General features: G+C 49.7%; 5 protein-coding genes across 10 annotated transcripts; 3 read left to right on the forward strand and 2 right to left on the reverse strand.

Moving 5' to 3' along the window:
- The first annotated feature begins 11023 nt into the window (after window positions 1-11023).
- CFAP144 (cilia and flagella associated protein 144) lies at window positions 11024-19271 on the forward strand. Its single transcript, XM_045799465.2, has 4 exons — window positions 11024-11196; window positions 14016-14075; window positions 16243-16346; window positions 19110-19271. The coding sequence occupies exons 1-4, from the start codon at window positions 11064-11066 to the stop codon at window positions 19218-19220; spliced, it is 408 nt and encodes a 135-aa protein (XP_045655421.1). The 5' UTR covers window positions 11024-11063; the 3' UTR covers window positions 19221-19271.
- Window positions 19272-25180: 5909 nt separating this feature from the next.
- On the reverse strand, window positions 25181-32397 carry EBNA1BP2 (EBNA1 binding protein 2). The gene is made up of 9 exons (XM_045799795.2): window positions 32317-32397; window positions 32150-32233; window positions 31778-31947; window positions 31010-31133; window positions 29878-29967; window positions 28154-28229; window positions 27830-27923; window positions 25715-25877; window positions 25181-25608 (listed from the first exon to the last, which is right to left on the reverse strand). Exons 1-9 carry the CDS (start codon window positions 32380-32382, stop codon window positions 25558-25560), a joined length of 918 nt encoding a protein of 305 aa, XP_045655751.2. The 5' UTR covers window positions 32383-32397; the 3' UTR covers window positions 25181-25557.
- Window positions 32398-32934: 537 nt separating this feature from the next.
- Window positions 32935-100179, forward strand: CFAP57 (cilia and flagella associated protein 57). The gene is made up of 22 exons (XM_045799789.2): window positions 32935-33103; window positions 37407-37723; window positions 38703-38989; window positions 40755-40962; window positions 44026-44178; window positions 51018-51157; window positions 52093-52258; window positions 53181-53294; window positions 58985-59197; window positions 60589-60762; window positions 63827-63988; window positions 67994-68149; window positions 69304-69397; window positions 70039-70229; window positions 73419-73592; window positions 74491-74649; window positions 76990-77133; window positions 81778-81894; window positions 83166-83300; window positions 83391-83534; window positions 90588-90720; window positions 99965-100179. The coding sequence occupies exons 1-22, from the start codon at window positions 32947-32949 to the stop codon at window positions 100177-100179; spliced, it is 3753 nt and encodes a 1250-aa protein (XP_045655745.1). The 5' UTR covers window positions 32935-32946.
- A 7799-nt stretch (window positions 100180-107978) lies between these two features.
- TMEM125 (transmembrane protein 125) lies at window positions 107979-111166 on the forward strand. 4 transcript variants are annotated; one of them, XM_045799791.2, is made up of 3 exons: window positions 107979-108067; window positions 109397-109533; window positions 109753-111166. In XM_045799791.2, exon 3 carries the CDS (start codon window positions 109887-109889, stop codon window positions 110544-110546), a length of 660 nt encoding a protein of 219 aa, XP_045655747.1. In that variant the 5' UTR covers window positions 107979-108067; window positions 109397-109533; window positions 109753-109886; the 3' UTR covers window positions 110547-111166. The 4 variants fall into 4 exon arrangements, with proteins under 4 accessions (XP_045655747.1, XP_045655748.1, XP_045655746.1 ...); XM_045799792.2 differs by lacking the exon at window positions 107979-108067 and adding an exon at window positions 108310-108950; XM_045799790.2 differs by lacking the exon at window positions 107979-108067 and adding an exon at window positions 108310-108943.
- Window positions 111167-120487: 9321 nt separating this feature from the next.
- On the reverse strand, window positions 120488-124034 carry C12H1orf210 (chromosome 12 C1orf210 homolog). Of its 3 annotated transcripts, XM_045799788.2 has the most exons (5): window positions 123648-123733; window positions 122468-122562; window positions 121750-121802; window positions 121485-121601; window positions 120488-121400 (listed from the first exon to the last, which is right to left on the reverse strand). In XM_045799788.2, the coding sequence occupies exons 4-5, from the start codon at window positions 121501-121503 to the stop codon at window positions 121081-121083; spliced, it is 339 nt and encodes a 112-aa protein (XP_045655744.1). In that variant the 5' UTR covers window positions 121504-121601; window positions 121750-121802; window positions 122468-122562; window positions 123648-123733; the 3' UTR covers window positions 120488-121080. The 3 variants fall into 3 exon arrangements, with proteins under 3 accessions (XP_045655744.1, XP_045655743.1, XP_045655742.1); XM_045799787.2 differs by lacking the exons at window positions 121750-121802; window positions 123648-123733 and adding an exon at window positions 123742-124034; XM_045799786.2 differs by lacking the exon at window positions 121750-121802.
- Window positions 124035-141182: the final 17148 nt, after the last annotated feature.

Raw genomic sequence — 141182 nt, forward strand, 5'->3', positions numbered from 1 at the left:
GCTACAAGTTTTGCTGTCACTGGTGGAAGGCTTCCTATTTACCAGTCCTAGTTCATGGTCACCTGCTCTGACCTTACTTCTTGCGGTTCCTACTTCCTGGGACCAAATTTCTTATCCTTTGTTTTTTCCTTAAATAAGAGTTTATTAGTGGCAAATTCTCTTTGGTCAGCCCTTGGTCTTAAAATGGACATGTATTTATTTAGCAGTCTGTCTTGAATGATAATTTGGCTGGGTATAAAATTCTAGATTAATAGTTATTTCCCCTCGGCACTTAGAAAGTAACATTGCACTGTCTTCTCTTTTTCATTGCTTAAGATTTCTGCTTTGAGTTTAATTCCTTTATGGATAACCTCTCTATTCTCTCTTACTGCTTTTAAGATCTCTTTATCTTTAATGTTCACAGTTTCACTCAATGACTATACTTTTTCATTCTGGGGTTGGTTTTTTTTTGTTTATTTTGCCCTCTGTTCTTTAGTATCTTGCACTTTTTTTTAGAATTTCAAGTCTTTATTTTATGCCTTTAATTACATGAGATTATTTTTTTTAAGATGTTATTTATTTATTCGACAGAGATAGAGACAGCCAGCGAGAGAGGGAACACAAGCAGAGGGAGTGGGAGAGGAAGAAGCAGGCTCATAGCGGAGGAGCCTGATGTGGGGCTCGATACCATAATGCCAGGATCACGCCCTGAGCCGAAGGCAGACGCTTAACTGCTGTGCCACCCAGGCGCCCCTAATTACATGAGATTATTGGTGAAATGTTTGTATAACTGTGTCTTTTGTTATGTCTGCGGACCATCCCTCGTGTGAACTGTTTGCTCGTGTGTTTTGTAATTCTGGATTATGAACTCATCTCCAGGTGCTTTCCTTGTGGCCTGGGCTCCTGCAGAGGGAGAGACTTTGTATCTAACACTTCAGAGGTAACATTCACCTAAAACCAGTTTAGTTGTTGGCTGTGGGTTCCTACATTGCACAGTTCACATTTTTGACTCAAAACCAGGGCAAGAGGTAGGCACAGGATTTCAATATCTCAAGAGAAACTTTTTTTTTTTTAACCTAGATCCCAGTCAGAGACCTTGCCTTTTCTTTCTGATGATGGATGGTTGTTTTAGTTCCATCTAGAAAAGCAGCAATACCCAAGCCCCTAGCAGTTAACAAACTCGATAATCCACATCCTGCCCCATCCTAGACTGCCATTAGCATCACCTCAAGTACTTACCTGTCTTTATTTTTTACATCTGGACATTTCCTTTTCATAGTCTATGGTGTGGCGGCACCATAACTTACCTACGTCCTTATATATGAGCATTGAGGTGTTTTTTTTGTTTTTTGTTTTTACTTTTTTTTACTTTTACTCATTTTTCTTTTACTCTAATAAACTATCACCATGAACATTCTCTAGGTGTTGAATATTATGGGTATTATTTAGTATCAATCTTCTAGGTTATATGAAAAATTCTTTCCAGCGGCATTCAACAACACAAGGAAGTCAAATTGTTGGAATCACCCAGATTGGGGTTTGTCCCTCCAGGAAAGCATAATACAAACACATGGCAAGAGATTTTAGAACTATGGTAAGAAAATCATTGCAATTATGAATCACAGACTCTGAAGTGGGTAAGGAGAGAAATAAAGATAGCAAGGGAATCAGAATTAATAAGAAGAAAGTAAAAGTCAGGGGTTGTAGGCCCCAGTGAAGTGGGAACAACTGAGTGGTTACACTGTAAGTGCAGGAAGCAGTGGTCAGAAAATGGAATGTCTGAATACCTGATGTCAGAGGTGAGAGAATTCTTGGGTAACGGAAAAGGTGTGGCCCTAAGCAGCTGAAGTAGAATATAGGTGGTGGACATGATTGATAAAGAAATCAAAGAAAGGAGAAGCCAGAGCATTGAATGGGACCACCTATGTGGACACTGAAGTGACTCAAGATGATGGACTCAAGGGACGCCTGGGTGGCTCAGTCGATTGAGCATCTGCCTTCCGTTCACGTTGCGATCTCAGGGTCCTGGGATTGAGCCGCATGTCAGACTCCATGCTGAGCAGGGAGTCTGTTTCTTTCTCTCCCTCTGCCCCTCCCCCTGCTTGTGCTCCCTCTCTCTTGCTCACTCTCTTTCTCTCAAATAAATAAAATGTTTTTAAAAAGATGATGGACTCAAGACTAAGACTTGGAGACAAGTGCCAAGTTGTCATAGAAAAAAGAGTATCCAGGACATCTGAAGGAGACAATGCCAGTGAACTGGTGAGTAACAAAATCTTCTAAGGAGCAAGAGATTTCCTAATTGGAAGAGAGGAATAATGAAGGAGTCAGAAGGAACAAGGAAAATACTCCACATCCCCGCCCTGAAGAACTATAGAGTTTGGGAGGAACAGACCCTATTTGAGACTTGTGCAAGGGAAGCAGTGTCTTCAAGGAAAACCCAGGGTACAGTTAAAGACAGGAGATACAAGGCACAGGAAATAAAGAAACAGTCTAAGGAAACAGGACATTTTCCAGTCATGTAGCTGGACTTGCAAAGAATACAACTGATAGTTTTGTGAAGTACGCAAGGATATGGATGTTGGGCCAAGGAAGGAAAATCAGAATATTATGGTGTTAAGAGTACAGGAGTGAACAGAGGATCGAAGGGGCTCATGATTTGGGTGATGGTCAAAGAAACCAAGAATGATAAGCAGAGAGAACTGCTACAGCAGACAAGGGGATGGGGAAGGGTACAGTAGTCTCCTAAATCACCTGACATGCAGTTGGGCCTCTCGGGTAGTGAGCAGGGAAGTCCAAATCGAGTTACTAGGCACTCAGGACTTACTGGCCTCAGTCCTATTTCTGGCTCCAGGTAAGGGTCAAGCAACAAAGCCAGGGACCAAGAAGAAAGTGACACTGTAAAGTCCTGTTCTGAAGCACCCCTACAAGCTTGTCCAGAGACATGGGAGAGGGTCATGCTGACAGTGCTCTATGCCATTATGTGCACCTCCTGCATGCCCTCTACACCCCACGTTTCGGCTCCAGTCTCAGTTACACCTTCTTTGTCCCCCGCTGCCTGCCTATCTAGTTCCCTGTCTAGCTTACAGTACCCTTATTGGTAAAATGGACATAATATCTCTGATCACCCCCTGTTTGTGGAGCGACTGAAATGATGTAAAAGGGCTCTCAAAAATGTAGTAAATTAAATAGCTAGAGCCTCTCCCCACTTTGCCCACCCCTGCTTCAGACCCATTCTCTTGGTCCCAAGCCCCTAACTGTATCATAGCCCTTTGATCGATCTTTGCCTAATGAAGGAAGTAGTAGCCAGAAAATGGAATGTGGGGGGCAAAACTACATGTTATCCCAAGAAGGAAGGACTAATATGGCAACCCCATTTCTTCTCTCTGCTATTTCCTGTGATCACCCTCCAACTTAGCCCCTGGGGCCATTTCCCTGGCTGGCAGGCCGCCTGACGTGCCCAGAAGGGAGGGGCACCCACATTTCATAATGGGCATTCAGCCATGGGGTGATGCGAGGTCTGGTGTGGGAGATAAATTTGGGGGTAGGTCTGAGCTTATGTCCAGTTACTCCTTTTTGCCGAGATGAGTAACTGAAGAAATGCCATTTGGAAAAATGATAGGAAAGCTGGCCCAGATTCCCTCATCTCAGCCCCGGACCCCACCTGCCCACTCTGTCCCTGCACGGTCTCGTTTTCCAACCCACCTTCCTCTCCTGTCTAATTCCTGTGGCTCTCGGGCTGCTCCCCAGCGCCGTCTACCTCTCTCAACTTACTGCCCTGCCTCTTTCCCTCCTTTGACTAGAGCTCCTCCTTCTTGCCGTCCTAACTTACAGGTTTCCGTGTCCAAACCTTCCTCTGTTACTTCCAGACCAGCTTCTTGCCGCTCTCTTCATCTCACTCCTCTTTCCTGTTACTCCCTTGTCTTTGCTCCTACTCCCCCTCCCAGCCCTTCTTTCTAGATTTTTGGAGTCTGGTCCTCACCAGCATTCCAGCCAACCCCAACCAGGCCTCTGTGATTCACAAATCTTATCCTGGAGAGATGATTTCCCTGTGAGTGGGACAGTTCGGATGCCATCCAGAGTTGCCAGGACTGTGGATCTCCAGGAGCCTGACCTGGTGACCGTTGGGAATTCAAGAGAATGTCAACCAACATTCAGGTTGGAGGGTAAGCTCTGCTACTTAGGGGACCCCTTTTCCATGATGATGTTTTCAGCCATTACCTGGTTATCTTACTATTATCTGTATTTTGCCTTTATCCTTGTAAATCCCCTTCAGATGCCAGAGACACCTTTAACAAGATCCTTCTTCTAGAGAACCTGTTTCTTTTCTCTCTTTCCCAATTAGCCAGCCTGAATGAGCTTCTACATTTAAACCGGCTTCTCCATGGAACTTGGTCTGTGACCGCAGAGCAAACACCAAGACCAGCGACACAAAGTAGAGAAGAGTGAGTGGAAAACATCTAATCTGATCTCTCGGTGGGTAAATCCTATCGATCTGCCCTGGACTAAAGTGAGTGTAAGAATGGGTGACCCGTACAAACTCACACACAGAGCATAAGGCCCCTATCATAGACATATGGGGGTTCAAGGTTTTTGGTCTGGTTCCTCCAAGACTATTTTTCTGCATCCCAGGATTGTAGAAACTTACCAGGGACTTTCTGCCTTTGAGAAATGCCTCCTGCAAGAAGATGGGGGGCCCTCCATTATGTTCTCATCAAAGCTCTGAAGGTCGAACCTCTGTACCCCAGAAAATGGCAGGTAGCAGAGCCTAAAAGGCAAGGACACATCTAAATCTTACCCAGATGATAGCATCGGATGAACGGATAATATACTTTTTAAAAAGTGCTCTCCTCAAACCGATACATAGATCCAGTGGAATCTCAATCAAAATCCTAACAGATATTTTTAGGAAACTTGACAAGCTGAATATAATTTGGGTGGACAGGCAAAAGGGCCAAGAATAGCCAAGACTCTCTTAAGAACTGGTGGGAACAATTTTCCTACCAGATACCAGGACTTGTCACAAAAATTATAGTAATTAAGATAGTAGCAGTGCCAACATAGACAAGTAGACAAGTGGCATAGAAGGGTCCACACACAGGTTCACACTTATGTGGACAACTGATTTTTTTAAAAAGATTTATTTATTTGACAGAGAAAGAAACAGAGAGCACAGGTAGGCAAAGCGGCAGGTAAAGGGAGAGGGAGAAGCAGGCTCTCCGCTGATCATGGAGCCTGATGTGGGGCTCGATCCCAGGGCCTTGGGACCATGACCCGAGCCAAAGGCAGCTGCTTAACCGATTGAGCCACCCAGGCGCCCCTGTGGACCCTTGATTTAAGACAAAAGTATCATAGCAGAAGCATGGGGATGGGCTGCCTTTTCAATAAATTGGTTCTTGGTCCATTGGATACTCCTCTGGAAAAAAATTAGGCTAGATTCGTACCACGTAACTACACTCAAAACTCAACTTCAGGTAAAACCCACATCTAAACGTGAAAGAATAAAAACAATAGTGTAGAATTGCTCTGGTCACGCATGGCTACTGAGCACTTGAGATGTGCCGTTAAGTATAAAATTTGCGCTGGATTTTAAACACAGTATGAAAAAACAATAAAATATCTTAACAGTATTTATACTGAAATGTTGAAATTATAATTTGGATATATTGGATTCAAGAAACCATCTTTTAAATTAATTGAATCTGTTTCTTTTTGCTCTTTTAATTGGATACTAGAAAATTTTAAATTACTTGTGTGACTTCCTTCCTATTTTTATTGGACAGTACAGATTTGAAAGTAATATAAGCAAATAGCACCACAACGTCAATTAGAAGAAATGTCTTCAGTGTCATTTAGAAAGCACTCATCATGAGCGGGAAAACTGGTATATTTGACGACATTTAAATTTTAAGAAGATACTATAAAGTGTCTTTTAAGTTATCAAAATAATATCATTAAGAGACTAAAAAGGCAAACCATGCAGTGTGAAGATAAATTTGCAGGACATACAGCTCCCAAAAGGCTTATTATATCAATAATATATAAAGAAGTCCAATAAATTGATAAAGAAAAGACAGACAATACAAAAGAAAAATAGAAAAAGGTTTGTAACAGGAACTTCACCAGAGAGGATATCCACATGACCAATAAGCATACAAAAGAAGTTGGCCAACCTCATTGGTCAATAGAAAAATGCAAATTAAAACCATAATGAGATGCACTCCCAAGTAGATAGGCAACAAAATGTTTGTGCTCGGGTACCAAGAGACATCTGCAAAAAACAGGCACACGGCATTATTTGTAACATTTGTAATAGTCCATATTGAAGCAGCCCGGTGTCCCTTAGCAGTACAATGAATAAGCAAACTGTGTTATATTCCCAGAAGTGACCAGCACACAGGAATGAAACCACAACCACACACAACAGCTTAGATGAATTTCACAAACACAATGTTGAGCGGAAGAAGTCAGACAGAAAAACATGCATACTGTATGATTCCATTTATATAAAGTGAGAAAATGGCCAAGTGATCTGTGGTGTTAAGAGTCAGGATAGGGGGGCGCCTGGGTGGCACAGCGGTTAAGCGTCTGCCTTTGGCTCAGGGTGTGATCCCGGCGTTCTGGGATCGAGCCCCACATCAGGCTCCTCCGCTAGGAGCCTGCTTCTTCCTCTCCCACTCCCCCTGCTTGTGTTCCCTCTCTCACTGGCTGTCTCTATCTCTGTCAAATAAATAAATAAAATCTTTAAAAAAAAAAAAAAGAGTCAGGATAGGGGTTACCTCTGAGGAGAAAGGGGAAGACAGTGTTTGGGAGGGGCTATGAAAGAGGCCCTCGGGGTGCTGTTAGCGTTCTCGCGTCTGCTTCTACGACGGTTACACGTATGTATTTTTTTTATTATGTTGTGTTAGTCACCATACAATACATGATTGGTTCTTGATGTAAAGTTCCATGAGTCATTGTTTGCGTGTAACACCCAGTGCTCCGTGCAATACGTGCCCTCCTTACTACCCATCACCGGTCTATCCCAGTCCCCCACCCCCTCCCCTCTGAAGCCCTCGGATTGTTTCCCAGAGTCCGCAGTCTCTCACGGTACTTTGTGGTAAATCAGTACGAGCTACCCTTTGTGCAGGAAAGCGCTTTTTTGTGTATGTGTGATGTTTCATGATAAAAAGTTTCTGTTATGATTTTTCAACATGAGTGCTTATCAAGAATCCCGAACTTGTCACTGTGAGCTCTCACAGGTTGTGGCGTCAGGCAGGGCGTGCAAGGGGCTCCCACAAAGAAACTGGCAGCTCTCCCCTTTTACCTTCCCTCCCCATCTACCACACATAGAGATGATCATATGGTCTTTCTCTTTTATTTGTTAATATGGTGAATTGATATTTTCAAATACTAAACCAACCACATCTCTTGGACATTTGGCTTTGGTATACTAACTTTTTATATGTTGCTGGATATAATTTTCTAATACTTGGTTAAGGATTTTTACATCTATGTTCATGAGGGTTATTTATCTTTAGTCTTCTTTTTTATAATAATTTGTCTGGTTTTAGCGTTGATGTAACACTGACCTCAAAATGAGTTAGGAAATGGGGCACTTGGCTGGCTCAGTCAGTAAAGCATGTGACTCTTGATCTCCAGGTCATGAGTTCGAGCCCCTGTGTTGGTGGGTGTAGAGCTTTTTTTTTTTTAATTTAATTTAATTTTTTTTTAAAGATTTTATTTATTTATTCAACAGAGATAGAGACAGCCAGCGAGAGAGGGAACACAAGCAGGGGGAGTGGGAGAGGAAGAAGCAGGCTCCCAGCGGAGGAGCCTGATGTGGGGCTCGATCAAAGGCAGGCGCTTAACCGCTGTGCCACCCAGGCGCCCCTTTTTTTTTTAAATTTTAATTAAAAATAAAAATAACCAAAAAAAAATGAGCTGGGAAATGTTTCTTCCACTCCTGTTTCTGAAAAAGTTTGGGTAGGAGTGGCATTTTCTTCATTATACGTGTGACAGATTGACCAGAGAAGCCATCTGGGCCTGGAGGGTATATTGTGGGACATTTTTCAATTACAAATAGAATTTTAAAAGATAGTTATAAAGCCATGCAGGTTTTCTATTTCTTTTCTTTTCTTTTTTCCTTTTTTGTCAGTTCTGGAAATCTACGCCTTCACAGAAGCTATCCATTTCATCTACATTTTCAAATGTCTCCGTTGCTTTTTCTCCTGGCTGTGGGTCACATTTTCCGACTTCTTCAACTGTCTGCTTTTCTAATAGTTTTCAGTTGCTATTGTCCTTTGTGAATGTTATATTGTTGAGTGCTGGATTTTGCTGTCTTTCTTTAAAAGGTGCTGGAAATTTTTCCCGGAGGCAGACTGGACACTTACGGATCCATCTGATACCTTCTGAGTTTGCTTTGAAACCTCGTTAGGGAAAGGCTAGAGCAACTTTTCTCTAAGGCTAGCTTAGTCTTATTACTAAGGTGCAAACTTTTGGGGGCCTCTACCCAACACCTTCAATGAGGACTCCCTACCCTGTCCAGTCAGAACTCTCTTTTCTCTCAGTCCTGTATGAATTCTGGGTGTAACTCAGTTTGTTTCTCAGAGTCCATAGTCTCTCATGCTTCATTCCCCCTTCTGATTACCCCCTCTTTCTTTATCCCTTTCTTCCCCTACCGATCTTCCTAGTTCTTATGTTCCATAGATGAGAGAAATCATATGATAGTTGTCTTTCTCTGCTTGACTTATTTCACTTAGCATTATCTCCTCCAGTGCCGTCCATGTTGCAGCAAATGTTGAGAACTCGTTCTTTCTGATAGCTGAGTACTATTCCATTGTATATATGGACCACAACTTCTTAATCCAGTCATCTGTTGAAGGGCATCTCGGCTCCTTCCACAATTTAGCTATTGTGGACAATGCCCCGTGAACAGTCTTGATCTCCTTATTAGTTAAGACCTTCTGTATGATATGGATAATTTTCATTTTTTTCTTCATAAAAGATTCATGCATTCTTTGTTAGGTTAATTTCTAGATAGTTGTTGGTTGTTAATGTGAATGGTATTTCCTATTGTATTTTTCTAGTTAGCTGAGTCTCTGCATCTGTTAGCTGAGTCTCTGCATCTGCTAATTGAGAGATAACACAGAGTTCAAGAAAAATCTGCCACCTCAGACACTGGCTGAGAAGCTAGAGGACCAGGCCCTCATGTTTTTCAACTCACCAGTCTTTTCGATACATAGTCTCAGAGTTTAGAAGCACACTGATGGCCTGGAATGTGCCCGGGGAAGCAGAAGCTAGCCCCAGAGAGTCCCTGGGCTGGCCTGTACTGGGCTGGGCTGTGACGGGTTCAAGACCCATAAGAGGGCACCTGGGAAACATAATAATGTGGGGCTGGAGTGGAGGGAAGATGAAGCTGCAGTGACCTCCCTTCCTTCTGAGCTTCCCCTTAGCCCTAGTCTTGTACGGAGGGAGCGCTGCTGGACCACGGGGCCCAGGCCGAAGAAAGGTCAGTGTATCAGGGGACCAATACAGCCTTTGCTTGTTGTCCCAGAGCTAACAACGTGGCTCCTGAGCAGAACGATGGTTCGTTTCTACTTAGGTTTAGGAAGATAGTGAAGGCTTCAGAGGCTGTTTGAGCTTTGCTAGAAAAAGGGACCCAGGTAGGGCTCACAATAAGTAACAAGGGTGCTTCTCTAGCTCAGCTCCGGTGTGATAAAATCTGTTTGCGTTTCCGAATCACGTAACGGTTTAGGTAATGACGTAAGCAGAAGAAGATCGCAGTACTAACTGAGCGGACATCCAATCAGCCAGCAAACATTTACCAAACCCCCATATCTGTCCATGCTATGCCAGGTACTTGCGATGCAGAGATGGACCTGATATATTTCTCGTTCTCAAGTAACCTACACGTAAACAAAGAAATTCAGTAAAGTGTTCCAGTAACTACAGATTTGGAGTAGAGCACGCCACGGAGGAAAATGGGACTAAGGGCTATAGAGCCCAGCAGGTTTTTGAAAGAAGCTCCCATGTGCGTGAGCTCATTATAAATAGGTGCTCCCAAGACAGACACAGGGGAAAGAGCCTTCCAGGCCAAGAAGAAGGCGTAGCAGGAGCTAAAACACGGAGCCATTAAGTAGCTAGTTGGGTTCAGGCCTGTCCCAGACCTGCACACATCCTCGCATATGCTGTGTCCTGAATGAATGAACGGAGAGACAGGTCAATGAAGTGCTTAGCGGAAAAGAACGTGGGCTTTGGAGTCAAACTGTATTATACTAGATATCGAGAGTAGTCCAATTCTTAGAGAAAGTAAAACAGTAGTTGTCATCGGCTACAGGGGAGGGCGCCATGGGAAGTCGTTTAATGAGTATCAAAAAATTCTGGAAATTGGTTTCACACAACGTGAATATACTTAACACTACTGAATTATATCCTTGAAAATGCTTCTAATGGTAAATTTTATGTTATGTGTATTTTACCACAATTGAATCTTTAAAATAAACTATAAAGTCCCCAAGTTACTTATATTAGGAAAGGGTTATTCTGTCTATATTATCCCACGGTTGACAAGGGCCCGAATAACTTGTCGATTTGAAACCTCCTCTGTTTTGTGAGACAGACATTGAGAGTTTCGATTCTAGTCACCTGCTTTAAAATGGGAGAGGCTTCTGACTCCTAACCACATCTTTTTTAGGAAATGACTGTCCAAGGTGAGGTCCAATCAAGTCCATTACCTCCTGGGTCTGCTCCTGGACGTGCGTCCTCTCCTGGCGGCAGGCAGGGGCGGTCCTAGGAACCAGGCTGGATCTTGAGAGGCTGGGGAAGGTGAGTCGTCGGGCTGCGGGCTTCGGGCTTCGGAAGGAAGCACGGTAAGAAATAAAGTTCTGGAAGGGGGGAGGGGGCTGGTGGGATGGGCGGCCAGGAGGGGGTCGAAGGGAGGCTGTAATCCGGATGCTGTTGCCCGGAGGCAGCGTGGGACGCTGTTGCTGGGAGACCGCGTGGGACGGCGTTGCCGGGAGACGGCGCCCGCCCCGCCCCCCGCCCCTCCCCCGCCGGCGTCCGGGGGGGCAGTGAGGAGTAGGACCGCACCGAGCACGTCCAAAGCCATGGCCGGACACCAAAAGGAGAAGGTGATCCCAGATGAGGTCCATCAGAACCAGATCCTGCGGGAATTATACCTCAAAGAGCTTCGAACCCAGAAACTCTACACACAGTATCACGTGAATCCCCTCCGCAAGGGTGAGGGGCGCCCCCAGGGGCGGAGGGAGGGGACAGGGGTGGGCGCCCCTGGGAAGGGGGGGCCGTGGGGGGTGCGGGGCGGGGGTGCGGGGCGGAGCACAGTAGGAGACGCTTTCTCTGACCTCGCCGACCTCCCTAGATTTCAGGACTCTGACTCCGCGGGGGGTGGGGGGGGTTGGGGGGGCTCTCGCTCCACATCCCATCAAATACTTTAATATATGAAAATGCACACACGTCGCGATTAAATAGTATTTTTGTGGTGAAAAGGTTGAAAGACTTTTTTAAATTTTGCTTTCAAAATAATTATATTTTGTAGGGTTTTATGTTTTGTTTTGCTGTTTGTGTTTTGGTTTGTTGCTAATAATATGCTAGTTGTGTTGTTAATAAGCTAGTTGTTGGTTGGTTGTTGGTTGGTTGGTTTTTCCAGGCTTCTCGTGTTGTCTTAGGTGTTTGGAAAGTTCAGGGGGGTTGGGCTGGGGGCTCAGAGTGACCCCCTGATAAAACGGCCCTGCCCCCACTCCTCACCTGGCACATTCCTTGGGCAGTTGCATCTGGTCCTGTGGCATCAGCTGCCCCTGAATGCCCCTGGGTCTCAAATGGAGCCCCAGACCCACGCCCCCAACCACCTCCCAGCTCTCTTTCCCTGGACAACCCGAGGGTACCTTAAACTCACCCATTGGAGAACTGGGGACATCCTCCTCCTCTCCCCCACCTGCAGCCACTCCCGAGTGTTCTGTTTGAGCAGAAGGTACTGCAGTCGTTTTCCCTCCCCGGTTAGAAGCCTAGAAGCCTCACCCTCAGTCTCTCCCTCGCTGCACACATTGAAGTGGTCCTGGTCCTGGTTATTCCTTAACACGTCTCACCTGACCCTTCCAGGGTTCTGACCTCAGTGAAAGACTGTGGTGCATGTGGAGGCATCTCGACCTCTCCTCACTTACTTCCGCCCTCTAATTAGGGCCCAAGTCCACCTCTCTCCCCAGCCTCCCTGCCAAGCCTCGGCAGGGCCCTCCTCACTTCTGTCTGCACTGATCTGATGGGCTCCTAAGGACCCTCTTCCTCCAAGCCCACTGTCCCTGACACCACTGCTGGCTGAACCTATGCTAAAAGTGACTTCAATCCTGCCGGTCCCTCGGTAAAACCCTCAGTGGCCCTATAGCTTCTGAACCGAGGTTTAACCCGGTACATAAGACCCCCGTGGATCTGGCTCTGCTGCCCCCCCAGCCTCATCGGGACTCCCATCCCCGGCCACACACTGCTGCTCCTTTAATACATATTTTAGTGCCTACTATGCACCAGCCACGTGCTGCCTTCTCTCCCACCACGTCTAAATAAGTGGATTTCCTAAATACGTCACACCCTTCCCCATCTTGTTACTTTCATAATCATTGTTTCTCCTTCTAGAACTTCTCTCCCAACTTCTGGGCCTAATTAACTGTAGTCCACTGCAGCTCAGCTATGTAGAGAAAATGTCATGTCATGTTCTAGGTAAAAAGTATACATATTTAAGATGTACAACCTGATGTTTGATATACATATACAGTGAGATGATTACAACAGTCAAGCTAAGCAGCCTACCCATCTCAGAGACACTGTGTGTGTGTGGGGGGGGGTGAGAGCACAGAGAATGTGCTGTCTTCATTTTGCTTGTAACTAACCTGGTTTTTCTCTGGAGCTCTCAATCAATTTCAGGAGAACAAATTAATGGTCCCATTCTGTTTGAACTTGGTCCATTCCCACAATTTAAATAATCCCTTCAGGCAACATTCAGCCTTTCTAGGTCTCCCAGCTCCTGTCCCTTGGTCACATGATTCGTGTGTCCATTGGGGTCAAGTGAGGAAATATTAGAATGAGAACCGTATTTCTGCTAGAACTGGTATAAAGAAGAAATCATACTGCTCGTAGTACATAGAGACATGTAAATACGCATGTCCTGAGTGCGTGCTCGGAAGTTTTTTTACTGGTAGGACTCTGAAGTAAAAAATCACTTTGGAGACCACTGGATCCTTCTGGCCTCTGCTCATTTCCTGCTGCCCTCCACCCCGCTCACTCCACTGAGTTACTCTGGTCTTGATGTTTCTCAAACTCACCCAGCTTACTCTTGGATTCCCTCACTTTATTCGGAACTCTGCTCTAATGTATGCCCTTAGAGACCTGTCACCCCCATCCCATCCCACCGTCAACTCTCTACCCATGTAACATTCTTTACTGTTCTACATCTCCCGTATTTTTGCCCAAATGTTTATTTGTTTATTGTCTGTCACCACAAATAGAAGCTCAGGGAGCCCAAGAACCACCTCCGTTCACAGCCCTGTCTCTGTGCGTCAGTAATTAGGAGTTGAATGGATGTCTGTGGATTCTGTGCCTCTGTTATCACAGAGACTTCGGGGGCTATGTCATTATGTGTCTAACCTTGTGTGGCTACCTGGTTTGTCTGCAGCCCTGCAGACCAGCGCTGTTCGAGAGAACATTCTGCAGTGATGAAACATTCTATATCTATGTTGCCCAAAATGGGGGCCATTAGCCCCATGTGGCTACTGAGCACTTGAAATGTGGTGAGTGTGCCTATGGAGTGGATTTCTAAGTGTATTTAATTTTAACTATTCAAATTCAAGGAGCCACATGTGGCTGGTGGCCACTGTCCTGGACAGCCCCACTCTGGATGGTGAGGTCCTTGAGAGCCTTATTCCCTCCTGCCCAGCACGATACGTGACACGTGGCAAACACTCAGAAAATGCTCAGCAGGTGTGTGGCTAGGGTGAGTCTTCAAGGCGGGGGGCGTTCATGTTTTAACGTGAACCTATGATGCTGTTTTTCTCTAGTTCACACAATCACCAGAAAGCCCATGTCTTGGCACGATAACCTGGAGGAACCTGCAGATGGTAAGTTCCAGGCTTTGCAAACACCACAGAGCTAGAGCACAGACAGGGAGCTGGCGGGAGAGAACTTTCAGGGTAGTGTCACCTTGGGGCAACCCTTTGATCATCTGAAAACTGGGCTCACGCTCGTGAAGCTCGCAGGAGGTTGACATATTCAGCCATACGGCCAGTTCATTCACTGTCAAGCCAAGAAAAATGCTCCTAATGGCCTTAATGCTGCATTCATACATTCATTCATCAAACATTTAGCTGTTACAAGCAGAGGTTCTGAAGTCATTTTAATGGAGTTCAAATCCCCGTTCTGCCACTCATTAATCGTGTGACTTTGGGCAAGTTTTTTAGCCTCTCTGAACCTATCTCTCAGCTTGTTGTGAGGATTAAACAAAATAACGCAAGTACTCAGAACGCAGAACGGTGTCATACGTGGTGATCAGGAAATGCTATCACTTTCATTATGACCACGTGACAGTCACTCTGATGGGGCGGGGGCGGGACGAAGACCTCATACCACAGTGAAGGAGACAGACGAGTAAACAGAGAGTAAAACTGGGGTGGCAACAACAGAGAAAACAGGTGCCCTAGGCAGGCCGTGGAGTTCTGGGAAGTCTTCTTGGAGGAGGTGATAACAGGCTGAGGTGGAGTAGGTCAGGTATAGAAGACCAGAAGGGCGTTCTGAGTGATACGGAAAGGTGCAGAAATGAGAGACAGCAGCATGGCCCAAGCAGGTGGGCAGCTGGGCGTGGCTGCAGTATCCAAGTGGGTGGGGCCCCGCTCAGGACCCATGGACCAGAGGTATTTGATGGAAAGCCCAATCCTTCCTGGCAAGCTCGCCTCCCTCTCCGGCTTAGAGTAGAATTTGAGGGGCGCCTGAGTGGCGCAGTCATTAAGTGTCTGCCTTCGGCTTAGGGCGTGATCCCGGCGTTCTGGGATCGAGCCCCACATCAGGCTCCTCCGCTGGGAGCCTGCTTCTTCCTCTCCCATTCCCCCTGCTTGTGTTCCCTCTCTCGCTGGCTGTCTCTCTCTGTCAAATAAATAAATAAAATCTTAAAAAAAAATAGAGTAGAATTTGATGGAGGGAAGATGTAAGGTTTATGTAGGACAACAGAGTAAGAACGTGGGCGGGCAGGAAGAGGGAGGATCTCAGAGCATAGCGGAGACAGACAAGTGGATAGACCCATAGAGCATCGTCAGAGGAAGTAAGGATGTGGTTATCTGTCGTGAAGACACCGGCCCAGCTAGAGGAAAGGAGAGGAGCTGGGGCCTTGCAGCAATAAAGAGAGAACGGGCAGCGAGGGACCTGAAAACAAGCCAGCAGTGCTTATATTACGGATAAGCTCAGCCTGGGGCCAGGTCCTTCATTCTCAGTCATCTTGCTGAGATGGATATTGGCCTCTCCATTTTCCAGACGAGCAGAGTGGGGTCCGGAGAAGTTAAACCACCCGTCGGGCGAGTAGCAGAAGAGCCAGGTTGACTGGCCTGACTACAAAGCCCAGGTTCTTCCCATTGTCAAACTGCCTCTCTCAGATTGAGACTTGATAGGGTAGAAATTGAAAATGAAACTTTTGTAAGTCCTCAAGCTACGGAGTTACAGATTCACGTGGGGCTGGCAGCCGTACCTCTTGCGGGGCGGAGGATTTGGCCTTAAACCCTCCTCCTCACTCCGCCACAGCCACATTGGCCCAGCTTGCTCGTGCCTCAGGGCCTTTGTTCTTGCTGCCTGTACCGTGCTTTGCCTCCGCCTCCATCTCAGGGCGGGCTCCTGCGCGGCATCCAGAGAGGCCTTCCCTCCCCACCCTGCTCTAAAGTAGCCCCCCGCCCCCCGCCCCGGCCTTGGCGTGCCCCTTTACCACCTCCTCCTTCACAGCTGGCATCACCCTCGGATTTGTTGGTCCCCTTGGGTATTGTGTCCCCCGTCACCCCACCTAGACCACAAGCTCCAAGAGAGCAGGGACCATGTCCCTCACGCTCTGCTCTACCCCTGGGGGCCAGAAGAGTGCCTGGCACAGTTTGTGCTCAAGAAATCTTTGTGGAAAGATGAGCGTGGCAAGGCCTTGGCAGGCCCCCGAGGCCAGGTGCTGTGTCTCTAAGGAAGGCTGTGGCCTGAGTAAAGGGCACGGGAGCGCTCCGTCCCAAAGCCTGCCTCCTTCATAATGCGTGCCTCATCTCCCAGCCAGGTTTCTAAATCTTATCCACCATGCTGCTCATGGGCCAAGGAAGAAATACACAGAGACACAGACTGAAAGCCAAGAAATCGGATGGGACTCAGAGCCCTTGGTAAGTGTGGCTCCTTTGCTTGGGAAGCAGAGGCAACAGAGGCTGTGATTAGAACAGTATATGAGGCCAGACTGCCTGGGTCTGAACTCTGGCTGCCACTTAGTAGCTGTGTGACCTTGGGTGAGTCGCTCAGCTCTTCCCGGCTCCGTTGCCTCAGGGTAACGTGGAGCTCTTACAGATACTGCAGAATGAGGTCCTATTTGTAAGGGGCTGAGAACGGAGCAGACACTGTGTACGGGTGGGCCCAACAAGGCTTGCCGCTGACTGCCTGAGTTTGCTCCACCAGTGACTAGCCCGCTGTCAGGCACGGCACGTAGCCTCACTGAGTTCCAACCCCTTATCTGTAAAATGGGAACGCTGGTAACAACACGCACCTCGTTTGACTTCGAGGAGCCTGGGAAATGTGATCGTCAGCACGTCATCCCCCGCAATGAGATAGGGCTTCTGGGACAAAGACAATTTGAAGAACTTCCTGCCACATTTGTCTTTTAACTTGCCCACATCTTTCATCACATAGACCATTGTAGTTTTTAAGTCAAATGTGCTAGGCTTTTCCATCACGGTTTCTGGGGTTTGTGCCTTGCTTAGGAAAACCTTCACTATCCAGAGTTGCCGAGTGACTGGCTTTCCTTTTAGATTTTTCCCCAAGTTGTCGTGTCTTGTTAACGCTCGGCTTTCAGTCCATCTGTGTATCTTGCACCTGATGTGAGGCTGGAGACGCTCTTCCTCAGCTGTGTCAGACTTCCTGCGTTCCCTCGAAGGCACCAAGGTCCTGCACAACGTGTGTCCTTACGTTGACTGCTCCTGCAGCCTGCCTCCGGACCCCTAGCCTGTACTCCTCGGGGAAGTCCTCCTCGCCCTTCAGGACCACTCAGGAGTCCCCTCTTTATAAAGCCCCAGTAAGGGACGTGCGCCCCTCACTCCCCACCACGCGGATTTGGGCGCCTTCCCAGTGTGCTCCTGGAGCGCCTCGAGCCTCCGGCTCCTGCACCACTCAGCTCAATTCTGTCATCATGTGACTTGGTGGCTCCGGAGCCAGACAGCCTCAGTTCAAATCCCAGCTCCACCGCCTCCTAGCCTGGGGACCTGAACCTAGCAACTCGCATTTACCCACCTTAAAGTGGGAATAACAATACTGACACTTGAAGGTGTGTTGTGGGGATTAACGGAGACAATGTGTCTATGCTGCACCCCGGCACACAGTAAGTGCTCAATAAATGCGGGCTACTTTGATGCAGATGAGGAGGAATGAATAGAAAAGAGAGCTCAAAGACCAACCAGGGACCAATCACCTGTTTCTCCTGGCCCCTTGGCTTGATCCCAGGTGTCTTCCTCTACTGAGCGTGCACCCTTCCCAAGAACGGCCCACATCCTGTAGTCCTTAACTTTCCACTGTGGGGCCTGGCCTTCTCACCCACTTAAACAGCCCTCGTCGGGGCGTGGGGCTCTGCCACAGGGAGATTGGAATAAACAGCTCAGTAAGAAGGAGGGAAGGGAGGAAGGGAGGAAGGGAGAGAGGGAGGAGACAGGAAGTGGGTCCGGCAGGAGCACCCCACCTTCACAAGGGGGACTGAGTCCAAGAGAGCAACGCTCAAAGGGACAGAGGAGGAGAATGGTGGGGGACAGACTGACAGTGAATAAGGGTGGGGATGAAGGGTTGTGAAGGGAAAGATAAATTATCTAAGTGAGATAATTAAACAACTTTTAAAAATAGTACAAAGCATAAATAATTTAACTCGCTATTCTTCATTTTTCTTAAAGAGGAAAGGCCTGGCTCCCATGGGCACAGAGTGTGCATGTGGAAATGCATCTTTGACCAGCGTATCTCATGGCAGGCTCAGCTGGCCGTGACAGGAAGGGCCTGTGAGGGTGCCCTGGCCAGCCCTGCCCCGCTCCAACCCTCGCAGGCCTTGCAGATAAGCGACTGTGTGCCAGCGGGTCAGCCATCGCTGTGGAGTTGCAAAGGGTCTACAAACACGCCAAGCCTGTTCACCGTCACAAACGTAGGGACAATGCTGTCAGATGGCACTGGTGGCAGAGTAAGAAAGTTTACCCCTCAAAAGTTAGATGCAGGTGTCGTGCAACCATAAAAGGTAATTAAGCCGGAGGTTCAGAGTGATATGGTTGGGGGCAGAAGAGGCTTGAATCAGCCCGAATTTAACTTAGGGCTCCCTGCCCCCTAGCAGAAGCTCACCCTGGACAAGCAGACAACCCCAATCCCAATATTGGGCCGGTGGGGAAGCCACACTCAAATACCTCTCAGCTTCTGCTCTCCCAGTGACATTTAATGAAAATGTGTCCTTTAATTGTGTAAGTTACTCTTGGAGCTTCTATCCACTTTATGTGTCAGAGGGCTCGCTCTCAGTTCGCTGTGTAACCACATCGACAACATCCATTCTTCCATTCAAATATGTCCTGAACCCCTAGTGCATGCTGGGTACTGTTCTAGGTGTTGGGGATAAGCAGGGACTGAAACAGATCCAGCAGCCAGCCTCCTGGAGCTTACGTTCCAGTGGGACCAAGCATCCAGAGGTGTGGCCCCCAGCGCAGGGGTGGGAAAGGGAAGTGTAGCGACCCCCCCCCCCCCCCCGCATAGGTTACAACTCTTTTGATGGAAATGCCGTCATTTCCGTTTCCCAAACGAGGTTGTGCAAGGAGACTCGCTGGAGGCCATACATTCGAGCCCAGGTCCATCCGACCTCGAACCCAGGTCGTAGCCCCTCCGCAGAGGCTCCCTTCTGATGCCTGCGTTCTCCTCTCTAGGTCAGCCCGGAACGTGATGACCGCAGGCTGAACCATTTCAGGGTCTACAATGATATCACCCTATACAAGGCTAAAATGTGGAGCTTGGGAGAAGATGATCGCCACAAGTAGTTCTCCAGCCGCGGCGGCGGCCCTGGCTTTAATACCCAATTCGTGTGCTGCTCGGATCAATAAAGATTACTTTCAAGCCTCAGTCTGACTTCTCCCAGCTGAGTCTCACATTTCTCCTTTCTGCCCGTGTCCACTGGTTCAAATCCTTAATCTTATAAACTAGTGGCAGAATTCCAGGTCAAGATGCATACAGTGTTCCCTCCGCCTCCCCAGACCCCAAAAAAGGATAATAAAGAGACAAAAACCTACGAGCGCACAACAGGGAGAAACGGGGAGGAACACCGGCATCCAAGAAACCTGAAAACGTATTTCAGAGATGGAAAGCTGATGGAAGAAGGTGAGGAAACCACAAATAGGACACGCTGAATGGGACACCTCGGGGCACAGAGCCCTGGAGAGAGGTTCAGGGCTCAGACAGAGCGGGGCGTGAAGCAGGGAACCGAAAATGGACGTTGGTAGGGAGATCCTCTCCCCACACACCGGCCAGGCATGGAACATCTCCCACCCTGGAGGTCTACTCTTGGAGAAATGGGGAAAGCCCAGGGCTCAGGGACAGTGCATAAAACAGAGGGTAGGAGCGAGGTGTGAGGCTACACGCAATGAAAATCTGTGAAAGGAAGGTTGAACCCCTAGCCCACATGTATATTGCATTCTACCCTGGGATTGAAGCCGGCCGGTTCCTCTCTGGAAAAATGAAATGGCTCTAAAGAAAAGATCTTAAACGTCCTCACCCACACGCGTACAAAATCACGAGAAGTGATACTGTGTCAATGATTTTGATTATGGTAATCATTTCACAATGTGTATGTGCAGCAAATCATCACTGAACAATTAAATATGTACAATTTTATTTGTTGATTATAGTTGGGAAATACAGCTGTCAATAAAGTTGGAGAAAAATCAACCCTCCCCCCCACGTAGTACCATTTGCAGGTCCTGTGGGGAAAGAGGCAGGAGCCCCAGGCTGGCGAGTGATGCAGGTGCTGGGAGGGGGGCGCGCCCCCGAGCGCCCGGAAGCCCCGCACCCGCCCACCCACACGTCGCCCCATGGAGCTGCGGCATTTGGCTCTTCCTGAGCTCTGCCTGCGAGGGTGAAGCCATAGATGGCTGAGATCACTCCTGCTTTCGAAAGCTGACAAGATCGAATGGAAGCCCGCAAATCTGAGTGACCTTGCCCAGGAGACCTTTTCCTACAATATGCTGAATTATTAATCATTAATGACTAGTCGGGCATCTAGAAATGTGCCTTTTTGCTCTAAGGGATCTGTGGTCAAAGACCAGGAGGTGACCTGTGCTACCACAGATCTATGTCTTTGTCCTCAGTTTCTGACAGAAAGCTCCTAAATCCCACGTCATTTCCTGAGGTGAGGCGGCACCTTTATTCTGAGGCAACTCTCGGCAGCCTCTGGATCGCTTCAGATTGGGGGCTGCTCACTGGAAAGAACAAACCTTGAATAGAAACTTGGAATTTTAGCCCCCGTCCCCCACAACTGGGGAGGGAAGAGGGACAGAAGACGGACCATCACCAGTGGTCCGTGAGTTCATCAGTCGTGCCTACACAGTGAAACCTGCAACAACCCCTCAACTCAGGCTTCGGCGAGCTTCCAGGCCGGTGAACGCATCAGGGTGCTGGGAAGGGGCGGCGCCCGCAGCTCTGAGCACCCTCCCTACCCCCACACCTTTAAAACAGGTTGTCAAACTTGACGAAGGTCCCCGTGCACCCCGTGCATGATTTCAGCAAGCAGCGCACGTTTCTGGTCCCGCACTGCTGTGCGAAACGTCGGCTGTAGGCCCACGTACAGAGCCGCAGCTTCCCCCCACCCACCCCCTCTCTCTCTCATGTTGAGGAAGTGACTGTGCTGTATTTAAAGGAACAGACCTGCAGGAGCAGGGACGGCCTTCAGAGCCAACAACCCTGTGATGCAAATGAACCCGGGACCTGATCTACTTTGTAATTTACACTAGGATCAGAATTATTCACATCTCTGCATATCCACTGTCTGCCTTTTACACTTTCCTCAAAATACGATGTCCGTGATGATGCAGAGCTGTTTTAAAGCTCGTCGAAGTACGCAAACCTCCTATGGTCGGGGCGCCTGGGTGGCCCAGTCGTTGGGCCTCTGCCTTCGGCTCAGGGCGTGATCCCGGCGTTCCGGGATCGAGCCCCGCATCGGGCTCCTCCGCTGGGAGCCTGCTTCTCCGTCTCCCACTCCCCCTGCTTGTGTTCCCTCTCTCGCTGGCTGTCTCTCTGTCACATAAATAAATAAAATCTTTAAAAAAAACAAAAAAAAACCTCCTATGGTTAAATGCATAAAAGGAAAAAAATAATGTAACTAGTATCTGGTAGACTAGAATTTCAAACACTAAACACATCGAGAATCAAGTGTTTTGTTTATTAAAAAAACAGTGCTTGCCTCAACTGCACAGGACGTGGACCTCTCTGCGCATCGGCTAACTGTCTGCCTCCTGTTTGGATTCGCTTCCACCATCTTATCACCTGTACTTTCCGTGTCGCCAAATACCTCCACGAGCCCCCGTAACGTGAACTCTCCTGCCGGTGTCACCTCCTGGGGGACAGCTTCAGCCTCTTCATCATTTTCCTCATCACGTTGATAAGCTCGCTCTCGCTCCCTCTGTGGCCGCGTATCCAGTCTCCAGGAAGCAAGTGTCGCCATTCCCTTGTCACCTCTTTCTCCTGGGGCTCCACTTGCGTCCTATTCAAATTTTACTTCCGACCTTAGCACCTGTGCTTAGTTGTCCCACTTTCATCTTTGTTGGTGGATTCTCTTCCGATGGTCTGCTTTCGTAAAACATGGGTTTATGGCTGGAAGACAAAGAGGCCACCCGAGGGCCCTCCTTGCCATCTGCACGTGAACTAAGGTGTGCAGGGACCCCCCCCACCCACGCACGTGCAGTGATGGTCGCTCACTAATCATCACGCATGTTATTTCGGTAGAGATTTGTGGACTAAAGAGCTAGCGGCAGAGTTTCTACCGTCACAGTTAACAAATACTTGGGTAACTGAAATGGGGAACAGTGTTGCTGAGAAACGGCTCCCTTGAGAACGGAAATCCACCCATAGCAAGAACAGCCTGTACTTGGCGCTGGGACCTCCCGGATCCCCACCTGTCTCGAAGCACGGGGTTGTGATGTGACACAATGGGAGGGATAACATTGCCTGCACCCTTGTGATACTTTGTGGACTGACACGGTAGAGGAGGTGACGGGATGACTTCTATGAAGTGTATCTCTGAAATTAAGGAAAGTGATTCCATTTGCTATTCAAGGAAAGAAAAAGGAGGAAAGATAGGTACAGTTTTCAAATTCTTTCAAGTCCCAGCAGTAACTGATGAGGGAACAGAAGGCAAGCTGAGGACAAAGCAGAAACTGACGCCCCGCAACCCCCGCCCCCGGGGTGTACGTGATGTTCCTCAGGCACTCCTGGCTGCCCTAAAGCTGAGAAAAAGGAAAAACAAATAGTTAACTAAGGGAGATCACAATCCTGCAAGACCTGAGGCTCCCTCAGTTTACACTGTCCTAGCGATTTACAAGGAAGATTTCTTATCAACAGCCTAACTTCCAGAGACCCATAATTCAGTTTCCTGAAGCCCTAACAATACCATCCCCTCCATAAAATTGAGGGAGGCTGAGGCAGAAGGAAATGTAAATAAAATAGAATTTCGTTTAAACCTACAGCCCATTGATAAGGACATGTGATAGGAGGAAAGAAACATTCCTCCAGGAAACTCCCAACTGCCTTCATGTTAGTGCCTCATTAGAGGGAAAAGCAGCCTTGGCTTGACAATAACCAGATACCCATTCTCCTGCTAGTCTTGTTTAGCGTATGACAGTCCTTCTGGACACCCCCTTTGTCCTCACCGCCGCAGCTCCAAGTATATAATCAACCGCACCTCACAAACCCAGCGCAGCAGCGCTTGTCCCCGCGCTTTAATAAACCACCAAGTTTGCACCAAAGACGTCTCAACAATTCTTTCTTGGTCATCGGCTCCAGACTCCACCCCAGTGAACCTCACCTGTGTCCCACAACCTCATCAGTAATGACTTACTTTTGGTCTTACCAGTATGAACTAAGATGTGTTCTCCTTTCTTAAGACTCTCAATATGTCCCACACATAATCCAGTCTTGAACTGATTCTGAGGCTCTTTATTTGAATTACTATACATCACCCCAGCCACTAATATTGTAGATTGTCAAAAATTGGCCAGGGTAAAACATTTTGGTCTTCTGAACACATGACCTGTTTGTTCAGAAGTTTAACTGAAATTAGTTTACCAAAACTAAATTCATTCTTTTCGTACCAGAAAGAATCCTATGGAACCAGAAATGTCCTTTTTTGTATACCAATGATGCTATAAGAAAGGTAGCAATGTGAAAATAAATTATTTTTTCTGCTTAAAAATATATAGTTCTCAGGTATTTCCAGCCTCCTTAAAGTAGGGTTTCTAAACTGGAATGGAGAAAGAAGGGCAGGGAAACAAACTTCCTACCCTATCAACACAGAGTAAAACCCAATATGCAACAAGGCCTTCCCACCCGTGTCCCACCTATGCCTAGCTTCCAGCCAGCATCTGAGTACCTCTCAAATATGTACCAACAAGGCTCAGACATTATGGAAAGCCCCCCAGCAAAATAATTCCAAGCAGGTATAAACTCCTGCCATATGGCAGGCAATGTTCTAAGCATTTTACATATATTAACTCACTTAATGCTGACAGAAACTGTATTTGGTAGATATTATTCTCATGTCTATACAGAGATGACATAGCACAGAAAAATCAACATGACCAGGGTCAAACAGCACGTAAGCAGCAGAAACAGGTCTTAGACCCAGCAGTCTGGCCAAGTCTGTGCTCTTGACTTTCACACGGCTCAACGTGCAAAAGGGGGATCATAATACACAGAGAGGGGCTGGGGGAAACCCAAGGAAACATAATGAAAGGAACAGAAAAAAACTCTTAAAAAAACAAAATTATAATTCACGTTCTGAGATAAGAGAATAAAGAACTCTTGAGGGATAAAACGGAAAATGAAAGCTAAAATAAATATTCACTAAATGATTAGAAAAAAGAATCAGAGAAATCCTTTCCCTGAAGTGGAACTAAAATACAAACTTAGAAGACCATCAAAGGGGTTCAAAATTTGACTAACAGAAACTTCAGAATTAGAACAAAGAAAATAGGGAGAAGCTATCAAATAAAATTTGCCAATACTGAAGATCCAGCATCCTTCCAAATACCCGAACCAAAAAATAAAAACGGGCCCACGCCAAGGCATGTCATCATGGAATTTCAGATCGCTGGGAGAAGAAAAGCTTCCAGAGAGAAGAAAGAGAAGGAATGACAGCAACTTCTCAGTGGGGAGAGGAGGCAGTGCCTGTAACATTCTCAGGACAACTCCCACCAGCCAAACTAAAGTCAACTGCAGAAACGTAGGGGTTCCCAAGTTCTCTTTCCTAGGAAGATACTAGAGGATGGTCCGCGGCCAAAGAAGGCATAAGCTAAGTTGGGAATGGGATCCGGGAAATAGTGGCTCCAATCTAGATGGTCTAGAAGAGACAGGGTGAGAGAGCTGCATGACAGACCTAGGTTGGAGCAGGAAATTATAAGGTGGATAAAACAACATGCGTCTAACGAAAAATAAGGGTATAAAAGGAAAATTAGGCACACAGAAAAATAAAGTACTATTAACTCAAGGAAAACCCGAAAGCTGTACCACAAAGGAAATTTTATCACAGTACATCTAGCTGACGGCGATGGGTATTTAAACAATCATATGATATCAACACGGACTCTTGATTTATCGTAAATCACGATACAATTACTCAGAAGGACGAGGAAAGCGTACGTTAAATCTTCATCCATCATAAAGGAAAGGCAATTTGGACTCAAAGTCTAAATTACCATCAATAAATAGCAATCTTAATAAATAAAAGTAACTTCATCTTTTATTCCTGTTTGTTTGTTTTTTTTTAAGATTTTATTTATTTATTTGACAGAGATAGAGACAGCCAGTGAGAGAGGGAACACAAGCAGGGGGAGTGGGAGAGGAAGAAGCAGGCTCCCAGCAGAGGAGCCTGATGTGGGGCTCGATCCCGGAACGCCGGGATCACGCCCTGAGCCGAAGGCAGACGCTTAACCGCTGTGCCACCCAGGTGCCCCTATTCCTGAGTTTTTAACCAAGATTATATGTTTCTTTGAAAATGTTTTAGTTTATTAAAGAACTTTTTACAAAAAGAAACCAACAGAAGACGTCCAACGGTATGAAATCCCACGTCCGCAACCCTTCCCCTCGGTTCCTGGTTCACAAAGATGCTGCTTAGTGTGTTCTGCTCTTCATCTTCTCTCTTGTGCGTTTGCCAGGTCTCTTCTACGGAAAAAGAAATACCACATGTGGTCACGCAGGAGCCTGGCCTTCTGCCCCAAGGAAAAGAAGGGCGTGGGCAGGTGTGGGATGGGACCCACGGCTCACTTACATTTGATCCTTTCTTTCCAGGCCTCTTGAGGCCCTTGCCATGAGCCGTCTTGGCCCGGAAGCTGGATACATCATCGTAGCTGTCACGCGTGTTCCACTTGGAGCCCTTCTTCTTTCCGCCAAAACCAAACTTCTGGTTTTTATAGCGCCGCTTAGCATTGGGCCTGGAAAAAAGGAGGCTTACAGGTTACCTGCGACACTGCAAATCCTGATGAATCCCGTGGCCCACCACCACCCTTAGTTTCCGTCTATAAGCAAAAGCTCTCGGATGCTGCTGTTACCCAGAAGCTCACCCTTGGCCCTACATTCTTAACTCTAAACCCCCCAGGCAAGCTCGTCTACTTATGGTTTTAACCACTAGAGCAGGAAAACAAAGCAAGACCCAGGAAAGGATCCCCATCTATCTTGTGGCTCAACACGTCTCTGGAAAGCTGCTTGTTCTGACTGACGCTTGCTACATCATCCTCAGTTGTTTCCACTCCTTTCAAGGATAGTACATGCGGTTAACATTCAAATGTAATAGATTTAAAACCGGTCATCCCGCAGGAATCTCAAATTTAGCATATCCAAGATCACAGGCCATCTCCCTTCCTAGCCTGGGTTTACCTCCTGTGTGTAAGCTCTGACTCGAGGTTGGTATCCTGCCATCTAGTCCAGCCTCCTAGGCTAGAAACCTGGGCGCCAGCCTTGACCCTTCCTTCTTCCACTCTCTACACCCAACGCCATTACTGCACGCTCCTAAGTTAACTTCTTGAGTATTTCTTCCACCCGTTTTCTCTTCTCTGCCTGTTACCACTTTCAGCTCGTTACCATTGCTCTCTGGACTTTGTAGTAGCCCCTCATCGGTCCCCTGCCTCCCGCGAGTGCATCCTTTATACAAGCACCACTGTAATTTTTCAAACACATGACTATAAAGCCCATTGATGTCTTGCCTACTGAATAAAACCCAAGCTGCTGCTGCTTTTTTTTTTTTAATTTATTTATTTGACAGAGAGAGAGACAGACAGCAAGAGAGGGAACACAGGCAGGGGGAGTGGGAGAGTAAGAAGCAGGCTCCCAGCGGAGGAGCCTGACGTGGGGCTTGATCCCAGAAAGATGCTTAACCACTGAGCCACCCAGGCGCCCCTAAAACCCAAGCTTCTTAACAAGACAAACACTGTCTCTGTGACTCAGCCCAGGCGCCCCTCCAGCTACATCTCACCGAGTCCCCTTGCCCCACACTGCACTCCCACTGGTACCAAATGTTTGCTGTTCCTCATACACAAACCTGCTGCTCTCATCTCTATGCTTTTGTTCACTTGTGTTCTTCATTCTTGCTGAGCCCTGTGTTTCTCCAGTTCTCCCCGTTGCTTCTTGTTCCCCCTTCAGACTAAGCTCAGGTGGGACTCTCCTCCAGGAAGCAGCATCACACCTTGATCCCCAGACTGGGTCAGCTATTTCTAAAACGTGCTTCTGCACTATTTCTTAAATGCCTTAATCATGGCATTAATATATTCTACAGAAATTCCCATCTCCCCCAGGCCTGATGTCCAGAGATGCATAAAGGTAAACTAGGAAGAAAATAATATCCGCCATTAGCCCTTTCAAATCTGCATAATGCTATGAGGGCACACAATTTTCTCATTTTCACAGATGAGGCAACGAATATTTAGAAAGGTCAAGTAACTTGCTCAAAGCTACCCAAAATGGCAAATTCTAGACCCGAACTCTACGTCTACACTCTTAACCATCGTACTGGGAGATGAGGAATCACCTTTTACTGAGCACTTAAAATGTGCCAAATCCTTACATCACCCTACTTTAGATTTTTTTTTTTTTTTTTTTTTTTTTTTAGTTAATTACTTTTTTTAAAGTAAGCTCTACATCCAACGTGGGGCTTGAACTCATGACCCCAAGATCAAGAGTCAAGTGCTCTACTGACTGAGCCAGCCAAGCGCCCTACTTTAATCTTCCGAGACTGACAGGGCTAAAAGGACCCATCACACAGGCCTATAAGCCTTGGCTGCAGGCAGCACTGTGCTCTCTCAACTCTGAGGCCACTCCTGTGGAGGTCCCACCGTGCTCACGGACTGCTTGCCCAGTACCCACCACAAAGCCAAAGCAAAACACTTCATACCCCTTCTTCATCTGCTGGCCTTTTGCTCCTTCCTTCGTTCTCCGTGCAACAGGTTTCTGATCCCCCTCAAGGAAATCCAGTTTATCAGAAAAGCCTAGGGGGTGAAAAGGTACTTTGATCAGCACCAACGCATTTTAAGAAAAGCTGAAGCTTCAAAAGAAGCTTGTTACCTGCTAAGTTAATTTTAAGAGGCACACCCTGCTCCCCGCACCATTCCCAAACCTTAGGTCCGATGGTTCAAGTCAATCAAGGCTCTAGAGCAACAGGTGTTAAAATTAGCAGCGCCCCTGCTCCCCTATATCCTTAGAAGGGAGAGATACTGACCTTTCTGATATTTCTTAATGGCATTCATCATATGTGTCTTCTCTCGCTGCCTCTTGTGAAGAACCTCTGTTTGCACCTGGGACATAAAAACAGGGCTGTCACATCCACTCCAGACCATCAACATCCAAGTGTCTCCATCCTCCCGGTAACAGCGCTGTGCTACCATCACCACTGAACATTCACTATGTGCCAGAACTAAGTTAAGGCTCTAACTATATTCTTAGTTTATCTTCTCAACTACCTTGTGAAGCAGAAATTCCTATCACCCCCTGAAACTGAAGCACAGAGAGGTTAAGTAACTTGCCTGAGTCACACAGTGAGAAACTGCACAGCTGAATTCACACCCGGGAGTCTACACTCTTACCCCATTACACAATCCTGCCTACAAAGCCAGGCCTAGTTTTACATCGAGGTCTAGGGCCATATCCGATTCTCAGATTAAGTATCTAGCCCCTACCGTTAGAGGCATGAAAGTATCAACAGAAACAATCTCCCAAAACACCAAAAAGAAAAATAGCTGTAAGGACAAAAGCAGATGCTTATACTCGAAGGCAGGGTTCCTCAATCTCAATACCACTGAGAGCTTAGACAGGATCACTCTTTATTGGGAGGTGGGGAGCCTGTCCCATGCATTGTAGGACATTGAGCTGCCTCCCTGCCGTCTACCCACTAGATGCAAGTAGCACACTCCCCATCGAGACGTGACACCAAAAATGTCTCCAGGCATTGCTGAACGTTCCCTGGAAAGCAAATTATCCCCAGCTGAGAACACTGCCATGACATTTCCCCGAATTAGAAACGGTGAGCTAATGGCCCAAGTGAAGTTTTCTTTGCCTCTGATCCATCAGATTCTGTTACTACCAACCACCCAAGTCTGAGCTGACCTCAGCTATCAACCACCGGATCAATCCGGTAAACGCACAGCTGCCCGTCTGCAGCGAACAGGACGCTGCTCTACTCTTGCTCCGCTGAGGACCCGCCAGTGAAGTGACTCCAAATACGGACAGCAGCTCAGCGCCCCAGACCATGAATGTTTATGTCCAAAATGCTGACAAAGCCTGAACACTTGTTCTAATCCTCTTCACATTCACTTCTTCCCACAACCCTGACTTTAACTCCTGTCATCTTCTTTCCTAAATAACCATGAAATAAAGAAGAAAACCAAGAAGCGTTTCCCTAGAGTCTACATCAGAACTCAGACATCGCAGTTCAAGCACACAGGCGCCATTTTCCCTCTCAGCTAGATGACAGTCAACAATACGGTTCTTTCAAACACGTGACAATCCTCTAGGCCAGGGATTCTCCAAAGCAGGATGCATCTCAGAATCATGTGAGAAGTTTTTGGGGGAAGGCAAGACAATACACACAGGTTCCCAGACATTCGGAAGCCTAGAACTCTGTTTTGAAAGATTTCCCCTGGTGATTTTGCTGTGAGGTCAGGTTTGGACCCCACTGAACTGGACCCACCTCTGCACTGTACAGATGTGCAAATGAAGTCCAGCAAAATGAATGACTCCCAGCAGTTACCAGGCCAACCCCCCCGCCCCTGCCGTGAGACCCTGGTGTCAAGATGGTCTTTACGGATCTGAGCACACATGGCTCCTATGAGGGCAGATACTCAACACAAGACGGAACACACACAGGGCACGGAACCAGATCTGACCCTGGCACCCCAGCCTGACAACACTCGGCCGCACCCTATGCCCGCACACTTTGCTTCTCACCTTCTTCCCGTATTTCCTAAGTGCTCGCAGTTGCTTCGCCTTTTCAGACTTCTCCATGGCCGTCTGCTTAGCCTGCAGCTTCTGTCGAATCTAAAACACAAAATGTTGTCAGCTTATGTTATTCGAATCTGGGCTGACCGCTGCTTAGGGTGCACTGGAGCGGGAGCGGATCTTCCCAGTTCTGCAAACTGGGGCTCAAAGGAAACCTGGACAAGAGGCCCAAAGGCTGAGCACTTTGTCCAGGATACCAAAAGTATCCGTGGTAGAACCTGAAAGGGACCTTCCACTCCCAGTGCTGTCTGTTCCCTTATGCAAAACTGCCTGCTTGCCACTTTGCCAGGAGAAACTAACTTCTCCCCAACCCTACTGTCTGCGGACTGAGGTCAAACCAGCATGCAGCCTCAGTTCCCTTCTCCAATATACCAGACACACGTTTAGAACTCAAACCGGTATCAGGTATCCAGCCTTTTCCATCAGACCAGACATTTCAGTCAAAGGGTAAGCACTTGTCAGGGTGAGCGTACAGAGATGTCTCCCAGCTCATCTCTAGATTAGCTTCCCCAAGGACCACTGAGACAAGAGCTCCCTAAAATCCAGCTTGAGACCCAAGAGAACTATTGGAATAGATCTTGGACGAAATTTTGGCAACTCTCTTCCTCCCAAAGTTAAACGAGGACCAAGATCTACCCAACTCTAAATTATACTACATCTGATATTAATTAGTCGCTCATCTTAGAGAAGAGAAAACTGAGGCCCAGAAAAAAGGAATTGTTTACAAGTTACAGCCCCAGCCCTTGGCAACTGCAGGACAAGAAGTGTGCTTCTTCTATACACCATGCCATGACCACACCAGCCAGGAAATGCAAAAGGCCATCTTAATCTCCAGAACCACAGTTCTTATAGTACTTCTCCTCCCCTTAACTGTTTAAATTAGGAAAAATCATCCTTATATTTATCTAATTGGTGGTGACTGGCATGAGTCTGAAGTAGACAGTTAAGACAGTAATTGTCCTCTGACAACCACTTTCCTATTACTGGGCTTAGTCTTTTTAAAAACATTATAGGAGATAAGCCAGCTGACCACACTTAGGTATACAGCCTCAGCTTTCCGGAGAAAACCTTTGTTTCTTACCTTCTGCATCTGCTGATCAGACTTGGCCATCTCTGCAAAATAGTCAGTGGGCCTCTTGGTAGGGACTTTGAGCTGATGAAGGCGGGGTAATACCGCCAGCACCGCAGCCTGGGCCTGCCGGTAGCTGAGGATGGAGGACAGTGTGATGTGGGACAAACTGGGAAATAAGCTAAGGGAGAGAGACCTTCTATTCCTTCTCACTTGCCTATCTGACAAGGATAACCTCGGAGTTATCCATGATCAGAAAAACTCTCAACATCTGATCTCCACCAGCAGGAGTACACAGACAAATGAAAACGTAATAAAAGCCTCATTAACTTGGTATCTTGGAGAAATTTAGCCATACACTCTTTAAAGAGGGAGGGAGTTCTGCTAAAAATAAATCAGTTTAAGAGAGTAACCACACTAAAAATACCCATTAACTTACAAACTAATACTAATTATTAATTCTTATGTAGTCACTGGAAAAAGTTCATATAAGCTTCCAGAATCAAGTTTTTGCTTAAATAACTGGAAGTACAAAAAAACTTTAAAACTGAATACTTCAAAATAAAATTTAAAAATAAAATCAACTGGAATTTGGATTATAACTGGTGGACCAAGGAGCTCTTCCAACCACGCACAATCTCCTTAGCTCTTTCAAGCTTAAAGAGGCCCTCCTTCTTACTCTCAGGCTTGTGACAACTTCTGAGGAGTACAGGCTCACTACTTTCCCCACCTCCCCACTCTAAGCACAGGGACCCAGAACTCCCACACTTGAAAACGTACAAGCTCATCTCGCGCTGGAAGTCATCTTCTGGATCAACAGCTTTCTGATCCTTGTTCTGAGGTGTTGACTGGGGTCCACTGACTTCCGGCACGGGTCCCAGGGTCACATCAAGCCTTTCAACCCATTCCAGATCCCGCTTGAATTCAGCCAAACACTGCTTCAGGCCACTCTAGGAAATTCAGACACTGAGCCAGCATGAAGGACACGGGCCAACGGACAAAGCTCTCAGCCCCAACAACCGGGTCGGTAATTGACCCTCCTGGCAATGCGCAGGCTGCGTCTTCCCTGGGACAAGAACCCAGTGTCACAAGCACAACAGTGTCTTGTGAGCATCCCGTGTCCCAGGACCCCCGACCAGGCGCCCGACTCACCACGTCGTTCACAGCCTTCTTCGGCCCCTCCAGCACGACATTGAGGCCTGGCTTCAGGAGTCCTCGGGAAAACGCATCCTGCAACTGCAGGGCACAAGCGGCAGTCAGCACCGGGGGAGTGAGGACCCGCTCCCGCGCCCAGCCCCGCGAGCTCGGCTGCCACCTACCTCTCGGTCTGTGACCAGAGAATCATCAGAATCCGAGTCCGAACCTGACAGGGGGGGAGTGTCCATGTCGCAACGAGCGCGCGCGTCCACTCTAGTCGACGGTGCCGGGTGGCCCCAGGCCCGCGCGGCCGGAAAGGGGCGCCTCTCGCCGCGGCGGCCTGCCCGCCGCCCTTGCGCTCACACCGCGGCCCACGTGCACCCGAGCAGGTGGCCCCGGCACCGACCGCTCTCTGCCGCGGCTGAACTTTTCCACCGGGACTTCCGCTTCCGGCCGCGGCAAGGGCACTTCCGGTTTCCCGTTGCTATAGGAACCGCTCCGGCGTCTGAGAGAGTCAGGATTGCTTGGGACCCGCAGGAGTTCTACCGCCGGATACACGAGTAGTCTGGCGATCCGGAGGCAGGAAGCGAAAGGTGGGAGCGCGTAGCTGGGGGCTGGCCGGAGAAGCAGGCAGCCGTGAGGAGCGAAGAAGAGGGGAGAAGCAGGAGCCCCGCGCAAGAGGGGGTGAGGTGCGCGCTGGAGGGGCGGGGGGAACTGAGGAAGGCTCCGGGGCGGGGCCGGGGGCGGGGCCGGGGGCGTGTCTCCACCCTCACCGGCTGCGCTGCATGTTCAGCAGGACTTCGTGGGCTACCATGTCGACCGTGGTGGCTCAGTCGCTGCACGTTTTTGGTCTTCGATCCCACGTGGCCAACAATATCTTCTTCTTCGATGAACAGATCATTATATTTCCTTCAGGAAATCACTGTGTGAAATACAATGTGGATCAGAAGTGGCAAAAATTCATTCCAGGTAAAAACCCTTTCCATCCTGACACAGACATGAACCGTAGATGTCAAATATAACCCCATAATCCCAACAGCGTTACCGAAAGGAAAGTTTTTTGGCCCACTTAAATACACGTGTTCCATCATATGAATCGAATGTCTCAAATATGTTTATCCATTCTAGTGTGGGTGGGGATTTGGGAAACAATAGTTTTTTTCTATTACAAAGCATATGCCACTATGAAGCTTCTTGCATCTGTGTATGCCCATCCATTTGCACACATTCTTCAGGGCACGCAAGCCGGACTAAACTTACTGGGTAATATGGTAGTACTGGTTCATCCTTCCACCAGGATGCATGAGAGGCACTGTTCCTTCCCAACCTCTCCATCCTTTGGCATTGTCCAACTTCCTAACTCTTTGCTAAGCTGGTGGTTGAGAAAGAGTATCTCACTGTAGTTTTCGTGTACATGTCTCTACTACTAATGAGGATGACTAGCTTTTCACGTGTTTATGGGCTGTTCCTACTTAGTCTTGTATGAATGCCCTGCTCAAGTCTTTTATTCATTTTTTTCTTTTTCTTTTTTCTTTTTGATAATTTTCTTATTGATTTATGGGCACACTTTATATATTCTCTATAGAATTCCTCCCACTTTGGGACTTGTGTTTTCTCCTTCTTTGTGGTATCTTGATGAACAGAAATCCTTAGTTTCAGTGAAGTGCAATTTATCAGCCTTTTCCTTTTTCTGTCTTAAGGAATTCTTCCCTACCCCTAGATTAATATATTCTCCTATATTGTCTCTTTTATGCTTTATACTTTTGCCTTTCACCTTTTAGGCTCTGAGTTAGGAGGGTCTTTAGTGTGTTAGGGGAATAGCAAGGAGACCAGTGTGGCCAGAGTGGAGTGAATGGAGGAGTGGGGAAGGGGAGGCCAGATGAAGAAGTACCACAGCTTTGTACTCTGATGAAGGAGGAAGTCATGGAGGGCTTCTGAGCAGAGTAACAGGATCTAACTTAGGTTTCAGCTACTGTATAGAGAACAGATTTAAGGAGGGGAAGGGAGGAAGCAGGAGACCAGGTGAGAGAAGATGCTGGCTTGGAGTGGGGTGGTGGCAGGCAGTAGGGATAGTGATAGAAAAGACGGAAGAAGGAGCAGATCTTGTGGAGGGTATGGGGAGCTTAGTTCTTGACATGGTAAGATTGGGATGCCCACTAGTGAGGAAATGGAGATCTTAAGTGAGCAGTTTTATTTTGGGTCCGGATATAATGAAGAGAGGTCCAGGCTGGTGATAGAAATTTGAAGGTCATCCACACAGAGATGAAATATAAAGTCACTCAAATATCAGAGATTGTCTTAAGGAGTGAATGTATTTATAAAACAGTAGAACCAAAAAGAGTGCACTCTGGGACACTCCTACATTTAGTGCTGGAGAACTGGGGAAGAGCCAGCAAAAGAGTCTTCAAAGGAGTAACCAAAAAGATTGGAGGAGATCCATGCAAGAGGTGAAACTAGTTCAAGGAGTCCGTCATCAACTGGGTTAAAACAGTACGAAAGCATTTTACAAGCTCTGCAATCAGCCAATATATATTAAGCACCCATTTGGTGTCAGGCACTGGTGATTGGATGAATGGATGGATGGACGGACAGATGGGCGGATGGATGGGCAAGAAAGCCATGGCCCTGCCCTCTAGGAGCTCTGTGTTGTTGTGGAGACAGGTGTGTATTCAAAGGAGCAGGGCTTGGAAATGAGGACAAATGCTATGTCAGGTATGGCCCTGGCGCAAAAGCACACAAGGAAGGAGGGAGAAGTTTTCCTTTGCCTCCTCCGGGCAGTCTCATCCATGCTTACAGTTTCAGCGAGCCACTGTGACTCTCACCTCAAATCTGCATTCTCAGTCCCAGCTCGTCCCTGAGCTTTAGAATCACGTGCAACTGTCGGCTCGACCTCTTTACCCAAATGTCCCGCAGTGTGTAGCTCCCACACAGTATATCCAGAACTGAATTGTCCCCTCCTTTTTGCTCCCTCTCTTCCCTTAAGACCCTCCTTTGCCAGATTGTCAAATACATGATAAAGCTATGATTACAAAAATAATGTAGTGCTGGTATAAATATCCCAGAAACCCAGGTGTATATATTTATATACGTAAATGAACTTGATATATCATTAAGGTGGCATTAGGAATCTGCTGGGACAACTAGTGAGGTATTTGGGAAATGGGAATCAACTTAAATTCTCACTTCATGCCTTTTACCATCCTGAACCCAAGATGAAGTAAAGGTTTTAGGATAAAAAACAAAGAAATCAGAAAAAAACTAGAACCAAATAAACATGAATAAAAATAAAATCCTTGGGGGGCGCCTGGGTGGCACAGCGGTTAATCGTCTGCCTTCGGCTCAGGGCGTGATCCCGGCGTTACGGGATCAAGTCCCACATCAGGCTCTTCTGCTGTGAGCCTGCTTCCTCCTCTCCCACTCCCCCTGCTTGTGTTCCCTCTCTCGCTGACTGTCTCTCTGTCGAATAAATAAATAAAATCTTAAAAAATAAATAAATAAAATAAAATAAAATCCTTGGATGGGCTGTTTTCTGCAGAAAACGGTGGACGTCATCTTCACCGTGACCCCTAACTCCCCCCCTTCCTCCCACCTCTCTGTGTTCCTTCCCAGCTGTCACCCCTACTCTCCGTCACCAGATGTCAGTCATTGTTCACGTCTCGCCTTCCTTCCCGGGCCTCACTCAGGCAACCACCAGTCCGACTTAGCGTTTCTCTCATCTCCCATCCCAGCCTTCATACTGCTTGTCACTACCATCCTGTGTTTGAAATAATCTGCCCCCAGGTTTCCCTCCCTCCAGGACTGTCTCCCACACAGTTGCTAGAGGGACCATTCTTTTTTTTTTTTTTTAAAGATTTTATTTATTTATTTAACAAAGATAGAGACAGCCAGTGAGGGAGGGAACACAAGCAGGGGGAGTGGGAGAGGAAGAAGCAGGCTTATAGTGGAGGAGCCTGATGTGGGGCTCCATCCCAGAACACCGGGATCACACCCTGAGCTGAAGGCAGACGCTTAACGACTGAGCCACCCAGGTGCCCCTAGAGGGACCTTTCTATGACACACATCTGACCCTTCCAAAAATTTCTTGGTGGCATTTCATTTGCCTCCGTGGTAAACTCCAAACTCTCACACAAGGCTCCCAGTGTCCTAAAACCTGGGTTCTTTGCTGAGGCACAGTGACTCCCTGCAGCCGTTCCAGAGAGGTGCTTCACTGGCCAGACTTGCTGCAGCTCATTGTGAAGCAAGAACGCAGGGCCCACGGCGTCAGGGCTAGCCCATCTCTCCGGCCTCGCTCACCCTCCCTGCCCTGGGCTTGAATCCAGGCCGGCTTATCCACACGGCACGGGAAGCACAGAGCCTTGGGCCGGTGATACTTTTAGACACCCAAGAAAATGAATGTAATAATAATAAATCCAGTCTGCATTACAGTCTTCTTTATACCAATGCAGTCATAAAATATAATTTTTTACCATTTTATTTTTTAAACCATTTTATTAATTTTTACCATTAATGGCAGAAGAGGTCCATGAAAATCATAACACGGGCCTGATTTCATCTCCCAAATAAAGTATTTGCCACTTAATCTTTGCCTCAGCCTTTGCTTTCTAGACCACAACTTCTGTTCTCGTGCCTGTTACCTCGTGGTTGCAAGATGACTGCTCTATCTCCAGGTATCACCAACATATTCCAGGAAAATGCATCCATCTCTGGTTTTTGAGAACGCACAAGATTTACCATAAAGCCAGTCCAGCAGATTTCTGCGGCTGTCTCATGGCCAGAACATCACATAGATGACCAAACCACGAAAGAGCCTGGGGACTCCAGCAGTTGGCCTCTCAGCCTCAAAAGTAGAGGAGTCTTGAGTGCTGGTGGCTCTGAGCATAAAGTCCTACCCTATTCCACCCCTCTAGGCCCACCTTTGGTTTCCCCTGCCTCGCATGTGATTCTCCAGCCATACCCCACTGTTTGCAGTTCTCCACCATGTTGTACCCTTTCCCACATCCACACCTTTGCTCTTCCTGTCACCTGTCCCACCTTGTCCTCCTGGCATCCTTCCCTGACTTCTCCTCCTACCTCAGCCTCAGCGAGGTACCCATCCTCGTCATTTTCCTAATACCCCAGACATAGTGGTACTGAGGGACCGCAGGGATTGACAGTTACCATTTCTGTGCCTTTCCCCCATGGGTCAAACCCACCACCAACTGTGTCTGGTTCATGTTGAGTCACGGTGAAAGCACGATCTGCCCTCATTATCCCCCTTTACCTCTGTTTACAGGCTCAGACAAGAGTCAGGGCATGCTGGCCTTGTCCATCAGTCCCAATCGGCGATACCTCGCTATCTCCGAGACTGTGCAAGAAAAACCCGTCATCACCATTTATGAACTGTCATCCATCCCTTGTCGGAAGCGCAAAATTCTTAATAATTTTGACTTCCCCGTTCAGAGATTTATTAGCATGGCCTTTTCTCCAGACTCCAAATACCTGTTGACTCAGACATCACCTCCAGAGTCAAACCTTGTCTATTGGCTGTGGGAAAAACAGAAAGTAATGGCCATTATTAGAACCGACTCTCAGAACAATGCTGTCTACCAGGTACCTCCCCTCATAATAAGTATCGTGCAAGTTATGAAAAATAGGAAGATCTTGATGGAATGCTTTCTATGTGCCAGGAACAGTACTGATTTCATTTGCATTTTTAAATTTAGTCTCTCAACGACCACACGTGGTCTGCATAATTATTATCCTACTTTTATAGGACCAGGCTAGGATCTGGTACTCAGCTTTACAAGTTCAAGAACTCATATCTGCTCATGTTCAGAGATATTAGCCAGTCAGTGTCTCAGGAATGGACTCCCATTATTCTCACGAGAGGCTGGTGGTTAACCCAGCATGTGACAACCAGAGTACTCCTATCATTTATCTGGTGTAGTTCCTCCCTAGTGATAGAGAACTCGGGAGGTGAAATTAGTAATCAGAGGTTACTTGGTGACCACAGAATCAGACCAAAGGCAGAGAAAGCCAGAAGATTATTTCATTTGGCCTTGGTGATGTCGGGTCCAGCACCCCTATCCTGAGTAGAGTACATCCTCTCCAAGAGATTCAGTGAACATTTATCGGATGCCCAATCTGAACCCAGCACTGGGTATATAGAGATGAAGAAACTAGAGCCCGTCAGCTGCTCACCATCTAGTAGGGGTGCAGGTTGACCGCCATTACTGTACATCCTAGTTGGTAGGGGACTGCATAGCTCTCACTGACATGGTCCCATTCCCCCTGGACAGGGCACGTAAACCCACCAGACCCTCCTTTTCCAGCTGAGCCTTCGTTCTATTTTGTCAAGACCTGTTTATCTTCTTTTTGGCCTTGGTAAAATGATTTTTGTAGGATTCCTAGTTTAAGATGCATGGGCCCTACAAATATAATGAATCTGTGCTCTTATCAAATATGGTATCAAAATTTATCATGACTTTGTGATGCTTAAAGGATATTCTGAGCTACCTGAAATAAATGTTCACGCTTAAAATGAGAAGTAATCCCATCAAGATTAGTTTTATCCTTTCACATTTTACAGGTGAGCTTCAATCCCCAGGATAACACTCAGGTTTGTGTCACTGGAAATGGGATATTTAAGCTCCTCCGTTTTGCTGAGGGGACCCTGAAGCAAACCAATATTCAGAGGGGAGAAACCCAAAACTATCTAGCCCACACCTGGGTGTCTGATGACAAGATCATCGTTGGCACTGACACAGGCAGGCTCTTCCTCTTTGAATCTGGAGATCAGCGCTGGGAGACAAGTATAATGGTCAAGGAGCCCACCAGTGAGACCAAGAACCTGGGGAAGATCCAGGAATCAGAGAGGTAATGGCGCCCCTCTGGGCTGGTGCTCTTGTGAATATATGCTCGTCATCCCAATAGCCTTACGCCAAAAATAGCATTCTTTTAAAGCCACTCAGAACCCCCCCCACCTTAAAATCGACTCTTTTCATCTTCCCTCTGCCTTTCTTATGTTCCTCTATATTCACGCACAAATTTGACAGTAATGACCACGGCCTAAATACAATTCTTTTTATTTTTAGACCTACTCTCATTCTATAAGCATTTCAGCATGACTAGTCTTCCAAACCACAGATTTTTCAAATAGACATTTTCTGGTGGCTGCCTATTTTCTGATTCAATTCAGTAACTGGCCACTAAGCCCTGGCAGTGTGCAAGGTACCTTGCTAGGTGCTGGGGACAAGCATCCTCAAGGACCTCACAATTTGGAAGGAGCCAACAGACCCACAAAGAAGAGCTGGGAAGTTGCTGGTAAATCTGACAAAAGCATATGGAGTAAAGTGGGGGCTCAGGTCAAGTTTACTTCTACAGCCAATAATAGTCGTATCTCAAACACATTAGAGTGTACCATTATATGTACTAGACACCATGTGAAGCACTTTGTACGTATTCTCACTGGAGTCTTACCCTATACAGTGCATGTTACAATCATGCCCATTTTATAGACAAGACAATGAGACTCAAACAGGTGAAGTGACTCACCCAAGATTATAACACGGTCTGCCTGGCTCTGGAGCCTGAGCCCTCCTGCACATGGCATATGATAGATCTTCTTCCTGGGTAACTTCAGTCCACCACGACCTCCCTTTTTCCATCGTGATTCTATTAAGAGCTTCCTAATAAGTCCCTCTGCCCTCCAGTTTGCCATGTTCCTAATCCTGCAGTGGGTCCGGTGCCCTAAGAATAAAGGCCAGACTCCTGAACTTGGCCCACATGTCCCTGCTGCTCTGAACCATCTTTACATCTGGACCATCAGCTCCTGCCTCTGTCCACCACACGTTTCACGCGCTCTTGCTTCTGGGCTCGGTCACGTGTCGTTCCTCCTGCCCCACGCCTCTGGGCACATTCACATACCGACAGAGTCCGGGTTGTTTGTCAGGTCAGCTAGGAGTTCTCAGCCTCTGCTCATCTCAATGGGTGTACATCTTCTGTAACTGTCCTCAGACAATCCTTGTTGCCTGCCGACTGGCTGCTCCCATCCCACCCAGCTGCTCCCTAGCAGTCCTTAGCACTTGTCCCCTAGACTCTAAGCTTCTGAGGGCAGGAACTGTCAATCTTACTTACTGCTGTTTCACAGAGTTGTTAACACATTATAATTCCAATAAATATTTGTTATGTGGAAGGAAGGAGGGACGGAAGAAAGGGAGGGAAGAAGGAAAGAGGGAGGGAGGGAGTTAAGAGAGAGGAAGGAAGGAAAGGGAGAGGGAGGAAGGGAGGGAGAAGATGGAACCCTGGATTCAAATCTCAGCCCTCCTACTTACTGGTTGTGTATCTTAGAAAACTCTCAAGCCACTTTTCCCTAAACAAAAGGAGGATGGTAATGCATGCAGCAACCACAGTAATAATAGTGACCACACAGGGTGGTGAGACTACCAAATACACGTGTAGCCTTCCAGTCTCTCTTTGGAGTTTGTAGAGCAGTCCAAGGCCAGAGGGTGGCATTTTGGCTATGGGGCTCACAATGGGCGATTTCTTCCACCCCCCAAAACAGCTCCTCCTCCTCACCCCTAGCTGCACTCACCTCGTTGGGATCGTCTCTGTAAGCTTTATATGCTATTTTCTTTTCTAGCCTGATCGAATTTCCAACCATCAGTTCCCCGGTCCCTTCCTATGACCAGGTCATGCTGGCCAGGAGCCACAGCCAGCTGGCCATGCCCCAGGTGTTCGCCACTGCAGCCTATTCAAAGGGATTTGCCTGTTCTGCTGGGCCAGGCAGAGTTCTACTGTTTGAGAAGATGGAAGAGAAGGATTTTTACCGGGAGAGCAGGGAAATCCGGGTAAGGAGGGAAGGAAGAAGCAGAACTGGGGGTCCTCCTGGCATGTGTTCTCCATCAGCAGAGCACTGACAGGGAGTTTGCTGGGAGGAGAGGGCGGTAACACTGAGTAGAAATGGAGACTTGAGCCGTTTGTCCCTATGGGGAGTTTTAGGATGGAGCAGACAGAGTGGGGTTTAAAATGGGGAGGATCTGGATTTGAATTCTGGAAGAGAACTTTGGCAAGTTATATTTTCTCTTTGAAGCTTAGCGTTCCCATAAAACTCATATTATGATCTATACTGATATTTAACGTCAAGTATATACTGTCTGGCACATAAGAAGCATTCAGTAAATGTTTGTGGAACAAGTGATACTTGCTATGGAAAGAGATCATCTGTGCTTGGGGAAGATCCAGGAAGGCTCTGGGTGTTTGGTGGTAATCTTTAGGGAGGGCTCCTAGAGGAAGGGTAACAACTGAGGGGAGGGAACAGGTTAGAACTACAGGTGGAAGGAACAGGTGAAGCAGAGGCACCATGGACCGGAAGCAGGTGGTGTTGTCTGGGAGATATTTTCCCTGGTGGAGAGGAACTGAAATCACTTGAAAGGAAAAGATGGGAGCTAAGGCTGGTGAAAGATCTCGAATGCCAGCCTGAGGAGCGTGTGTGTAATTCAGCAGACAGCCTGTTTTTGAACAGGAAAGCATTACACTTAAGAAAAGCAATCTGCTGATGGTTGGGGGGGCGGGATTTGGGGGCACTGGGTGTGCAGTAGCTACAAGCACAGTGAATGAGCCAGACTTGACTCTGCCCTTGTTGGCGGGGTGACTTGAGACGAGTTGCTGAATCTGGCAAAACTGTGTTCCTTCCCTGAGAAAGTAGCCCGGCCCTAGTGGTCATCAGAAGGATGAACCACGGTTTAGCTGTGTAGATGACGTGTGCAGGGCTTGGTGCTCAACGAGTGATAGCAATTCCTATCGCCCTGCTTCGGCGTCAGTTCAGAGGCTTTGTTACTCAAGCCGACCGGTCGTGAGGTCTAGTCATGGCAGCGACTAGCAGGGAAAGTGGCAGGGAAAGAGCCTTTGTAGAGGTTAAGCCTATAGACCTTTCCCTCAGTAGACGTGGACAGTCAGAGATAAGGAGCTCCCAGAGATGATGCCTCAGCTTGGAAACTGGATGCCTGGGTAAAGATGCCAGTGGGAGGAAAATGGGGGCTTAGAGCAAGGCGAGTGGAAACCAAGGGGAATTATTAGAAGTTTACTTTGCCTCCTTTCGAAGCAATTCATTCTTTTGTTTGCTTAGCCACTTCACGAATATACATTGAGGGTTTACCACGTACCAGGTTCTATGCTAGGGGCTGGGGTGCAGTAGGGAAGCAAACACGCTAACAGAACACAGCCAACAGGCAAACAAATATGAACTGAATGTCACATGGGCATCAATGCTGTAAAGACAATAAAGCTAGGAAAAGGACAGGGAGTGAGAAGGGGTTCTGTTCTGGAGAGAGTGGCTCAGGGAGGCCTCGCTGAGAAAGGTGCCATTTGACCAGACCCCGGAATAAAGTGAATCAGTTGGCAATGTGGGTTAGACTCGGGGAGTGAGATCAGTATGTTCACACATATACACACACAGCACACGCAGAGTGCTCAGCTTGTCTGGCACAGCGCTGATGCTTTATGTTTACTATTTTAAGGATTTATCATTGTGATTACTTTCACTACTGTTGCTTTCATTGAAACCCTCGTATTAGGCAAAATCACTGACAGATAAAATATAGGAACAGAGACAAAGAGGACAGAGGACAAAACTTAGCATTTCCTAATTTGGAGTCTGAGACAGAATGAGAACCCAGCAGAGGACACCGAGAAGTAGTGGCCATTCACTCCCTCATCTAACAGATGGCTGTTGCGTACCTACCATGGCCCAGGCTCCACGCTTGGTGCCCGAGATAGATGAATCAGTCATGGCCACTTCCCCCAAGGACCTCACTGGAGAGCATCAAGACAGCACGTGCTCTTTCACTGAGCACGGCTATGCACGGTACTCTGCCGGGCACTGGGACACAGACAAGGTCCTCAGTCTGTGGGTTCCCGTTCTACCATGCACAGTGCAGTAAATGTGGCAGCAGAGGGCAGTTCCCTGGTGAGCACACTGAGGTGATATTAGGGCCCACTCATCCCAGGGCAGGGCAGGGCAGGGCAGGGCAAGATGCTTCTCCCTCCCAGAGCCCTCACTGTCCTGGCAGATAGGGGGTATACAGGAAGCAAGAGGGGGTATACAGGAAGACAGAACTCCAGGCAGAGGGAGGGAAACATGAGGGCCTGGTGTCCTGGCCCCCTGGGAGCCAGGTGCTGCCATCACTGCCTCAGGATCTAGAAAAGTCAAGAAGATGAGGACTGAGTAGGACCCTCTGGCTCTGGTGATAAGGAAATTTCTAAGGTTGATGAGGACATTTCAGTAAATGATGCAGTGGAAGGAATTAAGAACCGAATGGGAGGTAAGGCTGTGGAGACGGTATGTGCAGGCCAGCCTTTCAAGAAGTGTGGTTGTTAGCAGACGAAAAGCAATGGCAGGGGAAAAGGAAATGTAATGTTATAATGTCTACTCGGGAACTCTAGGCCCTCTCGGGCTGCTGGCTGGGCTGCTGTGTGACCCCTTCTCCTTTCTCTGCCCTGTCACCTGCCCCACATGGAAGAGGAGACATCACCTTCCCCTCTGCTATCCTGAAGTGCACACTGGGGTGCCTGACGAGGTGGCCCCCACACTGGGCTTCTGACAGATGGGCAAGAATGGGATTTAAACTAACACTTGTGTTCAGAGGGGGTCTCGAGCTGAGATGTGGAGAGTGACCATTTTTATGCGTGCTGCTGTCTCTTAGTCAGCCACCCATCACGTCAGGGTGAATACAAAACCCACAGAAACCGAGGTGACTCGAGCCCTCCCTTCTCCACACGTGAGGAGGATGCTTGGACGCCTGCTGGTCTGGGAGTCTGTAAGCTGAAAGGATCTGAGAGAATGCTGAAAGCCCGAGGACACGCTGACTGACGATGTGGGAACGTTGCTAACAGTTGTCTTGCATCTCGGGCAGATTCCCCTGGACCCCCAGAGCAACGAGCCAAGTCAGTCCGACAAGCAGGACATCCTCTGCCTGTGCTTCAGTCCCTCGGAGGAAACCCTGATTGCCAGCACCAGCAAGAACCAACTATACAGCATCACCATGTCCCTGACAGAGATCAGCAAGGTGAGGCTTCCCCAGCGACACTTCCTCCAGCCCAAGGACTCGTTACCACGTGGGCAGATTTTAATGCAAGTTTGCCGAGCACACCTCGCTCAGCCTCTTCATAAGAGCCAAAGAAATTCTAATCTTAAGATTCCGCTGTAGACGCTCTCTGCTGTCCTCAGTGGGACTGCGATCGCTGCAGCCTCCTTGGAGGACACACTGGCGTCGCCGGTCAGGTTTAAACTGTGCCTCTCCTTTCACGCTGCAGTTGCGCTTCGGAGAATTCAACGTACTGCGATAGCTGCTCGTTACACAAAGACGTATGTATATAGAGAAGTTTATTTTTTCCTTTTTTGTTTTTAAATAACAAAGAAAGCTAGCATAAATACACTGCAGACATTGCAACAAAAAAGCACTATTGAAGAGAATCATTTTGAACTTCTAAGCTTCTCTTCATCAAGAAGATGTTACAATTTTAAAACTGCATGCACCTGATAGCATGCACCCAAAATTCATAAAGGAAAGTTTGACAGAACAACAAGGAAAATACACCATGATCTACAATCATAGTAGGAGACTTTAACATATCTTTTTCAGTAACAGTGTTTTTTTCTTAAATAACAGTTTTATTGAGTGTTGGTGTGTTTTCACACGCCATACAATTCACATATTTAAAGTATACAATCCAGTGGTCTTGAGTGTATTCACAGAGTCATGCAACCGTTACCACAGTCAATTTTAGACCATTTTCATTGCTTCTGGTTCTCTTATTTGTCCCTGTGCATTTGAATTACCATCTGAAGTCACTTCCTTAGCCCAATACAGATTTGCTCGTGGCTACCATCTTTTTGTTGTTGTTGGCAAATACGTTTCCATGCAGCCAACAATGCATAATATACATATTGTTTTATACAGTGGCTTTTTCAGTAAGGTTAAAGAAGAGTGGGGATAAAATATGTGTTTACGTTATCTTTCATAATGACATAATACCTTCACTGGTGTTCTTTGTGTTTTTCTGTGGATTCGAATTACTCTCTGGGGTAACTTGCTTTCAACCCGAAGAATCTCCTTTAGTATTTCATGTAAGGCAGGTCTGCAAGCAATAAAATCTTTTAGTTCTTTTTGGGAATGTTTTTATTTCACCTTCATTTTTAAGAGATAGCTTTGCTGGATATAGAATTCTTGATAGACAGTTTTTTCTTTGAGTACTTTGAACATGTTATTCCACTCCCTTTTGGCTTCTATTATTTTTGCTGAGAAATCTACTATCTATTATTTTGTTGGAGTTCCCTTGGAACTGATCAATCATTTTGCTCTTGAGGCTTTCAAGATTTTTTTTTTTTGTCTTCGGTTTTTGATATTTTTACTATCATGTGTCTGTGGATCTCTTTACGTTTATCTTTCTTGGAGTTCATTCAGCTTCCTGGATGTGTACATTAATATTTTTCAGTAAGTTTGGGAAGTTTTCAGCCATTATTTATTCAAATATTTTTCTGCTCCTTTCTCGTTCTCTTCCCCTCTGGTACCCCCATTGTAGGTGTGTTGGTATGTTTAATGGTGTCCCACATTTACCTGCAGTTCTGTTCATTTTTCTCTCTGTTTTTCAGATTGCATAATCTTTATTGATCTGTCCTTAACTTCACTAATTCTTTTTTCTGCTAGTTCAGATCTACTTTTGAGTCCCTTTAGTGGATTTTTCACTCCTGTTATTGTACTTTTTACTTCCAGAATTTCTATTTTTTTTTTGAGAGAGAGAGAGAGAGAGAGAGAGAGAATGCACAAGTGGTGGGGGCGGGTGTGAGGGGCAGAGGGAGAGAATCTTTTTTTTTTTTTAAAGATTTTATTTATTTATTTGACAGAGAGAGACAGCCAGCGAGAGAGGGAACACAAGCAGGGGGAGTGGGAGAGGAAGAAGCAGGCTCGCAGCAGAGATGCCTGATGTGGGGCTCGATCCCAGAACGCCGGGATCACACCCTGAGCCGAAGGCAGACGCTTAACCGCTGTGCCACCCAGGCGCCCCTAGGGAGAGGGAGAGAATCTTACGCAGGCTCTACACTGAATGTGGAGCCTGACATGGGGCTCAATCTCACAACCCTGAGATCACAAACTAAGCTGAAACTGGGAGTCAAATGCTTAACTGACAAGCCACCCAAGTGCCCCATGAATTTCTATTTTTTAAACAATTTTTATACCTTTTTGAGGTTTCCTATTTGATGTGACCTTGTTATCAGAAGTTACTTCTTTGATCATGTTTTCTTTAGTTCTCTGAACAGATCTATAATGGCCACTGTGAAATCTTTGTACATTAAATCCAAAATCTGGTCACTCTCACAAGCAATTTCTGTTGCCTGTACACAGAAAAATGCAAATTAAAGCAAGTCTGAGATCTTTCTCTTTTTTTCAGTGATACTTTTCCTTGCTTTAATATTTTTTGTCTTTTTCTGCTTTTGAAATGAGCTTTCAATTACAAAATATCAATCTACACTCAGACATGCCAGCCATTGGCATGCTGTGGAGAAGCTCACAGGTCAGGACAGACAGCAGCAGCAGGTGGCAGGAAGTGGGAAGTGATTGAAGCAATGGTTACAAATGTTCACAGGAAGCTAAAACTATCCAACAGGCTGTACCCTAATGTTAGCACAGGTTAGACTCACCACTGCCTTGGTGGGTGGCCTCAGTATCTTTGGGTTCAGATTCTACATGGCAATGTCATTTCTTCCAGTTTAGAGTTCTTGGCTTGCACTAATCATAGGGTCACCAGATGGCACTGGACCCAGTCTAGTCTAGTATTTTTTCAAAATGCCGTCATAGATGTACTGAGAGACTTCAGGAGCTCTACACTTCAGTGACGGTGAGTAACTTGGGTTTCTTGGCTGGATGCGTAGCTCAGCCAAAATCCTGATGCCATCAGTGAGCTTCAGGGCTTGGTACAGCATGTCCTGCCCTTCCACATTCATCTTGACCATAGTATAAATATCATTTTCCAACTTGCTGGAAAGGGTCAGCATTTAGATGACATTCCTTAATCTAAAACTGAGGTTTGTTTTCATTGGGAAAATCCTTCCATGTTGCAAGGAAGACCTGGCACTTCCGTGTTTTGCCATCTTCTACAAAAAGCACATCGAGTGGGATGAGGCAGCCTAAGTAGCCTCAGGGCAATGTACCACACCTCTGGCTCCCCAGACAGCAAAGTGACTAGAGGAAGGGCCAACTTTTTCAGTAGCGTAGTAGTCAGAGTCCTTGGGTAACAACTCTAGAAACTTCATTAGCTGTAAGCACCAATGCTGAGTTGGCAGGAGATACCCAGGGAGTTACATGCTCACAGATGCTCTAACCTCCCAGTCATCTTTAGGGATGTAATTAGACAGATAGTCCAAGATGAAAATCTGGCTCCATTCAGTGCACTCATTTGGGGGTATCAGCAGCTTCCTGATGTTCTGGGGGTTCAGATCGAGCAGGTTGCTGGTTGGGTGAGATTCACTGATTTCAGATAATGCTGCTACAGCGTTAGCCACCACCCCTGGATTTGAATCTGCTATGAGATCCCACAGAGAATCCAGAAATCCCTGATCTTCCGCCATTTGGTCACTGACGTCATGGAATTCTGCCACACAAAATTGCTGCTGCTGTTTTCCAAACATAGGGATCTTCATCCTTCAAGCACTTGCAGAGGGGCTCACAGAGATCTTGTGTAATCTCGTCCACCCAGATGCACGCCATGGTCCTAACTGCCAAGGCCCAAATTAGAGAAGAAAGATCTTCACAGTCCTTCACAAAGCTGTTGACAGCCATGATGGCCATGTCTGGCTGATTCTTGGAGTAGTTCATCAAATAGAGACGCATGAGCTTCTTTAATTCCAGACTGTCGGTTTGCGTACAGTTCACTACATTTGGAAAGAGAGAGCTGACGTCCTTCCCCATTGTCATGGCAACAATCACTTTCTTTACAGCCTCCTTCCTCTTTTCTTTCTTTTCCTTATTGAGTTCAGCCTTCAATTCAAAGATTTCTCCTTTTTCATTGATTGTGAAGTGCTTGGAGTCAGTCATAGTTTGGAATCTTTTTTTTAAATTTAAATTCAATTAACATAATAGTGTATTATTAGTTTCAGAGGTAGCGTTCAGTGATCCATCAGTCTTATATAACACCCAGTGCTCATTACATCACCTGCCCTCCTTAATGTCCATCACCCAGTTACCCCACCCCCACCTCCATCCCCTCCAGCAACCCTCAGTTTTTTCCCTATGATTAAGAGTCTCTTATGGTTTATCTCCCTCTCTGGTTTTGTCTTGTTTTATTTTTCCTTCCATTCCCCTATGATCCTCTGTTTTGCTTCTTAAATTCCACATATGAGTGAGATCATTTGATAATTGTCTTTCTCTGATGACTTATTCTGCTCAGCATGGTTTGGGATCTTTAACGTGCACCAGAGGCAAGGGCAGGGGTGGCTGCAGCAGCCAGAGAGCACGGCCGGAGTGGTGGGGTCATGGATCCTGCACATCACAACTGAGAGGCCTCTTTGTAAGAATTACTTTTATAATACCAAAAATTAGAAAGTCATATCTCACCAGAGAATTCTGAGAACAAGGGAAAATGGGAACCCTAATGTGACGATGGTGGGGGTGTAAACTGGCACAGGTGTTCTAGAGAGCAGTCCGATAGTTCCTGATCAAACAGAGAGAACGCACGCATCTGGTTATCCGTGGTCTTCCCCTGGACGCAGACCAGGAACATCATCATGCCGGTCCACTAAAGAACGTGCCCGAAGGCATTCCCCTGGATGTTCGTAGTAACGGAGAGCTGAAGGCAGCCCAGAGAGTGACGTAGCTGGAAGCATACTCCAGGATGTCAAACTTAAATTAGAGGCGACGGTTATACATATGACAACATAGATGGTTGAGAGAAAAAAGTAAAACTGCAGAATGCACTCTGAAGAACAATGCCAGCTATAGAAATACCCAAGGACATAGTGGGACACATTAATTCGTGCCTTGGATAGGGAGGAACAAGAATGAAAATTAAAGAACAAAGGAATGAAATAAACATAAGATAAAAATTGGCCATACATGAATTGATTATGACAGTCTACAGCTCTGCCCCTGAGATACAAAAATAAAGAAAATAAAGATACAAAATCAAGGAACTATGAGCAAGGTCATCAGATGAGCTGAGGGGATGGGGGAAGGAGGAAGTGAGTTTAGAAGGCCTGGAAAGAAATAAAATGGCATGTAATTGGTATCTCTTGTAGATTCAGAAAGTGAACTTATTGAAAAACCTGGTGGAGTTACCGGGTCCACTGGAGGCGTGTGGTCATGAATTCTAAGTGAAAGCAGTAAGCCTGCTTGCCTGATTCTCCATCATTGTGCAGTTTCTCTGGCAGAGATGCAGAAAAAAAGACAAAAGAAAGAGAACTGCTGCTGTTTTTAAGATAAGCGAGATTTGAGTGTGTTTAAAAGCTTATAGGAATGCACCCGTAGGGACAGGGAGGTTGAAGATATTGGAGAAAGAAAGGTTAAGACATGGAAAAGGATGGGAATAATTGTGCCTGCCCCACGACCCCAGCACAGCACCTTTTCCTTCGAGGTGGTAGGGAAAGGTGAGTGGATGGAGGTAAGTTGATAAGAGGGAAAGGGCCAGAATTTGAGGGAATCCCCATCCCAGCCGTTGCCTTGCTTGTGAATGGACCTCAAATACGTGCACCTCATTGAATTTCCCAGCCATCACTCCTCATTCAGGTGTCCCAGCGATAATGCCCCCAGTTACAGAACGTGCGGAGTCTACACGCCCAGTGTAATAGAATACATTTTCACTTCAGGTCATTCACCCAGCTCTCACCGCTGCTGGCGGCAGTGCAACACCGTTCCTCTAGAGAGAAATTTGGCGGTACCTATCAAGGCCTTTAGAATTTAGAATGACATTCCCCCCAGTATTCTACTTCTAGAAATGTATCCATTGCGTCAGTCCCAGCCTGCCGATAGTGATGCTGTTGCCAGGAATGGCTGAGGCCCTTGCCCAGGCCCATACTACTCCTAGCAAACCCCCAGACGTTTCTTCCCCCAGGGCCAGAGATTTCTTGTTTCCTACTGTGATTGCAGGAGGCATTTCAGCAAAAAAACATCAGGGAACTTTGGGGAACAGGATTTATTACTCCCAGGCTCTGGAGGGTACCCAGCACACGTGAGGGTCACACTGTGAGGTCACGGACAGAGAAGGAGGGCATGGGGCTTTGCCTGTATGAGGCTATAAGGGTGGGATGTCTAGGATTTTGTGGGTCCCACTCTTTTTTGGCTAATTTAAAGCCTAGGAGTGGGATTGAGAGCACAGGAAGGGAGAAGTGGGATCAATCCAGTAGTCGTTATCTAAGTTATCCAGGGCATTCTGAAAAAGGGACCTCCATGGGTGGAGACAGTCTACTTCCTCACCTGGTGGTTTGGCCAGCAGCTGGCAATGTGCTTCTTCAAGATGGGTGTCTTTTGAAGCGGATGCCTACACATTCAAAGGCTTAGTGTTGGACACTCACACTGCAGGATCTAAGGAAATAATCAGAGAGGTACACAGACGTTCACGCAAGGTTGTTTAGTCTGGTGTTACTCCTAAATAACAAAACATGAAACCCACTGAAATGTTCCCGCAGTAGAGGAATGGTATATCTATATTAAATTCTGGTCTATCTATAGAATAAAATATTTTATTGCCATTAAGATAATGTTTTAAAATAATAGTGGCATCGGAAAACACGCATGACATTAAAGCAGTCTTCCTACGGCCCGATTCCTGTGCACCCAGGCTTGCTAATGTTCATGGTAGTTCTGACAGCTGAAGTGCACAGCCCGCCTTAGCTCACTCTGTGTGATTTCTCCAGGGGGAGCCTGCTCACTTCGAGTATCTGATGTACCCCCTGCACTCGGCATCCATCACTGGTCTAGCTACGTGCATCCGCAAACCCCTCATTGCCACCTGTTCTCTGGATCGATCCGTTCGCATCTGGAATTATGAATCAAAGTAAGGATGAGAGGCTTTGCTACTGTAGTGTGCAAGATTTCAGTTGTTAAATTTGTTCATGTGAATTATTTTAATTAGAGAGTTTTAAAATGTAATTACTTAGAAGTTTCAATTGGAAGATTTTTTTTTTCAGATTTTATTCATTTATTTGAGAGAGACAGCACAAGCGGGGAGGAGGGCCAGAGGGAGAGGGAGAAGCAGGCCCCACACTGAGCAGGGAGCCAAAAGCAGCTGCTTAACCGACTGAACCACCCAGGCGCCCCGGAAAAGATTTTTTTTTTAATCAAGTCAGGCAGCTTACCTGTTTCTCTTCTCTTTTTGCTCATGGTTGGCCTAGAAAATTGCTTTGTGTTTCATTAAGTGCTTACCACATGCCAGACACCACTGGACACTAGGGACCTCAGGATCACACTGCAGTATCTCACCTTCTCCTATAACCTCCCGTGCTCTTCCAGTCTTCCTGTCCCCTCACTCCCACTACATGTGCTTTTCGCCACATGGAGCTCTCCGGACCACTCATTCCATCTCTTTCTCATCACTGCCCTGAGCCACCCCTAACTCCCTAGTGACTTTACGCTCCTGGCATAGCTTCCCTGAGAATGTCCACCTAGTCTTGCCCCACACTGGGTATCTCTGGGCTTTGTGCACAGCTGCCGGGCTGCTGAATAGAAACTGTGGGCTCCTTCCGATGTGGGGATTCTAAGGGGAGCCGTGCTTTCAGCGTCACTACACAGCTCATTGCTCACTTCCCCTATTTTCCATACTCATTGCTGGACACTCTCCTCAAATAACCAAAATCTAGAAAAAAGAGGAACCAATCATTTTAAGCAATAAAGTATCTCAGATGCTATGATAATAGTATTTGCCAGGTACGGTGGGGGGCTCAAGGAAATCAGCAGGCTGGACTGTAATTCCGTAACTGATCTTTCTCACAGCACCCTGGAGCTATTTAAGGAATACCAAGAAGAGGCATATACAATCAGCCTTCACCCGTCCGGACACTTCATTGTGGTAGGGTTTGCTGACAAACTACGCCTTATGAATCTACTCATTGATGATATACGTTCTTTCAAAGAATATTCTGTCAGAGGATGCAGAGAGGTAAGATGCTGGAGATAAAGGTATTTTTCTTAGGAAACCAGGGTTGAAATTTCAAGAACTAACATACACTGGTGAGGTGAGACCAGAGCCTATCTTGGAGAACTTCAGTGGCTTTAAAAGAAGAAATCCAGTTCTTCTCTCACCATACTTTTTTTTTCTTAAGATTTTATTTATTTATTTGACAGAGAGAGACATAGTGAGAGAGGGAACACAAGCGGGGGGAGTAGGAGAGGGAGAAGCAGGCTTCCCGCTGAGCAGGGAGCCCGATGTGGGGCTCGATCCCAGGACCCTGGGATCATGACCTGAGCCGAAGGCAGGCGCTTAACGACTGAGCCACCCAGGCACCCCTCTCACCACACTTCTTCAGCATATGCCTCCATCTCGTTTTTCTCCTGTTCATCAAGCTATTTCATTGAACCCCAAACCTTGTGAGATCCCAGGTGTGATTAATCCTCTCTGTGATTGCAGAGGAACAAAAAGCATCAAAAAGGAAAATTATCTCAGACTCAGAGTCCCAGCTGGAAAGGTGAGTTTGGAGATTGAGAGAGGCCAGGGAATATGCACGTTAACAGGGAGAGGCAGGAAGCGGCCGATCACATTTTGCCCTGAGATGACTGCAGAAACCAGACAGCGACTGCAGGAATTGCTTCCCCACTCTGAAACTTCTACAGAGATGGAATGAGTGCTGTGCTCTACCATCCAAGCAGCGCACACGGCAGTGGCAGCATCTTGGCCAGTATGAGCTATGGGAATAACGACGATGTCAGCCAGTCCTCAGTCCTATCTGCGCCTTCCCCCAATTCCCATTTTCACACTTGTTTTAGCCTGAACCCTTTAGGACAAGGAGTTCTTGACTGTAACCTCTCTCTGGACTGCTCATTTCTTTCTTTCATTCTTGCTATCTTGCTTTGTTTCTTTGTAGTGTTCCTTTAGCAATGGGGGTCACCTGTTTGCTGCAGTCAATGGAAATGTGATTCACGTTTTTACCACCACAAGCCTGGAGAACATCTCAAACTTGAAAGGACACACAGGGAAGGTGAGTGAGTGAGCAGTGTCCAGGGAAATGAGGGACACAGAGTCAAGCATTATGCTCACCGAGTGAACAAAAAAGAAACGAGTCTTTTCTTATTGGAGTTCACTGTTTACGTGGGGGAAAGAAACAATAAAACAAAAGCACAGGCTGATTACTAATTGCAATAAATGCAGTGAAAGAAAAACATGGGATGTTATGAGAGCAAATAATGAAAGAGCTGGCATAATTTAGATTGGGGTGTTCGGAAAGGCTGGGTCCTAAAGGAGTAGGAAGGAATTAACCCGGCAGAGCTGGTGGAGATCATCATTGCAGATAGGAATCCAAAGACCCTGGGATGAGAGGTTGTGTGGCTGTCAGAGGAACTGAAAAATCTATGGGGCTAGAACATAGATATCAGGATGAAACTCAGGAGCAAGCTGAGATTGGTGAGGTTAGCAGGGCCCCAAGTGCACGGAACCTTGCAGGCCTTTTAAGGGTAAAAAAGATAAAGATGGTTTATCCTCTTTGTTTCTTGAAACCATTGAAGACTTTCAGGGCAGGGTATAATATGACCAGATTTGCATTTTAGATTACTTTGGCTGCAGAAAGAAGAATGTATTGAAAGGGACAGGGTGGAAATGGTAAAGAGAATATTGTGGATATCTACACAATGTTGGACCATAATGGAGGTGGGGCAGATAGGCAGAAGTAGGTGGATTCGAAAGATATTTAGGAAACTAAACCAATAGTTTTTAGACAGAGTGGAGTTGGGGCATGAGGAGAAGGGAGGGGCCAAAGGTTGAAAGACTAAGAAGAAGCCGGTGAAAGAATTTGGAGAGAAAAAGCACTTGAGAAAGAAAGACATTTTAGGCAGAAGGACCTGTTAAAGATGATGGAATGGGAGAATAAAATTGGATAGTGGTTTGAGATATACATGGCTGGAACACTGGGCACATTCCAGAAGTGGTGGAAAGAGCTGGAGAGGCTGACGGCATCATAGTGTGTGTACCATGCCAAGATATTGGACTTCAGTCTGTAGGCGATGAGAAGCAACTGAAAGGATTTAAGAAAAAAAAGTACTGGGATTAGAAAGGTACTTCTACGAGGCACCTGGGTGGTTCAGTTGCCTTTGGCTCAGGCCATGATCCCCGAGTCCTGGGATTGAGCCCCACATCAGGCTCCCTGCTCAGCGGAGAGCCTGCATCTCTTCCCTCTGCCATTCTCTCTCTCACTCTCTCAAATAAATAAATAAAATCTGGAAGGAAGGAAGGAAGGAAGGAAGGAAGGAAGGAAGGAAGGAAGGAAGGGAGGAAGTTAGTTCTCCAAACTGTATTAAGGATATATTAGAGGGGAGGGAAGTTGGAGGGTGGGAGACCAGCTAAGAAGTGAGGCTGAAAGATGAGTGAGGAAGTAAACCATGGCTTTAGTAGTAGAGACAGAGAGAAGCATGATATTAAACTCCATTTGTACATGTTATGTTTGATGTGTCCAAGAAGTATGATACATGAGTGTGGAGATCAGGAAAGGTGGCTGGAAATGAAGACTCAGGGAATTAGGTGTTAGTGGAAGTGGAATCTGAGAAGAATCTTGGGCAGGAGACAGGTGACCAACATTTAAGGCACTGGTTAAGAAGAGAAAGCCTGAGAATGAAGGCACAGGAGAACTTAAAATCAAGGAATTGTATCAGAGAAGCTAAGGAACTCATTCCCAAAAGGATAAAGTAGTCAGTGGCATTAAAGGTCAGAGAGGGGAACCTGGGTGGCTCAGTTGGTTAGGCATCTGACTCTTGGTTTTGGCTCAAGTCATGATCTCATGGGTTGTGAGATCAAGACCCGTATTGGGCTCCGTGCTCGGGGGGGGGGGGGTGGGGGGGGTGGCGGGGAGTCTGCTTGAGATTCTCTCCCTCTGCCCCTTTCCCCACTTGCACATGTGCCCATATGTGCTCTGTCTCTCTCTCAAAAAAAATAAATAAATCTTTTTAAAAATTTAAAAAATAGGGGCGCCTGGGTGGCACAGTGGTTAAGCGTCTGCCTTCGGCTCAGGGCGTGATCCCGGCGATCTGGGATCGAGCCCCACATCAGGCTCTTCTGCTATGAGCCTGCTTCTTCCTCTCCCACTCCCCCTGCTTGTGTTCCCTCTCTCGCTGGCTGTCTCTATCTCTGTCGAATAAATAAATAAAATCTTTAAAAAAAAAAATAAAAATAAAAATTTAAAAAATAAAGGTTAGAGAGAAGTCCTGTAAAGACTAAAAGCTGACCATCGAGTTTAGCAAGTAACAGGTGCATTAGTGCAGGTGCTATGAAAACACAAGCGTTATTGAGTTGCTGAGCTTCCTCAGTTTCAACAGTGTGATTAGTCTTCAAGTGACGATGGAGATGCAGATGAAAGCACACCAGGTGATTCTGACGCTCTTTCTACAACTGTGTACACCTCCATGGGAGGCCCTCCCTCACCAGCCCAGGAAAGCAGCCACCTGTTTCACCACTTTGCAAGTATTTATAACACTGGTCTCTAACCAGCGATATACGTTGGACTTACCTCTGAAATATTTTTTAAAAATTCAGATGGAGGATGCAATAAAGCCATGCCTACAGGGAAATTTATAACCTTAAATACATATATTAGAAATACAAAAAAGATTCAAAAATCAGTGATATCATCATCCACCTCAAGAAAGTAGAAAAGGAACAGCAAGTTAAATTCAAAGAAGATAAAAGGAAGGAAATAATAAGGATAAGAGCAAAAGTTAATGAAATAGAAAAACAAACACAACAGAAGATCATCAAAGCCAAAATTTGGTTGGGACTGTTTTTAAGTAATCTCTCCCCTCAACATGGGGCTTGAACTCACGACCCTGAAATCAAGACTTGCGTGCTCTACCAAACTCAGCCATCCAGCTGCCCCCAAAACTTAGTTTTTTGAAAATGCAAAATGGGTAAGACCTTGACATGACTGATCAAGGGAGGAAAAAAAGAGGAAAGGTAAATAACCAGTATGAAGAATGAAAAGGGGATATCACTACAGATCCTATATATAATAAAAAAGATCAAAAGAGGATATTACGAACAACTTTATATAAATGGAATATATAGATGAAACCAACAAATACCCAGAAAAATTGAATCTGTTAAAGAATCTGTAAAGACAACTCTAGGCCCAGAACATATCACTAGAGAATTGTAAGGGAAAAAATGACACTGATCTTGAAGAAACTCTTACAAAGAACAAAAAAAAAGCAAATTCTTCCCAGTATTGTTCCATGAGGCCAGGATAATCATACCAAAACCTGCCAAAGACGTCACAAGAAAGAGAAATGATCAGCCAGTCTTTTTCATGAACATAAAAAAAGTCCTAAACAAAATATTATCAAACCAACCCATCAAAATATAAAAATGATAATACAGCATGACCACGTTGGATTTATTCCAGGAATACAAGGTGGTTTTGCAATTTGAAATCAATTAATGTACTATAGCACACTAACATACACATGATCTTTCATCCTTATTATCTCCATAAATGCAGACGCAATAAGATTGATAACATTTAATATCCATTCCTGATTTTAAAAAATAACACTTAACAAACAAAAAATAATGGAACTTCTCATTTATTAAAAATCTTATGCAAGATATATAAGAAAACCTACAAGAAACAGCCCACTTGGTCGTGAAATTATGAAAGCATTCCTTCTGAGACAGAGAACAACACATGATGCCTTCTGCTAGCCTTGTACTGAGTCCTGAGCAATGCGATAAGGCAAGGGGAGGAAATATGTCTTAGTCCACGAGGCTGCTGTAACAAATACCACAGACCGGGCAGCTCATGGACAACAGAAATTTCCTGTCACGGTTTGGAGGGTGGAAGGTCCAAGATCCTGGTACCAGCATGGGTAGGTGAGGGCCCTCTTCCTGGCTACAGATTTCTCATATCCTCACAGGGTGGAAGGGGTGACCTAGCTCTCTGGGACCTCTTTTTTTTTTTTTAAGTAATTTTTTATTATATTACGTTAGTCACCATACAGTACATCCCTAGTTTTTGACGTAAAGTTCGATGATTCATTACTTGCATATAACACCCGGTGCACCATGCAATACGTGCCCTCCTTACTACCCATCACCGGTCTATTCCATTCCCCCAACCCCTCCCTTCTGAAGCCCTCGGTTTGTTTCCCAGAGTCCATAGTCTGTGACCTCTTTCATAAAGACACTAATCCTATTAATGAGGGCACTACCCTCAATGATCTAATCACCTCCCAAAGGCCCCACACCTCCTAATACCATCATCTTCAGGGGTTAGGATTTCAACATATGAATCATAGGGGAGGACAGATGGGAAGTAGAAGACACAAATATTCGGACCATAGCAAAATAAAAGGCATAAAGATTGGAAAGGAAACAATAAATCATCACAGATAACATGACTGAGTGGGTAGGAAACTCAAAGAGTTTTCAGATAAACTATTAAAACTAGTTAATCTAGGAATATTGCTGGAAATACTGTCACTATATTTTTTCAATAGTAACAAACAGAATGGAATTTAAGAGGTGGAGAGGGAGCTGAGGAGGTGGGTAAGGATGTGCCTGACAGGGCTGGAGTCCTGGAAATACCAAAAGAGGTGGCCCCTGGGTCAGGAGGTTGGTACTTATAAGGAGCTCCAGAAACTAAGCAAACATATTGAAGATAATGGGAGGCAAGTCTCTCACGACTGGAGAAGGGAGTTACAAATATGACAACGGGGGAAAGCCTAGCAAGTTGTTTGTTTAGTGACCTGGCTGAACTAATTCTGAGAAGTCTTTCTTTCCCCTGCAGGGTGCAGCCTTGATGTCTCTGCTCACATTTTTGTTCCTCTTTCATCTTTCCTTCTGGCTACTTAGGGGCTGCCCCTGGGTTGACCTGAGCCACTTATGAGTCACAGATTGTGCTTAGCCCCCTGAGCCAGTTGGCCTTTTACCCTTTACTGTTGGATTTGTGTGGCTGGGAGGCTGCCGTCACAGTGCATGGAGTTCACATTTTTTGCTCCTTGTTCAGCCAGAGACTGACTAGTAGTTCGGAGGTTCTCTGTCTATTGTATCCAAGAGAGTCCAGCCCTAGTCGTGCCCAGTCTTCCAGGCTGCCAGGAAGAAGTGTGATTTTATCTCCAAGCCTGGCTTCCTGGGAGATGCCCGTGGACCAGAGGCATTATTATTATTCGGTTAGCGTTGGGTCAGATGTTGTGCCAGTGAGGCTTCTGCCCTGTGTGAATGGGTCCCTGTGCAGCTTAGGTGATGCTTTCAGGTTTTCCCCGTATCCTGCTCTGATTGCTCTTGAGCGGGGGTGGCTTAGCACACGCACACAGCCCTCCCAGAGCTGGCTCCGCGATTGCAGAAGGCTCTTCCTGACCGTCTCTTTCCCCTGTTCTATGAAATGCTTATGCTCTGCAATTTTGCTGATATCGTGGACTTACCAGCCTTCTCTTAATTGCTCTCCGCCAATATCGCCATCAGTTTAGACGGAGCCCAAAGATGGCCCTCTTCATCCGGTGCTCCGCATGCAGTCAGTTTTGCGCTTGCTGAAGGGCACGCACCGGGAAGGGCCCTTCTGCCTCAGTCGAGGGAACACGGGCGGCGTTCCCCCCCCCTTTCCCGAAGGCGGGAGTGTGCGTCTGCGTGCGCACGTGCATGCCTGCGCATGCGTGCGTGTAACCGGGGGGCGGGGGTCTTCCTCCCCCGCAGGTCCGCTCAATCGCGTGGAACCCGGATGACAGCAAACTGGTTTCCTGCGGCACGGACGGGGCCGTGTATGAATGGAGTCTGTCCTCTGGAAAGAGAGAGACGGAGTGCGTCCTGAAGTCCTGCAGCTACAACTGTGTCACTGTCTCCCCTGATGCCAAAATCATCTTTGCGGTTGGATCGGACCAGACCCTCAAGGAGATTGCAGACTCGTCGGTGAGTCCGCCCGGCCCCGGCTCCCGGCTGCCGCCCGGCTCTGCAAACAGAGGCTCCATGTGGGCCGCCGGAGGCGTGATGGGAAGAGGGCTCATGAGAGCAGGGCCCCTTCTCCTCGGACGACATCCGCCCCTCCTGCCTTGTGGGTCAGCTCGGTCACTGGTTCTGCCGGCACTTCCTGCCCAGCGCCCTACCTGACTGGGTTCAACCGTGCGGCCCTTGCCGCTCCCGTCCTGCTGGCTGGCCCTAGGGTCCCTTCCACCCTCCAGGCCCGCAGGTCAGCAGCATCTCTAACCTGCATGCTTACCCGGGGTAGAAACAGTTCTCGTTCCTGCTCTGGCCTCAGCTTGCCACCACATTCGTTTGAAAACCCCAAAATTCAGGGGGTTTGGGCTGCAAAGGGTTGAGGGAGGAGAGAAGAGCGTCGCAAGGGCACTTCTTCGTATCCATGTGGCTGTGTCCTTCTCTGGGCGTCGGGCGACAGCTGACCTCCGTTGGCTTCTCCAGCTTCTCTTGGGTGCTCGTCCGCATCCGGGTGCTGGTGCCTGGGAAGGTGCAGGGATACCTCGGCAGCCCACTGACCTGAGACGGGTTGCCCCGTGATTGGGACACGGCTGAGAGGAGGGGTTCTCTCCGCTGTGCCCCTGAGTAGCTTAGTCCTCACTCTGCGGTGGCTTTCCCAGTGCTGGACCAGAGCGCCGCTCCTTCGGGGCAGGCCCGCAGTTCCCGCCTCTCGATAGGCCGCTAGCTAGCTCTCGCCGCCTGACCCACGCAGACACTGAACCAGTGTTGGGGGGAGGGGGGAGGGGGGTGGGGTAGCTAGATGGCCAGGCGAGGGAGTTAGCAGGTGACAAATCGAATGAGTTCCCTGCTGGTAGGGTTTTCTTTATGTCAGGGGCACTGGTAACTACTGAGTAACTGTAGGACCCACATCCCATTCTGAGTTTGAGATGCACGGACGCACAGCAGTCAGGAGCAGAGACACCGGGGCCTCACTGCCACGACCTCGGTGGGTGAGTTGAGGCAAATTACTTGCTGTCACTGGGGCTCGGTTTCATCGTCTTATGATAAGGGCAACAGTAACTACCTCCAAGGGTTTCTGTGACATTGAAGGAGTTACAACATGTGAAAGCCATAAAACGGTGCTGCTTGCAGGCTTGAAGGCTTCCTTTTATTAGTGCTGCTCCTACCTCCTCGGGCTGTTTGTCCACCAGTCAGGCAGCCATGATGGACTAATTCGAGCCTTTATGTGTGTGGCACTGTGCCAGGTGCTGCACAGAATAGGAAAATGTTTTTTCAATACAGAACTCGCCCTTAGAGAAGGGAATGACGTGGGGACCCTGGGGGTACGGCTCAGCCCCGCACCCTGAACAGAGCCGTCTGTGTCCCAGGTCCTTCGAGAGATTTCAGCATTTGACGTCGTCTACACAGCCGTCGTCATCTCGCACTCTGGCCGCATGATGTTTGTGGGCACCTCGGTGGGGACCATCCGTGCCATGAAGTACCCACTGCCGTTGCAGAAAGAGTTCAATGAGTACCAGGCCCATGCGGGTCCTATCACGAAGGTAAGAAGGGACCCTCTGCTCAGGGGCCCATGCCCAGAACCAGCCCTTGCTGGATCCATCTGACCCTACCCTCCACACACCTTCTGCATCCCTTCAAACCCCCCAGTGGCTTTTCTCCCCTTATTCCTCTCTCCCTCTTTATTCATCCAACCATCCACTCAATGAACATTTATTGGCTACTGATAGTCTTCATTTACACTACTCCCAGGAATATTTCCTAGGAGATAATCAGAAATACACCTAAAGATTCATGTTCAAGGTTGCTCACCATAATAGTATGCATGATAATGGGCCATTTCAGAGGTGCTGTAGGCATGCCACCCAGATGTCCCATCTGCTGATGCCGGTCGGGGCACACACGTCTCCTCCTCCAAGGAAGGGCCTCGGACTAAAGAGTCAAAGCCCAGGAGAGGAGCCCCTGCCCCTCCCTGAAGGTACAGAAGGCCTTCCCTGGGGGAATAGCATGAGTATGCATTTGCAAATTGTCCCTCCAACAATTCCAACCTTGAAGGCTTTGAAGGATGTCCCAAACTCTATGCTGGCTTGCCTGCAGACCATATCCTTATTGAGAAAGGATTTTTCCTTATCAACTGGAACATTCTTGTACTGAGCTTGAGCCTTACACTCAAAGTAAATTAAAAAAATTACCCTCTTCTCTTCATAGCTATGAGGTTTTAGGGATAAGGTATTTATTTTTCTGATTATAAAAGCAATGCACGTTTGTTTTAGAAATAAAAATCCTGGGGCGCCTGGGTGGCGCAGTCGTTAAGCGTCTGCCTTGGGCTCAGGGCGTGATCCCTGCGTTCTGGGATTGAGCCCCACATCAGGCTCCTCCGCTGGAAGCCTGCTTCTTCCTGTCCCACTCCCCCTGCTTGTGTTCCCTCTCTCGCTGGCTGTCTCTCTCTCTGTCGAATAAATAAATAAAACCTTTAAAAAAAAAGAAAGAAAGAAAGAAAGAAAAATCCTCTTGAGGCACCTGCGTGGCTCAGGCGGTTGGGCGTCAGACTCTTGATGCCGGCTTAGCTCATGAGGTCAGGGTCGTGAGGTCGAGCCCCGCAGGGTCTCCGGGCTGTGTGGGGAGCCTGCTTGAGATTCTTTCTCTCCCTCTGCCCATCCCCCACCATTCTCACATGCTCCTGTTCTCTTTCTCTCTAAAAAAAGAAAGAAAGAAAAAAGAAAAATCATCTTAATAATATCATCATAATATTTTGATGCATTTTCTCCTCTTTTGTATACATTTTTGTGTGCATTTTAAATAAACTGAGACTATGTTGTATGTACTCTTTTGCAGCCTGCTTTTTTTTTTTTTACTTAATGCTATTATAAGCATTTTTTTCATATAATTAAATATTCCTCAAAAACATGATGTTAGTAGCTACACAAATATCCTATCAAATGGTGGACCATAACTTATTTAATTGTTTTCTTACAACTGGGCATTTAATGATCTATGGACTGTAACCAATATGCTGCTCTAAGGGTCCTGTGGGCATCTCTGACCATCCCAAAGGCTGAGTTGCTAGACAGAGGTGAAATTCCTGAGGGGAAGAGCATCGCCGTTTGTAAGGTTTCCGACACATATCGCTGATTGTGAGAAGGCCTTTTTCATCGTTGATTCTTTTGCCTTCACTTTTTTTTTTAAGATTTTATTTTTATTTATTTGACAGAGACAGCCAGTGAGAGAGGGAACACAAGCAGGGGGAGTGGGAGAGGAAGAAGCAGGCTCCCAGCAGAGGAGCCTGATGTGGGGCTCAATCCCAGAATGCCGGGATCACGCCCTGAGCCCAAGGCAGACGCTTAACGCCTGCGCTACCCAGGTGCCCTTGCCTTCACTTTTTGAGATAATTATGGAGTCACAGGAAATTTAAAGAGAGCACAGGGGTCCTGTGTGCCCTTCTCCCAGTCTCCCCCAATAGGAACGTCCGTCATGCTATTGGAACAATATTGTGGAATTGGTATCACACCAGAAGAATCGATGTTGGTACAATATGTGTGTGTGTTTCCATGTCATTTTATCATGTGCGCAGATTCCTGCCACCAGCACTGCAATCAGGGTACACGAGTGCTCCGTGGCCGCAGAGAGCCCCCTCGTGCTGCCCTTGATACCGACACCCATCCCCCCCCAGCCACCCCCTCCCCAGTCCTACACAAACACCCACTGGTTCTCCATTTCCATCATTTGTCATTTTGAGAATTTTATATGAATGGGATCATACAGTGTGTGACCTTTTCACAGTGGCTTTTCTCGGCCAGCACGATACCCCTGAGCTCCATCTGAGTTATTTCACGTATCAATACTTCACTTCTTCTTACTGCTGAGTAGCATTCCATGACACGGATGCACCGTAATTTGTTTAACCATGTACCTGTTGTAGGATAGTTCATTTTTTCCCAGTTTTTGACTGTTCCAGATAAAGCTGCTATGACCCATCTTACACAGGCTTTTGCGTGGACCTTCATTTCTCTGGGATAAATGCCTAGGGGAACGATCGCTGGATCATAGGATAAGCTTATGTTTAGTTTTTTAAGAAACTGCCCAGCTGTTTTCCATTCCCACCAGCAATGCATGCAGGATCCAGTCTCTCCACATCATTGCCAGCATTTGGTATTGTCCCTATTTTTTATTTTAGCTGTTCTAACAGGTATGTAGTAATATCTCCCTATAGTTTTAATACGCATTTCCCTAGTTGCTAACAATGGTGAACATCTTTTCATGTGCTTCTTTGCCATCTGTATAGCATCTTTGGTAAAACATCTCCCTATTTTTTGCCCACCTTCTAGTTGGATGGTTTGGGTTTTTTACTGTTGAGTTTTGAGAGTTCTTTTTATAATCCAGATAATAGTTAACTCTTTAAGATTCCAAGTCCACAGAGGACATAACACAGTCTTGCTTCCTTTATTCATCAACAGAAGCTTCTGAGAGCTCCCTGTCTTATTCTTACCCAGGATCAAGTCTTCCTGCCCCTGAGGCTGTTGCGTGAACGGAGACCTTGCACATAGCCGGATCAGTTCTGGTCATCCGTGGCCTCTGAAAGCTTCCTCTCTAAGCTCTTTTTCTCCTCAGATGTTGCTCACCTTTGATGACCAGTTCCTGCTGACCGTTGCCGAGGATGGCTGCCTGTTTACCTGGAAGGTCTTTGATAAGGATGGTCGGGGAATCAAGCGAGAGAGAGAAGTGGGTTTTGCTGAAGAGGTGCTTGTTACTAAAACGGACATGGAAGAGAAGGTAAGAATCAGATCAAATGAAGAGGGACATGGACGGTCCTTACCAGACTGTGTTCAAACCCCTGGGACCGGCAGTCAAGGCCCTGTATGCCTGACTGCACCCCGTGCCCCACGCAAACTCCCACGCTCCCTGCCCTTTTCCAGCGCACACCACCATGCTGCTCTCTTCCCTGTGGCTGGATCTCTTTCCACCCTCACCCCTGCCCGCCATCCTGCCCCGTGGTCATCCTGACTCCTACTCTGCTCTACTTTAAGCCTGTGAACTAGCTTTCCTCCTCCTGTTCTTGGAGGGCAGGAACCATGACAAGCCATTCTCTTGTGTGACCAACAATTTCTAGCCCTTGCTAGACACATGGGAGACAGTTGATAAATATTTGCAGAATTGAACTGACAAGCTGAATATGCCAGTTGTATCTGTAAAACTTAATAACTGCTTAGGGGAGACTTCTTTATTTAAAAAAAATGAAGTATTTAGAAAACATCGCTGAAACCCAGTCTTAATAATAAAACAATAAAAGTAATGATAACCAACATTTTTTTTAGATTTTCCACGAACCAGGCACTGTACTAATTACAAGTATTTTCTTGTTTAAATGTCACAGCATCTCTACGAAAAAGATACTATTATTCTCCTTGTGTTTAAAGAAGTGACTTCAGAGAAGTTAAGTGACATGTAGTAGGACTAGAGTTCCGCTGCAGATTTAATCTAGAGCCTACTCTCTTAATCAGTACCCCAAAGGGCCCTCCTTCCTGTGAATGCATTAAACACTCTGGGAAGATGTGTCTTGAGAGTTTTGAGCGGACAGCCGGCTCTGCACCGCGCTCCCTAAGGGAGACACGAAAGGGATGGGAAACTCACAAGGCTTACAGAGAATGGCAGAGCTATGCGCTCATTGCTGTTCATCCAGAATCTGGGGTGCATTTATTGAATACCTGCTGTTTGCTAGGTACTGGGGATGCATGTGTGAAAAGACAGGCCTGGGCCCTGTGATCAGGAAACCCACAGTCAAGTAGAGATGGGTAAAACCATCAGAACAGCAATGCAAAAATAGCCTCAAAGCAGGATGATAAGACAGGGCTTTCCGGAGATCCCTGCTAGAGCACCGTGGCACTTTCTGCAGGAAAGGCAAAGTGGGAGGAAAGGATGAGGGAGAGCCTATGAGAGTCAGGGTCTGACCTACGGCAGCCAGGCAAGTATGTCTCCTCCTCTTCCTTCTCTCTTTTCTCCCCCATTCCTCCAAGAGGGCAGGGAAAGAGAGCAACTGGGAGACTCTAGGCTGTGCCAAAGGCCTGAGGAGTCTGGGCTGACTCCCGACCCAGCCCCCAGCTTGGCCTGGCAGAACTGCTGCCAAGCTGGAAGTGACTAGCGTATGTTCTGCTCACTTCCTGGAGCCCCTTCTCTCTCTGCATCTATGAGACCGCACTCTTATTCCCTGTGAGCCTGTCTGTCCTTCCCAGCTCTCTCCAGGCTCTCCCTCCACCTGTCCTTTAAAAGTCCCATCTCCCAGGGCGCCTGGGTGGCTGGGTTGGTTAAGCATCCAACTCTTGATTTCAGCTCAGGTCATGATCTCAGGGTCGTGAGATTCAGCCCCACGTCGGGCTCCGTGCTCAGCGGGAGTCTGCTTGGATATTCTCTCTCTCTGCCCCTACCCCTGTTCCCACACTCATGTGCACTCGCTCTCTTTCTCTCTCTCTCAAATGATCTTTTAAAAAAATAAAAATAAAAGATAAAAGTCACATTTCCCAGAATTCCCAGCTCTCTTTTTCTCTTTATTCTATATAACTATCTCTCAGGACACAATTTACCTACTCATTCAGTCATTCATTCATCCATGCATCCAGCTAGTACTCACAGAGGTGTCTGTTAGGTACCAGACCCCGTACTAGGGTCTGGGATGACGGAAGTGAAAGATATGCAGGGGCCTTCGGTCTGTAGCCTGGGAGGAGATATGGGTAAAATTAAAAAGGGAAGTTAAGTGTGTTACAGGTGTTTCGAAGGGACCATGCTCTGTGGTCACAGGGGAAGAGACCCTGACCTGGGCCAGGTGGTGCTAGAAGAAGTGAGCCTTGGATGGAGCCTTCAGGAACAGAGGGGAAAGGGTCCTCCACACCAAGGAGTGAGCGTGCAGAGGGATGAGGGAGGTGCTTTGGGGAAGACGCTCCTGGCTCGGTGGGATCGGAGAAGAGAGGGTGTGTGAAGCTGGAGCTGGAGCCAGAGAGGGATTTTTAGACTTTGGATATTGTTCCTAAGGACCCACTGAGAGATCTAAGTTAGGGAATGGCTTGACATCATGGAAAGCCACCTCTGCAGCCAGGGCGAGAGCAGACTGAGGAAGGATGATGAGCATGTGCCTGAAACCAGCACTCCCATCAATAAATGTATTCCACCGGTCCAAGGCAGACCCTGGGGTGACTGCCTCCTCTTCATTCACTGCTATGTTGCTGGTCCTGTGCCAGGTGCCCAGGATAAAGCAGTGAAGCAAGATAGGCCAAGTGCAACCTGCAGGGAGCGTTCTTCCGAGGAGATGGTCTTCATCCACGGCCCTGTCCCCTTGACCCCACACCCGGTCAGGCACCACGTTCCCTAAAATCTCACTCTTGAATCTCTCCATTCTACTCTCCTCCCCCAAACCCACCTAGACTGTGCAGTACCGCCCACCCAGCTAATTTCTTTGCCTTACTGCTTGAATCCAGCCTGAGCTACACACGGCCATCAGAGAGGCCTCTCTGAGACCAAGTCAGCTTAATCAGGTTGGACAGGACCTTCAGAAGCCCTGTAGGAGAAAATCCTAATTTGTTTTTATGGCTGGCAAGGACCTTGATGGTCTGACCTGGTCTAGGCCTCGTCTGCCTCTGCCCCCCACCCATACCACATCACACACAGTGCCTGACCAGACATCCCTGCTCTCATCCCCAACTTTGCCCATGCAACGTGTGTTCATCCCTCATCTCAATCAGTCCTTCCTGTGTGCCAGGTCCACACTTGTCCACTGGCAGGGAATGAGGAAATGCGCATAACACATCCTTATTCTCTAGATGTCCGTGGTGATGGACCAAAAGAGATGAGATAGGGATGCGCGGTGGGGGGTACGGGGCGATCATGGATGAGCGAGAGGAAAACACCTGTGTTCTCACCCTCTCTGTCATCAGTGTTACCTTTTTCAGGAAATGAAGAGTGTGTGTCTCACAGTATTTTTAGGAAACTTTGGCATCAGTGAATACAACAGATTGAAAGAAGAAGTCACTAGACATAGGAAGCAGCAAGGCAGAAAGAGTTAGGACCTAAATTAAAGTAATGATAGTGAGGCCAGAAGAGGCATGATAGATGTTGAGAGGGACACACTGACAGTCCTGGAGGACCCACCTGGCTCTGAGCACCAATCACAATTCGTAATGATGTTATGTGGCCTCCTCAGTAGTAAGTTCCATGGGAGCAGGCATCATGGTTCAACACATGTTCTTCAAGTACCTACTATGTGTTAGGCACCCTTCTGTATATCAGTATGAAAGCCAACAAAGATCTCAGGCTTCCTTGAGTTTAAATTCTAATGGGGGAAGAAGACAAGAGACAATAAACAAAATCATACGTAAATTGTATTAGAAAGTGCCTGGATCTAAGAAAAGAGTAAAAAGTAGAGCAGGGTGAACAGGGTCGTGAGTACTGAGAATTGGAAGGGAAGGGTCGCAGGATTAACTAGTGTGGTCCAAGGAGACCTCACTGAGCAGGTGGCATTTATGCATATTTGAAGATGAGAGAGTTATTAGCGTCACACCTGGTGCACAGCGGGGCTCGCTGTATGGGTGTTGCGAGGTTAGAAGAAGCAGCTCATACGTCTCCTAGTTTTTAGTCTGGGTGTCTTGTGGGGAAAAGATGATGGGTTCTGGTGGAGACACATGAGTTTGAGGCGGGGCAGAGCTGCAGATCTCAGAGAGCTCGAGGCCACCAGTTTAAATATTCTAATTCACCCACACTGTGAATGTTCTTGATTCTGGTGTCCTCCCACAGGCTCAGATTATGTTGGAGCTGAAGACTCGTGTGGAAGAATTAAAAATGGAGAACGAGTATCAGCTTCGACTGAAGGACATGAACTACTCGGAGAAGATTAAGGAGCTAACGGATAAGTTCCTCCAGGAAATGGAGTCCTTGAAAACGAAAAACCAGGTCTGTTGGAGAGACTCAGCCGACAACCACAAATAACAAGACGTCTTCAGTTTCCTCAGGATGGAACTGGCGTACGCTATCCAGGCCGCGCTCAAACAATGAGCCATATGATCACGCCCGGTTTGTAGGCATAGCTGAGGACCTCAGAACCGCTTACAGCAAAGTGCCAGGTGGAACTAAGCAGAATATAAAACTCTCTATAGTGAATGGAATTAATCAAGGAGAATAAACACACATACATCAGCTCACAAGCAAATAGCTAGCAATGTGATTACCCCTGGGACCTGGGGTTATTCATCGTTTAAATTTTGTTCTTTATGCTTTTCTGTATTTTGCAAATTCTCTACAATGAGACCATATTATCTTTATGATCAAGAGAAACTTACTTAAAAACAGAATGAAAAGGTCACAAGAAAACAAAGGATAGAAAGAGAAGAGGATGCGGATTTCAGGATCGTTGTAGATTAAATAACTTTAGTCTACATGGTCCTCCTGTCGTTAGATTCGATCCAGGACTCTCCCAGAATAATTATCTTATTCTCCACAAATCTGTCTTGCCCGTCATCCAAAACCCCCAATTTTTGGCTCAGAGAGTATTTGTTCTTTTATGTTATCTCCTCGGGTCAGAGGGTTTGACCAAAAAAAAAAAAAAAAAAGGCCCCTGCCTGTTATTGTTATTATTTCGTTCCTTTAGTCAACAAACATTGCTGTGGGGCCCTCCATAAGCTAAGCACAAAGCTATTCTTGGGGGCGCCCCTCTGCTTGCAAAAGGAGCTTTCCTGCTCGATTAAAGAAAACACTCCTTAGAAGCGGACACATTAGCACAACCAAGAATTTAGTTGACAGCAACATGCAGACAACTCAAATGAATCTTTACTTTCTTCCACCCCAGAATCCATCTGCTTCATGTCCAAAACGGAACTCATCATTGACAAGACGCATTTAGGAGAAAGGATAGAAATAGAGAAAGTGTAGAACTTTCAGAGCAGAATAGAATGTAAATGGAAAATGATAGCTTGCGTGTTGCTCATGGAACAATGCTTGGTGCAAAATAAGGGCTTGAGAAGGAGGATGTCACTTATAAACTGTGTTCTTGCCCTAGGGCTGCTTTCAGCAGATGTGTGGGAATGAGAACAGTCGACTCTGTGTTTTAGGTTTTAAGAACAGAGAAAGAAAAGCAGGATGTGTCCCATCAGGAGCGCATTGAGGACCTGCTAGACAAACAAAGCCGGGAACTGCAGGACCTGGGTGAGTCCCCAGCTAGAGGCCACGGGGGCAGGGGGAGTGGTGGAGGGGGCAAAAGTCTGAGAGTCCCCTGGACCCAAAAGAAGTCCCAGGTAATCTGGCTTTGTCTGTCCACAGGCTGCATGTATGCCCTGGATTTCACTGTGCTTTTCACTCCTGTGTATTTGCTCATTAGTTGAGCACGTATTAAACACTTACTGCATGCCAACAGGAGATACGGAGGAGGGCAGGTCCGGAGCCTGACAGGCTGCCATGAGTCCCAGACTCACCAACCACATTAGGTGCTCTAAGGAGTCACCTAACCTCACTGAGCCTCAGTTTACTCTTCTGTAAAACAGGGGTGCTGATAACTATTTTACATATTCAAGACATTCTTCTTGGCCCTGGACCCCCAAACATCCCTCTGCCCTTTCCTGGAAACCTTCTGCCTAGCCGACAATGTGGGGGAGGGAGGTTGGCTGCCTGACGAGCTGATGGGGTGCGGGCAGGTGAGGAAGCTGGGCAGGCGTTTGCCTCACGGCCTCGGAGGCACCTGCCCTGGCTGCGGCTGGCGGTGGGTGGGAGAGCTCAAAGGCTCCAGGGTGGGTGGCCCTGAGGTTGGTGCTCCTGTCCCAGGTGAAATAACCATCCTTGCTTCTCTCCAGAATGTTGCAACAACCAAAAGTTGCTTCTAGAATATGAAAAGTACCAGGAATTGCAGCTCAAGTCCCAGAGGATGCAGGAAGAGTATGAAAAACAGCTTCGGGATAACGATGAGACCAAAAGCCAGGCCCTGGAGGAGCTGACTGAGTTTTACGAGGCCAAACTGCAGGAAAAAACCACCCTTCTGGAAGAGGTACTCACCAGAAGCTGACCTGCACCTCCCTTTCACGGTGTGTCCTGCAGGCCTGGCCTGCGAACAGCCCAGAGAGCTGTGGGAAAGCTGGCCTCACCTCCTTTGCCTTCCGTCCCCTCCTTTCAGCACGCGTGCATTTTGGCGCCTGCTCTTTACTATTTTCTTTCCCTCTAGACCAGGGGACCCAGTGAGCTGGGAGGTGCTTAGCTTTAGGGACTGAAATTCTGTGGACAGACTAGTTCACATCTGCTGTTCTATCGTAATTGTACCTTCAAGCTTTAAGGACTGGAGAGACCTTTTTAGGAGAGGCCGGTAGGACCTAGAGAGGAATCAGGGCCCTGAACAATGGGGCAGGTGGTTGCCTGAAACCCTTTCGCCACTTCTTGTGTCTTATGAGATAAAATCATTCCTTCACTGATTTAACAAACCCAGATGGTATCTTACTGGTTTACTAGCTTGAGTACTGGGTGACCAAGAGAAATAAAGACCAGGGCCCGGTTTTTAGTCGTGTGAGGGAGGCGGTCACACAAATGGATCCTCGGAGGGGCGTGCACAGGATAGCAGGGGGCCGCAGACCTCCCGGAGGGGTCGGGGAAGGCTTGCAGGAGCTAATGAGACCCAGCAGGAATCGAAGCTAGAATGAACAGGAGAGGGGGGTGAGGAATGCAGGAGGGAAGGGCACACAGGCAGAGCCAAGTCAGAGAATGTTCAAGCAGTTTGGGTTGCCAAAATATCTAGTTTCCCAGGATGAAGAGAAAACTGAGAAGAGCCAGATGGCCGCCTTTCCCGCCTGAAATTGCAGCAGATGGCGTGCTGTAAGGGGGCAGGGGAGTCAGGGAGCTGCGGAAGGAGTTCCGAAGGGAAGGAGGAAGGGACTGACCGAGAAGGGGACTGGCAGGTGTGTGGCTGAGCGCGCAGCTGAGGTTTACACCTGAATTCTGGAGACTTTCATTCGCCAGGCTGCATGCTTTTCCACAGCAGGGCCCAGCATCAGGAATGCGAGTGAGGAAGGCGAGGAGCAGCCCTGCTGCCTGGCTGGGGTTTTACTGAGCGGTGCCACAGACGAACACAGGTCGTCTGGTGGGCACCCAGCAGGCCCGGGCCAGAGAGGGGTAGAGAACCGAGAGCCTGGAAGACTGGAGGAATCGGACAGGGCCGGGGGACGCGGTGAGGTGGAGGGCTGTGCCAGATACCTGGGGTCCAACAGGGAGATCACCGGGGCTGAAGGCAGGGCCCGCGTGTTCAGGCTTCAGATGCGGGCCGTTCCGGGGGTGGACCTGAGCGTGGGTAGCTAAGGCCGAGGTGAGACGAAGGTCAAAGCACCCTGGGACATTACAGGACCCTCTGTCACCACTCCCAGTTATGGCAGGAGGACTGAGTCGGCACCCAGAAGTCTTCAGTGAGCTGGGAAGGGAGCAGGCAGTGGGGAATAAAGGAGGTGAGAAGTGGAGGGTGTCGGTGTCCTCACAGCATGGGCCTCAGACAGAGCAGGCTGAGCTCTGACAGCGGCACTGGGAATGTTCCTTGCAGACCCTGCCCGCCGCCCAGCCCCAGTGCCCGCTGTTGCCGGCCCGCTCCCTCCCATCCGACCACGTGGAGTAGCCGGGATCCCCACACAACTCTGAGCCTCTGCTCGGGATGATTCCTCTTCCCCTGGCTGCTGGTCCTCCCCCTTAGGGACTCAGAACGAGAGCCAACTCCTGGAGGGATTCTTCCCTACCCCTTCTCCCCTCCCAGGCAGCTAAGCAGGCTTCCTCCGCGTCCTCAAGGCCCCCAGACTCCTTGCTCTTACGTGGCCTATACAGTAGCACCCTGCCTTTACTTCTCTTCCCCCCGGGGAGCCTCTCAAGGGCAGGGATTGTGTCTCACCCATCTGCGATTTTCAAACCCTGCAAGGGCTGGGGCAGCGTGTCCTGGAAGCTCTAGAAATGTCTGTCCACCTCCAGTAAACTGATCTGAGCTTTGCCTCTGGGGACGTGGGGGGTGGGCGGGGGATGAATCTGGCCTGAGGGGAGAGAGGCTGGCCTTCCTCCCAGGACCCCCATAGTCATTACAACCCCTCTCTTCTTTTGAGTCAAAGATGTCAACTCAGAACTTCCCTAGGGACCTTCCACCTGGCAGGCCTCCTCGCCAACCTGGCTGGCCTACTTTCCTTTTCAGCCGCATCTTCCAGAGCCAGAGCGGTGGCTGGCAGGCGACTCTGGGCTGCAGACAGAGCACACGGTGCCAGGCTTCTGTCTCGCAAGGGTTTGGTGACATGTGATAGGCAAAGAGAGCAGCCTTTCTCAGGAGCCCAGTTTTAACACCATCTTGTCTCTCTGAGCCCCCGCAGCGCTCACTCCAAGGATGGTACAGCTCACGGGCCTGCCAGGGTTGGTGTGGGGGAAAACGGTGGACTCTGACTTCGTGTGTAACTCGCACCGCTTGGGGGCAAAAAGGAGGCCCGTGCCAGTCACCTCTCAGACTCCGCCAAGCAGGCCGAGTTAGTTTTTCCCGTGTCGGGGCTCCAGGCTTTTACTCTCTATGTACCAGCTGCTGGGCAGGGGGTCCCCAGTGGTGAGAAGAGGGATGTGACCCCACCACCAAGGAGCTTCCATGCCGCTGGAGGAGCCTGTCAAACAGTCAGTGACAGTATAACATAAGGTGCTGGGGGACGTGCAGGGGACTGGATGAAGGAGCAGGAAGGCAGAGCTCAAGATGCACTCATGCAGCCAGCGAGTAAGCACCTACTGTGTGCCCGTGCAGGCTGTACTCTGGGAACGCGGCGGTGAACCTGAGAGACCAGGGTTCTGCCCTGAGGATCGCCTGTCTAATGGGAAAGGCCGTCAAGTAGTCCCACAAACGCAGAGTTACAACTGTCCCAGGTTCAGTGAGGGAAAGACAGAAGAAGCGTGGGTGTCAGGCTGAAGACCAGCGGTGGAGCAGGTAGGAGGAGATGTCAAAGGTGGTCATTGAAGTGACGGAGCCCGCGGCCTCATCTGGTAGGGAGAGAAGGGAAGACAGAGGACAGACAGGAGGACAGTGGAAGGTCAGGGGACCCATGGCCTTGGTTCCCATGTCTGTAATAACACTCGCCCTCCTATTCACCCATGATAGGCCCCGCATATGCTCCTCTCATCCCGGGCCCGGTCAGCACAAAAGGGCCATGTGTCCCTTCTCCCCGAGCACACTCTCCCTTCTCTGACCCAGGCCCAGGAAGATGTCAGGCAGCAGCTGCGGGAGTTCGAAGAGACCAAGAAACAGATTGAAGAGGATGAAGACCGAGAAATCCAAGATATCAAAACCAAGTATGAGAAAAAGCTTCAGGATGAGAAGGAATCAAACCTGCGGCTCAAAGGAGAAACGGGCATCATAAGGAAGAAGGTACGACGCACTTCTGGACAGGCCTGAACTCGGCCAAGGCTGTATTGCCCAGGATACCTCCGCCCCGCCAGGCAGGCACACCCTTCCCACCCCTCCTCGGGGCTCTCCCTTCTCTGTCCTTTCACAGGGTTAGTGACACTTGCCCTGACACTGATGGACAGACACCCCCAGCTTTCACTTATGGGCAAGTAGGATTTAGTCAGTTTTCAGAGTTAAACCTCTGGTAGAAATGGAGGTGAGGTCTTCTGGAGTCGAGGCAAGTCCTAGAGGTGTCCTTAGGCTCTCAGTGTGGGGAGCTGGGAGTGGGAGAAGGACGGGGGCATAGGATGCTTAGTTTACAAGATGGGGCAAAGAGGAATTCAGTTCACAGATCCTTGTAGAATTGCCAGTTTCCCCAAAATGTTTAGCCTTAGAGAAGCCAACTTCAAAGCAAACTCACGTTCCTTCCTGTTAGAAACCACACTGCTTATCAATCCAGGGACAATGTCGTCTTCCCTTCTTAGACATGGCCAGTGGCTCATCCATTACGATATCTGTGACCTTGATGGGGCAGGATCCCCACCTTTCAAGGTTGGAGTGGTCATAGAAAGCTCTGGGTCCACCTCGGGAGCTGGTCTCCGAGCTTCTTGTCCCGGACAGTCCCTCCTCACAGAGGGGAATTGGACTGGATCTTCCCAGACAGAATGCTACATCACTCATGAGGCCTAGGAAATCCCCACCCTGTCCCAAATCTCCAAAAATTCACTCCCAGAAATGTCGAGCGCTGGATGTGTTTTCAGCTCGCGAGTGTGGGGAGTTCAGGTCACAGGGTGGCAATGGGGAGCTCTGTAAGCATGCAGGCATTCGGGAGGCAGAGAGGGCAGTGCAAAGACTTTGGTGGTGTCTCTTGTGTCCACAGTTCAGCAGCCTGCAGAAGGAGATCGAAGAGAGAACCAATGACATTGAGAGCCTGAAGGGGGAGCAGGTGAAGCTGCAGGGGGTCATTAAGTCCCTGGAGAAGGACATCCTGGGCCTCAAGCGGGAAATCCAGGAAAGAGATGAGACGATTCAGGATAAGGTGAAGGCTCATCTCTGTCCTCCCTCAACCACCTAGATGGGCCCAGGGGACAAAGCTCAGGAGAGAGGGCCCTGGACGCTTGGAACACATTCATGGAACCCGATGGGGGATGAGTGTTCAGCGAAGGACTTGCTGTGCACTTGGTACTGGGCTGATTGCTGCAAACACGCCACACTCAGTTCTCCCAGCGACCCCAGGGGCCACGAGGGACCCTGCTATAGAGCTCGGGAAACTGAGTTCCAGCTGGTTTGGTATCTTGCCCAAGGTCATATAGTCCATAGGCGATAGACTTGGGCTAAGAACCTAAGTCAGCCAACTGTAGGGTGCCTGCTCTCCGCTGCTACAGTCATCCTCGGGTGACTGTGCCCATGGACAGCGGGCAACTCACCCACCTCATTGCCCACTCCCTGTGGTTGGCCTACAACGGCTAGGTGCCCCAGAAAGCTGGTATCCCTCTTCAGAACACGTTTCTTACAAAACACTTAGAAGAAAACACATCACATTTTGTGAGGTTTACTAATATTTTGGATCCCCCTCCCCCACAAATCCAGGCTGTGTGTCCTCCTGCCCATCCCCGCGCCATTCCCGCCTCAGGCAGGTGGGATTCTCCAGTGGTTGAGATCATGGGCTTCAGCACTGATTAATTGGGTTCCAGCACAGGTTTTGCCATTTACTGGCCACAGGACCTTGCACAACTTCTCTGAGCCTCGTTTTCTCACCTGTGAAGTGGGGCCCCTCAAGGGGTCTGCTAAGGGGAATGGAATCATGTCTGCATGAAATTTCTGCACGTGAGCATTTGTGTATGTGTCTGGGTGTTGGTGTAGGGAAGGTCCAAAGCTCTCTTCAGATTCTCAAAGGGGGGTAAAGAGGGTAAGGCCTCCTGACCTAAACCTGCATCAGTCTCTTCTCCAGCCCAGCGGCCTTCCTTCCCACTTCCTACCCTGCTCCCCGCCACCGTACTCTGTAACTGTGTCACTCTTCAACTTACAATTCTGCTGCAGCTCCCCATTGCCTGTGGCAGGGACAGCAAAGGTTTTTCTGTAAAGGGCTAGGTAGTAAGTATTTCGTCTTTGCACACAGTGTGGCCTCTGTCGCACTACTCAGTTCTGCCACTGTGGTGTAAAATCAGCCAGAGACCATGCGTAAATGAGTGGGCTTGGCTGTGATCCAATAAAACTTTAACGGAAACAGGTCAGATTTGACTCAAGGGCCGTAGTTTGCCAACTCTAGCCTCCTGGACACCTTCTGAACCCCCTTTAACCCAACAGGCAGGACCCTAGCCTCCTCCCCTCCTCTTCTCCAGCCCCTTTCTCACCCCCCAGGAACCGCTGCTTCACACGCGGTTTATTCTCGGCGCCCTGGGTGTGTACCGTCTGTGCCTTCTGCGCCATCCGTCCTCTGCTACAACACCTATCACGGGGTAGGGCTACGCTTGGCGCGTCTGCTTTCCCAGCTAGAGCTTTCTCCATGAGGGCCGGGACTGTACCATAGTTCTGTTTGGCATCTCAGCAAAAGGTCTTCGTTCAGTAAATGTTTGATGGATGGATAGATCTGCCTTCCCGTCACTATCACTGTGTAACAAATCATCCCAACCCTTAATGGTGCAAATCAGCAACTGTTTTATTATGCTCTCAGATACTGTGGGTCTGACCTTTGGACAGGCTACAACACGATGGCTTGTCTTTGTCCCCAGTGGCAGGGACCGTGCTGAGCCTCAACCAGGGGTGACTCACATAGCTGGGGGCTGGAAGATCAGTATCCAACGTGGCTTCTTCATGCACCTGTCCAGCCCCTTGGCCAGGGGGGCTGGGAGGCTGGGCTCAGCTGGGACTGGCCACCAGAGTACCAGCGTGCCCCTCAGCCTGATGGTCTCAGTGTAGCGGGACTTTTTCCAGAGGAGATGGCCTCCCTCAGGGCACAAGTCTCAAGAGAACCAGGTGGAAGCCAAGTCAAGCATGACTTGAGCTGTGTTCTTTGGGTTACAAGCAAACCATAAGTCGAGCCAGATGTAAGAGAAAGGAATCAGATCTTAGCTCCTGACAGAGAAGCGTACGGTCCCACTGTAGATAGAAGAGCCTGTGGGACGAGAGACGCTGTGGAGGCCGGCCTTGGAAAATACAGTCATCTACAAGCTGTATTTGAATGAGTGAATGAGTGAATGAATGAATGCAGGCCTAGCACAGAAGCCACTGAGTCGGGGCTGCAGCCTAGTGGGGAAGCCAGCCTCTGTACCCCCAGCCGGGAGAGAAGCCAGGGCACAGGACTGATGTCCTTTGCCCAAACAGGTTGCCATCTACCGTGGTCTCCTGCTCTCTCACATCTCTGTCATCTCACCCACAGGAGAAACGCATCTATGATCTGAAAAAGAAAAACCAGGAACTAGAGAAATTCAAGTTTGTACTTGACTACAAAATAAAGGAGCTAAAGAAGCAAATAGAACCACGAGAGAACGAGATCAAAGTGACGAAGGAACAGATTCAGGAGGTGAGAGCCATCTGTGACACCCTGGCGTCTCGGACCGCCGTCTCCTCCCCGACTATTCCTGACCGGCCCCGGGGGCAAGGAGAGGAAGCTCTCCTCAGAAGCCCTGCCGGCTCCCAAGGTGTGTGGGCCTCCACTCCGCAGAGGAAGCCACAGGAGAGGCCCAGCCAGGAGTTAGCTGTGCAGAAGTAAAACGCTTTAGGATTTGGCTTGTCGCAGGAGTTTGGGGTGGGCCTGGGCCCTGCGGCTCTTCATGCGCTTGCTCTGTGGGGCCTTTGGCCACCAGGGGGCGGTGTGTGCTCAGCCACCAGCCTGTCGCACCAGAAAGCTCACCCCTCCCCTTCAACGTTCTTTCTCAGTCTGGACGGGGGGGGGGGGGGGGGGGGGGGGGGGGGGGGGCGTATGCGAAGCTGCAGTGTTTGGACTTCATCTGAGGAATGCGAAGTCAGGAAGGCTCTTGAGAGGAGAGCGGCGGCTTTAAGTGTGTGTTCTGGGAAGCAGACAGGATGCAGGTAGAGAGGAGAGATTAAAAGCAAGATCCACAGGATGAGGGCTCCTGAGAGGCCAGTGAGGTTCAAGGGTCCCCTTTCAGCCCCTCTGCCCCAGGCACGCTGCATCTCCTTAAGCACATTGCAGCTGACACGGGTCCAGGCTGATCTAAACTCGAATTCCTGGGGCGCCTGGGTGCCCCAGTCAGTTAAGCATCGGGCTCTTGGTTTCTGATTTGGGCTGAGGTCATGATCTTAGGGTCAAGCTCTGTGCTCAGCAGGGAGTCTGCTGGAGGATTCTCTCTCTCTGCCCTCCCCCCACCCCACTTCCCCCCCCCCACCTCTGCCCCTCCCCCACTTGTGTGTCCCTGCTTTCTGCTTTCTCTCTGTCTCTCTCAAATAAATAAATCTTACCAAAAAAAAACCAAAAAAACAAAAAACACTGAATTCCTGACTTCCCCTTCCTCCTGTTTCCTGTTTCTCAGTAAATGATACCACAATCCACCAGGTGCTTAAGGTGTAAGTGCAGAGTCTTCTTGATTCTTCCCTTCCCCTAACTGCTATATCCAAATGCTCGCCAGTGCTTACTGATGGACTTCCCAGAGACATCTCCAACCCAGCCATCCTTCCCCTCTGCTGCCTCCCCTGGGCCCAAGCCTCTGTCGTCTCTCAGCTGGACTTGACTCCAGCCTCCAGTCTGGTCACAGAGAGGCCACAGCAAACCTGTAGTGGTGTCCCCTCCCACCTAGAATAAACTCCACGCTCCTTCCTGGGGCCCCGCATGATCCAGGTGCTACCCCTCTCCAGCCTCGTCTCCAGGCTCCTTCCCCAGCGCCAGCCCAGAGGCTCTCTGACAGTTCTGCTCCCCAGCCATTGTCGCTGATTGTGCTGAGCAAGGATACAACCGTGTCAGAGAACATGCATGGCCTCCGTAGAACTGGATACCCAGGAACTGTGGTGGAGAAAAGTAAAGCCTTTTCTGTAGGAGACCCAGGAAAGGAGTCAGGTGCTGGAATCAGTCCAGGGCTAGAGTGTCCAGAGAGGGTATGTCCTTGTGGCAGTGGCTTTCTCCCTGGCCTCTGGGAAAAGGTAGGATGTCCCCAGCTGACCACAGAACTGCGTCATCTGGGCCTCCTGCCATTCTTGAGTGACTTCAGGGTCCAAAAATGGCCGTCCAAAAAACGAGCAGAGGCCCCACTTGCCTGGAAAGTGAATGTGCGGCAGCCCCGGGAAATCACCATCCCGTTTGCCCTCCTCATTTGTCCGGGAGATTTGCAGCTGGGTCAGTTACTTTCCACCCCAGCACACCTGAAGGATGACTCACTTTCCAGTCAGCAACTGGGCCACCCACGGCGTGGATTCTCAGCAGGGGGCATGATCCTGCAAGGCCCCTCCTGCCCCAACCCCGTGCCAGTGGCCGCCAGGGCTGATGTCTGGGCCCCATTCCTTCCCCAGGGGCCTCTGACTCTGGGGCTTCCCTCTCAGGGTCAGAGACCCATTCGGCCCACCCACTGCGGGTCTCCAGTGAAGTTCCTTTTCCTACAAGAAGGAAGCTGTGAGCAGCTCTGGCTTGTTTGTGGAGCTGAGAAGCGTCTGTGAATGAAAATCTAATACTTCCTTGACTCAGGTACCTCCCCGCACATTTTCCAGCTTCTCTTTGACGAGGCAGGACTCCTTCCTAGGGGGAGTGTCCAGAACCTTGTGGTTCCACTTCACACGCTCGTTTACTCCTGAACCTCGGCATCTTTACGTTTGAGGGTAGATAACCCTTTGTTACGGGAGCTGCCCCACGCGTTGTAGCGTAGTCAGCGACGTCCCTGGTGTCGACCCGCTAGATGCCAGTGGCCGCCCTCCCCTTCCCCCCAATGTGACAACCAAAAATGTCTCCACATGTTGCCAGATGTCCCCTAGGGGGTAAAATGCCTCTTTCCTGCCCTTCCCCCCACTGAGAGTCACTGAATGTTAGGAGTCACACACAGAAAAGTAGATAGGATTTCCTCCCCAGCCAAAGTATGCTTGTTCCACACGCTGGCTTGTATCCTCACTGTCCAGCCAGCTGTTCAAATTCAGTGTCTTTCACAATTTTTCTATGAAATGGGTTATTCTTGTTCTCAGCATGTTTTGATGCTTTGCCTGTATTACTTCCTTTCTAACCTAATCTGTCGTCACTGGCTTCAGGACCGCAGAGGAAGAGGCAGAGCCAGCTGTAGGCCCTGAGACATGACCCTGGAGAGGCCCCTTTGTCTCTTCCAGCCACCGTTCCCTTGGTCTGGGCACCCTTGTGTCGCCTCCTGACCGGTCTGCCTGGCTCTCATCTTGCTTTCTTCAGTAGGACCTCTGCATCAGGCCGTGTGACCCAGCTCAGCCGACCTCTCTGGGCCCCATCCTCCTTCCTCACCTGCACCCGTCCTGCAGCCCCCTCACCCCCTCCCGACACCTGCAGCCTGCAGAGATACACCAGGCAGCCCACGCCTCTGGTCCTCTCTCTCTGCCTGGAGTTCTCCTTCTCCACTCTGACCTCCCATACCTATTTGTCTCACAAAACCTGACTGAGCCTCCCTTTTCTGGGTGCCACCCTCTCGCTTCCTCCGTGCGTGCAAAGGGCACTTTCTACCTGGACCTTCCCTCCTGGCCCTCTAGACCTGCAGCCTCTCGAAGACAGAAGCTTCTTCATCAGTTCCGTCTCCCCGGCCTGGGATGGCTGGCCAGCACTCTCCAGCGAACACGTTCTTTCTTGAGCTGCGCACTTCCCTACAACTGCCGTGTCCTCCGCCAGCACAGCACATTTATCTTTTCCCTCCTCTTCCAGAAGGCAGGTTGCTTCAAGCACCCCTGTCCTCCCTCACGGTGGCTCCCCTTTGCCTTCACATTTGCCGTGCACTCACTCATTCAGACAAGTATCTACTGAGCGGGCCTTCCCGCCAGGCACTGGGTCAAAGGGCTCTTCTGTCTATGCAGAGCGCTTCCAGCAGCGATGGTAATGTTCTACAAGCTGCCCCTTCGTGTCCAGAACATGCATGTGGCCGCTCGGGCTTCCTGAAACCTCAGAAGATGGTCAGGAGCTTCGGAATCTGACCAGAGGGCCTGGGATAGACCAGAGGGTCTACTCCATCCGGCCGTGGAAAACCCAGTGAACTAGCCTGTCTCCCCAAAATAGCGAACCTCTCCATTAACAGGAATACTCGTGTCCACCAGACTAGCTGCATCAATCCAACATCACCCCTTTGCTTTTGGCAGAAATTAGATCAACGGAGAGCTCACTTACACCCGGTCTCATCCTAGTCAGAAGCTCCAATTGTCATTCACATGTCTCTGGCTAATACAACGCAATAGTGAATTAAAAACAAATCTTTCAGAAGCTCATTGGTGGTTTCTTCCTTTTCTTTTGGAGACAAGATATTCTCCTCAGTTGTACTTTTAAGACCTTTTCAACAGAATGACTGAGGTGGGGATTCCTTAGACGGGGGATGCCTAGCTGCTGGTCCCTTACGACGTTCTGCTTTGGGATCGACTCTGATGGCTTTTGGCCCCAAAGGTCAAGATCCACTCACACGATTTCACAAGGTAGGCAAGGAAGGTGCTTCTCTGCAGAGCCCTGCCTCAGGTTCTAGGTTCCAGGCCTTGAGAGTTCCCCAGTAATAAAGAATTCAAGAAAACAAGGAAATCAGCATGGCTGAAGGAACAGGGATACTAAGAACAATTCAGAGCCTGGTTATAGAAACACATGGTCTGGCTTAATACATCCACCAAGGAGTCGGGGCTTTGGGGATGGCAAAGAGTGAAGAAGAAAGGTTTCAGGGTGTCCGACTCTTGATTTCAACTCAGGTCTTGATCTCAGGGTCTCAAGATCCAGCCCCGTGTCAGGCTCTGCACTGGCGTTGAGCCTGCTTGAGATTCTCTCTCTGTCTCTCCCTCTGCCCCTCCCTGCCCCACTCTCCTGTGTGCCCGCTCTCTCTCTCTCTCTCTCTCAATCTCCAAAAAAAAAAAAAAAAAAAAAAAAGGAAGAAGAAGGATTTCATTGCAGAGGACATAGGTGGGAGCTAGAAAAGAAACGCCCTGGTAGCTGGGGAAACATTCCCACTGAAAGGCTTCAGTTCTCAAATATAATTTGTATTCCCTTCTTTTCCTATTCTTGACTTTCCCCCCCTGTTCTCTGTAGATGGAGGCAGAACTGGAGCGTTTCCATAAGCAGAATGTGCAGCTGGAGCTGAACGTCACGGAATTGTGGCAGAAACTAAGAGCCACCAATCAGGAGATGCACAGAGAGAGACAGAAGGTGTGAGGATTTCGAAGTCTGGCAGATCTTGGCTTCAGGATCTGGCACCTGTCTGCAGCGGGCAGCTGGCTTCCAAGAGAAAGTGCCAGCCCATTGCTAAGATACGTTCCCATTTTAACTTGCTCTCCACTTGCTCACAGCCCTGCCTGGTTTCATGCCCATGCAAATGTACGTGACCGCATCCATCCGAGGCTGTGAGGACGTTGGGTAAAGAGCTCAAGGGGATGGGAAGCCAGTTTCCTAAGGATGCTCACGGCATGGGCTTGTTTGGCCTGGGAAGGAATATGCTCAGGCCATTTGTAGGCAGCGGCAAAAGGTTTTGACTCTCAAAACCAAACCAAAACAAAAACATGCTGAAGCTAAGAAAGCCTCAGAAATGTAAGTAAGGCCAGAGAAATTAGTAGGGTAAGAAACGTCGCCCAGCTCCCATAGCCAAGTAGTACGCTCAGAGCCAGCACTGGGAACTAGGACTTCTGGTCCTGGGCCAGGACTTGGCTGCACCCCCCCCAGCACAGGGCCCCCCATGTTTGTTGAATCGGATTGATTTTTCCATCCTCCACATTAAGCATTGACTCTGTACTAGGTCAGACTAGAGCGCGCAGAGCCACCAGTGTGAACGACGCAGACCCTGCCCGGAACAGGTGGCTAGGTGATCCGTGGTGTATGCATAGCAATCGTGGGCAAGATGAGAGGTTATGATACGTGAACAAAGGGCTATAGCAGCAAAGAGAAAGGAGAGACCCTCCAGGTGGGGGGTATGGGAGGTTGGGTATCAGAGAAAGCAGCCTCGGGCCCAAGTATGCAGATGATACCGTTCTGCCCGATTTGGCCAAGTTTTTGCTACCCACTCACAGCAGCCATCCTGCCTGTCAGGAAAGACACCCTGGGTGAGCTCAGAAGGGGGACAGGGAAGTGCTGGCCCTGGGACCTGCAAGAGAGAAGCAACAGTATCCATCTTGGCTCAGAAAGGAATGGGGGGACCACTCACACTTCCTTTCATCTTTTAAGGCCTGTGGTCCTGAAAGGAATCTAGAGCCAATGAAGGAATCTTCTAGGTGGCCTTTTAAAGATGAAGATATTTGGGCAGGGCACACGGGTGTTAGTCCCCCTCTCTGCCTGTTGGCTGTGTGCCCAGCTAGGTCTCTGTGTCCACCGTGGGCCCCGGCAGCCAACCATGAGCCCCAGAGGAGGTGTCTCTCATCCTCCTGCTGCCATCTGCCTTCCCCCTGGAGAGCCCCTGGGGTGCCAGAAGTACGTGCCTATGGTTGCAGGACCGGAACTTGGAGGCGTTGGTCAAACGGTTTAAGACCGACCTTCACAACTGCGTGGCGTATATCCAGGAACCCCAGCTCCTGAAGGAGAAGGTCCGAGCTCTCTTTGAGAAGTACGTGCAGCGGGCAGACATGGTGAGCCCCGCGCCCCTTTTCCCCCCCCCGCACTCACCTGCTCTCCCGGGTCCCCCCCTCCCTCCCTGAGAAGCCCTTCTGCCCCATCAGGTAGAGATCGCGGGGCTGAACTCGGACCTGCAGCAGGAGTATGCCCGGCAGCGGGAGCACCTGGAGAGAAACCTGGCCACTCTCAAGAAGAAGGTGGTCAAGGAGAGGGAGCTGCACCGCACTGACTACGTCCGCATCATGCAGGTACGGCTGGCTCCTCAACCGTCCAGGGGACCACAGCTTTCTCTACAGCCTTCTCTTTCACTCCTCTCCTCTGCCTTCCCCGAGCTTGACCTGGCTGAGGCCATGGCCCGGGGCCCCTCCAAGCTCTTCTAGGCGCTCCCTTGCTCACCCCTGCCCTGCCAGTGCCCGTTCGTTTCTACCCCCACCCCTACTCCACAGGCACCCTTGCTTTATCCAAGGCGGTCCTGTGTCCGGCCTCCCGTCTCCTCGCCCCCTCTGACCCTCCATCCACATGATTTTGGTTAGTACTCCCGAGTCACTCTCTCCTCTCTTCTGTGGTTTCCCACTCTCGCTCCACTTTACTTTGTTTTGCTGCTTTTCATGCTGCCACTCGAATCACATGATCCCGCCGTGGCCAGCTCCCTCTGAACACACCCGTCTCCACCTGCCTCATCTGCCTTTTCTGGTGCCTCAGGTCCCTTCCCTTATCGCTCAGGTCCAGAGCCAACCCCACCCACAACCGTGTTGGCCCTACTCTGATTTACGGAGCTGCCCACGCCCACCTCCCAGGATCCCTCAGAGGCCTGTGCAGAAAGCGCTGACCCCATTACTGCCGCCTCCACTCGCACACGTTATCAGCACTGCCAGTCAGGACTCTGCTGCCAGATTTCTGTTTGAGTATCAGTATCGTCTGAGGCAATTAATGCGATTTAATATCAAAAGAGAACATCAGAATCACATTTATAAGGCACATACCTTTTTATGTTTCTATTTCTTTAATGCTATAATTATAATACGGGAATGGGGATGGGCTGCAGTTGGATTGAAACAAACCTGTTCCCAACTCAGCCAGTCCCTACCTTGGTGAGCAGAGCACAGGGCAATTCAGGCCAGACCCAGGCGTGGCGGGGCTCGGGCGATCCTACAGCCAGCCCCTGCCTCAAAGCCGCCCACCCTGTCAAACCACTGCCCTTCTCCTGGGCCACGAAAGCAGTCAGAAGCCCAGAGGGAGGAGTGCATTCCACTGGTGGGACCCTTTAGGCACCAGCAGCTGAGACACATAGCCACGGCTAAGGGTCTCAAGGACCCCAGGCATGGAGAGCCCGCCAGCATTCTGGAATGCAGTGTGCTGGGCAGTGGGACCGGGGCGACTTCGGAAGCAGTTGGCAGCTGGTGACATTGCTGAGCTTTCGTCTGCACCCTGCCACCAGAGCACAGGCCTAAAGGGTCCTCCGGGGGTGGGGTCCCTCTCTCCACACCAAGCAGATTAGAGTAAAGCAAACGTCAGTCCTGGAAGAAGAAGGAAAAGGAAAGACCACAGGCTAGCCCGGTGGCAGGAAGCCACTCAGGACAGGCATAGGTCTTCTTTTGCTCCCGGGGACCCCAAAGGGCACGTGCCCACTTCTGCTGGGCAGGGTGAGAGGGTGGAGGGAGCAAGGAGACACAAGCAGGGCTCCTGCCCAGCCCTGCCCCTCCCTGATGGCTGGCAGAGGGAGCTGTCAGCCAGGGGAAATCCCTGGCACAGAGCTTTCTCCAGCAGCTTTGTAACCCTGTGTGCTGTGGAACCCTGTGGATCTGTAGACGGTTCCCCCAGACAACTGCAGGGGGCCAGAGGGGGCCAGGAGGCAGGGTTCTGGGGCCCCACCCCTTAACCGGGGAGACTCCTTGCTTACAGTAGGCTCTAGGCTCGGTGTCAGATTTTGTTTGGAAGAAAGGAAAGGAGGAGGGAGGGAGAGGGAAAGAAAAGGACAAAAGAAAGGGAGCAAGAGGAAGAGGAAGAGGAAGAAACGTTGTCAAAGCCACTGTTTTCATTCGGAAAAATGGTTTCCTTCTTTGATCTTCAGCTGAAGGAGAGGGGCCAGGCCACGACCAGGCAAGGTGTCAGGGCAGCAGAAACGAGAGTGCGCACCGTCGGTCTAGACCTGGGTTATCCTGCCCCAGCCACTCTTACCGGGGGACCTGGGGGAAATCCCTTAGCTTCTCCAGGGGCCTCCTTCCCTCTCCGTAAGACGGGGGGAAGTACCCACCTCAGCAAGTTAGGCGGGGATGGAGTGCGATGACTAACCAAGCACGAGGCCCTGGCTGGTAGGGAGCAGGTGCTCCCAAATGCCCTCTCCCTTCCGGTCCTCCCACCTAAAGACCTACTGGAGAACCAAGGCAGGAGTCAGTGGGACAGCCTGGAAGGCATCCCAGCAAGGACCAGGGCTGCCTGGAGACTGGGGACATGCCTTGCCCCCGTGCCTTGCTCTGTGTGGGTAAGAACCTGCCTCTGCCGGCGCCAACGCCCTGGCACTTCCGTCCAGAAAGGCAAGGGAGGCCAGGGCAGAACCCCAGAAAAGGAGGTCACTGTCTCATTTATATGTTCAGACAGGAGCGCAGGGCCTCCGCGCTCGCTCTCCAGCATGCTTGCAGGTAGGAAGGTAAGAGTCGCTTTGAATACGAACAACTAGCACACACGTTTTATTCATTCAGGACACAGTTTTGAGGGCTGCTTACCAGCCAGGCTCCATGCTGGGCCACGGAAGATTCCAAGATGAATGTGATAATATGCCTACCCTCCACAGCTTCTGCTAGGAAACCAGATACAGACAATCCCTGCTCAGTACAGTCTAACCAGTGCCCTGGGCCTGTCAGAGAAGCAGGCTTCCACGCAGGCAAGAGACACTCAAGCTGGGCCTTAAAGGGGAATAGAGGTGGTCAGGGAGCAAGTGGGGGAAGAGCCATCCAGGCAGAGAGAGAGAGAACCCCCGAGAAGGGAAGAGTGAGGCGTCTGGGGTGTTTGGAGACCCAGGAGTCCACAGAACTTCCTTTATCACAGAACTCGGGGGCAAGGAGAAAAAAGCCCACTGGAAAGTAAGTAGCTTAGGGCCACTTGCGAGAGCTTTCCCGGCCACACCAAGAAGCATAACGTTTCTCTCAGACGCAGGTGCCACCCAAGGTTGAAGCAGGTGTTAGCGGTTTTGAAACAATCACCTCGGTTGGCAGGTGGAGAGGCTGGTGGGGAAAGGCAGGAAACCCCTTGAGAAGATGGCTGCCCATTAAGGGGAGACGAGAAGGCCTTGGAAGGGGCTAAGTTGTGACGTTAGAAGACAATTCAGAGTAGAAATGATGAAACGTCAGGTCGGATGTGAGGGGAAGGTTGAAAGGAGCAGAGAGATGCCTCATTTGTGCAGTTAGGCAGATGGCGATCCCACCAACGGTGGGTTCCAGAAGGACGCCCCCGATGCAGGGCTTCCAAGGTAATGGAATAAACATGCCGTCTGCATTTTCCACGCTGCCAGGCACGGCCATATTCTTAAAGGTGTCATCATAGGGAAGGCCAGTAGGGGGTGCTATAGGCATTCCCTTCCTTCTCCCTTCTGGGCGGAAGGCTCTGTCAAGGTCAGTTCCCGCCCCTCCACCGAAGGCAGTCCTGGACAGCTCAGTGTGGCCCTTTTGTTTAGAAGGTTTTCTATAGAAATGGACATTAGCATTCCCCCAGCCGGTCATACATACCCCAAGACCTGACACTTGATGGACCCCAGGTCACATTTTTCCTGCAGCAGAGGAGCTGGCGGGGGAGGCTGGAGGATTAGAGGGGCTTTTGTAGGTGGTGCTGACTGAGGAGGGACCGGAACAGAAGACTCAGCAAACCTGTTGCGTCCACATTTGAAGCTCACACAGCTGCCCAAAGCATATATGGTCGACCTCAGTGTGACCTCTGGACTCCTCCGAACACAGACCACGCCAGAAAGCACTCCGTAAGGAGCCAAACTTGTACTTTTGGGGGACTTCCATGGCGTGTTGGAATGGGGTGATGTCAAAGAGAGGTGGAAAGTGGAGTCTGGGAGGCACCCATCCTAGACGTAGACACAACCAGATTCAAATCCCAGCTGTACCGCTAGGAGCTGCCTTGGCCTCAGTTTGCTCATATGGAAATGAGTCTAATAATACCCTCTTACGTCATAAGGTTTCATGGGGCTTAAACGAGTTATCGTATGCAAAATGTTTGATGTGGTGCAGGGGCCCAATCAACACTTGGACTTATGATTACTCTTGTCGTCGTCGTCATCATCATCAAGCACTCAGTGCCTCAAATCCTGCTTGCTCCCCCTTGATTCCAGGTCTGAAACACTCTTTCCTGTCCCCCACCTCCCTAGGGAGCCTCTCTCACACTGGGCGAGCACCCCTCTTCAGACTCTCATGGCGTCTCTAGCACTGGATCCAAGCTGGACCTCCCGTGTCCGCCACAATGACCAGTGCACAGTAGGCTTTCAGGAACTGGTTCTTAGGTGATTTTTATGCATGCGCGAGTGAATGAATGAATGAACAAATGAATGAACAGAACCAGGAACCGGCCCACATTAAGTCATGGGTCTCAATCACACTCTAACAGGGACTGGGTCACATCCTGGAGGCCCATTTAGATGGCAGGCATCATGGAGGTGTCCAAAGCAGGCAGTGGGGTTAGAAACAGGCATTCACACCGAAAAGTACCAGGACCCTGAAGCCCCCATCATGGTAGCAGGGCTGTCGAGGGTGGAGGGGTGGGGAGACAATAGGGCAAGGGCTCCACCTGGAGCCCTTACGGTAGCAGAGGGGAGAGATGCTGAGAGCTGGTTACAAATCACAGCAGGAAGGGTGAACATGAGACCCAGTGCAGACACAAAATTGGTAGGACTTAGTGACAGAACGGATGGAGATGACCAAGAAGAACTCAAGCTGGAGCCGGAGAGGACTGGCCAAAGGGCACCTTCAACGGTCTCTACTCTTCATTCTGATTATTATCCTTTATTGGATGAGGCAAGCAAAGCGAAGCTAAGTGACACCCATGAAGAGGGGGAGTGGAGAGAGCCCCTGTTCCTGCCGCCCTGCTGAGTTGCCTTTCTGTCTGGTCTCCCCCGCCCGACCTTTACCCCCTGGTTTGTAATTTCCTTGTTAGTAAGAATCTCATCTTCTTTAGCTTCATATCTGCTGCGTTAGTTATTCATTTGCTCCCCATCCCACAAATATTTATTGAGCGCTTCTTACATGCAAGGCAGAGTCCAAGGTCTTAGAACCAAATACATCCGTATTTAATCAAGCACGTATGATAGAAGAGTCAGCGTGGAGAGGTTCGGCGGGGGGGGACTGGCAGCAAGTTTTGCTGGAGAGCATCTGGAAAGGAAATGTGGGAGTTTCATCACGAAGGCCTGGGTTGCTTAAAAGAGTAAAAGATCAGATGGAGAAATCTGCTGACTTTATAGAAAAAAAAGCACAAAGCCCAGCCTGAAAACAAGGGATCAGCAATAATTGAGCATTTTATCCGAGAGAATTTTTTTTAAATGAGGAATACTAAAATTAAGTCATATACTGAAAATCTGAAAGTATATCTGATATGCTCAGATAAAGAGGCTCCGGAGGGAAAGAATATGTTAGGATGTCTCCAGTTCAGGCACTGCTCCCACTTGGGCTCTGCAGGCATATCCCCCTAACAGAGAAGTGGTTGTCATGGCTCATGGACAATAGTGCTTGGAATCACCCTGTTCTCTGGGCTGACTCCATGCTTCCCACTATGGAGAGTGTCCCAAGTGGCGGTGGTCCCTGGCACAGGTCTGTTTCATGTAGATTTGGCCTGCATTTGCTTTTTTTGGTACTCTGACCCTCAAGGGCTTTGCTGCCCACAGATGGTCTGGCCCTCAGGCTGGCGGCGGCATCTCTTAGGAGCTGGTTCAAAATGTAGACTCTTAGGACCAGCCCCAGCCAACTGAGTCAGAAGCCACAGTTAACAGGATCTGAAGGTGATTCCTTTGCACTGTCCCACGAGAAGCAGTGCCGTGGACAAGCCAAGCACAGAATATGCTAAGAGCAAAGTAGCCAGTCCCTCTCTGGACCCATGGTGACAGGTGCACCTCCAAGGAGCCACTCTCAGTGCCCTCAGGCTGAGGTGTGGGAAGGGAAGAGAGAAGCGACTGCTTGGTTCCAGGTGCAGCGCCCCCGCCACGGGGCCCCCAGCAGGCTCTTCATCCTCGCTCCTCTGTATGTGCCTCTCACTTTGTGTCCGGGGATATAGAACTGCTATAAGTCCCCCCGCACCAGCCATGTCCTGTTTCCGTGTCTTTCCCTTGCTGTTCCAGTTGTGTGTGACCCCCTTTACCCTCTCCTTGGTAACTCCATGCAGCCTCAGCCCAGGGATCAGTTCCTAGGAATCCACCCTGGTCATTCAGGCAGGGTTAAGTGCCTTTCCTCTGTGCCCCGCCCCTCCATGACAGCAAGGTGGCCACCATGCTCAGCGACACCCAGATCCCCCACTAAACCCAAGACTCTTCAAGAACAGAGGCCAGATCTTACTTTCTATATACCTCAGGATCAGCACTGTGCCTGGTCCATAGTAAGTATTCAAAGAAATATTGGATGGGTGGGTGGGTGGATGGGTGATGGATGGATGGATGGATGGATGGATGGATGGATGGATGGATATTTGTCAAACACAAACAAGAGAAGTGGATTGTCAATGGATATAGCAAATGTTCATTATTCGTTTGTTTTGTGTGCTCCTCACTAAACAGTATGATGCTGAGGGCAGAAACCATTTCTTATTTCTGTCTGTATCCCAGGGCCATAGCAGATACCATATAAATGTAGGTCCAACAAATGAATGGGGAAAAATGAATAAAGTATAGCACAGTACTTAAGAGCTCAGAGCTCTGGAGCCGGACTGTCAGAGTCAGAATCCTGACTCTGCCACTTGCCTTGTATGTAATTTGGGCAAGTTACATAACCTCTCTTATGCCTCAGTTTCCTCTTCCATTAAATCGTGATTATAATAGAATTTCCTCCTAGGGTTATTATGATACTTCATTCAACCCATATAAAGTGCTTAGAAAAGCATTGTTGTTGATGCCGGAAAGGGTCTGGATGGTTGGGAATGGCACACTCTGTCTGTATCTTATGTTGCCAGAGTCCACCTCAAGAGGTTGATCCGTGAGCTAGGATGAGGACTTGTATCCCAGTAGAGGAATCTGAGTCCAGGCCCAGCCCCGTCTGTTCCACACACCCTCAGCCCACTGATCACTCATCCACCCATACTCACTCTCTCTTCCTTCTTTTCTACAGGAAAATGTCTCCCTGATCAAGGAGATTAATGAGCTCCGCAGGGAGCTGAAGTTCACCCGCTCCCAAGTCTATGACCTTGAAGCAGCTCTGAAACTGACCAAGAAATTCCGACCACAAGATGTTCCAGAGACAGGTAATGTCACAGTGGCCAAGGGGGATGAGCATTGGGATCACGGGACCAATGGTGGCCACAAGGAGGTCTCCCTTTGGCTTCCAAGGCTACGTTTCTCCAGAGTCCTTCTGCATCAGACCACATCTACCCCATGGCCTTACATCCGGTATCCAAAGGACCTGTGAGGCACTTGCCACAGCCAGACAGGCGCAGGACCAAAAACCTAGGGGTTAGCTACAGTTGTAGAATTCAGAATTTCCGAGTTTAGAAAGAGCGTGCTATATACTGCATATTACATAACATCCCTAGAGGAGTCCGAGGCAGGGCCCTGAAATCAAACACATTCGGATTTCTGTAGTGAAACATGAATATTCACGCTGAACTTCATAAATTTTAAAATGCTTTACATTTTTAGAGCTTTTGGCACTTTAGGATTGAGGATAAGGGATTGTGGACCTGTGCAATTAAAATAGGAACAAAAAGAAAGATTAGAAATACTCAAATGGAAAGGGGAAGGAATGACATTAGAAATATTAAATGAGTTAGTTACTGCAATTACAACCTAACGTTGCTCTGAATTTCTGACAGCCAAGGCAAAAGGAGAAACAGAGAAACATGACAGTTTACATAGTCTTCATTTATGGCAAAAGGAAGGTTTGGAGGTTTTTTCCTGGAGAAACTAAACCTTTCCCTCACACGAAATTTTGTAAGAAACTTAACACATGAATCCTTATGAAAGGGATGTTGAATAACACAGTGGACAGCGTCTAATTGTATGTCTTCAGACAACTAAAAAACATTCGTCAGGTATCCATTTCTTATCTGGACAGTCAATAAAGACAGAGTATAGGCATTTCCATGGAAAATTAAGTCAATGTGGTTCGAATATGTTGTTTTCTAGTGGTTTATGTTCAGGAATAGAGCTTAGAAACCTTGACGAATGGAAACCTGCCATGGCTGTGGACTGAGTCCTTCCAGTATCGTCATCCCATGTACTACGGTCACGTAAGAGGCTATCACTGGGAGAAGGTGACTGAAGTATACGCAGGAACTCTCTGTACTATTTTTGTAATTTCTTGGGACTCTTAAACTATTACAAAATTATACATATAATTGTGTTGTCTCATCTACCCTTTTCGTTAGAGTCGAGAAGTTGAGACAAGAGTAAACTCTCTGATTAGTACCTGAAGTGACAATATTTGGTCTAAAGAATTGACATCACAGCACAGTATGTGTTACAAAGGTTGAGATACTTAACTTCTTGGAGATGAAGGGAAAGCGTAGATGTGCCTGTGAACAACTGCAAAGACTCTCTTTAGAAAATATTTCAAATATGCCCAAGTGTCCTAGCAAATAATCAACTGAGACCTCCTCAGGATACTATATGATATAGCCAAGTTCTTCTTATTACTATTGTTGACATTTTCAGACATATACAAAAGATGAGAGAAAAGCCTAATGAATTCCCATGAATCCATTCCCCGGCTTCAACAAGTATCAGTTCCTATCACTCTTGCTTCATTGGTATCCACAGTCCCTAGTTATGTCCTCTCCCATCACCGTGGATTATTTTGAAACAAACCCAACATCAGATCATTTGTGTGATACAGATTTCATTTGTAACAGTTGAAGACAGGTTTTACCAACTGTCTGCTTTGATCATGAAGAAGCTAAGTCTGACTTCTAATTTTGAACATGGGGCCTCATGTTCAAAAGGATACAAGACAAGTTAGCTCAAAATGTATTTCTTCAAGTTGTGTAAGATTGACCAGTTCAGTTGGTTTTTAAGAAGTCTTTATATGGGGGCGCCTGGATGGCTCAGTCAGTTAAGTGTCTGACTCTTGATTTCAGCTCAGGTCATGATCTCACAGTTATGAGATAGAGCCCTGTGTTGGGCTCCATGCTCAGCAGGGAGTCTGCTTGAGATTTTCTCCCTCTGCCATGCCTCCCCCATAAAATAAATAAATAAATATTTTGAAAAAAGAGAGTTCTTTATCTGAACGGGACAGGTTGCCATCCCCAAACCACTATTTTCGTTTGAGCAGCATTTATATTAAGTTTTCATTCACAGAACAATTAACTAACAGGTCTAATAGACACACCTGCATGTTTTTCAATTATTAAACCATATAATTAGAACTTCTGAATAAAGATGGCTAATTAGAAACCTACTAAAATGGCATAAATAAACCATATGATCAAAGAAAACACAAAAGGAAGAGATACAAAATTTTCAAAGTGGAAAACGGATAGATATGTGGTAACTGACTTCATAGACTCGTAGGCCAAAAATGGGGAACCTAGAAGAAACCTAATGTACAGCACAGAACCTCCCCAGGGCTCAGGAATTAGCAGAAGCAGATATCTCAGGAAGTAGGGGTGAACATGGGGCTAAACACGAGGGAAAGTCTTTAAGAAGCTGTTAGATCTACCTGGTATCCAATACGATGGCTAAAAATAGATGGATCAGGTCCGCCATCATGAAAGCCCCAAAACCAGAGAACAAAGGAAAAATTCTTCAAACTTCTAAAGAGGATAGGGGGAAGTTTCATGCAAAACACCCAAAATCCCAATTGCAGGACACAAAATCAACAGACAAAAATCAGTTGCATTTTTATACACTAACAATGAACAATCCAAAAATGAAATTAAGAAAACAATTGCATTTCTAATAACATCAAAAAGGACAAATACTCAGGAATAAACTTAACCAAGCTGGCAGAAGAGTTGCACATTGAAAACTACCAAACATTGCTGAAAAAAATTAAGGCACCAATAAATGGAAAAACATCTTCTGTTTGGAAGACTTAATATTGTTAAGATGTCAATACTACCCAAAGCAATCTACTAATAGTACAATCCCTGTTGGAATCTCCATTATTTTTTTTGCAGAAATAGAAAATCCATTCCAAAATTCGTATGGAATCTCAAGGTATCCCAAACAGCCAAAACAATGTTGGAAAAGAACAAAATTGGAGGTCTCACACTTCCTGATTTCGAAACTTACTGCAAAGCTACAGTAATCAAAACAGTGTGGTGTTGGCCTAAAGACAGACGTACAGACCAGCGGGATAGAGTAGAGAGCCCAGAAATAAGCCTTCACATACATGGTCAAATGATTTGCAACACAGGTGCCAAGACCACTCAATGGGGGAAAGGACAATATTTTCAGCAAATGGTGCTGGGAAAACAGGATACCCACATGCAAAAGAATGAAGTTGGACCCTTACCTTACATCATATACAAAAATTAACTCAAAATAGACCAAGGACCTAAATCTCAGAGCTAAAACTATAAAACTCATAGAAGAAATACAGGAGAAAATCTTTATGACATTGGGATATGGCAATGATTTCTTAGATATGACATCAAAAGCGCAGGCAACAAAAGGAAAAAAAATAAACTGGACTACATCAAAATTTAAGATTTCATGTATCAAAGAACACTTTCAGCAAGAGTGAAAAAACAATCCGTACAATGGGAGAAAAATATTTGCAAGTCGTATATCTGATAAACAACTGAGATCCAGAATAAATTTAAAAACTCCTACAACTCAACAACAACCAAAAAAAAATTTTTTTTGGTGAGCAAAAGACTTGCATAGACAAATATGCAAGGAAAACATGCAAATGTCTAATAAGCACATGAAAAGATGCTCAGTAGAAATCATCAGAAATGTGCAGTTTTTGTTTTGGAAAGAGATAAAATGTGCACGCGTGTGTGCACACGTGGAGGGGGAGGAGCAGAGGGACAGAGAGAATCTTAAGCGGGTTCCATGCTCAGCATGGAGTCCAACACAGGTCTTGATCTCATGACCCTGAGATTATGACCTGGAGCTAAAATCAAGGCAGATGCTTAACTGACTGAGCCACCCAGGCACCACAGGAATGTGCAAATTGAAACCACAGTGAGATACTACTTCATGCCCATGATGACCACTGTTCTCAAAAAACAAAAAAACACACACACAAAATCAAAACACTTGCAACAGTTGGTGAGGATACAGACAGGAGAAGGAAGAGAGGGAAGGAAGGAACAAGGAAGGAATGGAGTCAGATCAATATAGAATGAACTGGGTTGCTATAAGCTACCTAGTGGGGGAAACCTACCTTACAGAGAGAGAGGTGAGATGAGTATCTGTCAGTCTTGGCTCTGGATGAAGGAAAGAAAAAACACGAGAAAAGATCTCTCCCTGAGAACTCCTAACCAAAAGTCCACACTCAGGCAGGTTTAAGTCCAGAATTTACACTTAATTTGTGGCTCAACACAACCTTGGCTGAGGATTTAGTTTAACTGGTAGTGTCCCCAGGTTCCAAGCAGAAGCAAATGCAAATTTTCTATGGAAGACTACATTTTGAACCCAATTGTCAGAGAATTTCTATAGATAATGTTCTAAGGAACATGAACTCACAATCGAAAATCACTAAATACAGGAGGAAATAAATCACCATGAGTGAAAAACAACAAAAGTATCAAACTACAGAATAAAATCAACAAAGACCATAGATGGAATTATTAAAATAAGAATATTTAGTATGTTTAAAGAAATAAAAGAGAAATTTGAAAATAAGACAAAAATAAGAGTTTCCCAAAATTGACTAGGTAGATTTGAAAAAAGAACCAAAAATACTCCTAGAAATGAGAACTATAGGTTGCAATTAGCCTCAATGGACAGGCTGAAAATGGGTTAGAGGTATCTGAGAGGAGACTTCGTGAACTAAGAAATGAAGAAACTACCCAGGCTGTAGCCCAGAGGCACAAAGTTGTAATAAAAGACAAAGAAGATGGGATGGGATAACCTAATCTTGTCTAACTGAAGTCTGAGAAAGAGAGAATGAGGAGAGGAGACATTATGATAAAGAATAGTTGAAAGTGTTTCAGAATTGATGAAAGATGACGATCGTCAGGTCCAGGAAGGCCAACAGATCTCAAGCTGGACAAATAAAAAGAAATCTGTATCTAAACTGCAGAAAACCAAAGACAGAGATGTTAAGAGCAGCCAGAGAACAAATAGATTGCATAAAAAGGAATAACAATTCAACGGATACCTGATTTTCCGAGAGCAACTGTATAAACCACATAGAAATTGCAAAATAGTGTCTTCAAAGTGCTAGGAGGTAATAACCGTCCCCTGGAGTTACGTAACTGGTGAAACACAAGAAAAAAAATTTTTTTTACAAACAAAAACTGAGAGAATTTGTCACCAACAAAACCTAATTAAAGGAACTTTTAAAGAATATATGTCAGGAAGAAAAATTACTCCAGAGGGAAGTCTGACAACTGTATAAAACAACACTAACAATGTCTAAATCGTGGATTAAAATACCAAGACAGAACTAAAACACTGAGCATTTAACCAGGGGGATCAAAGCTAAAGCATTCTAAGTCTTGTATTGTTTTGCAAGAAGGTAAATATACTGATTTACTTTGGACTCTAAGTTAAATATGCTTGTTAAACTTTTTAGGATAACTATTAAAAAAGAAAAGAGTGTATATACCTCCCAAACCAGTAAAGGGGAAAACCCCCTAAATTTTGAAAAGGCCAAAAAGAAAAGGAAAAAGTGACATCAACATAAAATGCAAATAAAACAGTAGAAATAAATGCAAATGTATTAGTAGTCACATTCTTATTTCCCATCGTTTAAAATCAGAACTCTATCTCCCAAAGGAAGCTTGCGGGCAGGATGCAGAGAGGAGACTGCCTAGCCCCGGTAGACGGCAAGGTCAGAGCAGTGCACGAACCAAGAGGGCACGGGGATATGAGGAACGAGGTGGGGACAGGGGCCGTGAGGAGAGCCCTGACGTGGCCCAGCCGTGGAGGCAAAGGACAGGAGGGTTTACACACCACAGCACATGGAAGAAGGTCCATCAAATGGGGGCTCTGTAAGACTGAACCAAACCCTGAGGAGCAGACAGGTCGTTATCAAAGGGATGAGAGAGAACTGGGGCAGTGAAGAGAAGAAAGAAGAAAAGCCCAGCCCATGCCCCCAAGATGTTCACAGACCAAGGAAGGAGACAGAGGGGGAAACAAGGGCCAAAGCCCCACATTGGGCGCACCAGACCATCTTCCGTGTGAACGGGTCTCGGGAGGGAGAGCTGCACCCCTGGGAACATTCATGGACAGTGTCACCCAGGCCAGGGATGTTTCAGGAGACAACTGCTTCTGGAGGCCAGCCAGCAGCCAGCAGCTGTGTCAACCCTGAGCTGACTGACGGATCTGGAGTGTCCGATTCCCCATCCCTTGCCTGTTAGGGTACCCCTCATCCAGTACATCCCAGTGCCCAACCTCTGAGGTCCATTGACCTCACCCAGTGATTGCAGAGCCTAGAGGACCTTAAAGCTACGATCTGCATCAAGATCCTTCCAGCACCTGGTGAAGCACTGGGACAAAGAGAGGATGGTATGGTCAGTGGCAGGACAGAATAAGGAAAGTTCCACGTGCTGGAATATTTCCAGGCTCAGTCTAGTACATCCTCCAGGACTGTGGCCTCACAAACACAGGTTGGATCTCTCTGGGCAACAAGACAATAATTGAGTAAGTGTAAAGGCCAGTGCGGAGGGCACAAAGTTCAGTCCAAAGGCCATGCTGGTAACCAGGAAAGAGGAAGTAGCTCAAGGAGCAGGTGGAGAGGCAAACGAAACTAGGCCGAGGCAAGTGACACAGGTGGATGGGCTTGTAGGCTTGGGTGTACTGTACCTCCCAAGGGTGCTGCTCTCCCCAGGGACAGGCCACAGCTTGATCGAAAAGGTGGTTATCAGGGGCAACCAGTAGCAGCAGCAGGATGAAGTGTCAAGAGCCAAAAAAGAAGAAATACTAAAAGATCAAGAGCCTGGACATTGCCAAAAAGAAGAAGAGTTGAGGAGCAAAGACAAGAAGAGAAGGGTCTAGACTTCTCTTAGGAAGAGTGGGATGAGTCAAGCAGTCTGAATGCTGGCCCCATCTTCAGACCAATTAGAAGCCTAAGGCAAGGCTGGCCACTGCGCGTTGCTGACAACTTGCTCCTTGCAGGACTCTCTCCCTTGGCTTCCAACACGGGTTCTTTTCTAGGGTTAACTTCTGCTGTACAGGGAAGAGGTTGGTAGTGGGTAGGAAAGAGACCGCGCTTCTGCTGCGAGAAGCCTGACTGGCAGTTGGAGACCCAGACTGTGAGCGAGGTCGGTGTCGATGTCATCTGTGAGGAGCGGAGGAGAGGATGGATTTGGCAGTAATTTCTTGGATGTGACATCAAAAACACAGGCCACAAAAGAAAAAATAGACTACGTAAAAATGGAAAACTCACATGCATCAAAGGACGCAATCAACAGAGTACAAGGGCAGCCTGTGGGGTGGGAGAAAAGCTTTGCGAATCATACACATGATAAGGAGTCAGCGTCCGGAATAGGGGACGAGCTCCTGCAGCTCAGCAGTAACAACACAACCAGACTGAAACATGCGCGAAGGACTTGAACAGACATTTCTCCAGAGAAGATACACAAATGGCCCACAAGCCCATGAGAAGATACTCAACATCACTCAGCATCAGGGAGATGAAATCAAAGCCACGGTGAGGCACCGCCTCACACGCATGAGGTCGGCCGCTCTCAAAACGAAGCAGCCGAGGAGTGCCGGCGGGGATCTGGAGAGTTTGGGACCTTAGCGCGCTGTGGTGGGCACGTGAAACAGTGCAGCCACACGACAGCGCAGTTTCTCAAACATTGCAAGCAGAGGTATCATATGATCCAGAAACCACTTCTGGGTATATACCCAAAAGAACTGGAAGCAGGGTCTCAAAGAGATAGTTGTACCCCCATGTTGATAGCAACATTATTCACAGTAGCCAAAGGCAGAGGCGACCCAACTACTATCACTGGATGAAGGAATAAACAAAACACGGTATGTACATGCAATCGAATATTCTTCAGCCTTAAAGAGAAAGGATTTTGACACGTGTCGCAACCCAGATGAAACCTGAGGACATCGTGCCAAGTGAAATAACCCAGACGCACAAAAAGACAGATACTGTGAAATTGTACTTATCTGACGTTCCTGTCGCATCACGTTCTTAGAGACGGAAAGCCGAGTAGAGGCGTGAGTGTTCTTGCAAGAGTTCTGGAGAATGATTGCATAACAATGTAGATGCACTTAATGCTACTAAACTCTATACTGAAAAGTGGTAAGATGGTAAATTTTATGTTATTTTTGACCATAATTTTCTTTAAAGAGTTGGGGTGAGGACAGGCCAATGCTCGGAAGCACTGCGGAGCGGGGGAATGAGAGTTCACTGACTACAGGCAGGAAGGTCATCTGGGGCTAGAAACAGAGAATTTGAATCCCATGTGCAGCACACAACAGGCCAGGTGTGAACGGAGACACTGGGTGGTTGGATAATCTCAGATTCAGGCTGTGGGGGCACACAGGGCAGGAGGACAAGGCATCTAGAATATCGAAGATGCTGTCAAGAAAATGGCAGAGGAAACCCACGTTGGGTCTAACTGGACAGAAAAGGGAGTGAATCTAAAAGGAACCCATTCGGTAGGTAAAAAATGGAATTGTCCAGGAAGAAGAAATCTACAGTCAGTCAAAGAGCAGAAATCTTGAGCAGAAGGCAGTGAGAGAGGTGATACTGGAAGGGTGGGCTACACAGTAGAGATTTAAAGGTGCGGGGTCCTCGGTCTGGGAGGGAGAGAAGCCACAGAACGGGTGCCCACGTGGCACGGAGGCCAAGGACGCGAATGCTGAGAGTTCAGCCTGTGGGGCCAGGGAATGGGATGAGCCACGGACCCTCTCTCACGGACACCGGCATTGCGTGGGATGATGGCAGCACCCAAGGCAGGAGGATAGAGTCGGGGGGAAGTCCTCAAGGGGCATGAGTGAGTGGCCAGCCCAGCAGGCGTAGAGAGGGGTCTGCCTTCTGGAGCAGGGATCTTACGTGAGGAGGAGGACTGGGGGGTCTGGAAGCCAACCTAGGTCAGCAGGAGAGTGCCACCCTGCTTGGGGAGTGGGGAGCAGGGGAATAAGCAGAGTCCGCTGGAGGGGCCTGGAGCAGGCAGACTGGGGGGCTCAGGAGACAGGCTTTCTCACTCTGGAGGGTCTCCTCATTTCTCCGTCTCTGCCAGACGGTGAAAGGGCCTGTGCTATCCCCAGCATCTGGGATTGAGTGTCTGTCCCTTAGACGTGCTCAATAAATCAGGGGACAGAAGGGAAGAAGAGGGATAAGCTGGTTTCAGGAAAGCTTTGCAGCAGTCTAGTAACGGGCCCACAGTAGTCCTGCTCTGTGCCTTCCAGTGTCTGGAGAGGACATGCCTGGCGTCGCACCCACCATGAGACTGAATGAGCAAGAAGAAACCGGGCGAATCATCGAAATGCAACGCCTAGAAATCCAGCGCCTCAGAGACCAGATCCAAGAGCAAGAGCGGGTGCCGGGCTTCCACCCCCTCGCTGGAATTCGGCTTCCTTCCCTGGTCCAGTCCGAAGTGGACTTTGAGGTGCAGACCAACTGATCCCCTCTGGTGAGCCATCGGCAGGTGCCCCTGTGCCTCTGTCCCCAGCCGACCCCGTGCTGTCCCTCCAGTCCCTGTGGCACTGGCCACTCCAACCTCTCTCTCCTGCCCTGGGGAACTTGGGACATGGGCAGAATAAAGATGTTTGCCCACAACCATGTCCAACTCTCTGTTTAGCCAGGGAGCCAGGGAGGGGGTAGGGAAAGAGGGGACCCTGAGGACTAGGGGGGCCCCAGCTCGTCCAAAGCCATCGCTGCTTGTCGCTGTCCAGGCACAGGGCTGCCTGTCACTGTGGAGACCACACAGTGGACTTGGTCCTGGCTTCCTGCTGCCCCTCTACTCTCTCTGGGCCTCCCGGGTACGGCTGCCTACACCCCACCACAGTGGCCAGCTCATCCCCCCTCAGACCAGTGTGTACCCAGCATGTCCGCTGCCTTCTAGGTGACTGGGTCCAGGGAGGAGGAAAAAATTGAGGCACGCTCTGATTGATTCAACCACAGAGACAACCCATGACATCCTCATACCCGGCAGGGGGGATAGGAACAGACTTCTTTCCGAACTAGCATGTTAGCTTTATCTTTGCAGAAGAAACTATTTTGAAATAGGGTCAGGGAGGTCAGCAGAGCCAGATGCTGCAAGGTCTTGAAGGCACATTACAGAGATGACACTGTCCAGAGGCCAGCACAAAGCCACCAAGAGTCCCTGCCCTCCACTCCCAGGCTCTTGCCACACTGGCTTCCTTTCAGTTCCTATAAAAGGTCAAGTTCTTCCCTGCCTCTGGGTCATTCCACATACTATTCTCTCTGCCTGAAACGCTCTTGTCCCACACCTCTCTCAGTGAACTTCATCCTTCAGATGGTAGTTGAAATGCCACTTCCTCAAGCGGTCCCTGATCCCTCCCTCCACCATCTAGCTTACACGCGCCATATTGCTTTCCTACCTAACCCTCACTCTAACGTATCCATTTGAAGGTGTGATACTACCTCTCCCACTAGGCTCTCGGTTCCGTGCGTGCAAGGGCTGGGTCTGTTTTTAAAGTTCCCTGCGTGTCCGGGTGGAGCATTGATGGAGGGACCCCACACGAGGCTGGGGGTTGGGGGGGGCATGCTATGGCCAACCATGAGTAAGAGGACAGCTTCCGGGCCCCAGATGGTGGCAGTGGAGGTGCAGAGCTGTGAATTCTTCTGCCTTTGGGACCGAGGGTTAGCCCAGCACAGGGAGAGGGAGAAAGACTCACGAAGAAGGTGTGCCCAGAGCAAACTGGGCTCTTCTGCGGGCCAGAAGGACAGTCACTGTGGCTAGGATGCAGCAACATTCCAAGGACAGGGTTTTCCACCTAAAAATGCCCTAGAATCAAGACCTCATATCTCACCTCCAAGACGGGCCACAGGTTACAGGTGAGGAAATCAAAACCAAGAAGGGTGAAATTGTTGGCACAGGCTTGTCCTGGCGGGGTCAGGATTGTGTCAGAGCTGCCAGCGGCCCCCACATTCCAGCCCCTTTAAGCCTGCCCTGGAGAAGCCCTGAACTGGATCTGGGCCCGGTGGTGGAGGTGACAGGTGTGGGACGCCAGTAGAGTCTAGACCAGGAGAGGGAGCTGATGCCTCCCGCGCTAAGCTCACCTACGCTGCTGGCTGGCTGGCTGGAGTCCAGAGGCTGGGAGAGAAGCGGAGGCAGAAGCTCACAGCCTGGCACTGGGGCCTGCAGGGGACAGGGTGTTTGCTCAGCTGCCCGGCAGGGGGCGGCGGGGGGGCTGTTCTGGAGCCGGAAGTCCAGGCTTGCTGTTTTGTGCAGGTCTCCATCTCGCAATAACCAATGTTGTGGCCGTACTGGCCCTTGGGGTTCTTACCATGATTCCAAGGCGCCCTGCAGCAACCACTATCAGGGAACTTGGAAAGGAAGGTTTATTGCTTAGGGGAGCTGCAAATGACACCTCGGCCACACAGCGGGGGGTGGGGAGAGAGGGAGGAAGAGAAAGCAATCTCACAGGCCGCCCTATTGGGGTTGAGTGTGGGGGTCTACGGTTTCCTGGGCTCACTGTTTAAAATATAAAAGTGGGAATTTAAAGGGTAGGAAGCGGGGAGAGTGGCTCAACTGGTCAGTTACTGAAATGAGCCAAGATCTCTGAGACAGAGAAGCCTGGTGGCTGGCGATGTGTTCTTTGAGAGAGTTCTCTCTGAAGTCAGCAGACCGCTGAGCTCAGGCACTTGCATAACAAAAAGAAAAGTTACTGCCAGAGCTTAGCCACACCAGTTTACCTCTCCGTTTCCCTCTGGTGCTCCTACATCCAGCCGCGGGGTGGCATTGACTGAGTGGCTCCTGCATAGACCTCACTCCGCTTTGTCTATCCTGTCTCCATGGGGAGCTTTTCACCCCACTGGTGAAGCTCCCCCTTCACAGGGCCCCTACAGCCTGATGACCCATTGACAGAGTGGGCCTGGCAGTCACCTCCTCGGCAGGACCCGCTGGTCACCCAAGTGGCTAGGCATTTGGCATACAGACTCTACTCTCGTTCTGGTTGCAGTCCATTGTTAAACTCCGGGGACTCGTTCATTCATGACGTGACAGCAGTGCTCTGGGAGACCGCCCTCTCTCCAGGCCTCGGACAGCCGTTGGCTCCCCTGCCCTTTAGAGTCTTGGCATCAGCTGTGCCCAGACAATGTGAGCTGCCCAGTGGAGCCTCTTCTGCCTTCCTGTTCTCCGCACTGAAGACCCTGCCCCATGGGAGTCTGTAGCGTTACCATCTACCTTTCCCCACTGCTTTTTACACAAAGCATGACCAGCCGCTACCAAACAGCTGCTCCCAGGACGTGCTTGAGGGGCCCTGGTGGGCCTGGGAATAGCTGTGTGTCCAGGTAGGGCTCCCTTGAGATCATTGCTCTGGATTGGAGTGAGAGGTTGGAGAGAAGGATGTCAGGCCCAGGAGTGGGGTTCATTCTTCCTAAGCTCTGTGGGGGTAAGCTCCCCTAGACTGTTGGAAGTTCAGGGGCCTGCTTACGCTTTGAACGGAGCCGGCCAGGTGAGCAGAGACAAGGGACTAACCTGCTGTGCCAGGCAGCGGGAAGAACTAACATCCCTGATCGCCTACGATGACCAGTCACGGGCAAGGATTGGTATTTACGCTCATCTAGTGTGTGTCACGTGGTGGGACTCGGCAGGGTGGCAGGTGTAGACTGGGACTCACCTAGCACCTCCTCTGTGTCCTGATGGAGTAAATGTATCACAACCGGGACTGTGAGAGTCTAGTTCTGAGCAGGAAAACTATGGAAGCCCTTCTTGAGCTCCAGGTAACAAAACCCAACTCCAGCCAGTTTCAGCCGAAAGGGAAAGTTGATCATCGGGCTGGGCAAGCGGGTGAGGGTGGGGGTGGTCTCAGGGCAGAGAAAGGACCAGCGCCTGGCTAAAGCCACCCCTCCCTCTCTCGTCCTTGCCCCTTTCCGCAGACCAGTTCCCATGCCTAGTTTGGCTGGCAGAAGGTGCCTCAGTGTCTCATTATACCCATTCCAAAGCTGAAACGAAACATGTAGTCCGATTTTAAATTGCCAAAAGAGAAGTATCTTTGGTCTTGCTTGAGGCTGGGGCTCGCCTCTAGCCATACCCAGGGGGATGGGTCACAACACGTGATCCTGGTTGCTGGGGTTCATCCCTGGGGTGAAGGCGGTCATTGTGAGAAGGGCAGACACTTCAAAAGATGTCTCTCTGAGGGAATTGTCACTCATGGAGCATGGGGGTTGGGGGGGATGGCTAGAGCTGCAAACTGCTTTACACCTCTTGCCCTCCAGGAGGCAGGGACCGCACCTCTTTTGCTCATCACTGTGTCTCCAGCACCTGGCACAGCACCTGGTGGGAACACAGAGAAAGGAAATAGTAAATGTTTGCTGGAATTAATCAAGAATATAATTATATTATTTAATCACACACACACACAACTATTTAGGCTAAGTCCTGTTGTCCCCATTTTACAAACAGAGAGTCTGAAACACACAGAGTGTAAGCAATTTTTCTCTGGTTATACAGCTGGAGCTGGGGCTTGACACTTCAAGGTCAGTCTAGCTCCCAAAGCAGCAGGCTTTCCACCACTTATTCAGCGTGCATTCACCAAGCACCTGTTACACACCAAGCCTACTGTAGGAGCTGCGGAGACTCCAAGAGTCAGACTCAAATCCCTTCCGTCATGAAGCTTACATTTTAGGGGAGTAGAGGGACAATATTCCAGACAGATAAGAAAAATATACAGCATGCTGAGCAGTGATAATTGCTACAGAGAAACATACGAGAATAAAGGAAATAAAATAGGGCAGAGGGATAGGAAGTGTGGGGAAGGTTGTGATTTCAGAGTGGCAGGGAAGGCCTTCTCACTGAGAAGGTGGTGTTTGAGCACACACCTGATGGAAGGTGCAGGAGGTAGTCATATGGGAGAAAAGCACTCCAGGCAGAGGGAACAGCCCATGCAAAGGCTCTGAGCAAGAGCAAACCAGGGATGGATAACTGGGATGAAATCGGAGAGGGCCTTAGAGATCCGGGAGGACTCTGGCTGTTTGCAGAAGGTGGGCCACTGGAGGCATGCACACAGTAGTGATGTGACTTAGGACAGGGTCAGTCCAGCTACCAGGGTGACAGTAGCCTGTGGTGGGAACGTGGTGGAAGCAGGGAGACTGGGCCATGGGGCCTCTCTTTTGAGAGGTTGGCCTCTCAGAACTCCCACCATCCAGTGGCCATCTAATGGACCAGTTAGAATCCACATTTTGCACTCTGTGCCCACTGCCACGTCCTACCCCTGGATTTCACTACTGCCCATCTGAGCTGCCCCCCCCCTTCGGCTTTGGGGACACCGTTCAAAAGCCCTGCAGGGAGCCTGCCTGTCCACTTGGACTCCAAAGTTATTTGATAAGACCCAGACCGAGAACAAAGACTCATGCAATCGGTGTTTCAGCTGAGGAACCTTTCAGGCTTTGTTACCACCGCCCAAAACATTCTTTTCAAACTGCTCAGGGGAAAGGGAGAGAAAAATCTCATGAGTTCCCCTGCCCCAGCTCCATCCAGGACAGCTGGACCAGGGTCTGGCTGGGCTGACTTCTTGGGACCAGGAAGATAAATAATTGCTAGAAACCAGCAGGTCAGCTGGAGGCGTACACAGCCTGGAGCCCCGGCCCGCCCCCTTGCCCAGCCTGCCCCAGGACAGGGGTACCTTTATGAAGTGTCCCAAACTGGCACACCCACGTGACCCTCCCTGAGACCCAGCCCGCCCCATAGCAGTCGGCTTGCCCTCACTGTTCCTTGAGGGGAAGAATCATCCAGATCTGCACTGACCACTCCGAGCCGTGGGCCACACGCAGCAATTGAACATTTGCAGCACAGCTAGTCTGAGCTGAGATGCACAGTATAAAAGACTGAAATAGCTTATTACTCATGTGTAATCATTCGCTACATGGAAATCATAATCATAATCATAAATGATAATCATTCACTAACATCAAAATATTTGGGGGTTAAAAATTGTCATATTATTTTCACCTTTTTTTAACCTTTTTAACGTGGCCATAGATATTATTTTATTTTTTTAAAGATTTTATTTATTTGACGGAGAGCGCGCGTGCGCACGTGCATGTGAGAGCACAAGCAGGGGGAGTGGCGGAGGGAGAGGGAGAAGCAGGCTCCTCGCTGAGCAGAGAGGCTGACCCTCTGAGCTCGATCCCAGGACCCTGGGATCATGACCTGAGCTGAAGACAGACACTTAGCCGACTGAGCCACCCAGGTGCCCCTACTAGAAGATTTTAAATTACAGCCGTGGCTCGCGTTATAATTCTACCTGATACCCCTGCTCTCAAGTTACGACTGGCTCCCCCATCATCTCCACAGGATAAAGCTAAGAGAGGCACAGACAGGTCAAGCATGATTATTTTGTGAGCTGATAATGGGAAGAAAACTTTGACTCTGTTTTCCTTGTCTATTTCATGCCTATCAGAAGGAGAGCAAGGGGCATCGCAAGGGGCCCAGTGCAGGAAATGGGTGACAGCCTGCAACCACCTCCAAACGGACCCTCTTCACGCACCCAAAGTGCGAGTGGCGGGTGCTGCCAGATTCCCCTATTCGAAGCAGAGCCCTGGCCACGTCCCTGGTACACTTCAGAATCCTCGGGGCACCTCAGAGAAGTCCAGATGCCTTGCCGCAGCACGCGAGTCCCTGTGCGACCTGCCAAACTCGTCCGTCCAGCCTTATCGCACACGCTGCCTGCACCTATCACTTCACACATCCATTCATTTGACAAATATTTATCGTTACTTCCCACGTGCCAGGCAAAGTGCTGGCTGCTAAGGTCAGGTGGTTAGCAAAACAGCCACTAAGACCCCCGCGTCGTGGGGGATGACAAGTAAGTAAACAGAGGCGATTACAGCACATGCTTAAGTAAGAGCAGCTGTGGGGTAAGCACGGGGGCCATGGGTGCACTAGAGGCAACTAAACCAACCTGGAAGTTCGAGAGGGCTTCCTGGAGGAGGGGCATACCAGTTGAAGAATTTGAGTTGGCCAGACTGAGGCTGGATGGTGGTAAATACGCCATGCAGGGGAACTCTGAGTTCAGAAACCAACCGGAAGGGCAAAGCAGTGGACAGAGCATGCGAGCCGAACGGCTCGCCATCTGGCTGGAGGGCAGGGGCCAGCGGCTAATGACTGGCCTGGGGTAGACAGCAGGGGAGCCCTGTAGGAGCCCTGCAAAGGAGTGTGGCATATACCCTGAAGTGTTTATTCTGCAAGAGTTTTAAGCAAGGGAGCTCCTGTTTCACACCTGAAAAGCCTTTCCCCTCCTCTCGGTGAACTCAAGTCCCACCACCCCCAGCAAGAGCCACATCCAGGAGGCCAGCGGACTTGCTCAGGCACTTGGGCCTTTAAAGGAGACAGAGCATGGGGCTTGAAGGGGCTCTGATCCAGGGATGAGGAACTGGGCCTGGGTTTGGGAATCAGCAGGTGTTGGGATTTGCGACTGAGGCAGGATTTGAGTTTGGGGCTGGAATTTGGAGGCTGAATTCAGGAACAAGAGTCAAGGTTGTGGTCTAGGGTCTAATTCCAGAATTTGGAGCCTGGGGCTGGGGTGAGGAGTTGGAGCTGAGGTTTCAAGCCAGATTTGGGGTTGGGATTTGAAGCTGGGGCTGGAATTGGATTTGGACGTGGGGCTGGGATGTGCGGTAGAGGTTGCAGTCGGAGCTAGGAAATCTAGTTAGGGTTTGAAAGTGCAGCTGGGGTTGGGGTTAGGTTTGGGCTGAACTAAAGCTAAGCTGAGGGGCGCCTGGGTGGCTCAGTTGTTAAGCGTCTGACTTGGGCTCAGGGCGTGATCCCTGCGTGATGGGACCGAGCCCTGCATCAGAGAGATGGAGCCCCGCATCAGGCTCCTCCGCTGGGAGGCTGCTTCTTGCTTCTTCCTCTCCCACTCCCCCTGCTGTGTTCCCTCTCTCTCTGGCTGTCTCTCTGTCAAATAAATATATAAAATGTTTTTAAAAAATAAAAAATAAAAATAAATAAAAAATAAAAAAATAAAAAAAGCTAAGCTGGGCTCGGAGCCCAGGGATGCGTTAGGGTCCAGGGTCTGGGGCAGACAGACAGCATTCCTCCAGCTGCCAGGTCTGAGAATTGTGTTCGAGCCCTAACAGCAGCGGGTAGAAGCCCCTCCCTTCCCAAGAATGCCTCAGCCCAGCAGAAGGAGCTGTGCCACGTCAGCCAATCCGCTCAAGGCCTGCCTAGGAAACACCTGTTGATCCCCCTCCCCCACGCACACCCCCAGGGCTTACCTGGACGCAGGTTAGGCAGGTGAAGCGCCTCCCCGGAACCGGAGCTAGAGTGCCCCACCTGCCTGGCCTTGCCTGCTCTGATCGGATCCAGCACTTCCAAGCTTCTTGTGAGTGCCCCATGGTCCCCCGACCCCCACCGCCCCCACTTTCTCCCACTGGCTATGCCTGAGAACCTCCACCCCACCCCCAGCCTGGCCCCACTGTCCCAGCACACCTGTGCAAGCACTTTCGGACCAGTGAAGTCACAGCCCTGAGGAATGCTGGGATTGACTCCAGGTCCCCTCCTAAGGCCCCTCCCCCACCTCCCTTGGGGGCATCTGCACCTGCTCCTCTGGCCTGTGTGCCAGGTTGCCCCGGCAGAGGGGTTGTGAAAGACAGGTGCATCAGGGGTATAACCTGTGGAGGGCCAAGGTCAGGAACGACCCACGACCTGCATCCTATGTATAAAGCAGGAGTCCTATCCTGCATTGGAGGGGAGAACACTGTATTCCTTTATTCAAAATAGCGTTCTTTGGGCATTCATGCAGGCTTAGAATTCCCACTGGAATTTTAAAGTGGAGACGTCAAATGACTCGCCCCCATCCTTCAAGATAAATATTATTGTCCTCACTTTTCTAATAGGAAGACTGAGGCTCTAAGAGGTGAACTCATCTGGGGCTTCTCTGACCCTCCCCTAGGCCCCTCTTCTGACTCACCCACACCGGGCATTTATCACATATGTGCGCCTGCTGTCAGCCGGGGCTGCTTAAGGGCAGGGACCATGGCTGCTTTATTTTGCCCAGTTTGAGTCATGTTGGCTGGCCTCTAGAGGAAGGTTAAATGTTAAACTAGTAACCACTGTCAGGTCCTTCCCCTGAGTCCCGTGGCTGGTAAGGACGGCAGCTGGGGCTCAAGGACAGAGCCCTCCTCCCTTTGCTCCACTTTAGAGAAATCGTGGAGGAGGATGGCATGGGGGGCGTTGGTGAGAGGGAGAACGGAGAAAGGTAGGAGGTAGGAAGATGAGTGGGCAGTGATGAGGCAGGAGACGTGGGGATGGAAGCAGGGACTGTGTGGAGAGAGGTTTACAGGTGGCCTCCCTGGGACGTGCACTTCACAAGGAAGTAAGGAACATGAGAGGAGGAGGAGGTCTGGGCTAAGATGACGAGCTTGGGTCGGGACGTGTTGCATCAGAGATGACCAAGGAACATGAAGGTGACAATTGGCCTATAGGTCTGGAGCTTAGGAGGGAGACCCAGGTTTGGGGGAGAGAGGGATTGGGGCACCAGCAGCTGTGGATAGGAAGTCAGATGAGATGTTGGTGAAGGAGACACTTAGGGATTAGATCCTGACCCCTAGAGAAGGAGCCACAGTCCCAAGGGAGAAGGTTCAGGGTCAGGCTGCTGGTTCCAGAAGGGTTAAGCCATAAGCCCCCTCCCTCCCCACAACCCTTCCCCCAGGAGCCAGCGGTGACAGCTGAGGCCATGTGAGTCGGATCCTGAATGAGGCTTTATCTCTGCTCTTGGTCCCATCATCCACTGTGGCACCAGCTCCTTCGGCAGCCGGGATGGGACAGGCAACTGAGAGAGCCAGAGAGGTCAGGGGCTGGGCCAGGGGCTTTCCTGGAGGGGTGGGGGATGCGTTATGTGGGGGAACTCTCCTGGGGTCCTTGGAGAGGCATTCCCAAGTAACAGTGCTGGGGAGGGGGCCATCGGGGACACTGGGGAAGATTCCCAGGGATCCTCCCCAAGGCTCCCAGGAGAGACCGTAAAGGGCGAGTGGGGCTGGGGAGGTAACAAGTGTGATCCCCCTGCAGGTGATGGTGACCACACCCTGGACTGGGAGAGGAACGGGACTCTGGGCCTCTAGCTGCCAAGCAGGTGGTAGGGGCTCTAGGCCATGACCCGCACCCTTTAGCCCCCGACGGCGCCCTCTGCCCTGCCCCCCGCCATGTCTGAAGGAGAGGCTCCAGCCCCACCGGGCCGGGGGCTGCCCCCAGACATGCTGGCAGAGCAGGTAGAGCTGTGGTGGTCCCAGCAGCCGCGGCGCTCGGCGCTCTGCTTCGCCGTGGCCGTGGTCCTCGTGGCAGGCTGTGGGGCGGGTGGCGTGGCACTGCTGTCCTCCACCAGCAGCCGCTCGGGCGAGTGGCGGCTGGCGACGGGCACCGTGCTCTGCCTGCTGGCGCTGCTGGTCCTGGTCAAGCAGCTGATGAGCTCGGCCGTGCAGGACATGAACTGCGTCCGCCAGCCCCACCACGTGGCCCTGCTGCGGAGCGGGGGAGGGGCCGACGCACTCGTGGTGCTGCTCAGCGGCCTGGTGGTGCTGGTCACCGGCCTGACTCTGGCCGGGCTGGCTGCCGCCCCTGCCCCTGCCCGGCCACTGGCTGCCATGCTGTCCGTGGGCATCGGCCTGGCCGCCTCGGGCTCGCTTTTGCTGCTGGGCTTGCTCCTGTATCAGGTGGGCGTGAGTGGACACTGCCCCCCTCTCCATGCGCCCGCCCCCTCCACCCACAGTGACCACAGTGGCCACGGCAGCATCTTCAGCGTCTCGGGACAGCTGTCGGCCGGCCAGCGTCACGAGACCACATCGAGCATCGCCAGCCTCATCTGACCAAGCCCGAGGTCCCCTTTCCACCACCTGCCTCAGCAGCCACAGAGCTGTGCCAGGGTGTGAGCGTGTGTGAGTGGGTGTGTGCTTGCACGGACACATGCAGGGGCAGTGTGTGTGAGTGTGTATGTCTCCCCGGGACTGTCCAACCCTCCGTGGGGTTGTGTGACCTGTGCTGAAGAGCCCACGTGTCCTCAGAACCGGGGCTTTGTGACCATGGAACTGTCCGAGTCTGCCTGTCTCTCCATGGGGTCCCTGAAGATTCTTGGCCCCTATTGCCAACACCCCTCAAATCCGACCTGCCTTGTAACACCTGTCAGGGATTTCCCAGGAGTGACTATGACCTGCCTAGGCCTGAGACCATCCCAGTGACTCTTCACTGAGGAGAGTAGCTGGTGACAAAGTGGGAAGAGCACGGGCTCCACGATGTGCCAGGACTGGACTGGAATCCCCAGTGTACCACTCACCAGCTGGGGGCCTGGGGCAAGTGACTTAATCTCTCTGAGCCTCAGTTTCCGGGGAGTCACAGTCATGGTCATGGACATCGATCGTGAGGACTACATGCCATCGTGTATGGAAGGACCGGGCATGTGGCAGGTGTGCAATAAAAGTGATGGCCACTATCATCGTGATTGTCCCTCGCCATCTCACCTAGAGACCCCCTCCCCGCACCCTCCCCAACAACTGCTCCTTCTACAGGGAACTCTCAAGCTGACAAAAGGTGCCTGGTCCCCGGGGAGGCCTGTGGTTTCTCCTCATAGGTACCATGGAGGCAAGAGGGGGTGCAGGGACGCTTCCCTTCGGGAAGGTGGTGGGTTTCTGGTCCAGGGCGGGCAGGGAGGAGTGTGGCCCGAGCCCTTCACATTTGCTCCTACGCCGGTTCAAGGTAAAGCCTGGAGCACTGCGGTTTCATCAGCTGGTTTCCCTGGAGGCGGCAGCTCCCTACCCCACCTCTAGCACCGGAACACCTCGGACCATGTAGTTGCTGCAGTGGCTGGCCTGCCTCTGCACCCCACCGCCGCCCACCCCCCCAAGCACGGGAGGGCTGTTGGAAACCCCCCCCCTGGGCTGTAAGAGTCACTTCCTGCTTGGGGTCAGCCCTGGAAGGGACACCCTTCTATGGAGCAGAACTTCCTGGGTGGAAAGGACCCCCACCCCCACCCCCCAACCACAGGAGAGCGCCAGGAGCGACATCAGTTTCATCACTCCTGCTTCTCCTGGTCGGATGCCCCACAGCCCCGCCAGGGCACCAAGAGACGCAGGGACACCAGACAGGCCTCCAGGGGGCGTTACGCGTAGAGCTACAAGGGCTCTGACGGGAGAAACCTGCTTTCAGGGGCCAAGATCTAGGGGCCCTCCTGGAGAAAACGCTCAGCTGATGGATGAGGGAAGGGTGCTGCCAGCCGAGGAGGGAGCCAGGTGAGCAGAAACCAGAGGCCATGCCCGGAGCACCGGGACAGCAGAACCTCTATCCGGGAACTACGGCATCTCAGACCCCACATACTCAACATCTGGTCCCCTTCATCCTCACCCTGAGCCAAGTCCTCATCTCACCTGCGGGCTGTAGCCTTCACCGGCACCCAGGTTAGAAAGCTCGGAGTGGCCCCAGACAGCACCCTCACTCCCTATCCAGTGTCCAGTGACCACATCACCCCCTGTGGACTCCCCCACACGTGGCCGGGGGTGCTCAGCCCTCCAGGCTCGCTCCCAGCACCCCCCCCCACCTCTGCCTGATCTGTGCGGCCTCCGCTCAGGGCTCCCTACTCTTGCTCTTTTCTCCTTCAGTCCATCTCCCTCCCAACCCAACACACACACTTGAGCCACAGTGACTTTTAGGGGAGGTGATGCGGTTGGGGGAACATGACAGCCAGTTGACCCATGAGCTGGACCCAGGTGATGGGAGGCTCCTCACCCCTTCTCCCCCTTCTCCTGTCCTTGAAATGTGTGTCCCACTGCCTTTCCGGCTCCTAGAAGCTACCCCAAGGATACGGCCTTGAGACAGTGGTGCCGTGGCGAGACCAGCTAGATGGCACACGAGACTGAACCCAGGGAACGCCTTGTAAGGCCTGACAGGCAGGTGCCGAGCTCTCTTGTCTTGTGGCCACCCCAAAAACAAAGCCTCATAAGTAGTTTCCCTTGCCCGTTACACCCGCCAGCCACCAATCCGGAGTGGCCCGTCTCTGTCTCTGGTCTCTTCCTGCCCTCCACGAACGAGGAGGGCCAGTTTCAGACCATACCCGGGAAGCTCCAGGAGGCAACCCAGTGCTATCCTAAAACAGACGTACATTCAAGTCCTTCCCCGATCCCCCACGGCACACAGACTAACGTGCAGCCTCCCTGACATGAGTTGGCCTCCCTCGCACCTCAGAGCTGCCCATGAGCCAGCCACGCGGAGCTGTTGTGACCTCCCCACATTCTCTCACTTCTCCCAGGCTTTGTGTCGCTCTCCTCCTTGCCTTCATACCCTTCGAGACCTGCCCATTTTCTATGCCTGGCCCCACCACTGCAGGCCTCATCCGCAGTTCCTTCCCTGTGAGCCTATCTCCTCCGTCAGGATCGGGGTATTGCTCATCGGCATATCCCTCGTTCCCAAGATGGGCCTGACACTTAGTAGGGGCTTTACTGGATGGATGAAGGACTCAGCCTGGTCGGATGGCAATGTGTCTGCAAGGATCAGGGAGAGACCTCCCCAGAATAGGGACGGGTCAGGCACTTAGGCCACTGTCCACTATGGGCCCGGAATCTTTCTGCCTCCGAATTCTTACTCTTCTGGGGCTCCCGTTCTCAACAACCCCAGGGCCGTCAGAGGACCACAGACTGCCTCTCCATCCTGTAATATGGGGAGAAGTCCTGTTTCTTTTCAGCTGAGACAGGGTTAGACTCTCTCATGATATTTCTTTTTGAAAAAACTAAAGGAAGGGTGCCTGGCTGGCTCAGTTAGTGGACCCCACGACTCTTGATCTTGGGGTCGTAAGTTTGAGCCCCATGTTGAGCCTAGAGATTACTTCGAAAAACCCAAACAAGGGGCAGAAGGTTTATTTGAGAAAAACAAACAAATAAAATGCTTCAAAAAAAAACAAAACAAAACAAAAATCCAAAAAACAAAACACTAAAGGAAAACAGAAACGCAGGCCTAGAGAAAGGGGAGGGGATGGTTCCACGGCACAGATGTCCGAATGAGCAGCACCGCAGACAAGGCCTTTGCTGAGCCCTCCCGGGAAGGACGCCAGAGGAAGAACATGGCCCTTGCCCCAGAGGGCCGTTCCAAAGGGCAGTGGGAGCAGCGCCTCCACACCCAGCTCTCACGAGGGTCAGGGCAGGCACTGGGCGAGCCGCAGGCAGGGCGGAAACGCTTCCACCTCTGCGATGGCTGAAGCTGACTTCCCGCAACCTCCCAGCTCCGGCTTGCTTGCTCAGAGCATCTCACTAAATCCCATCCCGGTCCACACTGCAAACAGCCATCCACGGGCCCCTCCTGTCTCCGTCTCCCTTCTGGGTAAGATTCCTTGATCCACTCCTTGACGCTCCTTGACAGAGTCCACACCTGCTCAGCCCCCTGCCCTTCGGTCCCACTGTCCCAGCAAGTCCCCCTCCTTGGATGAATCGACCCGTCTGCCTCATGGTGAGCGGTTACCAGAGAAAGCTGCACGGCCAGGCAGCCTGGTGTCACCATGAATTCCTCATCGCCCATCTCAGCTGGTCTGCAATTCCACTCCTCGGTGACACTGTGCTTCCCTGGTCAGCTCCTGTTTCCACAGTGGCCCCCAAGTTCCCTCCACGACCTTCACACCCCAGCAACATCCCCCAGCAGCACCCCCCAGGCTTGGCCTCCCTGTCACGAGAAAACGAGAGCCCTGTCCACCTTTACTCCCCTCTGCAGAACGGCCTTGTCACCCCAGCTGAAGAATTTGGACTTTGTCCTCAGGACAATGAGGGAAGTACTCTGTCCAGAGCTGGATTTGGGACCGGCTGGCTGTGGGGTAGAGCCAGGAATTGGCTTTAGGAGAAAAAGAATCAGTCCCAGAAGTGCCATTTCCACGGGCCCCTGAGGGATGAGAAGCAGCTGGCCAAGCTAGAGAGGTGGGGCAGAAGGACTATCCCAGAAAGAAGGAAGAGCAGAAGCAGGGTCCAGAGACCAGGGAACTTGGCTCCTTCAAGGAAACACAGAGGGTTTGTGTGGCCGCACCTGGAGATTCACTGGCAAGAGGCAGGGGGCACAGCCGGGGAGGAGCCCGGGGCCGGGGGGGGCGCGGGGGGGGAGGCTCCCTTGCAGGTGGTCCCGTTTCTTAAGGTGAAGAGGAAGCCAGTGAAGGATTCTCCGCAGAGGAACAGGCTGGTCAGAATTGTGCTTTAGGCCAGTCATTCTGCCTGCAGCACAGAGAATTCACTGGGAGGGACAAAAATAGGGACAGGGGAACCCTTTGGTGGATGAATGCCATCTCCAGATGCGAGATGAGGGTGGCCCAGACAAAAGGGTGGCTGTTAGGACAGAGTGAAACACAGCGGACTGGATGGACGTTCCGAGGGCGGGACCAACCTGTCTTTGTGACCGAGGAGCTTTTTAAGGTGGGGGAGATGTGATGGGTGATAGAAGGTTGACAGAACGAGAGGTGTGAGACTGAAGGCGGAGAAGAGGCTGTTCTTAAAGGCCCTGAGTGGAGAGGCAGGGAGGGTGGCTCCAGGGCACGCAACGGAGGCCTTGGGCTCACGAGGCCACTTTGATAGCGGAGAAGAAGGAACGCAGAGCATTCTCCAAGAAAGTTTGGAGCAGGAAGTGGAGGGAGGCCCTGGCCAGCAGCTCTGCTCTCTGTGATGCGGAGGCCCTTCTAAAGAGGGCTGTGGAGGAGAGGGGAGTCGAGCCGAGGAAACAGCAAGATGGCCAGAAGCCTGGGGAGCCCCCGGGGGGCTGGAGAGCAGGCATTAACGGAGGCATGGGCTGGGTCGACGCCGGGCTCTTCTCAGCAGCGCACACCACCTGGAATGTGTAATGGTGAGACGATGGGGCAGGGAAGGCGGACGGGAGCGAAAGGGTGACCCAATGGACCGTGAAATCCAAGCCGGTATTGGGTAAAAAGCAAAGCTAAGAAGGGACTGACGGAGGGACAGTGGCAGTAGGGGAGCTAGACAGAGGCACTTGCCACAGGCTCCTCCTGGGCTCAATAGTCACATTCCAGGTTCTCGGCCGCGTCACCTGGGCACCCAGATCCTGCAAGAACATGTTCCAGAAACTGACGATCTGTTCCAATCTGGGTGATCGGAGTGGTCATATCCAGTTACCGCCCACATGAGACCTCGGGCCTTCTGGGGACACTCCGGTGTCTAGAGAAGCTTCCTCCAGGCCTCAAGGGACCAACACACGCCCCTCACGCTCAGCTTTGCGCACGCGGATGGGGCGCCTTCTCAACTGTTCCCCGGGACCTGTGAGGCTCCTCTGGGCGTGGCCATGGAAGTCACCCCTGGGCGTGGGTCGGGGCAGACCACGTCTACCCTCACGCCTGCCCTCGCAAACCTGGAGCTGGTGCCCTGAAACTTCTTGGCTCCCGTTCACTCGGGAGGGGGCCGCCAGCCCGGCCAGGCGGGAGCAAGTCCAAGTGCCAAGACGTTCCCTCTCTAGATCTGTTTCGTCGGTCCTCTGGGGTGCGGTCGCGGCGCTGCTGCGGGGTGAAGCGGGCCAGTTGCACTAGTAACTGGTTTGTGCCTCAACTTCTCAGTCTGTAAAATGGGGGTGCCACCCGGCAGGGCAGTGGTTCTTCCTGTTATTATGCCCTACAGTATCAGAGGTTCTCATTCAAGCCCTCTGCTGTCCTCACCGGACTTTCTTTTCTTTTTTTTTTTTTTCCTTAAGATTTTATTTATGCGGCACCTGGGGGGGCTCAGTCAGTTAAGCATCTGCCTTTGGCTCAGGTCATGATCCCAGGGTCCTGGGATCGAGCCCCGCATCCGGCTGCCCGCTCAGCAGGGAGTCTTCTTCTCCCTCTCCCTCTGCCTGCCCCTCCCCCTGCTTGTGCTCTCTCTCTCTCAAATAAATAAATAAAATCTTTTAAAGAAAAGATTTTTTTAATTAACTTATTTATTAGAGAGAAAGTGTGTGTGTGCGTGTGCGCACACACGTGAACGGGGGGATGGGGGTAGGGGGAGCAGGAGGGGGAAGAATGTTCAGCACACTCCACACTGAGCACCAAGCCTGGGTGGGGCTCAGTCTCACAACCCTGAGATCATGACCTGAGCCAAAATCAAAGAGTCAGATGCCCAACCAACCAAGCCACCCAGGCGCCCCAGATCTTCTGACCTGAGTTCTGGAAAACAGACACATGCAAATCTCCAGCCCAGAGTGACTGAGGAGGAAGGAGGCTTGGCAAAGTTCCCCTTCAGGATGAAGATTGCCCACCTGCTGCAGGGAGCTAGCCCTGAGGGTGCCGATAGGGCTAATACTTGCTGGATTCTACGGGACAGAGTACAGAGGGCTGGGGGCAGAGGCAGGCTGGGGCCAGGGCCTGAAGCCAGAGGAGGGAGGACAGAGAGAGGTCTGACTGAGTCCCAGGCCCCCACGGTTCTAGCATCCCTGGGCCTTTGAACCCACGAACCCAAATCCTGCTCCCTCTTTGTGCACGGGGCCAAGCATGCCGAGCACAGTGGACCCCACTGCTCTGAGGAATCCAGGAAAGCCTCTCAGGACAGGGTCCAAGGTTCCTACAACCCTAGGGGCCTGCTCAGCCAGGCGTAACACCCACAGCAGATCCCGGGAGGAAGCTGGCCCTGCTGGCCTTTGCTGGGTGCTGGGCTCAGGAAAAACAAGCCCTTATCTTCCCTGGGTCCCTCCGAGGTTCTGACTCAGGTCCCAAAGAATATGTGACAACGGGGACAGCCAAGGTGCTCTCCGGCCCAGAGCGCCACAGGACAGCCCCTCCAGGTAGCCACTGAGGGAGCATAAGGGCAGGGAACAGGCCCAGCTGTGTTTCCAGCAGCTCTTCCCTTGTTCAGGACACACCCTCAGCCCCTGAGTTCTGCTACCCAAGGTCCTTCTCAAGGTCTTGGACTGGGACAGCCTATGCTGCTATCTTAGACACAGGGACTTTCCAGGCCTGCAAGGGTCAGACTGTCTCTGGATGCAGGATCAACAGCTGAGGTTGGGGACACGTGCCCTGGGCTCCCCACCACATCCTCCTCTACTGACAAGCCCTTAGATGTCAGTGTCCGCCTAGTAGGGCCCCTGTACCTCCCCAACTCCACCCGGGCCCCTGAACTTATTCACTCCTGGGTCTCAGTGACCCCATTGCAGACTAGTCCCAAACCCACACCTGCAGACCAGACTTCTCCCAGGTGAATCCAGCTGTCCCCGGGCACCCCCCCGGAAATTGCACATCAAATATTGAATCCTTGTTCCCTCAAAGCCAGCCCCTCCCCAGGGGGCCCAGCCACCCAACCAGAAACCAAGGTGACTTCGTTGCCTCCTTCCTACTCCCCACATCCGTCAGCAGCAAGCCCGCCAACCCCGCCTCTCTTGTGTCTCTGGAATCTCTCCATTCCCTGCCACACCTTAGGCAGGTCTTATCACCTCCCCCTGCGTCTCCCTTCCGACGCATTGGCACAGCATCCGAATGACTTTTCCATCATGATGACATCACTCCCTGACCAAAGAAGTCCACAGATGAGCCCCAGCTGCTCTCATCCTGAAATGCAAGCTATCTTGGCACCAAAGTCCTAGCTAATCTGGTCCACCCTTCCGCTTCATCACTGCCTAGGGGACCCCTCGACCCTACACGCAGCCCTCCTTGCCCTGCCTTTTTCTCAAGCTCCTCCCTGTGTCCGATCTGCCCTCACCTTCCTTCTGTGCCGGCTCTTCCTTCTGTGCCAAGGGCATATGCGGGGCGGCCACCTGGTTCATGATGACTTCCCCTTGTCTGGGAATGACCTGGAACAAATAGGCAGGCTCCCAAAATCACATTTGCACAGGAGCCTGCCGCCATTCATAGCTGGTTGTACTAGCGTAGATCCTTGACCCAAACTGGGCTGATAAAATTCTGTCACCTGAGTACTTGGAACTTGAAATCAGGAACTCGGGGTCCCAGGCATGGAGTCTCATTAACGCCCACAAGTGACAGGGGAGCCCGTTCTTGTCCTCAGGCTGCTGGAGCCACCTGCTCCCTGCCCTCCTGAGTCAGTTGCCCCTTTAATTCTCTTCCCGTTGCTTGCAACCAAAAGCAGCTTAACTTCCTCCCTTCTTAAAACTGCCTCCTGGGGCACCTGGGTGGCTCAGTGGTCTTCCGCTCAGGTCGTGATCCCAGCGTCCTGGGATTGAGCCCCACATCAGACTCCCTGCTCGGCAGGGAGCCTGCTTCTCCCTCTCCCCCTGCTTGTGTTCCCTCTCTCGAGGTCTCTGTCAAATAAATGAATATAATCTTTAAAAAAAAATGTCTCCCTTGCTTGGATTCTTTGTGTTTTTTTTGGTGTTGAGTCATAGAAGGTCCTTATACATTTTGGATATTTTGGATACGAACCCTTTATCGGCTATGTCAGTTGCAAATCTCTTCTCCCACTCAGCAGGTTGTCTTTTGGTTTCACAGAAGACACGAACAGACATTTCTCCAAAGCAGACACACAGATGGCAACAGACACATGAAAAGATGCCCCACATCACTCACCATCAGGGAAATGCAAATCCAAGCCACAGCGCGCTATCACCTCACACCTGTCAGAATGGCTAAAATCAGCAACACAAGAGGATACGGAGGACGGGAAAAGGGAGAGCCCTGTGCACTGCTGCTGGGAGTGCAAACGGGTGCGGCCACTCTGGAAAACAGTATGGAGGTTCCCGAAAAAATTTGACTAGCCTATGACCCAGCATTCACACCACCGGGTATCTACCCCAAGAATTCAAAAGGACACATGCACCCTGTGTTTACTGCAGCATTATCTCCAGTAGCCAAATTATGGAAGCAGCCCGAGCGTCCGTCAACAGATGAATGGACAGAGAAGCCGTGGTACACACACACACACACACACACACACACACACACACGCACACTGGAGCATTATTCAGCCTACTATTCAGCGGTACAAAAGAACAAAATCTTGCCTTGGCAACGACAAGTATAGATCCAGAGCGTAGGACGTTCAGCAAAACAAGACATGTAGCACACGACCCCTCACACGTGGTATTTAAGAAACAAATGAACAAAGGGGGAAAAGAGAGACCAAAAAACAATCCTTAACTACAGAGAACTAACGGTTACCAGAGGGGATGGGGGGCGGGGGGCGGCCAGGGGGAAGGGGCAAAGAGGGGGCACACACACACCCCGCCCAAAACTGCCTCCCTTGCCCCAACCTCCCCACCAGCAAAGATGAGCCAGCCCTCCTCGTCTTCCTCTCCCACATTCGACTCCCTCCCTCACCTTTCACCTCCGCACTCCTCAGCCTGCAGGAGTGAAACAACGTGACAAATATTTATTCAGCATCTGCTGTGCACAAGAATGAGGACACAGGACGAGGCAAGGCCTGTGGCTTCAAGTTCACAGTCTCGCCATGGGGACGGGCAAATTCTAACACAGATGACAGTCCACCGTGGCCAGAGAAGGGCAGAGGGACTCAGTGCACGGTGAGAGCGAGGGCTCACGGGAGGCGGCCTGGAGGACGGGATGCGCGAGCCCCATCTTCCAGCTCGGAGGGACAAGGAACACTTTCACACACACGTCCCAGTTCAGGAAAATAAAAATCAGTAACTCCTTTTTAATTTCATTTAAAATGAAAATCGATTTATTACTACCCGTGAAAAATGTCAGATAACCACTCAGATTATTCACTTCATTGAAAAAATTTCAGTAAGAAACTTGGCACACCGGTTTCCAGCAGCTAAAGTGTTACCATCCCGCCACACCAGAGATGCTGGCAGGTAGGCGGACCAGAGGGCTCTACTGGCCAGGGATTTTCATCACTGCCATAGAGAATTTTTTTTTTAAGATTTATTTGTTTATTTGAGAGACAGAGAAAGAGAGAGTGTGTGTGCAAGCAGGGGGAGGGACAGACGGAGAGAGCAAATCCTCAGCAGGGAGCCTGATGCAGGGCTCCATCCCAGGACCCTGAGATCATGACCTGAGCCAAAATCAAGAGCCAGCCACTCAACCAAGTGAGCCCCCCGGGGTGCCCTCTGTCATAGAGGATTCAAGAGAGCAGAAGGGCAGTGTACCCAGGAGAGAGTGTGCGCAAAGATGGCATGGAAAAACACCAGGTGGGAGAAGAGGAGTAACAAATAACTCGTTTGGTAGGGAGTGACGTTGGGAAAGGCAGGAAAGGGAACCAAGAGGCTGGGCTAGCCCTTGGGAGTTGTCCTGAGAACAGCAGGGAGCCACTGAGGGTTACAGAGCAAGAGAAGGTTTGTCACTTTAGTAGCTCATGTCAGGGAAGGGAGGGTTGCTCTACCCCTGGTTAGCCCTGAAGCCCGAGATGCCTCTCTCCCTGAGGCTCCTGGCCCCCATGTAGGGTCCACTATCTTTAAGTTGTCAGGTATGCGGGGCGGGGGGGGGCGTCCAAAGATCGGGGCTCAGAAGGAAAAGTTGTCCCTGCTCCCCTCGGCCCCCAGCCCGCTAGCCCCGGGCTGAATGTAATTGTCCTCAATGAAGCCGTCGTCATCCTCTTCGCCCACCTCCGGGCAGACCCCCTTCCCCGTCCTGGGCAGCGGGTGGTGCTGGTAGCTGGCTCGGTATTTGCGGCAAAGGTGGCATTTGGCAGCCAGCGCGATGAGGAGAGAGACGACCACCGCCCCCAGCACAACCCCTACCAGCACGGGCCATGCCCGAGCCCCAGTGCCCGGTCCAGGGGACAGGGCTGATGCCGTTGGGAGCTCTGAGGGCCTCACGATGGCTGCAGAGAAAGCAACAGCATTATGGATGGGGGCCCCAGGTGGGTTCCCTGGGGAAACTGAAAGGGTCCTTCCCACTCACTCACTTTGGTTTGCCGCACTCATGGAGGGGCCTGAAGACGCCGCTGAGCCTCGGCTTCTGCCGGAAGAGCTTGAGCTCCAAGGAAACCCCCAGATGCCAGGCAGCCCTGGAGGCCAGAGCCCTAGAACATATGCACACAGGTGGGTGTCCGGGGAGCGCGGCTGCACATTCCCGGGCAGACTTGCGGCCACGTTAGGCACAGTACAAACTCTGGACGCTGGACAATTGACCATCACCAGTTGTGCAAAACAGAGAAATGAGCTGAGTACCTGGAAAGTGGCTATTTGTAAGGGGACGCTGTGGGGTCCGGCTCTGCAAGCCCCTGAAAAAATCAGTGCGGGAACTTACTCAACACTATGTCTGACTCACGTACCAGGCAATGTGCTCACAGAACCCCATAATGTGGGCATAAACGTTATCCCCTCTCTGAGGCCCAGAAGGGTGAACTGACTCAGCCGAAGTACCAGAACTTGAACCCAGGTCTCTGAAACCAGGGTCCAGAGCCCAGTCTGCTACACTGCTTGGCAGACTGAGCATGGGAAGGGGGGCAGAGACGGTTCTGGCTCCCAGGGGCTGGACAACAGCAATTGCTTAGAGCTAATGAACCAAAGTAGAGACCACACGTGGAGGAGGGCCAGGCCCTACCCAGGCAGGGGCCCCACTCCTCCTCAGTCAGGAGCTCCTGCTACCCCACCTTGACCCTCAGCTCTTCAGACATAACCCTTGTCCACAGACCTCCATCTGCCCCCAGAGGGAGGCAGTATTCAGGGAGCAGCCAAATGCAGATCTCCTGGATCAGGAACTTATCTGGATAAGAACCACTAGGGCTAGGGAGGAGCAAGAGGAGGAGCAGCTGAATTAAGGGAGTATCTGGAGGATACGCTTGGGAATACCAGTAGGAGAAGCACCTGATCAGAGGAATGTCTGGGGAGCAACACCTGAATCTGAGGAGTAGCTAGAGGAAGAGCACCTGGGTTCCGGAAGTACCTGTCCGAGGAACAGCTGGGGCTGCAGATTATCTGCAGGTGGAGCCCCTGAATCAGAGGAGTACCAGGCGAGGAGTATCCAGGCTAGGAAAGCACCTAGGAGAGAAGCATCTAGTTTAGGGGAGTACCTCCCATATTCTTTAATACTGATATCTTCATGAACCCCTCCCTCCTCTCCTCCAACCTGTCACCAAGCCCCATCAGTTCTTCCAGGAACTAAATACCTCTGGAACGGCTCTGCCCCTCCCCTGCACCCCACTGCCACTGCCCCGGTCCAAGCCACCCTCATCTTATTCCTCGACTCCTACATGACCTCCTAATCCATCTTTCTGCACCTCCAATCCATTCCCCAGGGTGATGGGCCTAAAGCCCAAATTTGACCCCATTACTCCCTCACTCTTAAAAATTCTTCCAGCGCTCCCCAGGCCCTCAGGGCCTCACGTAGATTCCTGCACGTGTTCTTCCAGGCCCCACAACCCAGCACATGGGCGTCGGGCCAAACTAGTCCTCTTGTCCACAGCTCCCTCCCCCATGCTACACACACACACCTCCCAGCTCACCCTCCCTCCTGTTTCCCAGCCACCCCTCCTCAGTATTTTGAGTTCCCCATCCCTCCAGGCCAAATCAGACCACACCTGCCTACGAGGCTGTCCCAGGACCCCCTTGGATGACCCCTTCCCTGGCCTACACCGTCAACTACCCAGCAGAAGTGGCCTTTACTAGATGGCAGCGCCTGGGGCCAAGGACTGGGCTGGCTACGTGTGCCCTGGTGCGGGCAGAGAGCTCGGCGCTCCGCTGCTCAGGGCGGGTGGGGGAGCTGGAGAGTGAAGGGGGGGTCAGAAAGGAGAGCTTGCTCACTCATTCACTCACTGGGGGCCTACTCTGGGCCCCACACTAGGCACTGGGTCCTCAGAAAACAAGATTTTCAATGGAAATGAACTGTATTCAAATTGACCTAAGATTTTGCTCCTCCTCCTTTCCTGCCCGCTCTGTGCCTGAGAATTCTTCTCAAGGACACACACCCCACAGGCTGTCACCCTACCCCCACAGGTCACATCTCTTCCATCGACACACACACACCCCACCCTGATTTGGGGCTCCTTTGAAAGCTCCCGGGAGCCCTCAGGGATCTGTGGGATCCCCCTCCCAGGCCCCCCAATGTCTTCCCCTCTGCTCCCCACCTGTAGGAACTGTGCACAGTCCGAGGAGGAAGCTTCCGGCCGGGGCGGGCCGAACCCGGGCAGGTGGGTGGGCCGGAGCCGCCCCTTGACTCACCTGCGGACGCAGCGGGCAGGCGGGGCCTCGTCCGCAGGTGCGGGCGGGGGGCCGGGCCGCAGGCAACGCCTCCAATCGGGAGGACTAATGACACTTCTCGCCCAGCTTTGGCCGCGAACCTCTGGCGCAGGCCCCACCCCCACCCCCACCCCAGCGCCGCGGGGGAAGTCGGGGAAGGGGTGCGCTGCTGGGATCCAGAGAGGGGTCCTGCAGGCCCTAGAAGGGGCAGGCAGACCCCTCAGCAGACAACCGCTCAGGCTGACGGCCCTAAGCTAGTGAATTTGCCATGACAGGTCCAAAGTCCAGAGTTGAAGAGGGAGTTTTACAGGCCCGGGAAGGCGGCGGGCCGGAACCAGAGGGGTGGGGGTGGGGGGCTGTTCTTCCCGGGCAAAGCCACAGGGACGAAGGACACTCAAAATTGCCTGCAAAAATGTGTGTGAGCCGATGCTGGGGGGGGGGGGAGGGGGCGGTCAGTGGGGAGTGTATCTGTGCCCTTGGGGGGTTATGGTGTGCCTAGGTGTCTACCAGGATAGAAGCTTCCAGCCTTCATCTGGATCTCAAGGATCCTGGGAGCCCGCAGAACTAAGCTCTGAACTTTTCCCTATTGCCTTACTCCTCATCCCCAGGCCTAGGCCTCCTTGTCCTTTAACACCCAGAGTCACCTTCCCAGAGCATTTGGTCCCCCTGACCAGCCCCGCCTTCCCCCTGCAAGCCCCACCTTCTCGCCCAGAGCACCCTTTGTGCGGCCTCCCACCTTGCCGCCTGAGCTTTCACAGTGGGGCCACGTTCTGACAGCGGGGTTTCGGCCCCTGACACAGGCCAGGTTCTCAGTAAATATTGAAAGGAGGAAGTGTTATGAACCAAGCCATGCAGGCACAAGAATTCACAGAGAGCCACAGGGCACAGCCAGAGCAAGGGCTGCCCCCAGGGCTTGTCAGTGGGGCCCAGGTAGAACCAAGCAGAGGTCAGTTCATGCAGGACCTTGAATATCTTAGCATGGAGTTGAACTCCTACCGCCAATGGTCCCTTCCGAACTCTCCTGTCTTGTCCGTCCCCTGCCTGGCACACAGCAACAGCCACACCAGACTGTTCTCCATTCCTAGGACCCACCATGCTTGCCCCTCCCAGGCTTCCTGCGTGCTCTTCCTGGGACCCTAACCCTTCCCTCCAGCCCCTCCCCCCACGTGTTCATCTCCCACCTGGCTGATTATTCCTCCCAGGCCAATTCATCACTCAGGCCCCAGCTCCAGTGCCTCTTTATCCAGACCAGCCCTCCCTGACATGCCCTTGTCTGGGTCCCTCCTCCCCTCCTCTGTGCCCCCGCAGACCCTGGCCCTTCTCCCAACTAGCCCTGACCACACCGTATTGTGATTTCTCTTCATTTGGCGCAGTCCCCTATGAGCCAGTAAACTCGGGGGGAAGGTCTGTGTCTGTCTTGTTCCTCTCCACACCTAGTATCTAACAGTGATAAATGCTTCTGAAACAAATGAATGAGAGGAAAGTGAATAGTAGCCCAGATGGGGCAGTGGGGAGCCAAGGAAGGTTTGGGGTCTTGCTTTGATTTTGAATCAAGGACATCATCATAGGATTCAAAAGCTATTCATTGAACACCTCCCAGTCCCCACCTGGGACCTACCAGTCCCAGGAGCTGTGCTGGTTCTTTTTTTAATTGAGGTATTCATGTAACATAACCTGAGTCACATAAAAAATTCACTATTTTAGCCATTTTCAGGGCACAGGTCAGTGGCATTTAGTACATTCGGAACATTGTGCAAACATCCCTCTATCTAGCCTAACCCCCCCCCTCACACCAGAAGGGTACCCCAACCCGTTAAGTAGTCACTCCCCATTTCCTCATCCCTCCAGCCTCCAGCCTCCACTAATCTGCTTTCTGTCTCTGTGGAATTGCCTCTTGTGGGCATTTCATACAGATCGAATCATATTTGTGCCAGATTTTTAATGAACTATTTCATTTAAACCTCATAACTATACTGAGATAGATGTTAATTATCTCTTTAACAAGATGATGAAAATAAGGCCCTGAGAAGGTAATTTGAGTGAAGTCCCACAGAAGAAAACAAGTAGAAGTCTGCACATCCATCAGTCAGTCATGTATTCAGTGAATATTTATTGAACACTCATTCCAGGGCCATAACCAGCCCATAGAGCACGCCTTGCAAAACAGCAGAAGGCAACCTGCTGGATGCCCCCGGTGCATGGAGAGCAGAGAACAGGCTGGATGTCAGCACCTGCCCCTCAGCCAGGAGCTCTGATGCAGTGAACATCCCTGACAACCTTCCGTGGCAGCCCTGGCATCGGTGGGGTAAGCTCAGCGCTAGCACTGGGGACAGAGTTCCCACCACCACACAGCCTTCATTCTGGTTGGGAAGGCAGACCACACACAAGTAAAGAAATAGATAAGATTAGTTCAGATCATAGCGCTATGAAAAGTAAAATAGCTTTCCGTGATAGGGAGTTGTAGAGGGGGCTGCTACCCTACGTCGGATAGTCAAAAAAAGAGGGGACTCGCGGAGAGGGAAAGTTTGAGCTGTGATCTGACTAAAAGTAGGATAGCAATCATGCCAATGTCTGGGAGAAGAGTCTTCCAGAAAGAGGGAATGGCCAGAACAAACACCAGGAGAGGGGAGCATGGCTGGCTTATCTGAGCAACAGAAAGGAGGCCAGCTGGAGGGAGCACAGTCAGTGGGGGAAGGAGGAAGGGAAGGGGCTGTGTGAGGGGCCTGGGAGGCCATCTCACATGGGGCCCTATCCTTCCCTCCCTTGGTAAGAGGGGCTGACCTTCTTTCACTCTGCGTGGAGGATGGACTAGAAGAGGCCAGGGAAGAACCAGGGAGCCCAGTTGGGAGGCCGTGGCTCTCATCCACGAGAGAGGGAATATGGCCTCAGAGTTGTCAGGTGGGAATGGGGAGAAGTGCTCTGACTCTAGATGTATTCTGACAGTAAAGCCAACACGATTTTTTTTTTTAAAGATTTTATTTATTTATTTGACAGAGATAGAGACAGCCAGTGAGAGAGGGAACACAAACAGGGGGAGTGGGAGAGGAAGAAGCAGGCTCATAGCAGAGGAGCCTGATGTGGGGCTCGATCCCGGAACTCCAGGATCACGCCCTGAGCCGAAGGCAGACGCTTTAACCGCTGTGCCACCCAGGCGCCCCAAGCCAACACGATTTTCTGACTAGACGTGGGGCTTGAGAAAACAAAAAAAAAGGAACCAAGAATCACTCCAGAGTTTTGAGTGAGCAACTAGGAGGATGGAGTTGTCATTTACTGAAATGAGAAGACTCTGAAAGGGGCAGATTTGGGAGGGCAGTCAGGACCTCGTTGTGGACATGTTAGCCGTGGGACCCCCGCGGGACATCCAGGTAGCATCCTAAGTGTGCAGTTCCATAAACTAGCCTGAATGCAGCAGGAAGGGAAGAGCTAGGCATGTAAGTTTGAGAACCAGCAAAATGTGGACGAGTTTTAAAGCCAGTCATCGAGATGAGATTCCCTAAAGGAAATGTGGAAAGAGAAGAGGGCTGAGCCTTGGCGCTTGCTGGGAGCAGAGGTCGGGGAGGGGAGGAGAAGCAGGAAGGGGGTCTGGGAGTGGCCAGCGCGGTAGGAGGCAGACACACCAGAGAGGGGTCCGGGAGGCCAGAGAAGCAAGAGTGTCAAGGGCGAGGGCCTGGTGAGCGATGGCAGATGCTGCCGGTAGGTCAGCTAAGCTACCGACTGAGACTTGCCTTTGAAACCAGCCACGTGGAGGCCACTGGCGGCCGTGACAAGAGCAGTTTCACAGGGTGGTGGGGACGAATGCCCAATGACGGGGCATGACATGTGATGCATGGACGATGCGTGAATGTGGGAGCAGAGGAAGTGAAGGCAACTCCATCAAGGAATTTTGCTGTAAAAGGAGCAGAGAAGTGGGGCAGACTCTGGAGAAAGGTGTGGGATCCAGGGAGGATTTTTCTTTTCTTTTTTTTTTTTTTAATGTTTTTTTTATTACATTATGTTAGTCACCATACAGTACATCCCTGGTTTCTGATGCAAGGTTCGATGATTCATTAATTGCGTATAACACCCAGTGCACCATGCAATACGTGCCCTCCTTACTGCCCATCACCGGTCTATCCCATTCCCCCACCCCCCTCCCCTCTGAAGTCCTCAGTTTGTTTCTCAGAGTCCATAGTCTCTCATGCTTCATTCCCCCTTCTGATTACCCCCCTTTCTTTATCCCTTTCTTCTCCTACCGATCTTCCTAGTTCTTATGTTCCATAGATGAGAGAAACCATATGATAATTGTCTTTCTCTGCTTGACTTATTTCATTTAGCATTATCTCCTCCAGTGCCGTCCATGTTGCAGCAAATGTTGAGAACTCGTTCTTTCTGATAGCTGAGTAATATTCCATTGTATATATGGACCACAGCTTCTTAATCCAGTCATCTGTTGAAGGGCATCTCGGTTCCTTCCACGATTTAGCTATTGTGGACATTGCTGCTATGAACATTGGGGTGCATATGGCCCTTCTCTTCACTACGTCTGTATCTTTGGGGTAAACACCCAGTAGTGCAATGGCTGGGTCATAGGGTAGCTCAATTTTTAACTTTTTAAGGGACCTCCACACTGTTTTCCAGAGTGGCTGCACCAACCTGCATTCCCACCAACAATGTAGGAGGGATCCCCTTTGTCCACATCCTCTCCAGCAATTGCTGTTTCCTGCCTTGTTGATTTTTGCCATTCTAACTGGCGTAAGGTGGTATCTTAGTGTGGTTTTGATTTGAATTTCTCTGATGGCTAAGGATTTTGAACATTTTTTCATGTGTCTGTTAGCCATTTGTATGTCCTCATTGGAAAAGTGTCTGTTCATATCTTCTGCCCATTTTATGATTTGTTTATTTGTTTCTCGGTATTGAGTTTGAGAAGTTCTTTGTAGATCTTGGATACCAGTCTTTTATCTGTAGCGTCATTTGCAAATATATTCTCCCATTCCGTGGGCTGCCTCTTAGTTTTTTTGATTGTTTCCTTGGCTGTGCAGAAGCTTTTTATCTTGATGAAGTCCCACATGTTCATTTTATCTTTTGTTTCTCTTGCCTTTGGAGATGTGTCATGAAAAAGGTTGCTTTGGCTGATGTCATAGAGGTTGTTGCCTATGTTCTCCTCTAGGATTTTGATGGATTCCTGTCTCACATCGAGGTCTTTCATCAGGGAGGATTTTTCTAAGGCTAGGAGCTTCTAGACCATCTGTGTCTGCTGATAGGAATAATCCAGGAAAGAGAGGAAATTGATGACACAGAAAGAGAGAAGGGACAATGGGAGTGTGAGTCAAGGCGTCAAGGGGCGTGGGGTCAAGCGCACAGGTGGAGGGTTGGCCTTGGGCAGGAGCAGGGAGACTCCCTCTGACGAAAGTGGAGTGTACGGGTGAAATGTTGGGAGCCTTAGGGAGTTTTCTTCTTTTTTTTTTTTAAAGATTTTATTTATTTATTTGACAGTGATAGAGACAGCCAGTGAGAGAGGGAACACAAGCAGGGGGAGTGGGAGAGGAAGAAGCAGGCTCATAGCGGAGGAGCCTGACGTGGGGCTCGATCCCATAATGCCGGGATCACGCCCTGAGCCGAAGGCAGACGCTTAACCACTGTGCCACCCAGGCGCCCCCAGGGAGTTTTCCTTTGATGGCTTCTGTTTTTCCAGAGAAACAGGAAGCAGTGTCATCAGCTCATGGTGAAGAGTGGGGGAGGGGGCGTTGGTACTCCCTCCCCCACTAGATTCTAGAAGATGTGACTTCTTCATCGTGGGGTTTGGGAGAGAGAATGGTCTGGCCAGGATTGGGGATTTGGCTGGCAAATCTGATAAAGCCAGAGAGGGGCAAGGGAGCCTAGCTGTGGCCAAGGGAGTGGTTGCCATGCTGGCCCATGCAATCTGGGTGGGGTAGAGAGGAAGTGAGGACCAGGTGCAGGACGTGTGAGGGGCCCTGAAAGAGTGGTTAGGATGGACGGATTTTAGGAGCCGTTGCTGGTTGTACCAGAGAGTAGGTTAAAAAACTAGGAGGTGGTCAGCAGATGGTGGCATATGGAAATGGAGGTTACCCAGGGGATGCAGTTCTTGATACAGACACGCCCTAGGATATGAACCATGACGTGGTCCTGAGACGGGGGTCTACAGACGGGTGATGGCCTGACTATGCCCTAAAGCATGTTAACTCCACCAGCTAATCAGAGGACTAAAGAAAACAGGCTCATTGTTCTATTAGTAAACGGAAGAGGCAGGATTCGAACCCAGATCTTCTGACTCTAAGTCCAGCACCTTTCCAGGTATATCCCAACTAGATCCCTCTTCCGTGAGTAAAACTTACCATCAAGGGGTTCGATTCCTCACAATCATTTGCAGGGACAGACCGCAGTCACTTCAAAGATTTGATTGCATCTCCCAAAGAAAACTGAGGGTGCTGCTACTAGAAGAACAGGAAATGGATGCTGAGCAAGGACAGAACAAGGTGTCCTGCTCCCCACCTTGCACCCGCCCCTTCTCCATCTGACCCAGCCCCTCCCTGGGGCAGTCCCGGGGGTCTTAGCCTTGGGGTGGCTGCGGTCCCCTTTTGAGAGGCTGGCGAGAGCAGGAATGCTTGTGAACACAGCCACAAATATGCTCGCAGGTCTGCGGGGAGTAGGTGCCCAATAAAAACGTATCAGATGGATGAATCCTGGGAATCCCAGGGGGTTCGCCTGCTCTTTCCAGGTGCAGAACTGGTGCTAACCCTTCGCACTCTGTATGCAGGAAGCCCTGTTCTGTTGTAAACAGATGGCCCCTTGAAATAGAGGACCCCTGCTTCTGCAGGCCGCAGGCCGCTGGCTGCCTACTTCCAGCCCTCTGTCAGGGGCAGCCTCCCAGAGGTGGAGTCAGCACCTCCTTCGGACCACCGGAGAGTCTTCCTCCTCCATTCAACCCCCACGGTCCCTGGAGGCTGGCCTGCCCCCACTCCTGGTCTGTCAGCGCTGACCTCCTGGACGTGCCCCAGCGTTCGGAGCACCCCGACGTAGCCCCCGTGGGGAGTGGGCTTGAAGCTCAGTGAAACAAGGCCTCTGACCCGGTCATCACCAAGAAGCTGCACTCTACTGAGGTAAGTTCAAAGGATATAACCCAGTGGAGCCTCCCAGACCCAGACCTGAGACTAGGGAAACACTGGAGATGGAGGCTTCCAGGGTTTCCTCCCTTCCTCAAGGAGGACAAACCTGTCCAGCACCATGGTACGCCACGAAGCTCTGAAGGAAGGGCTTACCAAGCTTCTTCCAGCCCCAGCCACACCACCCTGAAACTCCAGTGTAATTACCTCAAATGGTTGCCACATCAGTCCGACATCCGGGGTCATGGGACAACTTCTTCCCAAGCTGCCAGCTCCATCTTGCCACATTGGATATACAATTAGAGATCACGTGTGCCCAGTGTAATGAGGTAGCGGTCTGTAGCCCCCCCATGATCAGTTATCTGGGGAGTAAGTGGGTCCAGGAGGACAGAGCTCAGCAGACCTGGCAGGGGATGACTCCACCCTCTCCTGAGGGATGGCATGCCCAGGCACGTGGACCAAGGGCACAATGGGGCCAGCTGGACAGAGCGGCCCCATCATGGCGCCCCCACCCAGGCCTGCCTCCCCAGTTCCCATGTACTGGACACAATCATCACTCCCACATTCTCGCTTTCTCATGGGGCTCTGGTAAGAAAGGGGAAAGGAGGAAAGTTGGTGCCCACCTGGGAGTCCCCGGGAGTGTTGGGGCTGTTCCCGTGTGGAAATCCTCTGGTGGCAGGTGCCACTTATGGCTGAAAGGAGCCCTTACCCTAGTATTGTTTTACTAGCATCCCGTCCTCAGGGTGGAGCCAAGGAAGGAGCTGGCAAAGCACCAGTGTGCCTCCAGGGAAAAAGTGTCTCAAGGAAAGAGTAGGAGTTGGGGCCCTGCCTTCGGACACTTCCGTGTCATTGCTGTGTCACCAGCAGTGGATCATGGGAGCTCATGGACTTGTACTGTCATTACCTCTTCTCCTCAGACAATATTTGAAGTGAGATGGAACACGTGGGAAGCACCCCCTTCATCCCAGGCTGTGGATTCTGCCAGACGTGTGGCCGTGGCCTCTGGTGGCAGCTTTCGCTCATCAAATGTGCTTTGTATTCTAAGGAGGCCTGCTATTGTTTGAGGCAGAAGGACAAGGAGTCATTTGTGTTGTGTGCTGTTGGTTCTAGGATTTCAGAGTGCCGGGGGTGAAGCAAGGTCCTGGGGGACCTTCAAGGCCAGACACCCGAAAAGTCCTGCCTGCCCATCTCCGTTGGGCCCCCACGCGATCATATCCCAGCACAGCACAGAACTCATTTTTCCAGAGGAAAACCTCTAATGTTTTCAGAGTACATGCAGGTCGGCTTCCTTAAATCGTGTGGAAGAGTTTGGGGGATGACACGTGCCAACGGTAGCAGCCTCCCAGCGAGAGCGGGCAGAGACCGGAAGCTGCTTGCAATCCAGTAGGACGGCCTAGCCCGCCTGGTTCACAGTGAAGCTCTCTGGCGTGGAGCAGATCGTCTGGGGTCAGAGCTAAGCTCCAGCACTCGGCTGACTTAAGAAGCATGCGCGTCCTCACCTGTAGAACGTGGAAAATAATAACGAGACATACCTCAAAGGCAGAGAGCCCTCAAGAAGCCATCAGCACCCCTTCCCCACACCTGTAAATGTTCAGTAACTGTCAGTCGTGATGATGGAGGTTTGTCCAAGTAAGGCTCCTGCTTGTGCCATTGGGTCATTTTCATTCCGACCAAGGTCAATAAACACCTGTTATGTTTGAAGTAAGTCCTGAGCTTTGAACTCTCCAAACCCTCTGTGGGGTGTTCATTCCGGCTTCTGGCCTCATAGGGTTTCTAGGGGGCCAAATGGCCTTTGTCAAGCAGTTTGCATGAAAGGGACTTCATTCAAAGCCTTGTGGGATTAACTGGGGCTTCCTTTAAATAAGGGCTTGTTTTCAGAAGCTTTTCTTTCTCCAACAAGGAGAAAGAATACAATGGATTCCAAGTAATCTGCAGTCCTCATCACAGCTTGTCACAAACACCTGGCACATCTTCTCAGCCCAGGGTGAAAACACACACACTCACAGGCTCACACCAGGCACACAGCCTCAGCCTGATGTTCTGGATGCATCTGCTGCAGACTTCCTCTCAAATGTAGTTATTTCCTGGAAGAATAGCAAAAACTGGTTTTGAATCGACAGGCTGGCTTTAGTTGCTGCCTAATTCGAGTGAAGGGACTCTTGTTACCAACAGCTGACCCAAAAAATCTTAAAAGAATTACTTTCTTTTCTTTTTTTCTTCTTTGCTTATCAACATGAAGAATGATTTATTGGTAAAGTCGATTTGAGGCAAAGAAGGGGACTTAGGATTTGGGTGAACATGTCCCTTATTTCAACCAAAAGAAAACTATATCAATTGCGTAGGCAACATTTTACTTGGTTTTGCAAAAAGCAATTGTGTCCAAGAGGAGAGAGAGAGAAAGAAAGCACTTGTGGGATATATAAAGACACCAGCATTTGGGCTTTGCACATAACAAAGAAATATCTTAAATACTTTTCAAAATATTCTAGGAGCCGATACACAAGGGCATGCTTTAGGAAAAGACAGGAATGTAATGGGGAGGGGCGTCTTGGGACCACCCATCTCCTTACAGCGAGGAAAACAAAGCAGCATTCAGTTTCACGTACTGACTTCACACAGTTTGTATGTAACAGCTTGACTGAAATCCACGAAGCAAAGCAAAGATGGAACGCTCACTCGGTTTATTTTGAAAAATAATTGCACGGGCATCCAGGTAATCCACCCTTGTCTGGCAGGTTTCCTTGGGAGGAGTCTCTGTGACTTAGCAGAGGACAGATCTGACACATTCCCATGGCCTTGATGTCAATTTTGAGGGGCGACTTGGAGAGACTCATGTTCCTCTCCCTCTGTCGACCCAGCCCTAAAATTTGCCAGTAGTTTTTTGTGCATAATTCGTTTAACGGTTTCACCCAGATGGGTCTCAGTTCCACCACCATTTCCGTAAGAAGACTGGGAACTTGTTTACATAAAAAATAAAGTCGAATTCATGGGCATTTTCAAAGGAGCCTGTAGCATGTTTCCACACATATTTACGTGCAATCTAAAACCCTCAGGGCAGTTTAAGAAGGCACGTGGAACACCATGGAAGACCACGGAAGGGGCGTAAATCAGGGTGTGGTCTGAGTGACCTGTTAGGGGAGGGGAGGCTGGTGAGCCTTGGAGAGTTGGCTATTCTGTCCCCCTTGAATATGAGGGTCACCTGGACAACACGGGGCCCAACCCACAGGGGTGACCATGGGAAATGGGCCCTTACTTTCCTAAACTAAGAGTCAAGAAAATAATGCCTTGATTGGTTAGCAGCTGAGCACTTCCTCCAGCGTGACTTCAGACCACAGCCAGACCGCACACACCTGAGCTGGCTCATGTATGATGGAATGCTTTTTGGCTTTTCCCAAATCAAGGAAATAAATAAAGAATTGGGACTCCCTTTACTCACATGCATTTTATTTTATTCTCAAATGTGGGTCAGAGATCAGAAAATAGAAAAGGCAGACTGTGACAGTTCTCAATCCCAGCCCTCTGCTCCCAACGGCCTTATTCCTCTCACCCCTAGGACTTCCTTTAATGAATTTCCGGTGTGTCTTTCCAGTTCCTCTATGCAAATACAAGCACCATGAATGTACATACGCACCTTCTCCTTTCGTACCCAAAAGCCAACAGACTGCACACGCTGTTCTGCATCTTATTTTTTTCACTAATTAGTGTGTCTCGGAGAGCCTTATATGGACTTAGAGACTTTCTTCAACCATTTTTACAGCCGCAGAATATTTCATCATATGGCTACCTCCACATTTATTCGACCAGTTCCGTGTTGAATGGCACTTGGGTTTTTCCCAATCTTCTGCCATTGCACATGGTGCTGCAAGGATAAGTTCCCAAGAATGTGAGTCGGAGAGTCAATGTAGCTGTGGTTTTGACAGATATTCCCAAATTGCCCTCTGTGGGAGCTGTACCAACATGCATTATATGCAAGCATACCTATTTCCCCCCAGTCTCATCAGGACTGTGTTTCTGCCAGGTTGACGGATGAAAATGGTACTCAGGAAGAGTTTTACTTTGAATTATTCTTACTATAAGTAAGAACAAGCACATTTTCATATTTTAAAGGATCATTTGTATTTACTTTCCTATAAACTGTTCATAATCATGGAATTGTGTGTTAACATATTATCTTTTTTATAGTCCTTGCCCATTTATCTGTTGGATTTCATGTATTTTTATTGATTTCTAATCTCTAATATGAGTTACAAATTTTTTTAAGATTATTTCAGAGAGAGAGAGAGAAAGAGAGAGCACATGAGTGGGGGGAGGGGCAGAGAGAGAGAGAGACAAGCAGACTCCCCGCTGAATGGGGAGCCCAACCTGGGGCTCAAACCCACAACCCTGAGATCATGATCCGAGCTGAAACCAAGAGTCAGACACTTGACCAGCTAAGCCACCAGACACCCTGAGTTACAAATATTTTTGGCATTTGTCTCTCATTTTGGCCTTTCAGATTTTTCTTACATACACTACATTTGATTAACCTTTTAAAGTTTGTGGATTTTGAGGCCTAGTTAGAAAGGCTACCCAATCCAAAGTTAGAAGGGAATTCACCCACATTTTCTTCTAGTTCTTTTGTGGGCTTGATTTTTAATGTTTAAATCTTAGACTCATTTGGAGTTTATCTTTTTTTTTTTTTTTAAGATTTTATTTATTTATTTGCAAGAGAGAGAGCACCAGCGGTGGGGAGGAGCAGAGAGAAAGGGAGAGGGAGAAGTAAACTCCCCGCTGAGCAGGGAGACTGACACAGAGCTCAATCCCAGGACCCTGGGATCATGACCTGAGGTGAAGGCAGACGCTTAACCAACTGAGCCACCCAGACACCCCTGGCATTTATCTCGATATATTATTTATAGATCCAACTTCATTTTTTACAGACAGCTGCCATTTGTTGCAACACCATTTATTAAAAAGACCAACTTTTCCTACTGATTTAATACCACTTTTCATCTATGCTAAGTTCCTGTATGCATTTGGGTCTGTTTCTGGATTTTCTCTTCCATTGGTCTATGTGTGGGCCAGTTCCATGTTGTTTTAATTATGGAGACTTTATATGTAATATGTTCTCTGTTCTGGCAAATATTGCCGTGAAGTAAACCATCCCCAAACTTAGTCATTTCAAATAAATTCTGTATCTCCCGGTCTCTGAAAGTCAGGAATTCAAGAAAGTCTTGGCTGGGTGGTTTTGGCTCATTGGGTTTTCAGGCAGTAACTACGACTGGAAAAATGTTGGACGGATAGAGCTGGAGCAGCTGGGGGCTGGCCCGCCATCTCTTCGTCATCACGTAGCTTCAAGGTTTCTTTATATGGTCTCTCTACATGAGCTAGTTTGGGCTTCCTCACAACGTGGCAGCTTCAGAGAGGTGGGACTGTTACATGGCAGCTCAGAGTGATGGTGTAGGTGCTTCCGGGAACCAGAAGCTGCCTAGCCTTTCTCACCCGCACGCAGCGTCACATCCTCCGCATTTGCTTGCAAATGACTCAATGCCCTCCAAAGCCAAGGAGAGGAAACACAACCCCACCTCCGAGTGGGGCAAATGTCAAGGTCACGCTGCAAGAAAGACGTGGAATGGGAAATACTGTTGTGGCCAATTTGGGAAATACCATCTGATAGGGCTGGAACACCCTTCATCGATCTTCTATTTCAGAGTTTTCCTGACTATTCTTACCAGGAGAAGTCTGTCAAGTAACCTTTTCAGAAATCTGATACTTGAGGTGAACTCACTGAGAATCAAGTGTCAACCTTTTATCATTTTCATAAAGTACATTTAGTTCTAATGATGGTCAAGCTCTATCAGATGTGATCCATTTCTGAAAAAGGTGCTTTAAAACAAAATCAAAGAATTGGGGTGAAGGGTGGGTTTGGCCAGGGAGACTGTGGTTCTAAGATAAAAAGCACTGCCCTTGACCCATGACGTAATGGATTAAAATTGGAGACATCCTACAAACTCATGTTTAGCTTAATATAGATACAAATAGTTAAATATAGAAATACGTATGCACCCGTTGGCATAAACACATGTATTTCCTTGCTCTGTCTGCTGGGAGGGCCTAGGAGCAGTACCCCAGCATAAAATGAACATACCTGGCACCAGCTTCTGGTTTCTGGTGCCGTTCTCAAATGAAAGAAGGCACAGTTCCTCAGAAATGGCTGATTCTAGGACGAGACCAGGGAATATACAAGATGAACCTGGATCATCTTGTTTGTGCCCAGAAGTAAGGAAGTGCTGAGGCAGAAACAAACAGCAGCAGCAACAGCACCCTACGTCGGTGGGGATGTGTCTAAGGAAGAGAGGAGCCAGCTGAAAGATCTCCCAACGACCGAAGATAGAACAACTCAAGCAGTAAAGTAAAGTAGTATCGGGTTGTACCCCAAAGCATGAAAGAAATACCCATGAGTCCATAGTGATATAAATAAATGCTTAACTAGATAAATAAGTGCAGGAGAAGAGAGACCTATCTCCCTGTCAGAAGAATTCTGGATAATTTCTGTGACGTTTCAAGGAGGGGGAGCATAAGTCCCCCCTCCTTCAGTGTGGGCTACGCATAGGGACTTCAGAGGAGACGGTGCAGAAAGGCAGGAAAAGAATAGTGACGTTATAGTGGAAAAACCCGAAAAATACCACCTCAGCTAGGTGATCAGGGTCAATATCAACAGTGACTAAACTTGTTGATGGCATGTAGCTGTGATATGATGGATGAGAATAGCACTTTACCTCTATGGTCTTGTTCCCCAAAACCCGTAACCCCAGCCTTATCATGAGAAAAACATCTATAGACAAATTCCTACAAAGGAACATGCTACAAAATACTTGATCAGTACACCTCAAAACTGTCAAGGTCATCAAAAACAGGAAGTTGGAGAAACTGTCATGCCAGAAAAATTGACAGGCCAAGAAGAGGCTAAGGAAACACGGCGACTAAGTGTAATGTGATGTGATATTGTGGACGGGATCCTGGAACAGGAAAGAGGCATAAGAAAAAACTGAGGAGACCTAAATAGACTATGGGCTTTAGTTAATACTAATGTCTTCATATTGGTACATTACTTGTGGTAAATATGTCATATTTACCATGTAAGATGTTAATAGGGGAAAGCAGGTGTGCCATATATGGGAACTCGGTGCTATCTTCTCCATTTCTCTATACATCTAAAACCGTTCTAAAAAATAAAATCTATTAAAAAAAAAAAAAAAGCACTGCTCCTCCAGCTCAGGAGAACGAGATCCATAGGAGCCAATGGGCTATCGCTGTAGGCAGTGCCAGCATTGCCCATCATTCTAATACTGAGGAAACCTGGTCAGACACCACCAGCCCCAACCCTGACTTCTTCACAGGGTCAAGGTGAAAGGTCAGGTAGTCCCTTGATGTAAACCTAGGATAAGGGAAAGGGATATTTTCCCCAGGACCACCACTATCTGAAGTATAGTCTAAGTGGAGCGCTGGCTGGCCAGCCAGTCCTCATCCCTAAGAGTGAGCTCCCATCCACCTCCTGCCCACGACCCAACATGGTCTGCTGCTCCCTATTCCACCCCCACTTCCTTCCCTTCCTTGTCCCCCAACCTCCATTTACAGAAGAGAATAGAAGATGGGGGATGGTCCATCTTGGAGAAAAGTAGTCCCCCGCCCCAAATAAGCAAATACCGCTGGTCTCTCATGGTCTGGAGTCCTCTGAGCACCTTGGGCTCAAGCAGGACACTCGTTGGTCATGCTTGGCCAAGGAGGCCAACACAGCCAACTAAACCCCTATCATTTTGGAGGAGGTCTGTCCTTCCCGTAATATCCCAAGAGAACTTAGAACCACTGTGTAGTAAAGGCAGAAATCCATGTGGAGATAGTTGAAGAGTCTTGATCGTTACAGTCAAGTTGGGGATGGCACCCAATCAGAAGGGCCTGTGCTGGGAATGTCCAGTGCAGAGTCTTTATACGTCTGCTCTGTGGAGACACGTGCTGTGCTCTGAACAGTAAGGGAAAGGAGCACATCCTGACGGATGACCCTTCCATACCCCTATCGGACTTCTTGTGTCCTGCGGCCCTCGCTTCCTTGCCACTCGCACAGCCACACCACAGACTCTGTCGTACCCCAGAAATGCTATAGCCCTCAAAACAAACTCGGACCTCGCCTCTGACCCCAGCCACCTATCCCCCCAACTCTCTGTTACCCTACTAGACTCGTGCGACTCACAGTGTGGCTGGTGGCCCAGCACCCGTCGAACTGTTACCAAGAGATAAGGGCAAAAAGCGAGGGTAAGCGTTCAGAAACGTTTCTGTCAGGCTGACGCTGCTGCGGGACCCCCGAGGGCGCTGCGAGTGGGCGCGTAGGGACCCCATCGCTCGCCGAATCCACACAGGAAGCCGCGAGCGGGGAGCGCTGCCTCTCGGGCATGCGCAGTAGGACCGCATAGTGGTCGGGGGGATCCGAGAAGCTGCAGAGCCCGCTCCCCCGCCTCTCCTGTCTTCACCCTTGAAGCAGGTTATTTCTTGCTCCTCCTATAACTCATTCCTCTTCTCGGAGAAACTCTTCTCCGAGAGAAACACCTCAAAGCGCAGGCATTCACCCCTTCCCTCTGGTTTCACTTCTTTCTCAACCCAGCGTGGACCCCAGAGAGAACCTCCACGAACGTTCACACCATCCGCTGCATCGGCGCAAACGGTCTCCACCGGGAGTGAATCTCCTGATTCAGGCTGCTGACTGGTGCTGGATTCCTGTGAGAGGACCACCCTTCGTGGGGTAATGGAAACTGGGATTCCCTCCAAGGAAGACCCAGCCCCTACCCATGCCTTTCCCTGTTGTAACACAGCACACGTTTCTTTTTTGCCGAATATTTCTTGAGAGCCAATTATTTGCAGTGTTGTCAATTATTTGCAACTGTGGTCCGTGCCCACGAGGAGCTCATTGTCCAACAGGAGATACTGGGCAGGTCGTGCAAGGAAGCGGAAGCTTACGGAGAGGTACAGGGGGCCAGGGAAGAGCATAGCCGGCAGGGAAGAAGTACGCACATGTTGTGGCTCGGCAGCAGCTGGGCATTGTGTGTGTGTGTGTGTGTGCGTGTGTGCATGTGAGTGTGTGTATAGAGGTGGTCAGTGGGGGGAGGGGAGGTCAATCATGTCTCTCCAGCCAAAATGGAAAAGACAGCTTCTGCTACCATTTTTCTCGGACTGAGTCATTACTAGCACAGGCAGGAAAGAAAGTACCACAATCAGGGTTGTGCATTGTTACGGCCAAATCAGGTCCTATGGTTCTGCAGCTGCCACTCTGGAACCTAGACCCCCGCCGCAAAAGAAACATCATTCCAAAGGAACCTCAATATGGGTTGGACATCACTACATGTGTCACTAAGTCATACACTGAGCCTCTAACTGGAGCGCCAGTAAAACATGGGCTTTGCCCGAAAGCGTGAGTTGGTTCCCATTCTTTGAACAAATGCCCTGAAGCTTCACGTCTTCGGATTTCCGCCTTGAAAGGATCTCTGCTGTCTTGTAGGCTCAACATCTGAAGCATGAGGTCTGTCCTTCTTGTGGTCGCATCCTCAGCATGTGGCACAGGGTCTGGCACACGGGAGGGGCTCGGAAAACATCTGCGTGCAGGCACGGGTTCCTGGGAAGCTGTAGGCCTGTCCCCATCTTGGTTTCATTAAACAGTTCTAGAGAAGGACTATGCTGTCTATGATCTGAATGTTTGTGTCCCCCCAGAATTCACGTGGAAATCCTCATGCCCAATGTGATGTTAGGAGGCAGGGCTTTGCAGGTGATTGGATCATGGGGGCAGAGCCCTCATGAATGAGATTAATACCTTTATTTTAAAAAGGTCTGAGGGGCGCCTGGGTGGCTCAGTCAGTTAAACGTCTGCCTTCAGCTCGGGTCATGATCCCTGGGGTCCTGGAATCGAGCTTAGCGGGAAGACTGCTTCTCCTTCTTCTGCCCTGCCCCCTGCTCGTGCGCGCTCTCTCTCTCTCTCTGTCTCTTGCTCTCGCTCTCACACTCTCTTTCAAATAAATAAATTTTTAAAAAGGTCCAAGACAGTTCTCTTTCTGCTTCTGCCTGGTAAGGGCCTGTGACCTGGAGGAGAGCCCTCACCTTGACAGTGCTGGCACCTGCCCTCCCAACTTCTAGCCTCCGAATGGTGAGAAATAAACGTTTGTAAGTCACCCGGTCCATGGTATCTTGTTACGGCAGCCCGAAAAGACCAAGACAGACCACTCTCCAAAAGAGGCAGCCCCAAACCTAGATCAGCTATGAAAAATACACGATGATTTTCAGTGTCACTTGAAAGAGATGACA

Source organism: Ursus americanus, chromosome 12, assembly GCF_024610735.1.
Source record: "Ursus americanus isolate L20-20 chromosome 12, mUrsAme1.1.p, whole genome shotgun sequence".
Taxonomy (NCBI): domain Eukaryota; kingdom Metazoa; phylum Chordata; class Mammalia; order Carnivora; family Ursidae; genus Ursus; species Ursus americanus.

What these genes read in the sequence shown, in the direction of transcription:
- CFAP144 (XM_045799465.2), top strand. Translation starts at nt 11,064, where the DNA reads ATGGCCGGACACCAAAAGGAGAAGGTGATCCCAGATGAGGTCCATCAG. An exon ending in CGTGAATCCCCTCCGCAAGG is followed by an intron (nt 11,197 to 14,015) that starts GTGAGGGGCGCC and finishes GTTTTTCTCTAG; the next exon opens with TTCACACAATCACCAGAAAG. An exon ending in GATGGGACTCAGAGCCCTTG is followed by an intron (nt 16,347 to 19,109) that starts GTAAGTGTGGCT and finishes TCTCCTCTCTAG; the next exon opens with GTCAGCCCGGAACGTGATGA.
- EBNA1BP2 (XM_045799795.2), bottom strand. Translation starts at nt 32,382, where the DNA reads ATGGACACTCCCCCCCTGTCAGGTTCGGACTCGGATTCTGATGATTCT. An exon ending in TTCCAGCGCGAGATGAGCTT is followed by an intron (nt 31,134 to 31,777) that starts GTACGTTTTCAA and finishes CTCCATCCTCAG; the next exon opens with CTACCGGCAGGCCCAGGCTG. An exon ending in CTGGAAAGAAAGGATCAAAT is followed by an intron (nt 25,609 to 25,714) that starts GTAAGTGAGCCG and finishes CTTTTTCCGTAG; the next exon opens with AAGAGACCTGGCAAACGCAC.
- CFAP57 (XM_045799789.2), top strand. Translation starts at nt 32,947, where the DNA reads ATGTCGACCGTGGTGGCTCAGTCGCTGCACGTTTTTGGTCTTCGATCC. An exon ending in AGGAGATTGCAGACTCGTCG is followed by an intron (nt 59,198 to 60,588) that starts GTGAGTCCGCCC and finishes TCTGTGTCCCAG; the next exon opens with GTCCTTCGAGAGATTTCAGC. An exon ending in ATGAGACGATTCAGGATAAG is followed by an intron (nt 74,650 to 76,989) that starts GTGAAGGCTCAT and finishes TCTCACCCACAG; the next exon opens with GAGAAACGCATCTATGATCT.
- TMEM125 (XM_045799791.2), top strand. Translation starts at nt 109,887, where the DNA reads ATGTCTGAAGGAGAGGCTCCAGCCCCACCGGGCCGGGGGCTGCCCCCA.